Source organism: Malaclemys terrapin, chromosome 3 (genome assembly GCF_027887155.1).
Source record: "Malaclemys terrapin pileata isolate rMalTer1 chromosome 3, rMalTer1.hap1, whole genome shotgun sequence".
Taxonomy (NCBI): domain Eukaryota; kingdom Metazoa; phylum Chordata; order Testudines; family Emydidae; genus Malaclemys; species Malaclemys terrapin.
Window position 1 is genome coordinate 175,359,564 of NC_071507.1, and position 144,179 is coordinate 175,503,742.

Below are 144,179 nucleotides of genomic sequence, written 5' to 3' on the forward strand. Positions count from 1 at the left end.
CTATGCTCATTAGTTTAAAATCTTGTAAGGCTATCATGCTTTTAAATGTGCAAAGACACATGGAAGAGTCTTTCTCAATTGTTAGAGCCTGATCCTCCACTCTATTACACTAGTTTGCAGCATTTTAATTCAATTGAAATAAATGTAATTGAACTGGAATAAAACTGGTATAACAGAGTGGGGCATCAAGCAGTTTGATCTCTAGGAAAAAAACGATGAGAGAAATCTTGGCCCCACTGAAGTCAATGGCAAAACTCTCATTGACTTTAATGGGACCAGGATTTCATCCTATTGGCGTCTCTCATTTACGCTGGTTTTACACTCCATGGTATGCTGGTGTCACTCCATTGACTTCACTGAAGATTCAGCCAGTTGAAACCACTGTGAAAAGAGAGACCCAGGCCCTCTCAGTCATAGTGGGGTTTATGTTTTGTTTTTTCCCATGGTAATTATGACAGACATACAACCTTCATCCTATACTTTCTGTCTTTCAGATATTCCAATGCCTGCTCATTGAAGGAGAGAATACAGGTGAAGATGCACTGAGAGAAGCAGAGAAATTTATGATCAGTGATGAAGATTTTGAACGATTCCTAGATCGCCATAGAGAGATCTCATGTTTAGTACCAGAATCTAATCAGAAGGTAAAATGAAGCTATTCTTTGATAATTCTTTATGATCAGAAACTAGAAAATAGCATGGTAGCTAATGCTTTGCTTACTAATACTTTGCTTAGAAGTTAGACAATATAATTTCTTTAGCAGAAGTTAGACAATATAATTCCTTTAGCAGCTGGGTTTTTTATATTTGGAGAATTTTAAAAAATATCTATTCCGTATGGAGTGAAAAGCACATAACACTGGGATACTTACAGTTATGGAGCCAAATTCCACCCCCATTGAAATCAGTGGGAATTTTGCAATTGATTTCTATGGTAGCTGGACCAGGCAATGTTGGTGGTACTAAGGTAGATGGGGGCATTAAAAATACCAACAGAGTAACAGTAATAGGTTAGGTTTTCTAAGCGAAAACCTGCATAGTGAATTTAAAACAAAACAAAACAAAAAAGAATCCAGAGGAATTTAGTGCCAGATCACAACATTTAAGGATGGTCACATTTTAATTGATAAGTTTTTTAAAATTCGGATCCCAGTTTTCAAATGTGGATGCTTCAATAGGCCACATCCTTCCTTTTGAATTTCATATAATCATTTAAACATGTAAAATGGGTATTCACTGTACATATCTAAGTGCTGATGTGAACATCCAAGTAAGTGATTGGATATTTTTTAAAAGCACCTGAATCCATTTGAGCACCCATATTTCAATCTGATGCTTCAACCACACAAAAAATGGTAGTCAAGCAACAATTCGTTCTTTCATAAAAAGCCACCTTCATGGTTCTCTATCTGCTACTCACTAAGAGCATGATTCAAAGTTCATCAAAGTGAATGGAAAGACTCCAACTGATTCCAAAGGACTTTGGATCAGGCCCTAAGGGAATGGATACTTATTATGCCTATACCTTACTTCTCCCCTAACTTTCACTAAAAACATAGATTTTAGTTTGTCTAGTAATTTATAGTTTTTTTCTATACTTTTACAGATGAGAGACTCATACCTCATTCTGGATGAATATGTAAGTTTTTGTTTGCTACTTAATGAGTTAATATTTGTCTATCAGTTAATATGGGCTATGCTATTATTCATGGTTTAGCAGGCTAAATTACAATTATTTCAGTTTAATGTTTACCCCTATACAGCACTTTCCACATGTTTCTGAAAGAATGGCCTGCTACCTGTGGATGCAAGGAAATTGTATTCATCATCATAAACATTTAGACAACTCAGATACAGGATCTGATCCTGCAAATGGACCTGAGTGAGCAGCTTCACAAGTGCATAGGGGTCCATCTGCATGCAACCAATTGCAGGATCAAGAACATAGTTTACACATCTGTTATATTTGATCCTCACTGTGAAGTTCAATTTGCAGAACTAATTTGTATGGGAATGTGTATTCTTTACCTATATGTAAACTAAGCAGGATATTTTCTAACTCTCTTTGTACCATCTTTTAGGAGAAAAAAAAGACCCTGGTCCTGCAAAGATTTACTCATGTGCTTAACTTTACACTTGCGAGTAGTTTCATTGGCTTCAGTGGAATTATTACTCACATGCATAGAGCTAACCATGTGTATGAGCCTTCGCAGGATTGGGGTTTAAGTTATTTAATTTTGTAGAAATACTCCACTTTTAGCTACTTTCTAATTTTCTTAATCTATGAATTTTCTAGATGCGTTTTCTGAACTGTAGAAATGGACGGAAAGAGCCTTCCAAATCTATCCTGGATGTAGGCGTAGAACATGCTATAAAATTCAGTGGATTTGATGAGAAGATGTTTCTGAATCGAGGAGGAAAATATGTGTGGAGTAAAGCAGATATGAAGCTAGAATGGTGACTCCAAGTATTTTTTTATTGCACATGTGCTTTGTAGTACTATAATAATAATTATTATTTTTGACATAAGTATTGTATGTTTGTTTCTTATTTTTATGCTTTATATATATGCCAAAGACCATTTTTAATTAAAAGTAGAGTAATGTTAATTGCAGAGAAAATAGTGTGTGTAACTTTAAATTTTAGCTTGCTTAAAACTAATCTTTTTGAAATTTAGATTGTTTTTATCTACTGTATACTCAGGGATTGCTAAATAATGATTGAATTTAGATATAAGATGATCTCCCAAATCTAGTACTTAACTAGTCTCTTAAAATTCTTAAACTACACCTTCCACTATGGTAAAATATATTGTAAAAATATATGTAGTTCTAGGCATAAAGAGTATTGCATTAAATTAGAAAAAGTCATATAGGAAATAGTTTTAAAATAATAAATCAGTGACCCAGAAAAACAAAAACAACAAATGCAACATCATAATATATTTCTTTAATGACAAGTTAGACAGGTAGATTTCTTATCATGAAGCTTGTTCTGCCTAGTTCTTAAGAAATAATAAGTTACAATTCCAGGCTAGGTCACTAGGGGGCAAATCAGTAGTGCTTTGAAGACAATGCTGACATTTTCTTGAGTAAGAACTGTTGAATCGGGCTAGCTACCATAATATATGACTGAGGCATAAGCTAAATTAAGTTAAATGGAAACCAGTGCCAAGTGAAACATCCAATTGTCACTTTGCAAGCATTTATTTGTGAAAGTGCATATTTCCTCCAGTATTTGTAAATGTGATGCAGGGTGCAATTTTCTCGTGTTCACTAGAGAATGCTACTTTTGTTAGGGGAGAATATGAAATTTTTCCCAAAACATAATCATGTTTTTACCCTTGATGGTAAACATTATTTCACTGGAAACTGACAGTGTTTCTCATGGGAAACAATCTTTTGTTTTAATAAAAAGTATTGAAGGTGAAAACCAAATATTTTGCTTTGTACGTGAATCCACTCAAATCTTACTTTTTAAATGATTTTTTCCCCACATCCTGCTCTCGTGGGGAGCTCTATTAGAGAGAGTGGACAGAATTCTGTAATGCCTGCCTTGTGTTAAAGAAATGCTAGAGTTATTTGCTGTATATTTTGCTAAGCCAGGAAGTCAGAAACCACAAAGTTCACAAACCATATGTCTTCATTTAGAAGCCAGCTTGGCTTAGTAATCACCCTTATTTAGTAGCTGCACCAATAACATACAAGCTGTAAGTGAAACCAATAAAATTTAATAACAGCCACCTTTGATTTCAAGGGGTAGCATCAACTTGAAATATAGTAAACTCAAAAACACGAGTTAGAAGTAATTTCAGTTATTACACTTGTGCCTGAGCCGTCCCCCTCCCCCCCCGCCGCCAATTGTGATGGTTTTACAGTTATGTTTTTCTACTTTTAAAAATGTTTTTTTCTCTTCCTAATTTTTTGTGTGAAAAACCCTACAAACAGGCAACTCACTGAGGACCCGATCCTGCAGACACTTATGTGTGAGTAAGTTTACTCATTCAGATAGTCCCATTGAACTTAGGCCTGGATCCTCAAAGATATTTTGGCTCCTAATTTCCATTGAAATCAGTGAGAGTTAGGTGCCTAACTATCTTTGAGGATATGGGCCTCAATGCTTATAATTACTTACGTGCATAAGAGTTTGCAGCATCGGGCCACAGCATGTGTCAAATGCTAGTGTAAATAAATAATAGAGAAATATACATGTTTTCTCTAATTTCTTTCAATTATAGTAATTTTACTTCTTGTTTTAACAATAATAGGTAAAGTATTTTCGGAGAGAAATTAAACTTTTAATTTGACTCTTTAAAGCTGCAGCACTAGATGATTACAATGGTCCCTCTGGCCTTGGAATCTATGAAAGGGAGAAGTAATTAAATGTAATAGAAGCCACAGCTTCTAGATAGAGTTTTATGGTATTACACCCTGCTGAAAAAATGGGAGAATATTTTTAAATAGTAAATTTAGGTCTGTATTTTATTGTCCTAACCATAATGACGTAGAGCCCTTAAAGAACAAAAGAGTGCCGAGAGAATTCTGCAATCATTACATTGTCTATACATAGATTTTTATTAATTTTTTTTTCTCAAGGCATTTTAACTTCTCCAGATAGAATTAAAAGGCTTGATTCCCACAATCTTTAAGTAAAATTCCCCATGACCTCAGTTGGAGTTTTCCCTGAGTAAAGACTGTGGGACAACACCCAAAGTATATACTTGTGTCCTTGAATATGATTTTTTCTTATGGCTAAAATCTTGGATCCAACATATATCCTTTGCAGCCAGGCTGTGAGCTGAGGAGTTGGAATTCTCTGTGATTTCTGGTCCAGCCCCAGCTTGAGGAATGGCTAGCGCTAGTGTCTCCTTGTATCATTAAATCCATCAGCCTACTGCTAACCCAAAATGCCTGCTGCGTAGCAGCAAGCAGGGAGCCTCCTCAGGTATGAGTCACACATACAGAAGTATACAACCCCTATGCAGACCCTTTTAATCTTGCCACCCTTCCTGCCCCTCTGTCATTTGCACAAGAGAAATGCAACAGTTTTGCTACAGGAATAAAAGAGTTAGAGAGCAGAAGCTAAAAAGTGAATAGAAAAGCAACTAAAAAAATCCATACATTTAGAAACATTTGAAAAGAATGATAAAGAACCAAAATTTTCAGAGTGCTGTGAAGAGAGTTCTGATTTGTGTTCTTACTTTTCACATTCAGTCCTGTGGGATTTTCATCATCTTTAATACAATATTCAATAAAATAAACCCAAACCCACTGTATGTGGTATTGCTTCAAAGGAGATGAAAATTGTCTGCACCAAGATATATCACAATGAGAACTTGCTTTAGCTTTTAAGATACTTTGAAGGCCAAACCTTAGCAGTGAATAGACACTTTATACATTTTACAATTTAAGGTGCTTCTGAATGAAAAAATCCTTGTCGTTTAAAGTTTTAGGTTTTTGACTGTAATAAAATGAAGGGGTTTTATCCATAGCTATAAGTTTCAGTATTAATCTAGACTGATGTGTGCTATTTTTACATAGATACAGTATATAGATGTGGTTCTATTAGAACAAATTGTATATTTTAGGCCCTGATCATTTAGACACGCGCTTGACTTTAAATATGTGACTTTAGGTCTCAATCCTGGAAACATATATGTGCTTAACTTTACTAACATGAGTAGTCTCATGGTAGTTAAGAACATGCATATGTGTTTGCAGGATCAGGCATTAGCTTGCACAGTAATTTTTTAGCACTTTTATTGCTTTTCATATTAGGAAAAGTGACAGGTAGAAAGAACTCAAGGCACTTGAAGTCAGTAAGAATTTTTTCTGAGTAAGTAATGTAGGATATGCCCTATCTGATGTGCTTAGCTTTCATTATAAAGTGTAACTGTAATACTTTAGTGTGTTGCAGAAATATGATGTTGCATTTATTTATTATTACTACTGAATTTTTTTAAATGTTTTGTAAAAAGTTGATATTAATATATTGTGCATTGTAATAAAGTCTTTTAATTTTCTTAAATGTACCTATAGTTTATTTTTGTAACATATAACACAGAACCATATAATCTATCATATTCACAAGGAGTGTTAAATTTTGGAATCTAAGGTCCTAGTCCAGCAACAGACTCTGTAAGACTGCCTTGACCATACAAAGCTGATTGCAGGATCTGGGGCTAAATGTAGATTCTTTTCTTACTGCAGTGCATTTGTTATGTGGGGCTGGGACACCAAAGATTTGGGTTATATTCCCAGTTTTGCCACCTTGGGCAAGTCATATCCTGTCTCTGTGTCTCAGTTTCCCCATCTATGAAATGGGGATAATGTTACCAACCACCTTTGTAAGTCTTTTGAGATTTACTGACCAAAAGTGCCATGTAAGAGCTAGATATCAGTATTATATGGCTGAGTTGATCACTCCATGTTGTATGAACACAATTATGTTACATTGTATTGTCAACCTGACAGACTATGTGGGGAACACAACTAGCTACACGTATTTGAAAGGCACAAAAAGGGTAGATCATCTCTTTGCCTATGCAGATAGAAGTGACAAAACCTGGTGGCTCCTAGGTTGGAGTAGTTGAAAGTGATACCTATACAGCAGTGGTTCCCAAACTGGGGTTTGTGAACCCTGGGGGTTCACGAAATGTTACAGGGGGCTCTTGGGGAAAAATTCCCTAATGGCAGACAGAGCTGTCCTTAGGGACCACAGGCAGCACTGGGACAGCAGCCCAGAGCCCCTAGACTTCTAAGAGCTAAGCAGATCAAAGCAAGCATATCTATCACACTCAGGAGATTTAAACTTCAAGACTCCTTATAAGAAATGGAAAGGGAGGTGGATATTTTTTGCTATTTTTAAAACTAAATAGGCAGCTAGTATTGTTTTAAAAATTATTATGAAGAACAAGTTTAAGCTTTGTTGTAACATGCATTGTTTGGCTGGACTGCTCAAGACCTGAATGCTTGTGTAGGAGGAACTCTTTGACTTGGCTTCTTAAATACCTTCATGCTGTTTCACATCTGATACTCCTTGACGAAACATAGGAGCCTTGTTGTATAACAGGCTTATTCAAAGTGATACAAGCTAGTAAAGTGAGATCTTGGAGGAGTGTTGCCGTTTTCATAATGTAATAAAAATACTGTAATGATAAATAATAATTAATAATAAATAGTGTGTAATAAGCATGTCATAAAAACACATTTCATATTTCCGAGATCACTGCTTTTACAGTTTATATTCAGGTAAAGGAGAAAATCCCTGGAAATATTCATTTTTAGGAGGGGGTTCACGAGACTAGACATTTTAGTGAAAGGGGTTCACAGGTTGTTAAAGTTTGGGAACCACTGCTATACAGCATCATCCACCCATCTTTGGGATACAGTGTAAGCTCCTGGACTGGCGGTCCAAAAGATTGAGACTTCATAGTTCTTAGGGTAGGCTTGTATGGCTGGCCTTACTATATTTTGCAATACTAACATTTTCCCTCCCAGTGGCAGGGATGTAGTCTAGTTGATTGAATGAAATATTTCCCATTTCTAATGTCTATGATTATCTGTTCCTGCCACTGTTCCTCTCTTGACTTGTGGAGAGAGAGAGAGAGAGAGAGAGAGAGAGAGAGAGAAACTGGCTATTATTTGATGTCCCTTCTAAAATAGGGTGACCAGACAGCAAATGTGAAAAATCCAGACGGGGGTGGGGGTAATAGGAGCCTATATAAGAAAAAGACCCAAAAATCGAGACTGTCCCTATAAAATTGGGACATCTGGTCACCCTATTCTAAAATCATCAAGGTTCCTCAATAAACTTTTCCTCCTGCTTCTCTAGCAGGCAAATCTAGTCCTTATCGTACATCCGTTTTTCCTAATTCTAATAGTCTCTGTTCAGCTGCTGAATGATTTGATGAACCAGGAAGAGAAAAAATGGTGCAGGAACCAAGCATTCAGATACGGGGTGCTGGCATAATTTTATAGAGGGGGTGCTGATGACAGAAATCATGTATTTGGTGTTTGTTATTACTACACCAAACCAGCAGCACCCCTAGTTCAGCACCACTGTTCAGAGACCCAGGGAATGGTAACGTAGGTCACTTTGAATTAGGGCAGTTTTAAAAGTGGGAGACAGGGTATGCCTCACCAGCCTTGCTGGCAAAAGGGAAACACGTCCCAAACGGCCTCCAAACGAGCCCCGCAGCAGGGAGGCTGCCTCCACAGGAGAGAGACTGGTGGGGGAGGATGCATCTCGCTAGTTGTAGTGGGAGCGTGGGGTCTGCAGAGGGCGCCCACGTGCGCGTGCTGGAAACCTAGCGGCCGCTTCTAGGCAGCCAGTCAGCGGCTGCAAAACCACTGAAGCTTAATGGCGTCTTTGTGCTTAGATTAGCTGCTCCCTCCCTCCCCCCCCCTCCGCACCTGGAAAGCCCCGAGCGGCGCACACTTGGCTGCGCGGCTCACGGGGCAGGGGACTGGGCTCGGAGCAATGCCCGGCGCGCGGCCGCCGCCCTGCCCAGGCTGCTAAGCGTGCGGTGCATGGTCCATGCAAGCGGCCGCAGGAGGCGCCCGCTTTGGGGAGGCAGCCGGCGCAGGCACGGAGGCGACAGCAGCATCTCTTCTTCCCCGCCGAGGCTGCAGCGGCAGACGGGTAAGGGGGCGGCAGCATCCTGGGCATCCCGCTATCGCTCCAAAGGCGGGGAGGTGGCGTGAACGTGGCGGTGGTACTTAGGCCAGTGGCACCAGGTTCGGACCCAGCCGCGCGGGGTGTGTTACGGGGACGAGGGGTGTCAGAGCTCTAGGGCCGCCCCAGGTGGGGTTGTAGATTAGGCCACTGTGTGGTGTCAGGGCCCAGCACCCAGAGGATACGTGGGGGATCTGGGTCTCTCCTGCCCTCTTTTGCTCCACACCCGCGGTGAATGAATGGCAGCAAGCCACGGCGTCTTCGGGCTATTTCGTGCCCCAGGAGCAATCGCGCAGGAGAGCGGCAAGAGTGCACTGTGTGTGTGTGTGACTTCCCCACTGCAGCCTCCTGTCCCAGCAGCACTGGCGCCCACCCTTCTTGTGACTGAGCTGAATTGCTGCTACTGCCTGCGGTCCTATTTGTCCAGCCCCCTACCCCACCCCCTGCATCTCTTGCCCTAGAAGCAGGCAGGTGTGGGGCGGAGGCTGGGGTTTGCACAAGCCCAGCAGCAGGGGGAAGATGCAGTCGGGCGGACGCTGCCGCCTCTGTCACTTTGCTATCCCGATTCCACTCGGCTTGTTAGCGAGGAAGCAGCAGCGAGACAATCTCTCAGGCTAATCCTTTCGAGCGACAGATTTTCTGCAGGAAAAAAAGGCAAGAGCTGTCGACCCTTGGCCCGGCCTGGAGTTGTGAAGTGTGGTGGTGGAGGCGGGGTGGCTGTCGGGAGGGTGGGAGGGCTAGGGGCTTTTTTTTTTTTTTTTGGTGTGGGTAGGGGGCTGGGTGGTGACCCCTCCACCCCTCTGATCCCTTTGTGTTGTGTCCAGCTTTCTCTTATACAGGGAGGAGGTTTTCTTTTGCTTCCCCAGCCTTCTCCACCTGTGTCTAGTGCAGGTGGGTTGTGATCATCTGAACAATTTGCCTTTGTGCTGCAAAGTGGGGGTGCAGGTTTCTTGTAGGGAGCTGGTGCCGAAGCTTAACAACCCCAGAATGGGCAGAGAGCCTCAAATTATGGTGGAAAGAAGAAACAGAGTTCCTGTGTGTCTGTGTGGCCACCTCCTCAAGGGAACAAAAAACTGGCAGAGGGCACACTCCAGCCCTGGCTCTCTAATCCAAGCCATGACAGCTCCACTCACTGTGAACTTGGCTGCTGCTATTCTTGGTGTCCATGTTTTAAACAAAGCCTTGTGAAAGGGCCCGCAGGAAACCCATCCTGTGTCACCAGGGCAGTTAGTGATTGCATTAGGGAGAGCTGGTTGTAGATTGAGTGGGGGAGGGAAGAAATGAGGCTGCCTAGTGTATTGTGCCATGCTCCTCTGCGCCCCTTTTGTCCGTGGCTGTTCAACTATGCTTTCTTTCTGTGCTGGACGGTACCCAGGGCACCGTTAGTTAAAGTTGTAGGTTACCATAGGGTGTTTCAAATCCACTTACATAAAGGGCTCTATTTTAGTCTACACACCCTTGATACAAGTATGAGCTCCTGTCACTGGTTTGGGTTTTTTTTTTTTTTTTTTAAACGAGTAATTCAAAATAAATGTTTCTCCTTTTGTACAACAAGTCTCAAAGAACTATGAAGGGCTTTTGACTTTTCTTTGCTAGAAATGGTATTATTTCAGTTTAAAGAACCTCTGGCAATGGCTGTTCAATTCTAGAGGCATTACCAAACTATAACAGCTATTATGAAAGATATACCATAATAAACGAGGAAATATTGCTACTGATGGTATAGCTCACAGAGGCTATTTACAGGAACTGTAACTAAAAGAACGCTGATCATACTCCGTACTTATTAACACTCGTATATCTTCTGTGATATGATGCTTAGAGAGGAACTAAACCATTTCAGAACAATTCTGTATCTTGAAGTAAGGAGAGACACCTATTACTGAATAGTGATTGGAACAAGTCTCTTATGGAGAATGAATAAGCATGAATCCTCCTGAGATATGGACAGCAGTCTCTTTTTAGCCAACATTTTAGGGGGGAAAAGGTTTGGCTGGTTTTGGGTTATAAAAGTGGAAAAAAGCGGTTTCTGAATTTTCCCCCCCACTGGTACAAAAGTGAAACTGTCATTGATCTTATCAACACAGGAATAAGAAGTAACCAGATCGTAAATACCCTGATTTTTCTGAAAGGCTTAGCACCCTCAAATTCCTTTGAAAAAGGCTGGCACTATATCAGTATATGTAGTACTTGCCTATGGACCATTGAATTGAGGAGAGATGATGAGGGATGAAAACAGACATTAGACATTTTAATTTCTACCATATCCCTAGATGATCAGTCACTTCCTTTTGTGAAACAAATTGTTTGAGCTTTACAATGATAATTTATGAATGATGGACTTATTTTTGGTTTGTTTACATGGTGAAATGATTTGTTTGTAAGAGTTATGGCTTCATTTGATGGCAGGAGCGAGACCCCTTGATCATTACCTGTTAGGTTCACTCCCTCTGGGGCACCTGGCATTGGCTACTGTTGGCAGACAGGATACTGGGCTGGATGGACCTTTGGTCTGACCCAGTATGGCGATTCTTATGTTCCCAGACTGGCTAGCAGTAGTGCTTTGGAGATGAGATAAAGAAAGGGACAAATCTTTCTTTCTTTGAGGACAATGAGTGTTGCTACTGATTTCAATGGGAAAAAAATTAGGCCAGAAGTGTATGTCTGGTTCATGCTTTATTTCACCTTTAGGTTACTTCCAGGACATTGGTGACACTTTCTTACATATGTATCTTTGTATTCTATTATGCCAATGTTAATGTGTAATTTGACATATTCACTAGTCTAAACTACAGGTCACGATGAATATATTTACAGTAACAAAAATACCACGTGCGTACATGTGTGTGTCTCTCTTTATATATATATATATATATATATACACACACACACACACTGCCAGATTGTACATTAGTTGTAGTTACTGCCACAATAAGTGTGAGGCTGATAAACTTTGATTTGAAGCTAATAAAAGATGTTTTCATTGTGTTCGGACAGTTTGGTAGTAGATGATCTTTTTCCCCACACCAACGCTGGTAGTTATTGGGGTAGATTGTCTCCATGTTTTGTATTGTTAGGTACCCATAGACTTTTGGGTATGAGGCACCCTATTAATACTGTTAATTATGTCCACTTTTAAGCTTAAAATATACAAAACATATATTGTAAGGGAGCCATCTGGAGAATTGGCTTTTATTACTACTTTTTCTAAAATCTTTTCCTGTATCAGATTCTGTGGTTGTAAGAAGTGTTCATAATGTAATACAAGATTTGACATCTATCCCCCCAACTAAACTCTCAGCCTTGTACTGTTGACTTAAGCATCAGTTTTGGCTGCACAAAACGTATGTTGGTAAGAATGGTGCTAGTGTACCTGGCGTTATCTAGAAAAGGCCCACAGACCTTTCTTGGCCTGGGAGAGGCCTTCTCCTTTGGACTTCTCAGTGCTGATCCATTGCAAAAACTAACCTCGATCCTACAAATGGATCCCCACAAGCAGACCCTTCCGCCCTCATGGATCTGATTGCAAATTTAGGGCCTAAGTGTGTTCCATAAGCTATTAAATTTCTTACCATCATGCAAATTAGGATGCAGTATTAATAGTGTATGTGTGGTTTCTTGCCCACATTGTTTTCAGTTTCCTTTTATAACTCTCAAACTGCACAAACCAGTTATCACCTAGCACAACGCTTACTCAGTTTCAGTGGTTTAATAATTCTGTATACTACTTGGCCTATTGTCAATTGCTGTTTTTATAAACAGGCTGTGTCTCTAACTAGCTGTGCAGAAGTGAGTCAGTGGTGTGGTGTTCATCTCCCTGAGAGCTGGTGAGATCCTTTCTGAAGGAGGACAGACTAGATGATCATAACTAGATGATCCCTTAAACATCCTTAAAAGCTATGACCTTGGTACAGCTTTTGGATACATGGTAGCCATGCTGCATTCACATTGCACCAGTAATGGGAGTGGTTCCCTGCTTCTGGAAGCCATTTACATGAATTCATGTTAGCTATGCCACAACCCTTCAGCATACACTGTCTGTGAATGCTGGAGCAGTCAGAGAATTCTTGCAGAACGCAGACTTTCAGCTAGCCGCTTTAAGTGTTTGCAGATAGTGAACTTTCTAATCACATCAGAGTTGCCTGAGGGGTCATGTTTTAAAGATCTGCTGGGAAATCAGGAAGGAAAAGAGAGAGGTAGTGAGAAAAATAAAATAATTTGTAGCCATAAAGAGAGGAAGGCATCCGAGGACCAGGTTGGTCCTGGGCTCTAGAGAGGCAGCCGCAATTGCCACATCCCTTCTATGACATCACTTCTATATTGTTACTAGAAAATGAGATCCATGATATATGAGGGATAGTCACTTGCTGGGAATCTTATTCGTTGAGCTCTTTAGTTATGCTGTCCTGTGGGCACCACCGCAGCAGTTAAATGTGACCATCTCCTATGGTATCCAATAGAAACATGTACTAAATACTCCATCATAAGTTACTAAATAGCTATTTCCTCCCCTCCAGTTTTCTACGTACCACATAAAGGAACTTCCCTCCAGTAGTCCCCTACCCAAGTGCCAGGGAGAAAAGATGGGGCCTTTCAGTGTGTCTGGAAGATGATCAGATCTGAACTCTGGTAGACCAAGGGGGAAGCAAGTGCAGGTCTCTCCCTTCTGTACTGAGGGGAGCTCCAGTTTGAGTGCCTCCCCTGACCACAGTGTTCTGGCTGTACTGCACATGGAGAGAAACAGACTCTTAGGCTACTAGGTCCCAAACCACTTCAGTCTTTAAAGGTTAAATCAACACGTTGAGTTCCTATGGAAATTTGCTGGCAGCCAATTCACACCTGAAGCACTGGGGTTATGTGCTGCCAGCACAAAACTCCACTCAGAAAATTAGCCAATGCATTCAGTAACATCTTCAGTTCCTGTGGTCTCAAAAAGTAACCATGGTAGAGTACATCACACACAGTCCTCTGATCTTGAAGTGATAAGGGCATGGATAACGTATAGCAAGGTCCGTGTCCTGTACCCCGTGAAGACTGTCACCATCTGATCTAGGTGGAGCTCAGCTCTCAGATTTCATCCACGCCTCTGTCTCTATCAGACACTAAGTAATTTGCATGAGCAGGATTGGTTGAGTTACAGACAACAAACTGTTTTTTTGTCTCTATGCTGAAGACTTCCTAATCTGTCTCTTCCCTAAACCCATGATGGCCTTAAATACTCATTGAGCAAGAGAGGTACGTGAGGATGAATTAAGCAGGGCAGCATGTAGCCTGGCACAAATCCACTGTGGGTCCACCAGTAGCTGTCACAACATTAGGATGCTCCCACTCATGATTTCTGCCTTTGCTGTTTACCAGACACTGTCATCCATGCTGCAGCTGCCAGTTGGCAGTGAGGAGCAGTAGAGAGAATACCATGGAAATCTCCGTCATCCCGTTACTAGTCTTGTAGTCCACTTTTATTGGCCCTCTGTCAGCTCCCTTCCTACTAGATGTACTGTGGACATTGGTGGAGTTAGCAGCACACCCCTGTAAGCAATTCCATCCTGCCCAGTAGCGCCTTTCCTAATGACACTCCACATCATCCTGAGTAAGGAGTTGTGTGGCATTATCCTTCTCAACAGATTACCCTGGAAATGTGTTGTCTCCAGATACAAGTGATGCAGATGAAATCAGTATTATTGGACAACCTACACCACATCCTCTGGGTGCCCCTGATTCCAGACTATCAATACAACCCAATCAAACAGTGCAAACAGATGTTATTTCTCTATGGCAGTCTGCTGTCCTTTGAGACTAGCAGAAGTGTCAAGATGTGCTGACGAAGCTATCTATGCTAGTGCTGATGTTAGGGATATCGTCTTGAGTCTTGCCTGGTGTCTAAATGTAGCTTTTTGGCAGACCAAATTCTCCATCCTCCCTCAGTGTAACTACTTCCCAATACCACATACGTATGACTGGTGAAGACAGTTAATACATTTTTTATGTGCGGCTGCTGCTTAATGCAGTGGAGAGGCCTGTTGCCAGAGCCTTGCCACAGAGGCAATTACAGGAGCTGAACAAGAATCAGTTCAAACGCTCTGCAGCTACAACCAGGTGTGTGAGTTACTTTGCATATGCTGAGAGAATTAAACTCTGCACCTAGCAAATAAATCCTAGGTCTTGTCTACAAATTTTATAGCACTGTAACTATGACAGTTTAGAAACTGATGCTGTTAACACGGTGCAGTCCTTTAGTGTGAGCTCAGTTTTGCAGGTATAAGGATGCTTATGTCAGTATAGCTTATTCCCATGAAGTACTATAGTCTAGTTTTTCAAGACCTGATGCCTTCAGATAAGGCTTGCATGGCCCCAAAAGGAAAAGGGTTGTTTTCTAACATTCTTTTAATCCTATGTTTCCTGTTACCTTTTCCTGAGAGAGTCAGTGCCCTGGCAATTCTTGTTTTGTTTTTCTCCAAGTCTTCCACCTGACATTAAGAGTTCACTGCTCTAGTCAGAAGTCTGAATCAATGCCATATGACTTGAGGCAATCCAACTATCTAACGAAGTTTGAACTTTTGTCATTACCAACATCAAAGGGTTTACATTCAGTCCATACAGTTTAAGGAACAATGCAAAAAACTTTTCTCAAATAAATTAGAATGATATGGTAACTTCCTTTTATTTTTCACCTTTTTGTGACTATTCCGAGTGTTGAAAAAGAAGCTAATTATTTAACTGCTAACTAAGCTTTAATCTGAACATTGTATTATTCCGAGTCAGAGTGATGATCCAAAAACACTTTGTAAAATAATAGAGGAGAAAAAAGTGGCTGTTTTCCCACCTAGGTATATTATAATAGAGGGTACAGTATTTACCCCTCCCCCAACCCACACCTCTTGCCTTTGCTGATGTGGGCATTTGTAATATTGTTTTTCTGAAACCCAGACAGAATTCTCTTTGTAGCTGTCTCACTTGAAGGTTAGTCCCTGAATCTGGAACATGGCTCTGCTTAGTGTTCTTTCTCTACTCCTGAATTCAGTTTGTTGTATTTCCCTCTTTTAAACTCTGTGCGCTCATTTGCACAAACAAGATGATTGGTCTATGGCCCTGTCATTTCCACAGCTCAGTCTCACACACTGGTATCTGTTGAATACTAATTTTTTTTTTTTTTGCTTTCATTATTTTTTAACATTAATTTGGTAACAAACGAAGGAAGAAGCTGGTAAAGCATTCATGCATTTCCAGTCATGTATCCACAGCATTCAGGGTAAACTTCCCTGCCCCATTTCATCTGGACTTGTTCGGATTGCTAATGTAGGGCCAAATCTTGTCTGGACTTAATCTGCATAACTCCACTGATTAATGGGTATAGATGAGGAAGGGTGTAGCACAAACTTGAGTAATGTCATACTGGGTACCTTCTTTAATTAGAGGGAGGGCAAGTGATCTATATTTAACTGTTCTTAATCTTTCCTTGTAAATCAGTCTCTCCAACTTGCTTACCAGTTTTTTCCTCTTCTCTGATCTCCTTAACATTTGTTAATATCTCCTCCTAAGATGCCCAGAAATTCTAAGAGCAATCATATTCTAACTCGAAGTATTAGGTTATGGTTAAGGATACGATTCTGTCATGGAAGTCACGGTTTCTGGGACCTTTGTGACTTCTTCTGGGGCAGGGCTGGAGCAGTTGTTAGCCCTGGGGCTATCGGAGCAGTGGCCCCAGGACTGAAGCAGCAGCTGGGGTTGGGTCAGCCCCTCTCGGGTGGGGGGTAGCAGTGGTCAGCCCCTGCTGCAGGAGCAGCAGCAGGGCTGGAACAGCTGCAAGCCCCTGGCTGTGCTCTATTTGTCCCGTCCCCCCCCCCCACTCTACCCCTCCCCCCCCCGTATTTTTAGTAAAAATCAGGGACAGGTGGCAGGCTTCCATGAATTTTTGTTTATTGCCCGTGACCTGTCCCTGACTTTTACTAAAAATACCTGTGACAGAATCTCAACCTTATTTATGGTTGTACTAGCCATGGTTAGGCAGTGACTGGAAAAGCATTCTGCCTTTGGCGGGGCTTAGAGAGTGAGAATGCCTCTGTGGGTACTGAGGCATGGTGGACAAACACAGGAGAGGAAAGGTGGTCAAGTGGGTAGGGCATTAGCCTGGCCCTTGAGGCACCTGGGTTGGATTCCGTACTTTGCCATAGGCTGCCTGTGTGACCTTGAGCATATCACTTAGTCTCTCTCTACCTCATTTTCCCCATCTGTAAATTGGGTTAATAATACTTCCCTAGATCATCGGGCTGTCGTGAGGATAAATGCATTAAAAGCTGTAAGGCACTGAGATATTACATTAATGAAGGCATGTGCCAACTTCTTCTCCCTTAAGAGAGTGGCATGTGTTGCCCAGTACAGTCAATGTGGTGGAAGGGTCATGACTAGCGTTCCACCCATCCGTGCTCCTTTTGCTGTCTAGTACTAGTGGAAGTGCTATGGATCCATCTTTTTCCTCTTGGGGAGAGCAAGTTTCTGGGTCTCGCACTCGGGTGCTCAAGGGAGGTGGGCATTCCTTTTGACCTGGGCAAGAGCTGCCAAAATGTGGCCCAAATAATTTTGCTATCCCACTTCTCATTATCTTGTTACCATTACAAGTGTTAGGTATAGCAACCGATATCCACCTCTTCTTCCCTTTTTATGGACTTGATTCTCCACTACCATGCATCTTATGAAATCATTTAAACATGTGCAAAGTGAGAGTAAGACTCTACCAAGCCAGAGCACACATGTGACACCCACTTGCACAGGATTAAGTGGCTGAGAATCCTCCCTCCAGGTTTCAGTAAAATGCTCTAAGCTCTTAATCGTCATTTAGGAGAAAAATTCTAGTTGCTCTTGCTTGTTACGCACTCTCCTTGCATCTCTGAAAAGACACTTTTAGCACAATAACAACCCACTTCTGAGTCGTTCTCTTTTGTTTCAGGATGGCATTCTATTTAAAACAAACTTGTTGGAAGACTAGTTTCATAGGGAGCAATGCAGTGTAACTGGAGTGCACATTAAATGTTTTAGGTTAAAATTAAGCTATGACAAATCCTTAGAAGACATGTAAGTCTAAAGAGTGCGATCTTCTTAGCAAATTGTCAGTTAGTGCTAAATATTTTCCCCAGTCATTTAACATTTCCATTAACTCCTCAAACAGTTGAAGCTCAAAGATTTGAATGAAGCTTAACACATCTGGTTGGTGTTCCCTTCTTTTGATTTAGGCTAGCTACTATTAAACATTATTTTATTTCCTGACATTTCTTCTTCTTGTTAATAGTAAATGGATTCTCCAGGGTGGATCTTGTTACCCAGAAAGTATTGTTTTTGCTTAGTCTCTTTTGCAGGCTGCCACAGTGTTGGCCTCCAAGCCAACACTGATCTGCTTTCTTTGCCTTTGTCCTGCATGGTCAGCATTGTGTCGAATTGTCTGAGCCAAAGACAACAGTTCTTGTCAGCCAGTAAGAGGAAGAGGCAAATCGTTGTGTCAAGGACAGTGCAACCAGCGGACATTAATAATAGCAGTGCCCCGTTTCCCTGACAGGCAAAGCTGGCACTGGTAGCCGTTTGGGAGGATGAAGGGGTAGGAGGGTCAGTCAGGATCTCTGCTTTTCTCTCTTTCTCTGAATTTATTTTTATTTCCTCCTTTGAATTCCCATGTTGGGCTGACCCATTCTTCCGGCTGAGGAGGGCTGAGTGTGTCTGTCTGAATTCAGTTGATTCCAGTCTTGACCTATTAAAGAGGAGTGAGAGAGTTTTGTATTGTGCTGCCGCTGAGAGAATGGCAGTACCGTTTAAAAATTCATTAATGAGATGACGGAGTGGACTTGTGGAAGAAAAGGCGTAATTAGAGAATATGCATCTGTACTTATCGCAGATGGAGCTAGCTATAGTTAACATTTAAGTCCCGATGCTCTCCTGAATGTTAGGGAATTGATTCATTTGTTCATGTATGATACACCTGTCAGGCAGCAGTAACATGGGAAGCATCCAGTCACCATAGCCTTACTAATATTTATGACACATGTTAATGTGTTTTTTAGCTGAGTTCGATATGCACAAGTTTTTTGGTGACTGAGTAAATTCTTGTTCTTTTCCAACAAACATTCATTTATCTTTATGGTCAAAACTGGTTTAAGGAGGTACATTTAGAGGAAACACCTGTTCAGTAGACCTCTGTCAAGTCACTTACAGTCCCAAGCTTTAAAGGAAGGATGGTCCAGTGGTTAAGACACTATCCTAGGGCTTGGAGACTGTATCCATCTGTAAAAATGGGGATAATAGCACTTCCCTGTCATATAAGGGGTTGAGAGTATAAATCCATTAAAGTTTATGAGGTGCTCAGATACTAGGGTGGTGGAGGCCATATATGTACGTACCTTAGATACATCTCATTTAAAGATTTCTGATAGGAAGTATCCTTTGGGCTCTAATTTTTGTGGTCCCCTCACTGGCTTTGTAGCATAACTAGCAAACACTAATCCCAGTTCTTTATTGACACATACAAATCATGGACATATCTGTAAAAACTATATAGTCCCGAACTGCTCCAGGAACAATGACCTGTATTTTTCACTGTCTTATGTCTTGTGTATTGTGTAATCATCTGCACCAATGCAAGATGTGTGTGTAGACCACTAGCAAATGAGAATAGTCCACTCACTCACACCAGCAGTAGCTTTACACCCACTTTGCACAAATGTGGATGACACACATGGTGTAAGAAAGTGGAAAATTGGGGCCCAAAGTTTATCCAATGCAAAAGGGCCACATAAAGAAAGGTATCTTGTACCCTTTTAAAAGCTAGAAAACAATAACAACGGAGGGGACGGGGGGGGGGAGAGAGAGGAAGGTGCCAGAGGTGATGTCTGCCTCCAAGCTCTACTGTAGCAGTGTTTTTGGGGTGGTGATTGAAGGGGGAGAGAGCTACTTCTCCCCTCATATGCTTGGAGACAGCAGAATCGTGGTGGGGGAGAGGTGTGTGTGTGTGTGTGTGTGTAAGCCACTGTCCTCCATGAAGGACAGCTTTCTCCTTAGTGTTTTCAATTAGGAGAGGATCCTCCTCCAGGTTGCTTCATTCACTTCAGTGGAGCTACTTTGATTCACACCAATGAAGACCTGGACCTATGGGCCCATTTGAATTATCCACGCTTTTCTCTCCCACTTTCACCTTCCTTCTAAAACTATCCCACTGTTTGTATGGTAGAAAATTGCCTTTCAGTTTCCCCTGCTAAAATATATCTCAGCTCTTATTTCCCATTAGTGGGTGAGCCCCCCTTTTGAACGTAATGTTTTATTTACAAAAGGTACCGTATAAACTCGTTCATTAGCCTGTTCATTTATAAGCCGACCCCCCCCCCCCCCCAAGATGGTTAGGTAAAAGTAGCAAAAACTGTATGACTTTCATAAGCTGACCCTATATTTCAGGGATTGGCAAACTTTGGCTCCAGGCCGTAAGGATAAACCGCTGGGGGGTCGGGACGTTTTGTTTACTTGGAGCGTCTGCAGGCGTGGAGCCCCTCAGCTCCCTATGGCCGCAGTTTGTCATTCCCAGCCAATGGGAGCTGCGGGAAGTGGTGCCACTTCCTGCAGCTCCCATTGGCTGGGAACGGCGAACCGCGGCCATAGGGAGCTGAGGGGCTCCATGCCTGCAGATGTTCCAGGTAAACAAAACGACAATGTATTAGATATTCAATTCAATGATTCCATAGAGTTTAAAATCATCGAATTTTGGTGTATACCCGTTTTATAAGCCGACCCCCCCCGCTCTTCGATGTGTCACTTTTTTTACCAAAAATATTCAGCTTATGAACGAGTATATACAGTATATTTGTGATGTTAAGAACTAGGCTTTGCTTGTTTCCTGCTAAAAACAATAAAGGGTATAAATGAGTTAAGAAAATACGTGGCTTCTATTTAATTTATTTATATTTAAGATGGAACTCCTTGAATACCAAGATCAGGATGCTCAATGTACATATGTATAAGTAGTCGTGGAAGAGATGATCGCAATAACTGTATCTGCTACTGTAACACCAATGAATACTTAAGGGTTCTAAGCAAAAATGGAGAATTAACTGTCCCTTTAATCACAAAGAGTGTTCCAGTCATTTAATTTTAATATGGCTTCAGTGGTGGAACTCTGTGTAGGGATCAGAAAATGTTTCCTGAGTTGCCTGAGAACTCTTCCAAATATTGTGTTCCCATATGTTCTTTAAAGTAGCTGCATCTCCAACGAAAACAAACAAAAAAGCTCTCTCCCTCCCCCCCTCCCTTTATTGTATTTTCATTCATCAGTCCTGGACATTGAAATAAGGAGAGTGGGACTGTTTGAAGATGAAGGGTTATTTAATTAGATTATTTCAATAAGGTACTTTATCTGCTATTCTTGACGCTTGGGAATGTTAACTAAGCTATGCTATTTTCTTAGCTTCATTACAAATTCCTCAGCAATCAAAGAATGATGTGTGTGTAGTGTGTTTTCCCCTAACACAATGTGTTTTGGCAGATGTCTTCTATTCTGGGTATATACCACATAAGCAAAGCACATACTGTAAATACAAAAGGAATGGCTGCAAGGCAATCTGTCTGAATAGGAACAAGAACACTGGACATCTGATGCATGTTAAAAATTCACACTGTATTATCTAAGATACAAGGACTTTATACACATGTGTAAACAGCATACCCTCCCAGGGGCATATGATAGAATGATAGAGAGATAGGGATCTTTTCTTCATCTGGGGCTGTCCAGTGTTCCTCACAATGGTTGATCCAAGGTTAATTGGGGCCTTTGGTTGCTATCATGGTATAGATATATAACAGCAGACTATGCAGAGCAGGGTCAAAACTGATTTAAAATTACCCCATTTGTAACTGTCTGATCTGATGATTATGGACTGGAGGGGCAGGATGCCTCAAAACTCTGATTACTTCCCTCCACTTTTCTGCCTCCTCCTTTTGCCTTTCCCTGTTCCAGTCCTTTCTTTGGCTATATAGGACTGGAAAGCACTGTTTTCAGAACTCACTAATATCGCACCTTAATTGCCTAATAAACGAGTTCATTGTTTTGGCAATTGGAAATATTCTCCTTTTCTGCTTCCCACAGTCGGCTCCAGGCTAGGCACTCTGCCATCCAATTGTTCCTTGTCCAAATAGCCTAGGGAATGAGGAACCAGGATCAGCACCAGTACTTAGTACCTGTAGTATGTCTTCATTCTTAACTGGCCATCATGCTAATTTAAGCTTTGAATATATCCTCTACCTTCCAAAAATACCCAAACGATCATTAATTTAGAGTTAATATTGTTAAACTGCATATTTTGCCATATCCAACTACACAACGAGGGAAATTAGCAATTAAGCTTTCCAATATTCCATCACTACTTACCCATCCCTTTTATTACTCAACCTCAATTACCTCCTGCCAACATCCACAGCTCTCACCCCCCCATCCTTAACTTGAGGAACCCATCACTTGGGCCATGTTGAAGTGTTTTGATGGTTAACTTAGGGCATGTCTAAACTTACTAGTAGATCGGCACTGCTGCAATCGATTTAGGGTTTGGTAAAGACACGCTAAATCAATGGGAGAGCACTCTCCCATCAATTTGTGTACTCCACCTCCCCAAGAAGTGTAAGGGAAGTAAACGGGAGACGCTCTCCCGTCGACACAGCGCAGTGTAGCCACCATGGTAAGTGGGTCTAACTATTTCGACTTCAGTTAAGTTATTCACGTAACTGAAGTTGCGTAATTTAGATTGATTTACCGCGGTAGTGTAGACCAGCCCTTGCTGTTGAAGTGGCTCATATAAATGAGTTATGCATGTAGTTAGTGGAGAACATTATGGTGCGTACATTATGGGAGATATTGTGTCAGATTGCAAAGGGTGGCTGAGAGAGACTTTTTTTCTGTAACATTCATAGAATCATAGAATATCAGGATTGGAAGGGACCTCAAGATGTCATCTAGTCCAACCCCCTGGTCAAAGCAGGACCTAATCCCCAACTAAATCATCCCAGCCAGGGCTTTGTCAAGCCTGACTTTAAAAACCTCTAAGGAAGGAGATTGCACCTCCCTAGGTAACCCATTCCAGTGCTTCACCACCCTCCTAGTGAAAAAGTTTTTTCTAATATCCGACCTAAACCTCCCCCACTGCAACTTGAGACCATTACTCCTTGTTCTGAAAAGGTGTGTGAGGCAGAGGTCACTCCGAATCTGAAATCAGCCCACCAAGCAACAATGATATTTTGCTATTGTACAGAAACTTCCACTTGAGGATCTCAGAGCATTTTGTAAATGTAATTGATTGAATCTTTCTGATGCCCACTGGAGATGGGTAGTTATCCTCTCTTACAGATGAGGAAACCAAGGCACAGAGGTTAAGGCCAGAATGTAAATGTTGGTGTTTCACTTGAGACATCTAGGGCTTGATTATCAGAAATGCTGAGCACCCACAACTCCAAGTAAAATAAGCAGTCGCTTCATGTGCTCAACACGTTTTGAAAATCAGGCCTGAGGCATGTCTGTTTGGTCACCCAAAATTAATTGAAACTTAAAACCGTAGACCTAAGTGTATTGCTGAATGGCACACAGGAAGTCTGTAGCAGAATAGGAAATAAAACCTACATTATTCAACTCCCACCTCTGTCATAAATACACTGTCCTCTGCTGATGAATGCAATGTCTTTGCTGAAGACAGTTATTTAGTATAAAAAGGAGGGGGGGGGGGGAAGGGAGCACCAAGTGTTTAGAATGCATTAGTTCTGCAGTTGCATTCAGGGGCCGACCAATCTAAATACTGAAGCTGCAAGGGGTGAGTATATTTCAAAGGGAGACCATGTTCCACCATGTGCTGCCTCTTGCTTGACCACATGATCCAATGGCACTCTGCAAGTAACTGAGCCACGTTTCTTGTCTTAAGTTCCCTGTAAGCTGTGCAGCCATGCAGCAGGCTGTCAAGGTTCGCACAGGTGGGGAGAGGCGCCTCTGCCCCGGCCCAGCTCTGCCAGAACTGTTGTGGCCGGGAAGAAGCACCTCTTGCTGGCCCCGACTGCTGTGGCAAGAGAGGGCTGGGGGGAGTCCTCTCTCCCTGCCGCAGCCCTGGGGCACCTTGCACCCCAACCCTCTACCCCATCCCTGAGTCCTCTCCCGAACCCCTCATCCCCGGCCCCAGCCCAGAGCCTTCACCCCAGCCAGAGCCCTCATCCCCCCCCAACCCTCTGCCCTAGCCCTGAGCCCCCTCCCATACCCCAAGCCCCTCATCCCCCCGCACCTCAACCCTCTTCCCCAGCCATGAGCCCCCTCCCACAGTCCAAACCCCTTGGCTCCACCCCCACCACACATCACCTCCATATTGGTGCACATAACAAAATTCATTCTGCATATGGATGTAAAAAATTAGAGGGAACACTGTTCTTGTGTGCTTTTGTTTTTGTTTTTTTCTCAACAGCTGCAATTGGGACCTTAAAATACCTTGTAAGGTGACAGCATATGGTCACTTATCCAAAACTTTCACCATAAATCAGTGGCTCTCAGCCTTTCCAGACACTGTACCCCTTTCAAGCGTCTGATTTGTCTTGTGTACCCGCAAGTTTCACCTCACTTAAAAACTACTTGCTTACAAAATCAGACAGAAAAATACAGAAGTGTCAGAGTACACTACTACTGAAAAATTGCTTATTTTCTCATTTTTACCATATAATTATAATATAAATCAATTGGAATATAAACAGTGTATTTACACTTCAGTGCATAGTATATAGAGCAGTATAAACACGTCATTGTATAAAATTTTAGTTTGTACTGACTTTGCTAGTGCTTTTTCTGTAGACTGTTGTAAAACTAGGCAAATATCTAAATGAGTTGATGTACCCCCTGGAAGACCTCTGTGTACCCCCAGTGGTGCACGTACCCCTGGTTGAGAACCACTCCCATAAACAGTGCAAAAAGGCCAATTTAGGACATGAAGGAAGTGCAGACATGGAAAAAGAAGTGTTCACTACTTAGTTTCGAGATAGTTTGGGTCTAAGTCTCCCAATCTTTAAACAGGCAAAAGTCCCACTGACATCAACAAAATTATGAATGCTCTTCTTCCATACCAGCACTGCCTCACCATTCCCACCGACTAGCTTATGCACTGCCCGTGTCTGATTTGGATATAGTCACGGATCTGCTCCTCTAACAATGCCAGTGCTAAAAACTCTTCCGCATAAATGGTCTCTGGTTGAACAGGAGTTACCCTTGTATCTCCCAGCAACCCAGCCAGCATTTTGTGTGAGTTAAGCTCCCAATATGTTGAAGCCCTTATTGTTCTTTCTGTTTAAGGACTGCAGGAGTGTGGGCCCCGAATATTTAAAATGAGACCATGAAGATGCTTTTTTTCAATTTTTCCCCCCTTCATATGTTTAACAATAACTGTGCTGTATGTACATCTCCTAGTCTTCAACCTCTGATTTTCCCTTATTAATGACTATTAGAAAGAGGCTGTATTAATAACAATGTAGAATTATAGATTAGGCTGACAGCCTCTTAAACACACGTTTAGTGTTTTAAATGGAGAGCTGCTTTTAGCTGCATTTCTAAATGGTGAAAGAGAGACTTGGTGTAAAACAGCTCATACAATTTCTATTTTGTTGCCCATGCTGTACCACTTGGCATTTTCCTTCAAATATTAGTTAAATTATTTTAATGTTTTGCCTTGAAGCACTTAGTTACTAAACCATCTGAGGAAATCAGTTTTCTGTTTAGCGATTGGGCTCTTAACAAACCTGAGATGGGCATTCTGCATGTTTCCTTGCAAAGCAGCTGATATTTGCTCAACTCTGCGGCAGTCAGGAAAAGGAATGACAAAATCAGAAGCATATTCAAAGCCTTCTTACGCAGGAAAATGTCAAGGACTGATTTCATTATTTTAAGAATGGTGCTCAAACATTTATTCTTTGCAAGCAAAAAACAAAGACAGGAAAGCCACTGTTCATTCAAACTTCTTAGTGCTAGGTGTGTCACAGATTAAGGGGAAAAATCATTTGCTAGGAAGTGCTTAATTGTCTGTGATTTGCTATTGTGCATAGTAGAGTAAAACCAGTTCTAAATGCAACCAGCCATTTTCAGGAGTCTAGAAGAAAAGCATTTTTCTTCTGTCTACCCATGAGAATGTAGGGAGTTCTAACTGTTGCTACATTCAAGGAAAAGCTATTAATTATACCTCCTGACATATCATGTTGTGGCAGTAGTATATTTCTCTACTCCCAATATGCACAAGCTCAGGTACACCTATTTTGAGATATTAATGTAAATGGATCCATTAAACGATCTTTGAGCTTTTCTGTCCTTGTGGTTTTTATAAACATAAAGCACCCCCCCTTCTGATCTGACAAAAAGCACCTTATTGTCATTAATCAGCGAGATGAGTAACCGTGCTGTACTTGTACTTGTTGTTGTACTCGCTGTCAGAGTAAACATTATTCAGTTAATGCTGGGAGATATTGAGCAAGGATTTAGAGAGGCAGAGGGTGGGTGGAATTTTCAAAAATGCTCCTTGTCAGCTTAAATCAGGTACCATTCAAGTCAACTGGAGTCTTACCTTTGATTTGAATGGGAGCAGAGGTTTGAATGTCCCACCCTAATATTGTATTTGATACCTCATCAATCATAGAATATCAGGGTTGGAAGGGACCTCAGGAGGTCATCTAGTCCAACCCCCTACTCAAAGAAGGACTAATCCCCAGCCAGATTTTTGCCCCAGATCCCTAAACGGCCCCCTCAAGGATTGAACTCACAACCTTGGGTTTAGCAGGCCAATGCTCAAACCACTGAGCTATCCTCCCCCCGTCCCTTGTATCCGTGCATATATGCGAGCTTGTAAAACATGCTTTAGGTATCAGGAGGACAGTCAAGCCATATACAGTCCCTACACGTAATGGGATTTTTTTTTGTTTTGTTTTTAAGAGTCGCGATAGAAAAGTACAGTATATACTCTTTCATAAGCCGAATATTTTTGGTAAAAAAGTGACGCATCAAAGAGTGGGGGTCGGCTTCTAAACAGGTCTACACCAAAATCTGATGATTTTTAACTCTATGGATTAATTGAATTGAATATCTAATACAATGTCGTTTTGTTTACCTGGAGCGTGTGCAGGCATGGAGCCCCTCAGCTCCAAGTGGCCGCAGTTTGCCGTTCCCAGCCAATGGGAGCTGCGGGAAGTGGTGGAAATATAGGGTCGGCTTATGAAAGGCTCATACAGTTTTTTGCCATTTTTACCTAACCATCTTGAGGGCTTGGCTTATAAACGAACGGGCTAATGAATGAGTATAAACGGTTGCCATAACTATAAAGGGAAGAGTAACAGCCCTCCTGTGTACCATACTATAATCCCTCCTGGCCAGAGACACCAAAATCCTTTTACCTGTAAAGGATTAAGATGCTCAGGTAACCTGGCTGACACCTGACCCAAAGGACAAATAAGGGGACAAGATACTTTTAAATCCTGGGGGGGGAGGCTTTTGTTTGTGCTCTTTGGTTTGGTGAGTGTTCGCTCTTGGGACTAAGAGGGACCAGACATCAATCCATGCTCTCCAAATCTTTCTGAACAAGTCTCTCATATTTCAAACTTGTAAGTACAGCCAGGCAAGGCGTGTTAGTTTTATCTTTGTTTTCTCAACTTGTAAATGTACCTTTTGCTAGAGTGTTTATCTCTGTTTGCTGTAGCTTTGAACTTAAGGCTAGAGGGGGATCCTCTGGGCTCTTTGAATCTGTTTACCCTGTAAAGTTATTTTCCATCCTGATTTTACAGAGATGATTTTTACCTTTCTTTCTTTAATTAAAAGCCTTCTTTTTAAGAACCTGATTGATTTTTCCTTGTTTTAAGACCCAAAGAGATTGATCTGGACTCACCAGGAATTGGTGAAAGGGGGTGGGGGGAATGATTAATTCCTCCTTGTTTTAAGTTCCAAGGGGTTTTTGGATCAGTGTTCACCAGCGAATTGGTGGAAAGTCTCTCAAGGCTACCCTAAAGTTCAGAGTGGGGAAGGAGCCTTGACAACGGTAGTTAACTATTCTGTATCTCCGTACTGAGGACTGGGGAGGAGGAAGTTTCCAGCTATACGAGCATGTTGTGGATGCAAAGCAGTCATCTTTAGAACAAGTTCCAAAATTTTAATACTTTTAAATGGTCATCTTGTTTCATAAACCATGTAATTAAATTAAGGAAACCCAACATTTTCTTGTGTCTGGATATAAATTTACTTCAAGGACAGATTTTCGAGCGTCACCACCAGGGGATGACTTTTATGGTTGCAGTTTGCATATGAAACCTCTCTTCTCAAACTGAATGCAAGTACTCATTGCAAAGCAATCAATCCAATGATGTCTTTTAAAAATAATGCTGCTGGATGACTCTGTACGTGGTAAGTAGCTTGTATTGGAAATGAAACTAGAGCTGCTGGCAACTGATCTGCCCCGAATTCACTCTTTCCTCCACCCTGCCATCTCGTTTTATTCAGTAAAATGCTCAGGAAATAGATTAATTTTGCTCAATACTGAGCAAAGTTATTCAGTTGTCATGTAATGGCTACTGCAATCGCGTTGATAAATGAATGGAAAGTTTGTTTCTGTTCATTGTAGCTTTTGTACACAAAGCGTCTCTGTATTCTGTATGGAGATGCTACTTTGGATCCTATAGAATATCCTATAAATCACAGTCACCAGTACTGGAGCTATAGTATACCAGTAAGAGGTATTCCCCCACCCTCTCTTTGGAATTATAAGCACACTGCAACCCCAAAAGTATGTTCTGTGTGAGGACACTTGCCCTTTCCACACAGATATTAATACAGCCTGTACTAAAAAGTGAAGACATGGAAAAAGGGTTAATGGTGTTAATTTTAGATTATTTTGCTGAGAGCAACAGTGCCACAATGTCATAATTTAAAGGCTCTTTGACCACAGGGAACAGCTAGTTCTAGTTTTGTACTTGTAATCTCAATAAAGTTTGACCCTTATTTTCCAGCCTTTCATACTCTGTTGATCCAAATTCCTAGACTGGTTGGCTCTTTCTCATAGGTCCCCGTGACTGACAAAGGCGAGAGTGTTGTGCTAGGAAATTGCATTATCTGTCTTGAAAACATTTGGCCTGTGCACAGACAGACTGAGTTTCTAATGCAACCATTCTTTTGTAAGAATTTTATGCCAATAGGACTTAGAAGAAGGTTTTTAGTGGTGGGTTTTACTGACTGTTTGGAAATGCTGGTGTGTTAGACTTCTTTATAAAAATCAAAAACATATAGGCCAAGTTACATTGGAGAAGAAAATCTGACAGAATCTGTGTTTTAATTAAGGTGCTTTAAAATTAAAGGCTCTGTCTCTACCAAAATGAGCAGAAGATGACAACAAAATGTGCATTTCAGTTAACCTCATGTGCTCTGGACTCCACTATGAAGAGAGATTTGATTTGGTGGTGTCATTTGGCTAGCTGCAAAGTACAGTTGCATGTTGGTGTCTAAAGTGAGTCGTTTTAGCTTAAGTTTTTCACATCTTCAGAACAACCTGCCTGATTTTATATGTGCTGCTCAGTTTAAAAGTAATGTTACATAATAAATGCATTCTCATTTTTAAGTAGCACTAAAGCTATACTCCAAATAAGAAATTAGGAAAGTTACAAAAGTTAATTTCCTTTTAATGGTAGACACACATCTGTACATATTATGAAGTTGCTGCTGTTGATCCACACAACAGTTGTGTACACTGTTGACTAAAAGCTATAGGTTGCACGTGGTCATCTCAGTGTACCCTGATACTTTTAGTGCCTTCTAGTATAAGTAATGAAATGTACTGTTTATCAACAATTGTAGTTTATAATTGAGATTAGAATTAAAAATTGCTACATTATTGTTAGCCTCACACACACCTATATGCAGAAAGTAGATAAAATTGCTGAGTTCTTCACCCCCCAGCCTTGCAATTAATGTTTTTGGCTCCTTTCCACTCTGCAGTCTGTGCCATCTTTGTGTTCACACATCTTCTAGCAATAATATTTGAAAAGGCTTTATGTTTATATGTGTTCTTTTCCTATAATAGTTGTAGAGTGGTAGCTTTTTGGTAATTCTAGTTGCTCAAAATATACACTTCCCCTTCCAAGTCCTGATATCGACTTAGCCCCAGAGAGTGAAATCATGTTCTATTTTGCTGTATTTAAGCAAGTTAAATAATCTTGTGCAATCAAAATGTTGTAACAGTTTCTTCATTTTGTGGAGTTTGTGGGTTTTACATAACAAGTTGGGGGTTTAGTGAGGAAACACTTCTTTCGGGTGAATTTTAAAAATATTGTTTGGTTGCAGTGCTCTTTGAAATGTTTTCATCAGCAGTTTTCTTTTTGATCACGGCATTGTTTTTCAGCAATGAAAATTTTCATTTTAAAAAGGTGGGTTTTTTTTACTTTTCTAATGGGGAAAAGGGAAGGGGAAATAAAACAATGAAATTAAAGTTTTGAATTTAAAAAATGAAAGTTTTCATTTTTGTTTTCAATGTTTTTGTTAACTAAAGGAGAAATTTAATGCAAAACAAACAAAAAAATCATTAGTTTGTGAAATTTCCCATGGAAGTTCCACTGTCAGCCAACCAATTTAAACTTAATTCTTCTCACTTGTCATCTAGCTTATCTTATACATCCTAGTTATTGATCTGATTTGCAGCAAATATATTCGTTAACTAAAGCTGCACTACAGCTGTAGCGGTGCAGTGAAGAGATTTGCTATAGCAACAGAGGGATTTTTCTGTCACTGTTATAAATTCACCTCTTGGAGAGGTGGTAGCTAGGTTGACAGAAGAATTCTTCTATCACATGAGTTTTTTCTTAGGGTAACTAAAGTGCATGGGGTATCCTGAGGTAAAAGCTTAGTGAAGACAAAACACTTTAGTTTAACCATGAGGTAAATACCCCGAGGTAAAAGCTTAGTGAAGACAAAACACTTTAGTTTAACCATGAGGTAAAGTCACTGAGGTTAACACCAGCTGAAGGTATAGGGCTGATGCTGGAAGTTTATATCCTGGTATAACGGAAGTGCCCCGTCTTCACTGTGTTCTTACCTTGGAATAGCCCTGAGTTGGTTGTGTTTTTTGTTTTTGTTTGTTTGTTTGTTTGTTTTTAAAAGAACCTTTTTAGTGGTGAAGAAAAGACATCAGATATTGGTCTGTGTGGATATGCGTATACTGCAATTAAAACCTCATGACTGGCCCATGCCAGCTGATTCAGGCTTGTGGGGCTTGACCTAAGGGGCTGTTTAATTGTGGTGTAGATAGATGCTTGGGCTGAAGCACAGGCTCTAGGACCCTGCAAGGTAGGGGGATCCTAGAGCTTGGGGTGCAGCCCTAGCCTGAATGTCTACACTGCAATTAAGCAGCCCCTTAGTCTGAGTCAGTTGGCACAGACCAGCCGTGGGTGTCTAATTGCAGTGTAGACATACTCTTTGTACAGCTGTCAGGATGAGTTTGCAAGTTGTGGCTTGATACTAAATCTTTTCCTACTACCTGCCTACTTTATTCATTGTCACTATAACTGTTTGTTCCATTGGGATTCTCCTGAAGGGCTACTGAGATCTAGAATATGTTGGCAAGGGTCTGTATTGAAAATATTCATGGTATGTGGATGATCAAAGTGTTATCTTGAGAGAGTTGCGTACCAGATTGAAATGTAGCATGCACAGTTTAGCCTTTAATATGGAAAGCACTAAATAGTCATTGGATGGAAAGAAGATATGTGTTGACATCTAGTTTCCCTACCTGGCTGCCAGCAACAAACAAGAACCCTCCATTCTATCAATATGACATTTAGATGTTCACAGACCTTCCTGATCTCTCAGAGAGCATCTGCGTGCTCCTGACATCTCCTCATCCTGAACAGTTTTTGGAGCGGCTGCTTCAGAGAAACCATCGGAGAGGTAGCTTAGTCCTTCCTCCAAGTAAGAAAAACCCACACATCAGTTTACTAAAAGGAAGGAATCCCTCCTCTGATGCTCTGATGATGGCCTCATACAGCAAAGTGTGACTCTTTGCTGCACTCGTTTTATTCGCAATTTATATTCACTTATTCTAATGACTGTACTGTGATGATACCATATTCTTCATGGAGATTGTTTTGCTCTGTATCTTGGTTGTACTTTACACAGTAGAGAAAAGCCTTTGGAGAAAAACTGACATACATATACTGCCAGATGATATTCTTGAATTTGACAAGATGCTTCCATGCTATTGCAGCAGCTTGGGCATACAAGTGGGCTGACTGCAGAGCCTGTAGGATGTTGAAAGACTGGTTCACTCTTTGTTTAAGGGCTGATCCTGTCCTATAGAAACTGAGCTTGGTAAATTTATGGAGGGGATGATTTGATGGGGCTGCCTACAATGGCATGTGGCCCATTGGTGACTGCCAGTAGCTAAAATCCCCAACTGCTGGAGACGGGACACTAGATGGGGAGGGCTCTGAGTTACTACAGAGAATTCTTTCCCATGTATCTGCCTGGTGGGTCTTGCCCACCTGCTCAGGGTCTAACTGATCGCCATATTTGGGATTGGGAAGGAATTTTCCCCAGGTCAGATTCAGGTTTTTTTTTTTTTTTTTTTGCCTTCCTCTGCAGCATGGGTATGGGTCACTTGCAGGTTTAAACTAGTGTAAATGGTGAATTTTCTGTAACTTGAAGTCTTTAAACCATGATTTGAGGACTTCAGTGACTTAGCCAGAGATTAGGGGGTCTATTACAGGATGGGATGGGTGAGGTTCTGTTGGCTGTAATGTGCAGGAGGTGAGATTAGATTATCACTGTGGTCCCTTCTGACCTTATGAGTCTATAAACACTGGTCAAAGCTGCTCATGTGAAATGTTGTCATAACATGGTATTACTGAAATTTTGCTCATTCAGATGGTATTGATTTTTGAACAAGCTCACAGATTAATAGGGGGTTGGTGACAGGTAGGGGTGGTGGGAGAAGGTTAAGAATGCACAAACTGTTTTTGGAAGAGTATGCCTGAACAATGTGGGTATTCCAAACATAGCTCTCTCTCTATAACCTCCTACATTAGGGGACGGATGGAGTCGTACAGCTCAGAGCTAGTTAATATCTCTCCTCTTGTCCACAAAAGATGAGTCTATAATGGACAATAAAGCCATTAACTATGAATGAAAGCTTGGAAGTCAGTTGAATTACTATATATACAGCAGAACCTTAAAGATATGGACTGACCAGTGAACTGGACACCATGTGGAACCAGAAGTAATCAATCAGGCAGCAGCAGAGACAAACAATCCAGCAAATACAATACTGCAGGGGTTCTCAACCTTTTTCTTTCTGAGGCCCTCCTCCAATATACTATAAAAACTCCAGGGCTAGCAGGGGATGGGCTTGTGGCTTCAGCCACAAGGAGGAGGCTCTGGGCTTCAGCCATGGGGGTGTTGGGGCTGCAGCCACAGAGTGGGAGGGGTCCAGGCATAGGGGCTTGGGGCTTCTGACCCTCGGGAGCACTGGGGCTTAGGACTTTAGACCTGGGGCCTATAGCTCCGTTCCTGACATCAGCCCCGCGGGGGGGTGGGGGGGGGGAAGAGGGGCAGGGCTCAGGCCTTTAGCTACGGGGGGAGCACCAAGGCTTCTTGTGGTTCTGCTCCTGGTTTCAGCCCTGGTGCACCCTCACCCCTGGCTGAAACCAAGAGCAGAGCTGTGGGGAGCCCCGGAGCCCCCTGCGGAGCTGCAGAGCTGAAGCCCCGAGCCACAGCACTCCCCCTGAGTCTAAAAGCCCTGGGTGCCGGTGCTCCTGAGGGTCAGAAACCCCGAACCTCCCTGCCCGGAGCCCTGGGGCCCTGAGAGTCAGAAGCCCTGACCACCCCCCTCCTGCTCAGAGCTGCAGCCCCAACCTACCCACCCATGTGGCTGAAGTCCATAATGTCTTATGCAGAGTTACGAATATTTCAGAGTTACAAACAACCTCCATTTGCGAGGTGTCCATAACTCTAAGGTTCTACTGTACTGCAGTTGACATTAGAATGTAGACGACAGATGTGACCATTAAAGCTTTTTAAATAGCTGCAGCGATGCGCTTTGCTGTAGCAGAGGGAATCAAAACCTCCACTACTGTGCTTTGGCTTTGCTTCAGATACTGCCGCGAAGGTCACTTCTTTTAAGAAAGCCTTAGTGATAGCTGGGGCAGTGTAGCATAATGGCAATTATTGATAAATTGTACAGTATTAATAGTTTAGTTCTAGTAACAAACACATACACACATTTGTTGTTTGGTTTTTTCCTCTTTTTATTAAAAATTACTTAAACCTTGGGTAATGTAGTCAAGCTGTTATGAAGAGTACAGAAAAGTTCCTTTGTTTTAGTTTCTTGTATTCTGATATGGAAACTTTGATAATTGATGGGTAAATTGGGATTCTGAAGCGTGTAAGTATAACCTGCCTACACAGGTCAAATGGCATATTTATGGTCTCTAAAAGGAAGGAAGAACCATCTTGCAGGGGTGTTAGAACTCGTTCTGTGGTGAGGGCCAAAGTACCTTTCTTAAATTTATAGTCTGTGGGCCAGAACTACAAAAATAGAGCTATGTGCTACCCATAGTCCACAGCAGCTGTCCCTCCGATAATGAAGGAAAGTTTTTGTACAAAAATCGAGGGTAGTATATGACCTTTATATAGTAGCTAAACTTTTCATTAATAAAATTATACTAGGCCCCTTTAGAACCACCACTCCATCTCATTTTTTCTTACTTGGCTGTTTGCACAATTGTGGCATTGCACTACTTAGGATGTGTCTACACTAAAGTCTTAAGTCGACATATGTTAGGTCGACTTACAGCCACACAGGAATTACTGCAGTGGCTGATGTCCACACTATCCTCCTCCTGTCAGTAGTGTGTGTCCTCACCAGTAGTGCTTCCACCAACTGAAGAGGGGCAGCGTGGGGGGGCTGAGAGCCAAGGCTCTCAGCTCTGCGCAGCTCCCGGCCAGGAGCCCAGCTACCCCCTGGGCTTCTTGCCTCCCTGCTCCCAGCTGGGAGTGGGGGCAGGGCAGGCACCTGGGGCTTCTCACTTCCAGCAGGGAGATGCGAGCGCGGAGTCCAGTCAGCTTCCATGCTTCTGGTAGTGAACTGGGAGCCGGGACCGCAGGGGGTCGTGAGGAGCCTGGGTGGCAGCCCTGCTTGGAGCAGAGACCAGCAGCAACCCAGCTGGAGACAAGGCAGCCAACCGCCAATGTAAGGGATGCAATGTCTACACAGACACTGTTGCCCTAACTACACCGCATAAGCCCTATGCCTCTCGTGGAGCAGGAGTTGTTATGTCGGTGTAGTAGGGCACTTGCATTGGCAGGAGCAAGGCTGTAGTGTAGACCTTGATGTAGTTAGGTTGATATAAGCTGCCTTATGTTGACCTAACTCTGTAGTGTAGACCAAGCATTAGATGCACAGTAGTGCACCTAAATTATTTAAAATTCTAGCTCTGAAAGTATCAGAGGGGTAGCCATGTTAGTCTGTATCCACAAAAACAATGAGGAGTCCGTTGGCACCTTAAAGACTAACAGATTTATTTGGGCATAAGCTTTCGTGGGTAAAAAACCCCACTTCTTCAGATGCGTGGAGTGGAAATTACAGAAACAGGCACAAATATTGAGATGAATAGGGGCAGATTGCATCTCTGGGGTTTTGTTTCAGCCTGTCTCCAGACAAATGAAGGAAAAACAGCATTGGTTTACTGTTAGTTCAGATTAAGTTTTTCTCAGAATCGTAGGGCTATCAATTTACTTGTTTGTTTTCTTTTAATGAAAGTTTATATCAGGGGTCGGAAACGTTTGGCACACGGCTCGCCAGGGTAAGCACATCCCGTGCTGCTTCCCGCCGCCCCCATTGGCCCGGGACGGCGAACCGCGGCCAGTGGGGGCCGCGATCGGCCGAACCTGCCGCATCAGCAGGTAAATAAATTGGCCCAGCCCGCCAGGGTGCTTACCCTGGCGAGCCGCGTGCCAAACCTTGCCGACCCCTGGTTTATATTCTCCAGAATCAAAACCTCTCATTCAGGCCAGGGAAATGTCTGATTTGTGAGAGGGTGTCATGTATGATGCTAGGTGTCTGAATAGTGTGGTCTAGGGTGTGTGTGAGAGGGCATTTTTATTCTATTATGAGGGGACTATGAAGAGTTAATGGGAAAGATGTTGTATAATCCAGTTTCATTGCCTGCTTCTCTACATGTGAGGTGGGAAGAGGGAGCATAGGGAAGCGACCATTGTTGGCACAAGCCTCTCCATTGGGGGAGCAGAAACAGCAGCACCCTGGTGCTGGAATGGGGGCAGTGTAAGAAATGGGAAGAAGAGATGCCAGGGAAGCTATTGTATATCTGAGGTGTGCCTTCTGATGTGCATAGAGAAGGGTTAGATGCTCCTAGATGCTCCCACATGCTTACCAATCCCTCCATTGGTTGGTCTCCTTATATGCTGCTGCATCAGGATGCATTTATATAACCAATCCGGTTCTTGACCTCGTGTGTGTGGAGAATCTGTACACATAGATAGAGAACCATATTCATGGTAACACAAACTAACTTATTTCCGTGGATCTTATGAAACTTCCTTTCCACCTTCTAGCCTGAGGATTAAGTTTCCAAGCCATGCTCATTTAATTTCCTTTATCACATCTGAACTCCTCCATCAGTAAATCAACTCCCCCTCTCCCAAGCAAAATCCATTCTGATGCCCTCCTCACATGCGCACACCCTAGTTACTATATCCTAGATTCGCCTCCCATCCCCAGATGATGCATATATATTGGGCTCCCTCCTCCTCCAACCTCCCCCACTCATGAATTCTGGCTTTTCATCTTGCATGTCTCATTCCAGCCTCACCGGAAGCAGTGGGGAGTATGGCTTCCCCTCCAGCACAGGAATCACTCCTAGGAACTGGCTGCCCAAGTGTTCTGCATCTTGTTCAGGAAAGGAGCCCCAAGCCTCAGCCCTGCTCCTCCAGCCTTAGCCACCATCTTCTGGTCAGGAGGTTACTTTATAGCTGTTACTCACACATAGACCTTGAACTTGACCCTTTACTGAGTCCTTATCGTTAAGGCACTCCTTAGCCTGGGCCCATGATATCTTAAATGTTATTTAAAGTTCTGGGAGGAAGACCGTGGGCTATAAACTCGGCACTTTCGGGCACAGTGGAACTTTCTACCACAAGAGTAAAGTTCATCTCTGCGGGGGCTGAGCTTACTAGGGTGCCGGTCACGGTGTGGGATGAACTGCCCAGAAACTATGAAACATCACAAACCTAATCACCTTCTGCAACAAATGCAAAGCACGTATCTTGACCTTGTCTTCTTTAATGTAAACACAGAGCAGCATGCATATTAAGAAAAACAAAACACTCCAAACACAATCCTACCAAAACAAAACATTCCACTGCGCACACAGCTCTCCTGAGGAGAGGATGAGACAGCAAACCACATGTGATAGATGTGTAGTCATGTTGTTTAGTGCACTGCTGGAAGGTGCTCAGATACTGTTGGAATTATTATTATTTACACAGGGTATTACCATGATGCTAACTTGACCATGAATTCCTTTGTTAAATCCAGAGGTTGAATGGTATTTATACAGTTGCTCTAAACATGCCTAAAGAGCCTAAATAATAAGCAATTTACCACATCTAAACAATAACAAAATATTTATAAGCTTTTGATCAAGATACTGACAAACCCAAGGGTGCTTAGACCCATATTGGTTGGCTCCAACTTTGTCAGGCGGGTATTAGCAATGAAGCCTTTACGAGTTTACTTTTTTATATCCTTTAACAAACAAGTGATGTCATTGCCAATTATCGGACCTTAGCTAAGGCCAGATGAGGAAGTTTCTTATATAGCCAATTATTTACTGCACCTGGTACCCAATTAACCTTGTTTTATTTCTATCACTTCAGCCCAAACCTTAAATAAGAGAACACTGATATTTCAAAGGGTAAGTACAAATTTAACACAACTCCTCTTCTTTCTCATTATCTCATTCTTTTCGGTCACGTACTTTGGGCCTATTGCACATGCAAATATCTCAGCTCCATTTAAAACCACCGTTTATCAAAATGTAATATGGGCCTACATGCCTACAGGTATTATGGTGATGAGTTTGGTATAACAGCTTATATAGACTAGAATAGACCCTCTTCCCTCTTTAACGAATGAACCCTCAGTTCTCCCCACCCTTAATAAATTCTGAGCCCTTCCCAGAAACACATGAATTCTGGACTCCACCCACATCCAATAAGTCAATCCCCAGAACACATCATTTCAGAGCTTTAATGCTCTTGCCACTGCTGCTTCCACTGCCACTGTCCCAGGCACTAGGAGGTCTTTCTCCTCCTGGCGCCGCCGTCGCCTCCTCCCTAATGGGGAGCTCTGCTGTTTGCTCCACTTCTGGAAAATCAGCCATTTTGCCCTTTCGTCCCTTCCTGTTAAAGTAGCAGAGGCATTTGCATCTCTCTGCCTTTGAATTTCCCCATCCCCTCCAGGGAAGAAGCCAGTGACTACTCAGTCTGTTCACTCAGGCACGGTTTTTTCTCACTGTGTGAGCAGATGACTGGGTTGTATCGATTATTTCTGGCTTCCCTTTGTGGGGAGAACAAAGAAGAAATTGGGGAACCTTTAGCAGTGAGAGATTTCCTCTCGAGCACTTTTGTTTCACTAATAAAACAGCAGTTTAGGAAAATCTCAGGGGTTCTTTCTTTGTGAGAATTTTGCACGTATGTAAATACTAAAATCAGACTTGATTTTTACCAAAGTACTTGGAAGGCTCCTATCTTCCTTCTGTCTGAACACCTACTTCCTCCACCTCTGGTTGGGGCAGACAAGTTGAGTTCTGGGATCAATTCAGAAGTATGGTATTCATGGTATAGATCCTCTTTATAGACTATAATAGCAGTATTTTAAATGCAGTTTCTATTAATAGTCTCCTAGATTGCTAGGTGGAATAAAATCAACCAAAAGACAGCAGTCAGATTGAGTTTGTTGCTAGAAATGACCAAAAACAACCCACAAACGCTAATTTAAGTAACAGAATGTAATTCAGGTTGTTTAATGTACAAACTCTAGAGTGAGTGCTCTTGAAAATCAGGTCCTAAGTTTAACTTTCAGATGGTAAGTCAGACCAGCATGAAAACTGTTTCACTGCCATGTTTATATTAAGAAAACGGTGGTCATTAAAGTAAATAGTAGAGAGCAATAATTAGAGTTTACCAAAAAAGTTTCATTTCTCGGTACAGTGGATATTCTTTAAATAGAAGTCCCTGTCCCTAGAGCTGGTTTTGTTTTACCACATGACTCAGGTCAGGCTCCAGAGGACGGCCTCATCTGTGATCTCTCCAAAAGTTGAAGAGAGGGCAGAGCTCTGTGGTTTAGGTTTTGGTTTGATTTGGGAAATCATGAGTTGAACTTGGAAAGATTCCTATTATCTAAAATATTCAGCAAACAGTCTCTTGAACATGTACGATATCTTAAACAGCAATTTTTGAATAGAGACTTGAATAATAAGTTTTTGTTGAACTACTTTTTATTGTTATTGTTTATTTATTTAATTATTGAAATAATGCTGAGTGGGCATGATCACTCCTATTTATGTCTTACAAAATCCAGGACTCAAAATTGTTCAAACAAGTACTATTTCAGAGATCTTCCTTCCCAACTAACCTTAGAGTAAAAGACTGTCTGCTAGTTTAACCAAATAAAGATCAAGATTGGCGCATTCTCTGTAGTAGAGAATTCAGTTTGCAGTGATGTTGTTAAATTAGTTTTACTGTTTTATAATTTTATTTGTATTGCAGTCATGCCAAGAGGCTTGGGACCCATTGTGTTAGGTGCTGTAGAAACATATAACAGAAAGACAGTCCCTGTCCAAAAGCGCTTCCAATCTAAGTCTAAGACCAGAGTAAATAGGTGGATATGAGAAAAAGATTGGGGGTGGAGGTGGAGGTGCATGGGAGAGAACAAGGGAATAGTGACAGTCATGAACAGTGGAATAAGAATCAGCCACAGTAAATTAGCTTCATAATTGTCAAGTGTTGGGCATTGTAGCAGAGTGAGCTTTAAGAAGAGGTTTAAAGGAGGATAATGTAGTGGCCTTATGGACCTTTATGGGGAGCATCTTCCATGCATGTGGGGTGGTATGGGAGGATGCACAATGGTACTTCTCAGTGCTTTAAATTTGGGTATTAATTTTTTTGTAACCAATCAAATGGCTAAATCTGGCAATGACAGTTCCCTGATCTCAAATCAGAACTCCCTTTAAAATTGGATGTTGATGACCCAAACAAGCATGGTGGGTCCTTATCATTGTGAACTTTGTAAAAGTACTTTATTTAACTAAATCCTTTCAAAGATGATGGGCATGAGACTTAAACTCGCCTAAAAATATTTTTCCTCCTAATGCTTAAATAAGTCTCATCAGACCTGCAATTAACTGCAGCACAGCTGAACTTTTAGCTTCCTTGCTGGGAAACTAACAATGAGTCATGAGTAAACACATGCGCACCCTCTCTCTGCTCTGCATGCTCCATATCAAAAAGTAGGTAGAGCATTGAAATCTGCTGAGGATTCCAGTTCTAAACCCTGTCTACTTAGAATTACAGAGCAGGCAGGTCGAGTGTATGGACTTAGCAAAGTGCACTTGTCTGTAGGACCACAAACCAACACAAGGCTAGTCTAGCTACCTGCGCTAGTACACCTCATGTAGCATGATTATCATGCCAGGACTTTGAAAGCCTGCTTTTTAAACTGCATGTTCTCAGTGCTTAGATTCAACAGTTATCAGCTGCAGTTGATTCCCATCTTTTAAACAGCCTGCCCTTTAGGATGAATTGTGTGTGTGTGGAGGCGGTGTGAGGGGGAGGAGGCTATATCTACATTGCACACACTGGTGGTGGTGTGGAGAGTACATGTAGCTACACGCCTCATTGAAAAGCAGGCTGCATCCACATGCTGTATGTAGCTTGTCATAACTATAAAGGGAAGGGTAACAGCCCTCCTGTGTACAATACCATAAAATTCCTCCTGGCCAGAGACTCCAAAATCCTTTTACCTGTAAAGGGTTAAGAAGCTCAGGTAACCTGGCTGACACCTGACCCAAAGGACCAATCAGGGGACAAGATACTTTCAAATCTTTGTTTTGGGGGTTGTTCGCTCTTGGGACTAAGAGGGACCAGACATCAATCCATGCTCTCCAAATCTTCTGAACAAATCTCTCATATTTCAAACTTGTAAGTAACAGCCAGGCAAGGCATGTTAGGTTTATCTTTGTTTTCTCAATTTGTAAATGTACCTTTTGCTAGAGTGTTTATCTCTGTTTGCTGTAACTTTGAACTTAAGGCTAGAAGGGGGTTCCTCTGGGCTCTTTGAATCTGATTACCCTGTAAAGTTATTTTCCATCCTGATTTCACAGAGATGATTTTTACCTTTCTTTCTTTAATTAAAAGCCTTCTTTTTAAGGACCTGATTGATTTTTCCTTGTTTTAAGATCCAAGGGGGTTGGATCTGGACTCACCAGGAATTGGTAGGGGGAATGGTTAATTTCTCCTTGTTTTAAGATCCAAGGGTTTGGATCGGTGTTCACTAGGCAATTGGTGAAGAAGTCTCTCAAGGCTACCCAGGGAAGGGAGTTAGCACTTGGGAGTGGTGGCAGCAAAACCAGATCTAAGCTGGTAATTCAGTTTAGAGGTTCTCATGCAGGTCCCCCACATCTGTCCCCTAAAGTTCGGAGTGGGGAAGGAACCTTGACATAGCTTCATGCCGCAGTGAAAGGCTCTGACAGGGCAAGGAGGATGCAGTGGGGAAAGGCTCTGGCAGGGGGAGGCAGCAGGAGCTGCCAGAGCCTTTCTGCATGGCATCTCCCCCCTGTCAGAGTCTTTCCCTGCAGCGGAGAAATACCCTGGCAATGGGACACTGCACTGCTAAAAATTGCAGTGTAGGTGGCGGAGGTACAGCTTGGGCATGTAGGGTGCATACCCTAGGGGTTCAGGGTGGTGTTACTTGTCTAAGCAGTGTCTCACCGTCTACACTACTGTTTATACCCATGCTAGAGTTGCGTACAATATATGTACTCTCCGTGTCTCTGTAAAGGGTGTGCAGTGTAGATGTACCGTGTGTATGCGCGCGTGTAAGTAGTTGACTGTCTTCTAAAATAACAGATACAGACTAATATGGCTACCATTCTGAAACCTGACTGTCTTCTGTTGACCTCTAGTCTTTCTAATAACCTATGACATGTTGTAGGAGAATATGCTATGCAAGATAATACACTTTCACATTTCTTAAATTGACAAACTTTCAGCTTCATAAGAACATAAGAATGGCTGTACTGGGTCAGACCAAAGGTCAGTCCAGCCCAGTATCTTGTCTACCGACAGTGGCCAATGCCAGGTGCCCCAGAGGGAGTGAACCTAGCAGGTAATGATCAAATGATCTCTCTCCTACTGTCCATCGCCACCCTCTGACAAACAGAGGCTAGGGACACCATTCCGTACCCATCCTAGCTAATAGCCATTAATGGACTTAACCTCCATGAATTTATCCAGTTCTCTTTTAAACCCTGTTATAATCGTACCCTTCACAAACTCCTCAGGCAAGGAGTTCCACAAGTTGACTGTGCACTGCGTGAAGAAGAACTTCCTTTTATTTGTTTTAAACCTGCTGCCCATTAATTTCATTTGGTGGCCCCTAGTTCTTATATTATGGGAACACGTAAATAACTTTTTCTTATTCCCTTTCTCCACATCACTCATGATTTTATATACCTCTATCATATCCCCCTTAGTCTCCTCTTTTCCAAGCTGAAAAGTCCTAGCCTCTTTAATCTCTTCTCATATGGGACCCGTTCCAAACCCTTAATCATTTTAGTTGCCCTTCTCTGAACCTTTTCTAGTGCCAGTATATCTTTTTTGAGATGAGGAGACCCACATCTGTACGCAGTATTCAAGATTTGTATAAGAGCAATAAGATATTCTCCATCTTATTCTCTATCCCCTTTTTAATGATTCCTAACATCCTGTTTGCTTTTTTGACTGCTGCTGCACAGTGTGTGGACGTTTTCAAAGAACTAGTCACGATGACTCCAAGATCTTTTTCCTGATTAGTTGTAGCTAAATTAGCCCCCATCATATTGTATGTATAGTTGGGGTTATTTTTTCCAATGTACATTACTTTACATTTATCCACATTAAATTTCATTTGCCATTTTGTTGCCCAATCTCTTAGTTTTGTGAGATCTTTTTGAAGTTCTTCACAGTCTGCTTTGGTCTTAACTATCTTGAGCAGTTTAGTATCACCTGCAAACTTTGCCACCTCACTCTTTACCCCTTTGTCCAGGTCATTTATAAATAAGTTGAATAGGATTGGTCCGAGGACTGACCCTTGGGGAACTCCACTAGTTACCCCTCTCCATTCTGAAAATTTACAATTTATTCCTACACTTTCTTCCCTGTCTTTTAACCAGTTCTCAGTCCATGAAAGGATCTTCCCTCTTATCCCATGACAACTTAATTTACGCAAGATCCTTTGGTGAGGGACCAAAGGCTTTCTGGAAATCTAAGTACACTATGTCCACTGGATCCCCCTTGTCCACATGTTTGTTGGCTCCTTCAAAGAACTCTAATAGATTAGTAAGACATGCTTTCCCCTTACAGAAACCATGTTGACTTTTGCCCAACAATTTATGTTCTTCTATGTGCCTGACAATTTTATTCTTTACGATTGTTTCAACCAATTTGCCTGATACTGACGTTAGACTTACCAGTCAGTAATTGCTGGGATCACCTCTAGAGCCCTTTTTAAATATTGGGATTACATTAGCTATCTTCCAGTCATTGGGTACAGAAGCTGATTTAAAGGACAGGTTACAAACCATGGTTAGTAGTTCTGCAATTTCACATTTGAGTTCTTTCAGAACTCTTGGGTGAATGCCATCTGGTCCTGGTGACTTGTTAGTGTTAAGTTTATCAATTAATTCCAAACCTCCTCTAGTGACACCTCAATCTGTGACAATTCCTCAGATTTGTGACCTATAAAAGCCTGTTCAGGTTTGGGAATCTCCCTAACATCCTCAGCCATGAAGACTGAAGCAAAGAATTCATTTAGTTTCTCCACAATGACTTTATTGTCTTTAAGCGCTCCTTTTATATCTCGATCATTCAGGGCCCCACTGGTTGTTTAGCAGGCTTCTTGCTTCTGATGTACTTAAAAATCTTATTCTGTACTGTTTATATATTTTCATTAATAGATGATTCAATATTTTTATTTTGTTCATATAACTCAAAAGTCAAATATTCCAAAATAATAATAGCAAAACAAAGAAAATAACCTCTTTCATCTCCAAAAAGGAACAAACTTATCTGCCCCTGCTTACCAAAAAAGAGACACAGGCAGGACAGACCACATATAAATGCACAACAGCCAATTGTAGATGCAGTTGTGATTTTTGTCAGTGAGGGAAACCAAGCTGTACTTTAACCACAAGAACATCTGCTTTTATTATGCTTAATAATTGGGTAGGGAAAACCAAAATGAAACTGAAAGGAGGAACACTAATGGCCAGACCCAACTCCTACTGATTTTAATAGAATTGGGATCCTAATTGCAAAGCAGTGTAGTGAAGATTCCCATATAACTAGGCTTTCAATTTGGTGAATGTGTGCAAAGTAATCTTTTTATAAAGTGTCTTTCTTTCCCCTTGTTGATGTTTATAAGGATCTTTTGAGCAGGGGAGATTAGAAAGACAAAAGAACAATGTCACCAAATGTGCTTGGGCTCATTCTTTTCCTTCCTCTTGCTTTCTCCTCAGTGCACATGCCCATGTTTGATTGTTGCCTTTTCAGTTTCAGTCTTGCTACCACTGCTCTACATAGATACCTCTTGCATGGTGTCACAGTTCAGGGCAACTGCACCTGTATTTCCCCTTTAGTGATCCAGCAGGAGCACTCACTCTCAGCCTTCCAGCCTCCTAGCTGTTGCCTTTCTTGGGAGGAGAGCTGCATCCCTCTCCTTTGTGACCAGTGTATTTCCAGGCTGAAGTTCCCTGTCTTGACTGTGTTATTCCCAGCAAAAGACAGTCTGCCTAAGCAGGCTTACTTCACTTCTCCCCTCTGAACCCGTTTAAAACCAGGCTATTTATTCAAAAATGCTTTCTTTGGCCACATGTACACTACAGCACTTACAGCAGGGTGCTGATGCAGCTGCGCTGCTGTAGCGTTTGTGGTGGAGATGCTCTAAGTCTCTCCTGTCGGCTTAATTACTTCACTTCCCATGAGAGGCGGTAGCAGCTCTTCCTCCGGCAGAACTGTCTACGCTGGTGCTTAGGTTGGTATAATTTATGTTGCTCAGGGGTGTGGATTATTCACACCTTTGAGTGATGTAAATTGTAATGAAGTAAGTTGTAGCATAGACAAGGTCTTGGTCTGTTGGTCCCTGGAGAATCCAAACTGGGGCTATGTCTACACTAGCACTTTTGTTAGTAAAACTTTTTTTGGTCAGGGGTGTGAAAAATATACCCCCTGACTGACATGAGTTTCACCGACAGAAGCGCCGGTGTGGACAGCGCTATGTCGGCAGGAGTCACTGCCAGTGCTTGTTGGGGGTGGTTTAATTATGCCAATGGGAGAGCTCTCTCCCGTTGGCATAGAGCGGCTACGTGGGAGACCTTACAGCGGCGCAGCTGCAGCGGCACAGCTGTGCTACTGTAAGGTCTATAGGGTAGACACAGCCTAAGTCTTTGAACTGCCCTCCTGTAACAGGTGATCAGACAAAAGGTGTCCGCCCTCAGGAAAAGCTTCAAAGGCTGAGTCCCTAAGTGGAAGTTTGCAATGCCCACGTCCCCAGTACTTCCTAGGAATTGCACTTCACAGACTTTGTCCCAAAAGATCAGTCATGTCTGCTGTGTTGTTCAGCATAGTTTTTTGAAAGTCACATTATCTCCCAGAGATTGCATTAACCCTTCGGCCTCCTAAAGAAGTTCCACACAAACCCAACCCACCATACATGGTGAGAATAGTACACAAAATTTACATTTTCAATAAAATGGACCCCTAAAGTATTGAATGTAACTCAATAAGGTTTAACTTAAATTCACAAGGTTTGCCCAGGATATTGCAGGATACTGTCATGCGTGGCTTCTGACGGTGCTTCCTGTCTCAGCAATGAAATAGTGAAGCTGATTATACTTAGAGTTGTCACATGCACAAATGGAAGAAGTAGAGAAAAGTACTTTATCTAACCTATTATATTAAGATTAGTTACAGTACCGTATCTACTTATATGGCCCCTGTGACAGGTTCAGTCACAGAGACCCCCTTGGGACTGTCACCTGATGTGCTGGGTTTACCTCTGAGCCCATTTTCCCTGCCAGCTTGGGACTCCAGAATCCTGTCTTGTTGAGCTAGACACGCTACTCCGCTGCAACACAGACCCAAGGTCTGAACCACGCCCCACCAAAGCTGCAGACTTCAACCAAAACTGCTCAGCAGGTTTCCTATCTCCAGCACCCAGACACCCAGCTCCCAATGGGATCCAAACCTCAAATAAATCCGTTTTACTCTGCATAAAACGTATATATGGTAAACTCATAAATTGTCCACCCCCTATAATACCGATAGAAAGATATGCACAGCTGTTTGCTCCCCCAGGTATTAATCACTTACTCTGGGTTAATTAATAAACAAAAGTGATGTTATTAAGTATAAAAAAGTAGGATTTAAGTGGTTTCAAGTAATAACAGACAGAACAAAGTAAGTTACCAAGCAAAATAAAACAAAACATGCAAATCTAAGCCTAATACATTTAAGAAACTGAATACAGGTAAATCTCACCCTCAGAGATGTTCCAATAAGCTTCTTTCACAGGTTAGACTCCTCCTTAGTCTGGGCCCAATCCTTTCCCCTGGTACAGTTCTTATTAGTTCCAGCTCAGGTGGTAACTAGGGGATTTCTTATAACTGGCAGCCCCCTTTGTTCTGTTCCACCCCCTTTTGTAGCTTTGGCACAAGGCGGGAATCTTTTGTCTCTCTGGGTCCCCACCCGTCCTTCTAAATGGAAAGGCACCAGGTTTAAGATGGATTCCTGTACCAGGTGACATGGTCATATCTCCTGTGAGACCCCAGCCTACATTCTTTCCGGCCTGACTCACAGGAACACAGGAAGGCTTACAAGTAAATAAAGCCATTTACAAGCAATTGTTCTAGTTAATGGAAGCTATCAAGATCCTAAGCTACCATCAATGGCCCACACTTTGCATAATTACAGTAGGACCTCAGAGTAATACTTCATATTTCTAGTTTTAGATACAAGAATGATACATACGTACAAATAGGAGGAATATATTCAGTAGGTTATAATCTTTGTTACGATACCTTACAAGAGACCTTTTGCATAAAGCATATTCCAGTTACATTATATTCACACTCAGAAGCATATTTCCATAAACATATGGAGTGCGACGTCACAGTCCCCATCACTGTAGTACCTGGAACATCTCACAACCTTTGATGTATTTATCCTCACAACTCCCTGTGAAGCAGGGGAAGAGGTGTTCTCTGTTTTACAGAGGGTAACTGTGATACTGAAAGACTAGGTCACTGGCCCGGAGGTCACACGCTGTGTCTGGTGGATCAGGAATTGAACCCTGTCCCCCACAGCTCAGGTTAGCACTCTAACCACTGGACCCTTCCTCTCTAATGTTAGTGGTTACTTGTACCAGGGTAGGTACAAAACTTTCAGCTGACAGTGTTTCCTGAAAGTCAGATATCTTTTTCAAGGCTTATTGCTGAGGGCTAAACAGCTTGTCCAAGACCAGCCAGCTAAAGATGAGGGAGGATGCCAGATAAACCAAACTTTTAACTATCAAAGGGCAAAGGAATTTAATGCCCTGTGATAAATTAAAGGGGGGGGGGTTGCTCCCTTTTATGGACACCCAGACAGCCAGTTAGCTATAAAGTCCCTCTTGGTGGCTGTTCTCTGCTTGCTTTACCTGTAAAGGGTTAAAAAAAGTCCCCCAGGTGAAGGAAAGGGAGTGGCACCTGACCAAAAGAGCCAGTGGGAAGGCTAGAACTTTTTAAAATGGGGAAAAAAACTTCCCCTTTGTCTCTGTGGTTGTTCTCCGGGAAAGAGGGGAACATGGAGCAGTTATGCTATGAGAAGCTTTAAGCCAGGTATGATCATAAATCATCAGGTTATACCTAGAATACTTATTTGGAACCCCCAGATGTGTAAGTAGATCAGGAATGTTTAGAAAGACGCAATTAGGTTTATTTCTGTTTATTTCTTATGGCTAGTGGACTCCTCTGCGCTAACCCCAGATGCTTTTGTTTGCTTGTAACCTTTAAGCTGAACCCCCAAGAAAGCTATTTTGGGTGCTTAATTTTTGGAATTGCTCTTTTAAAATTTAGCAAAAGCCTAAGTTCCAGATGTATTTCCTTTTTTTTTTAAGACCAGGATTGGATTTTTGGTATCCTAAGAGGTTTGTGCATATGTTGTTTAATTAGCTGCTGGCAACAGCTAATTTCTGTTGTTTTCTTTCTCGTGTGTGTGTGTGTGTGTGTGTGTGTGTGTGTGTGTGTGTGTGTGTGAAAGGGCTTGAGGGTACCCCACAGGAAGGAATTCCCAAGTGCGCCTTCCTGGGCTTCAAAACGGGTTTTGCATTTGGGTGGTGGCAGCATTTATCAAGCCAAGGTCAGAGAGAAGCTGTAACCTTGGGAGTTTAAGACAAGCCTGAAGTGGCCAGTACTAATTTTTAAAATTATTGCGGGCCCCCACCTTCTGCACTCGAAGTGCCAGAGTGGGGAATCAGCCTTGACATGCCTAGTTAAAGTTTTTCCCAGAGACAACTGTGTCCTGGAGCTGGCAATGGCTACTGCAAATTATCTACCTGCATTGTGACTGCATTCAGTGTAGGAGTTGTAGCTGTATTGAATGATTTAATTGGTGGACACAGTAGATGCGGCAGGTTGGTTAGAGGTGTGTTTGTGAGTTGAAGAGATGGGGATTACTTTGAGGAGCATCACAACTGGGATTATGGTATGAGGAGATCAGGGTTTGTGCCCACGCCATGTGTGTAAGGAAAGGAAAGGGGACCATGTGTTCCCTGAGGAGCTAGTTTACATAATTTTATTGCAAAGTTGTATAGGTTGTCCTAAGGCACTTTTTTTTTTGGGGGGGGGGGGTCCTTATATTAGGAATTCTCAGTAGCGAGGTGGCATATGAGAGGAGTCTGTGGGTTTGTTGATGGATAAGGGAATGTATAGTTTAGATGGTATCCTGGGGGTAGAGAGTGAAGCGGCTGTTAGATTTTACAAGTGTGGCCTCAGAGTGCACCACCAACTCATGCTGGTGGCCGCACTGACACTTTTTCCTAATGTAACCCTTCTGCCCATCTAAATTGGCAGCAACAAGGGCCGGGTTCTGTATCTAGGGGTTCCGTTTCAATAACGCAATGCAAAACCGGCTCGAGCCCCCACCCAGTGACCTGGGACAATTACATACCACCCCCTGGGCGCCTCTAGGAGGCAATACTTCCCCTCTCGCAAGCACGGAGTCTGAGTGTAACAGAAAATGTTTAATAACATGAGGTAAACGACATCAGCATTAAATTGGAAAAACAACACAAACAGGCTTCATGAGCAAAAACCCACCCCAGCAAATTGGGCTGTGTCCTTTCCCTTTGGTTCTTGAAACCAGCAACCCAAGAATCACCAAGATCCCAAAAGTCCAACAACCCCAAAGTCTCTTGGGTCCAGCAACCCAAGGATCACCAAAGTCCCAAAAGTCCAACAACCCCCCAAAGTCTCTGTCCCTGGTCAGTGCAGCCCCAGAGTTCAAGCGGGGGGGGGGGGGGGAAGGCAGGCATGCAGGGTGTTAAGGGGCACCTTACGTGATCCGAGGCCGACTGGCTGCCTCTCCGTGGGGTTCCACCGCAGCCTTCTCCATGAGCTGCTCCACTCCACCAGCTGTCCCGTGAGCCGCTCCCGCCATCCACGAACTGCTCTGGCAGCTGCTCCGCTCTGCTCACCGACCTGTGAGCCGCTCAGCTCTGCTCCACTTCAGCTGTTCCTTGGGCCGCTCCCACAAGACTCCACTCTGCTCTGCTCTGCTCGCTGCTTCTCCAGCCGCTCCGCCCTGCTCACCGACCTGTGAGTCGCTCAGCTCCACTCCAACCGTCCCTGTGAGGCTCCACTCTGCTAGCTGCTCCGCCAGCCGCTTAGCAATATAGCTTCAGGCTCCCCCACTAGTTAACACAGTCTCAGTGATCTCAGCTCTTAATAACTTTAGCTCTTTTGTGATTTCAGCTCTTAGCAATTTCAGCTCAAGTATATTATATAGTAGGGGAGTCCCAGTGCTAGTGCACCATTTGTCCAAAGTGAATTCAGCTCAGCAGCCTGTAACTAGACTCCTAATGGAATCAAAGTTAGCTCTGACATTCAACAGTGGAGAGAGGAGGTAGTGCAATTGGTGTTTCAAACCCTCAAAGAGGGCCCATACCATCAGATATAAATACCTGACCCCATCCTCTCTCCCTTCACTGGGTTTTGTAACCCATGCCCCTTGTCAAGCAAGTGCTACTTAGGTAATGGTGAAGGACTCCCTCAGTCCTTCTGTCATACAACAGTTCCACTGGCCTTGATTCACAGAATCAGGGTAACAAAACTTTATTCTTCCTGCCCCGATAACAGAGAAACTGGGGATCCCACACCAGCCAAAGTAACCACTTTGAGTTGCTGTTGTTTCATGCCAGGCGAGTGGGTGTGCCTATGCAAACCAGATCAGCCCCTGGAGTTCTTTTCCACACTCGCCATAATTCACCACCAGATGTCAGGGTAGAGCTCATCCTGACTCTGCTTACACTAAAATACTCAGTTAACTTTAGGAAAAACAAATAAATATGCATGTATACACGCCCAGTTCATTGTAATTTATTTATGTAGGGTTTTTTTTGCGTACTCAATAATAAAAAAATGCTGTGAAAAGTGATATTTGTATGTTTAATATCACTTTTCACCGCAAGTTCTGGCAAGTTAAGATCTGGATGGAGAGGTGGGGAGTGAGGCAGGGAGGATGGATGGAGGGGTTGGGGGGTGAAGCAGCAGAGGCCAGGGATGATGGATGGATGATGGCCCTGCCATCGTGTGGTTGGGTCTGTGGATTGGTGCCTAGAGCTGGGGGTCAGTGCCTTGGGCCAGCACCCACTGGAGCCCAGGGTCGGTGCCTGCAGCTGCATGGCCAGTGCTGGGAATTGGCACCCAGGGCCAAGGATTAGGACCAGCTGCCATGCAGCTGGGGGTTGGCACCTGGAGCCGGCACCTGCTGCGTTGTGGCCAGGGATCGGGGTCCGCGCCTACTGCTGCACAGCCAGGGCTAGGAGTCTGCGTCCTGGGCCAGCACCCACCGGAGCCAAATGCTGTGCGACCAGGACTGGAGGTCGGCGTCCAGGGCCAGCCCTGTCTACACTGGCGCTTTACAGCACTGAAACTTGCTGCACTTGGCGGGGGGGTTAATACCCCTGAGCGAGAAAGTTGCAGTGCTGTAAAGTGCCAGTGTAGACAAGCCCTGGGGCTCAGACCTCCCCAGAAAGACAAGCTGAGAATGGGCTCTCATGAGGGGAACATGGGAGGCAGGGACCCCAGATCATGGCACACACATGGGGGCAGAGAGTGGAGGTCAGATGTCCAGAGAGGCAAGGCATGTCCTCTCCAGAACCTGGCTCACATAAGGGGGGGGACATAGAGCGGGGGGGGGGGGGTCAGATCTCCACTGATGGGCAGGGGTCCCCCAGATCCTGAAACACAGATGAGGGGGTAGGGAATGGGGTTCAGACATCTCCAGAGAGGCAAATCTCCTCCTTATCTCAGCTCGCATGAAGTGGGACAGGGAACAAAGCTCATGCATTCCCCCCTTGAGCATTAGGACCCAGATCCTGACACGCACAGGGGCAGGGAGTGGGGCTCAGAAACCCCTGGAGGCAGCACCCCAAGATCCCAGCTCACAAGTGGGATGGGGACAGGGGCTCATATCCCTGAGATCCTGGCGCGCACACTGAAGGGGAAAATGTGGATCTGACAGGTACCTCTGCCCCTATTCTCCCCCAGTTCCACTGCCACTCAACCCCATGTGTCCCTTACCTGAGACCCCGAACCATTCTCACCACCCCTATCACCCAGTCCCATTTATCCTCCTACCTTCCATGCAGCCTCAAACTCCTCACACTTATTTCCCCACTTCTCCACCCCTAAAATGCCCCTCCCCTGCCAGCAAGCATTCAGTTATCTTTTACAAATACATTCCCCCAAAATAAATCCCCCTTACAGAGACAGGTTTTTGCATTATGCCATCCACCCTTTCCCAAATTTCTGGGACTCTCTTTAACTGAAGCTATGGCTACACTACAAGGCTTTTAGCGACATGGCTTCTGCTGTTACAGCTGCGCCGCTAAAAGGCACGCAATGTAGCTGCTGTTTGTTGGCAGGAGAGAGCTCTCCTGCCAACAAAAAGCTTCCACCCCCTACGAGTGGCAACGGCTTTGTCGGCAGGAGAGCGCTCCTGCTGACAAAGCGCTGTCCACACTGGTGCTTTTCATCAGTAAAACTTTTGTCATTCAGGGGGGAGTTTTTTTTAATGCCCCTGAACAACAAAAGTTTTGCTGACAAAGTGCCAGTGTAGACAACGCCTGACACTGTCAAGTTCAAGGGACTAATGCTTATCCCCTTGAACTATCCATCTGGTGTGGAACTTTGAAGGCTAGCAGTCCTGTTAACTCCTCTGTGTGGACATGCTAAATATAATCAGTTAGGTACCCATTAGGCTCATGAGTCTTAGCGTGCCTAAGTGGAGAAGCAAAATCTGTTTCAAAGAAGGCTTTAATTTGATTTTTCCCAAAGGTCTGGTGGGTGCCATGCATTCTCTTAGGGTAACCCTGGGCCCTGCCTTGATCTCTATCTGTGAGCAAAAATAGGTTGCCAGAATCTATCAACTTCAAAAAAGCTGTTTTTTTGAGAGAGACTGTGTCTGGAGAACCCATTGATCAAATAGCCCTGAATGTGGATCCTAACTGCCCTGTGCCCCTATGAGACCCACCAAATTTCGAAGCAGTCCAGATAACCGTGTGGCTTTTAGAGCACTTAGAAGAGCCAAGTTTTAAACGGAAAGCTGGTTTTAACCTCAACTATAGGAGAGCGACAGATAATCGTGGTTTGACTACAATATCTGTAATCTGTCTGGCTGTTCTGTCATACGGTGACAGCATTTTAGCAAGACAACTATTTAAGGCCTTTCTGCCATAATAATGTGTAATTTCAGTTGTCCAAGTATAGACTGGTTGAATGTCTCATGGTTTAGAGAGGAAGTTTCTTGATACTGTACCAAAAGCAATTTCTCCTTGGAACATGTAATTCTGAAACATGCAAAAGGAGATTTGGGACCAAACGCCAGTCTGTTCTGGAGGCCAGTGTGGCTGAGTCATTAACAGTGCCATAATAGAATTAAAATTCACACTAGTGGACTAACAAAGGGAAAACAAAATTCTCAGGACTATTCCCTGAAGGGAAGATTCCTTCCAGAGCAGTCTTCTGGTGGGACAGTCTGACTTTCCCCATATGGCGAAGGCAGGACGACATAACCTGCGACACATAATTGACTGATACACCCAGCGATTTTGAATGCCATTGTTGTGCAAGTCTTTGAATGTGAGGCTGAGAAACTGGAACTGGACTCAGAAAAGGAGAAAGATGACTAATGAAGTAAGAGGAATTGGAGGATGACATGATCAGCGTGGGAAGGAATTTTAGCAGCAGCACTTTGTGCAGAGAAGATGATAAGGAAGAGAAATGGATCAACTTTAGAGAGGGTATATAGAAAAATAAGTCACAGGATGGGGTGGGGACGAGAACGTGAGTTCCATATTTGGTTTCTCTCTGAGTCTGCAAGCTTGGGTTGCTGGAAGAACAGTGAAGTTACCGTAGGTGATGGAGATGAGAGGCAGAAGCAGTGGTTTGGCCATGTTATACATGGAATAATCCCTGATATCATCTAGCAAGAGATGTGAAAGAGACATTTGGAGAGGGGGAAATAAGCAATGGATGAGGGGATGAGGTGGTAAATTTGGCAATCTTCAGCCTAAAGAGAGTAACTGAAACTGAAGGAGCAGCTGATGTCACTGACAATGCTAGCTGCCCCACAGGGAGCATGTCTGGGCAGGATCTGCTTGAGGTTTCCTCAGTGCCTCAGATCAGAGGCTATGATCTTGTTGATCTCTGATGTGATGACCTGTACAGTACATTCAAGCCTAAACTTGATTGGCTTTATTTGCTGCCATACTGCATGAAAAAATAGTTGGAGTCCCCAAGTAGCATCAGTCTCATGCTAAAGCCAAATGATTGTGGCACAAAGGTTTTAGAAACTCTTACGCTGTGGCTGTGGAGGAGGAAAAGAAGAGGTTATTTGCTTCTACCCTTGCAAGTTGGTCTGAACAGTGTCATTTGCTGAGCTTCTGGCTGTGATGGGAGAATTTGTGCCCCACAACTTGTGGATTGGATCCATGCCGTCTCTGGCTGCTGAAGTCTAACAGGGCATTTCTGGGCTTTTGCTGCTATGCAGAATGCAGATTGGTCTGATGGAGCCATGTGCACAGCCTTCACTTCTGAAGTCAGTTATTAATGCTGACAGTCTGTCCAGCATTTGACATGGATCTAGTCTTCCATTTTTGGTCAAGATTTTAGAAGAGGTTGGGGAGAGACAAGATAGTTCTTACAGTGCTGCAATGGCCAGAAGAAGTGTAATGGCTCCGTGATTGTTACTGCAGAGAGACTCCACTGGTGGGGTTGATCAATGTTACCGAGTCCTTGGATTAGTTATGATTTTATAATGCTTACTAAAGCTGGCTGGAGAAAAACACACACACTATTTTTCATGAATGTCCCTCTCTCTTCCCCTGTGTATTGACGACATTTTCTGACAAGCCTTACGGCATACAGTCATTTTGCTTTTTTACTTGCCTTCTTCTAATAAACATTGCTTTCCTTAACATACCCTCAGCCTGTCAATGGGGCGAACCTAGTGGGATTGTTCTCCAAGACAAGGAAAATTTAAATCTCTGGTGATAGAATTGGGGCAAAAGACTTCATAGAATATCAGGGTTGGAAGAGACCTCAAGAGGTCATCTAGTCCTACCCCCTGCTCAAAGCAGGACCAATTCCCAACTAAATCATCCCAGCCAGGGCTTTGTCAAGCCGGGCCTTAAAAACCTCCAAGGAAGGAGACTCCACCACCTCCCTAGGTAACGCATTCCAGTGCTTCACCACCCTCTTAGTGGAATAGTGTTTCCTAATATCCAACCTACACCTTCCCCACTGCAACTTGAGACCATTGCTCCTTGTTCTGTCATCTGCCACCACTGAGAACAGCCGAGCTCCATCCTCTTTGGAACCCCCCTTCAGGTAGTTGAAGGCTGCTATCAAATCCCCCCTCATTCTTCTCTTCTGGAGACTAAACAATCCCAGTTCCCTCAGCCTCTCCTCATAAGTCATGTGCTCTAGACCCCTAATCATTTTTGTTGCCCTCCGCTGGACTCTTTCCAATTTTTCCACATCCTTCTTGTAGTGTGGGGCCCAAAACTGGACACAGTACTCCAGATGAGGCCTCACCAATGTCGAATAAAGGGGAACGATCACATTCCTCGATCTGCTGGCAATGCCCCTACTTATACAGCCCAAAATGCCATTAGCCTTCTTGGCAACAAGAGCACACTGTTGACTCTTATCCAGCTTCTCGTCCACTGTGACCCCTAGGTCTTTTTCTGCAGAACTGCTACCTAGCCATTCGGTCCCTAGGCTGTAGCAGTGCATGCGGTTCTTCCGTCCTAAGTGCAGGACTCTGCACTTGTCCTTGTTGAACCTCATCAGGCTTTTTTTGGCCCAATCCTCTAATTTGTCTAGGTCCCTCTGTATCTGATCCCTACCCACTAGTGTATCTACCACGCCTCCTAGTTTAATGTCATCTGCAAACTTGCTGAGAATGCAGTCCACACCATCCTCCAGATCATTAATAAAGATATTAAACAAAACCGGCCCCAGGACCGACCCTTGGGGCACTCCGCTTGAAACCGGCTGCCAACTAGACATGGAGCCATTGATCACTACCCATTGAGCCCGACGATCTAGCCAGCTTTCTATCCACCTTACAGTCCATTCATCCAGCCCATACTTCTTTAACTTGGTGGCAAGAATACTGTGGGAGACTGTATCAAAAGCTTTACTAAAGTCAAGGAATAACGCATCCACTGCTTTCCCCTCATCCACAGAGCCAGTTATCTCATCAGAGAAGGCAATTAGGTTAGTCAGGCACGACTTCCCCTTGGTGAATCCATGCTGACTGTTCCTGATCACTTTCTTCTCCTCTAAGTGTTTCATAATTGATTCCTTGAGGACCTGCTCCATGATTTTTCCAGGGACTGAGGTGAGGCTGACTGGCCTGTAGTTCCCCGGATCCTCCTTCTTCCCTTTTTTAAAGATGGGCACTACATTAGCCTTTTTCCAGTCATCTGGGACCTCACCCGATCGCCATGAGTTTTCAAAAATAATGGCTAATAGCTCTGCAATCTCATCCGCCAACTCCTTTAGCACCCTCGGATGCAGCGCGTCCGGCCCCATGGACTTGTGCACGTCCAGTTTTTCTAAATAGTCCCGAACCACTTCTTTCTCCACAGAGGGCTGGTCACCTTCGCCCCATATTGTGCTGCCCAGTGCAGCAGTCTGGGAGCTGACCTTGTTCGTGAAGACAGAGGCAAAAAAAGCATTGCGTTCATTAGCTTTTTCCACATCCTCGGTCACTAGGTTGCCTCCCTCATTCAGTAAGGGGCCCACACTTTCCTTAATTTTCTTCTTGTTGCTAACATACCTGAAGAAACCCTTCTTGTTACTCTTAACATCTCTTGCTAGCTGCAACTCCAAGTGTGATTTGGCCTTCCTGATTTCACTCCTGCATGCCTGAGCAATATTTTTATACTCCTCCCTAGTCATTTGTCCAATCTTCCACTTCTTGTAAGCTTCTTTTTTGTGTTTAAGATCAGCAAGGATTTCACTGTTTAGCCAAGCTGGTCGCCTGCCATATTTACTATTCTTTCTACACATCGGGATGGTTTGTTCCTGCAACCGCAATAAGGATTCTTTAAAATACAGCCAGCTCTCCTGGACCCCTTTGCCCTTCATGTTGTTCTCCTACGGGATCCCGCCTATCTGTTTCCTGAGGGAGTCAAAGTCTGCTTTTCTGAAGTCCAGGGTCCGTATTCTGCTGTTCTCCTTTCTTCCTTGTGTCAGGATCCTGAACTCGACCATCTCATAGTCACTGCCTCCCAGGTTCCCGTCCACTTTTGCTTCCCCTACTAATTCTTCCCTGTTTGTGAGCAGCAGGTCAAGAAAAGCTCTGCCCCTCGTTGGTTCCTCCAGCACTTGCACCAGGAAATTGTCCCCTACACTTTCCAAAAACTTCCTGGATTGTCTGTGCACCGCTGTATTGCTCTCCCAGCAGATATCAGGGTGATTAAAGTCTCCCATGAGAACCAGGGCCTCCGATCTAGCAACTTCTGCTAGTTGCCAGAAGAAAGCCTCGTCCACCTCATCCCCCTGGTCTGGTGGTCTATAGCAGACTCCAACCACGACATCACCCTTGTTGCTCACACTTCTCCACTTTATCCAGAGACTCTCAGGTTTTTCTGCAGTTTCATACCGGAGCTTTGAGCAGTCATACTCCTCTCTTACATACAACGCAACTCCCCCACCTTTTCTGCCCTGCCTGTCCTTGGAGCGCTTAGTCAAAGATAGTGGTTCAGAAAGATGCTCCTTCCGATAAGGTGCTGCAAGGATTTTGGCTGCAGTTAGCAAGGGGAAATTGAGAAAGTCTGGGTACCCACAGGAGTGGCAGGAATTGGAGACCACAGGTTACAGCCAAATTAACAGGGTTTCTGCTTGCTGTGGTTAAGGTTATTTTCTGCTGCAGAAGTATCCACTTTAAGAGACTATGAAGCATCTGAAGCTGTTTAGGTTGTCACCCACATTATTAATATCTCCATGCAACTATGATGTGGGTTCATTGCTAGCACTCAAGTAGCAGAAAATGAGGATTTTTAAAAAATGTACTTTGAATCTTTCAGCTGAGGTTTTTAAAGTCCCTTTACACACATTGAGTAAGTTTCACTATACCTCTGGTAGTTAAGTATTTTGATTCTGTTTTAGACATCGGGAAACTGAGCAAAAAGGGTTAAATGACTTTTCCAAGGTGACAGAGGAAATCTGAGCCAAGACTACATCTCAGGACTCCAAACCCTTTCCTTTGCACACTTTTGTGTTTTTTGAATAAGGGTCTGTCGTGGCTTTAAATATATTGCCTAGCTTCAAGCTTCCCAGGTTTTCCTCTTCTTGCCAACTGAGAAAAAACACAGAACTCAGATTTAGAGCTATTTGGCCATTGTGTATGCATGGCAGTTACTTTCCTAAGAGCCTGAAATTGACAAGAAGAAAGTCCTTGTCATATGTTACAGTTTGAAACTGTTGCTTGGTAGGTTATTGCTATAATACAGGAACGCTGCTCCTTGTAAATCCAGGGGCCAAGAGGAAATAGGAGGAAGCAGGAAAGAGGGGAGGAAAATATACTCCAGGAAAGACGGGAGAGGGAATAGAGAGGCAGATTTTCAACAGGGCATGCTTAGTAGAAAATTCCTGAACCCAAAATGACAACTAAAACTGGAGCCCTTGTATCTCAAAGAGCATGGGGGACTTGTCCATGTCCCCATCCCTGTGACTGCCACCACCACAAGCACACACAAAAATCAGGATATGTAATGTCCTCTGTGTCAGTACGTTGTCTCACAGAGTTTTGATTTTGGTGCAATTTTGAGTCCTTTACTATGTCTCTCTTATTTAACTTAGATTGTAAATGCCTCAGGCCAGGAACTGGCTTTTTATTATGTATTGGATCAGTGTCTAGTTCAGTGGGGTTCTGGTCTATAATTTGAGAGAGGTAAGGTGCTACCTCAGTACAGATAATAAATAATATCTGCTGGCTATTTCTACTCAATTGGAACTTGGTTTTTTAAGTACAACTTGAGCTTTCTTTGTAAACCAATGAGCTCTAACTGTGTACCTTTTTTGTCACGACTTTGAATGTGAATCATGTTTTCAAGGCTGGTGGCTATAAACAGTAGAAAACCTTTATAAATATGAAAGCTTAGTGTAATTGCCTCCTTTTGTGTGATAGAAACATAATCCTACCACACTCAGCTGGGAAAATAGTTCAGAAACAACAATCAGAACTTGTGTTTTGAATATATATATATATATATATATATATTAATATATATATTAAAAAAAAAAAAAAGGAAGCAAGATGTTTCTCTTTTACTTGGAAGAATGTTTCCAGATTGTTGCCGATGATTTCTTGAGCATCTGCTGAGATGTTTATTCATATCTTAACTCCCTTCAGGAAAGATTACATCATTCTGCTTTGATTTATATTCGACTGTCAGCAGAGTTCAGTCTCATGCTGCTAATAGTTGGGCCAAGCCTCCTTGTTTCTGTGGTCATTACACTGGCTCCATTAATTTTGAATTTCTGCTCCTGATCTGAAAGGTTTATTACTGCAGGTTGCTGTCTCTATGGTGGAGCCATTTGTTTATAGATTATTGGTTAGCTAATTATAGCATTATTAAATGTAAAATCTAATAGGTCATGGCTGCTGTTTGATATGCATCACAGAGCTTGGAAAGCTTCTGAGGCACTGTGACAGTTCTTGTGGTACTCAGAACTGTGAGTCAACTTGTTACCCCCTTCCACTAGCCAGGGGAGTCTTGCTTGTGGTAGCTGGGTGTCAGCTCCCTGATGTTGCCAGTCCTTCAGGCAGTCAAGGACTTATGCCAGCTCTTCTTTCCCCTTGCAGGTTAACAACAGGTGCACCTCAGTCCCCTTGAATTGCTCCCTTGTGAGATCCAGCCCCTGACACTGGCTACTCACAGAAATTCCAGTGCCTCTGCCCCCAAGGGGCAGTGTACCCGAGTTTACCAGTTTTGCCTTAAACCACTGCCCCTATAAACCACACAGCACTTGTGAGCACTCCTTATAAGACAAAAGTAGGTTTATTTAAGAAAGAATAAAGATTTACCTAGAAGTGAGAGAAAGTGGTGGAAACTGGTGGTTACAGCCCAAAACAAAATAATAAAATGTGAACTTGGGTCTACTCTTATCACTGGTTACCTTTCCTATCTAATAAAGTAGGCTACACCCCCCCCCCCCCACCAACGTTCAGTCCATTACAGAGCTGTCTGGTTTCACAACAACCAGGATCCAAATGTTCATGAAAGCATTCCCTCTCCCACCTGTGGTATTCCTCCTTGAATGGATACACAGCCTTTCCCTAATCTGTGTTTATACTGAAAACTGTCTTTTGTTTCTACTCACAGGCAAGGAGAACCCCTGCCTTGTTCCAGAGTTTCTTTTCTTTTCTAGTGGGTTTGATTTTTTTTTTTTGCCATCATCTCTGACAGTTATCTATTTACTGTTCTAAGATGTGGCCAGGGTAGACAATAGAACCTTATGATACCTTGCCCTCTAACTAGGGTTGGATGACCACTCCCTCTTGGTTGAATGGGTCGTCTCCAAGACATATTCTCCCGGTGACTAATTTGTACTCCAATTTATAAAGCATACTTTCAGTATAAATACATTACTCCATAAATATTATCTGCATATACATCTTACAATGATTTTCAATCTTGACAAGCCATGAGCTTTCTGTAGATGTTATTATTCCTGGATAAATATCCTGTAAGGTGTGTTTCATGCAGTGAGTTTGTCAGGTCTGAGATGAGAGCTCTTTACAAATAAACTTAGCCCCTCTTGCTAGTATTTTATACTGTGACCCAATAATCATAATTGTGAAGTCCCTATTGGACTTCAAGGAGTCCCTGGCACTTCTCCCTTTTTGAGGTGAAAAGCTGTGTTTTAGGGTAGGGTTTCTCAGGTATGGGTTGCTTGGGGGAGAGAGGGGAGGACATTTGGGTAGTGGGAGTGTCCGTGTTGTGCCATTCTTTCTATGGTGAAAAGGCCTTTTTGTAAAAGGTTTTGTGGTGTTTCCTGAAGTCTGTCTTCTGGAAGACTGTTCCATAGCCAGATCCCCCTCAACAGAGAAGGCAGTGTCTGCAGCTCTCCTGCCTTTTGTCCTGGGCTTCTTTGAACTGCACGTTGTCCCAGAGGAATGCAGCTGCCACAGTGGTTTGTAGATTGAAATTCAGTTTTTAGTGTAGCTAGGGTTTGAGCTATTCATTGTTGTGATGAATAGGGCCAAGACCTTAAATGGCTATCAATAGCTGGCTGGGAGCCGGGGATTTGAGCACAGGTCTGATGAGCTTACAGCAGCCTGAGCCAGGGAGAAGGGGCCAACTGCATTCTGTACCAGCTGGAGCCTATGCATCATCTCTTCCCTTAGCTTCAAATACAGTAAGTTATAGTAATCCACCTGGAGGTGGCCCATGCATGGATCACTGGCCAGGTCCTCGTCCAGGAGAAAGAGAGAACGTTTCTTAGTGAGTTGGAGGAGAAGGAAGGTATTTTTAAACAGTGGTACCTGGTCGTCCAAGCTTAGAGAAAATGAAACCAGGCTTTGAGGCTCCACACCACACCTCTTTGATAAAGGGGGTACTGTGTGTCTCCAGTTGGAGGTGGAGGATAGTGTCTAAGTTCTTCAAAGCAGTATGTCCCTCCTGACCAGTATCACTTCAATCTTGCCTGGGTTCAGCTTGAGCCAGCTGTTCTTCATCCCAAGGCTGATCTCTCATAGGCATGTGGATTTCTTAGTGGTGGCCGTGCTTTCATTAGTAGAGAATGCGTCATGCAGTAGCTCCAACTGAATGATGAGCTTGATAGAGAAATTACTGGGTGGGGTTCTGTCGCCTGTGTTACGCAGGGTCCCTTCTGGTCTCAATCTGTGAATAAGGTAGCTGGTTGGGGGCCTCTTGTATATTGTTGGCAGCTGAGCCCAGGGAGTCTCACTATCTCTCCCAGTGAGAAGGGTGATTGTCTGGGTTAGGGTTTTCACAGAGAAGGAGCAGTTCCCCATTATCTCTCTCGCTGCTAACCTTTCTAGCCGTAGATTTATTTGAAAAAATGGAGGAGTGGGGGGAGCACCAATGAACTTTTTGGACAGTGCCCTGGTGTTCAGCCCAGGACCCACACTCAGCTGGTGGGAGCTGGGGATGGTGCAGGGATTTTTATCAGGGAGCCATCCCAGGCCACTGCATTCTTCTCCCTCCCTTTCTGCCCATTACACACTCACTCACTCACTCTCTCACACTCACTCACTCTGAATAACAGCTGTGAAACAAGCCAGAATCTTGTTTCTTGCATACTGCTGTTGCGTGGCAGAGCTATAAGAAGCAGCACAGGCCATGGAGCTGTATGTAGACTCAGGAAGATGCATAAAGGCCAGAAAGTGTGTTTTTTCCCTAATGACTTTGTATTTATTTCTTTATTTGCATAAATGGGTGGTGTACAATAAATCACAGGACCTTTCACTTACCAGGGATTGCTTCCTACACACTGGGGTAGTAGGCCACATGCATCAAGCTTTTGGGATAGTCTTTCTAAAGACTTCTTTGGCACATTTATTTGTACACATGTCAATCAAAACTGGAGGGCAGTATTGCAGAAATTTTAAGTCTGCATTTATTTTATTTTTTATATTTGTCTACATAATGTCTCTTCTTTTTTGTTCTGATGTGTTTGAGGGAGGGGACTTTTATAGTTTCATAGTTAGTAGGTGCTTTCCATTATAATCCCAATTTTTAAATCTTTTCCCCAGCTGTGCCGTAACTAAACCAATGTGCATGAAATTTTACATGTCTCAATTTGTACTAGGATAATATTAACCTCAAATGTCTCAGAAAAAAAGTTAGACAAATGGCATGTGAGAATCAAGCACTCAAAAAAGTAGATCTTCACTTCTTGAATGTTTTCCTAACTCTCTCTTTGGCTTGTTGTATCTCCATTATAGTTTATACTCGAAGCTGCACACTTTTGTTTTGTTAGGCTCAAGGGTCGGTCCAGCTGCATTACAGGTGAGCGCGAGTCTCTCATCCAAGTAGATAGACTTGTGCTAGAAACGCTTTCACTAATACACTAAAAATAGCTATGTAGTCGTTCTGGCACTGGCAGAGATGGGTTAGTCACCAAACCTTCGACCCACTCTCTCCCTTGGCTCCAAGCTCAGGTAGCAATCCCAAGCCTCTGCTGAGTTAAGTATAGAATTGGCAGAACTAACGAGGAATTGGAATTATTGGAATTGCTCATTTATGAGCATGCATTTGATATAGGTGGTATTACTGAAACCTGGTGGTATGATTCGCACTGTTGTTAGAATGTTAAAATCAGTGGTTAAAACCTATTTACGAAGGATCGAATGGGCAAAACGGGATGGGGAGTGACACTCTGTCAAAAATGGCATTACCTCTTTCTGAGTTGCTCGTAACTCAGAAGAAAATTATCTTGAATGCTTATGGATTAGTATTTGACCACTGCTGGAATACTCTGTCCAGTTCTGATATCCACAATTCAAGAAGGATTTTGATAAATTGGAGAGGGTTCAGAGAAGTGCAACGGGAATGATTGAAGAATTAGAAAACATGCCTTATGATAGATTGAGCTCCTTGAGTCTATTTAGTTTAACAAAGAGAAGGGTAAGGTGTGACTTGATTACAGTCTATAAGTGTCTACATGGGGAACAAATATTTAATAATTGACTCTTCAGTCTAGCAAAGATATGACATGATCCAATGGCTGGAAGTTGAAGCTAGACAAATTTGGACTGGAATTAAAGTGTAAGTTATTAACTGTGAGAGTAATTAACCATTGGAACAATTTACCAAGGATTATGGTGGATTCTCCATCACTGACCATTTTTAAATCAAGATGGGATGTTTTTTCTAAAACATTGGCTCTAGGAACTATTTTGGGGAAGTTCTATGGCCTGGGCTATACAGGAGGTCAGAATAGATAACAGTGGTCCCTTCTGGCCTTGGAATCTATATGGGTAATGGTGAGAGAATCAGGCTTTCACTTTTTGGAAGCAATTTGTGTGCACATTGGGTGCTCAAAATAGGAAGAATGCCTGGTCACCTTGGGCAAGTGTGACACAGGCTATGTCTACACAGGGATTAAAAAACCCCACACCTGGCATGGAGCAGCTAACTCGGGCTCGCAGGGCTCAGTCTCCAGGGCTGAAAAAAATTGCAGTGTAGGTGCTTGTGTTGGAGCCCGAGCTCTGGGACCCTGCAAGGGTGGAGCATCCCAGAATTCGGGCTCCAGATGGAGCCCAAGTGTCTATGTTGTGATTTTTTTTCAGCCTCACAGCCCGAACCCAAGTCCGCTGACCCAGGCCAGCGGTGGCTGTGCTGAGGGTCTTTCATCCCTGTGTAGATATATCCACAGAAGCTCCTTGATCAAAGGTTCCCTGTTCTTTGTAAACAACTCTCATCTCACACCAGACAAACTTACAACCCCAAACATGTCTTGCAGGGTATTTATCCATCAAGGTAACATAAGATGTCTACAGAAAGCTTGTAACTTGATGTTTCGGTGATGGCCCATTCATGCAGGAGGGAATTGTCACCCCTCCCTATTTAGCCGGTGATGTAATACAAGGCTCAATTGTCTAGCCTTGCTCCATCCCAAGACTATCAATGGAAAACCATCAGAGAGAAATGCAAAAAATTGAAACCACTTGGAGGTGAAAAGGAAACATTGCATTAGACAGAGGTTCACCCTGTCACTGAAAAAGCCCCTTGTCTTTATTCATAATAACAGAGGAGGGGGAAAGACCATCTAAATCCTTTCACATCTTGGGGAGCAGGAATGGATCACAGAAACCCCCTTGGGAGCTGCCACCTAATGTACCAAGACTACTTCTATTCCTGTTTTCCCTGCTAGCTCAGGACTCCAGCACCCTGTCTTGCTGAGCCAGACACTCCCGTTTGCTCCAACACAGCCCCTGGGTCTGAACAACTTGCCCCAAAGCTGCAAGTTTACCTGAAAACAGCTCACAGAAGTGTGCTTGTCTTTGGCACTCAGATGCCCAACTCCCAGTGGGGTCTAAACCCAAATAAATCCGTTTTACCCTGTATAAAGCTTATGCAGAGTAAACTCATAAATTGTTCGCCCTCTATAACACTGGTAGAGAGATATGCACAGTTGTTTGCTCCCAAAGGTATTAATACATACTCTGAGTTAATTACTAAGTAGAAAGTGATTTTATTAAATACAGACAGTAGGATTTAAGTGGTTCCAAGTAGTAACAGACAGAACAAAGAAAGTCACCAAGCAAAATAAAATAAAACGCGCAAATCTATGTCTAATCAAACTGAATAGAGATAATCTCACCCTCAGAGATGCTTCAGTAAGTTTTTTTTTTTTTTTTTCTCAGACTGGACACCTTCCAGGCCTGGGCACAATTCTTTCCCCTGGTACAGCTCTTGTTCCAGCTTAGGTGGTAGCTAGGGGATTCTTCATGATGGCGCCTCTCCTCACTTTGTTCTCTTCCACCCCTTTGTATATCTTTTTTGCATAAGGCGGGAACCCTTTATCCCTCTGGGTTCCCACCACACCACCACTGGAAAAGCACCAGGTTAAAGATGGATTCCAGTTCAGGTGACATGATCACATGTCACTGCAAGACTTCATTACCCACTTGCCAGCACACACATATACAGGAAGACTAACAGGTAAACACAGCCATCTGCAGACAATCGTCTTGGTTAATGGGAGTCATCAAGGTTCCAAACCACTATTAATGGCCCACACTTTGCATAATTACAATAGGCCCTCAGAGTTATATTTAATATTTCTAGTTTTAGATACAAGAGTGGTATATTTATACAAATAGGATGATCACACTCAGTAGATTATAAGCTTTATAATGATACCTTACAAGAGACCTTTTGCATGAAGCATATTCCAGTTACATTATATTCACTTCTTATTATGTTTTTATAAAACCATATAGACTGCACAACGTCACAGAATGTTCTCATGGAAAAACTGGATCCTGGTTCCTGTGGGGCTAGTCAGCTATGTAACAGACTGAATTTTGGAGGGCGTGGGGCGGAGAGAGAACCTATTTGATTAAACAGGAAAAGTAACTATGAAGAACCAAGTTAATGTTTTATGGTTTGTTTTGTATTTTAATCATTTGTTTTCATCACTCTGTTTTGTTTCTATTTAGCTCTCTATTCTTTCTTAAATAAACCTATGTTTGTTTTATTATAATAACTCACAAGTCCTGTGTGTTATATGGGAGAGGGTGTGTGTGTGTGTGTGTGTGTGTGTGTGTGTGTGAAGATAAAACTAGTAAATTGGGGTATATTGCTCCTTTGCGAGCAGAGGATCTGGTGTTTCCGTGATTAGCCAGTGTTAGGTACTGGATATCCTAGGGCACTGGTTCCCAAACTTTAACAACCTGTGAACCCCTTTCACTAAAATGTCTAGTCTCGCGAACCCCCTCCTAAAAATGAATATTTCCAGGGATTTTCTCCTTTACCTGAGTATAAACTGTAAAAGCAGTGATCTCGGAAATATGAAATTTGTTTTTATGACATGCTTATTACACACTATTTATTATTAATTATTATTTATCATTACAGTATTTTTATGACATTATGAAAATGGCAACACTCTTCCAAGATCTCACTTTTGTAGCTTGTATCACTTTGAATAAGCCTGTTATACAACAAGGCTCCTATGTTTCATCAAGGAGTATCAGATGTGAAACAGCATGAAGGTATTTAAGAAGCCAACTCAAAGAGTTCTTCCTACACAAGCATTCAGGTCTTGAGCAGTCCAGGCAAACAATGCATGTTACAGCAAAGCTTAAACTTGTTCTTCATAATAATTTTTAAAACAATACTAGCTGCCAATTTAATTTTAAAAATAGCAAAAAATATCCACCTCCCTTTCCTATAAGGAGTCTTGAAGTTTAAATCTCCTGAGTGTGATAGATATGCTTGCTTTGATCTGCTTAGCTCTTAGAAGTCCAGGGGCTCCGGGCTGCTGACCCAGTGCTGCCTGAGGTCCGTAGGGACAGCTCTGTCCGCTATTAGGGAATTTTTCCCCAAGAACCCCCTGTAACATTTCACGAACCCCCAGGGGTTCACGAACCCCAGTTTGGGAACCACTGTCCTAGGGGAATGATTCAAAAGGAGTCGAGGACTAGGGTTCACCTATTGTTAATCTGCATGGCAAAGATAGGGCTGGCATAGCCCAGAGAGTGCTTGAGTGGCCGAAGTCTGGTGGGGTTAGGGAGCTGACACCCAGTTACCACAGGCAAGACTCCCTCACACTGGGGACAGGGAGTAACAAGGTGACTCCTGGTCCTGGGTGCCCTGAGAACCATCCCAGCAAGTTTTTTACAAAGGTACTTAAATGCTGCTGATGCAGATAGGTGTCAGGTTTGGAAACCCCAGTAACCTGAGCAGGGTAAGTACCTAAGTCCCATTGAAATCAAATCTGGCCATCTGCCTCAGTACCCCAATGATAGAATGGGGATAATAGTACTTCCTGCCTTGCAGGGGTCTTGGGGTGATAAAGATTCTGAGGAGGCCAGATACTACTGTGATGGGGGTGAGGAAGGCATGTAAGTTTCTAGGATAGCTATAATTCCTGAGTCGCATGTCTGCTTTTATAGGCTTACAGTCCACAGCAGATGGATGCAAAGATGGTATAATTCTTTATTTTATTTAGAGTTTTTAAATAACCCAGTCAGAAGTCTCCTGGCGCATGTGCGTGCGTGTGCGCGCGCGCACACACACACACACAATTAAAACCAATAATTTTAAACAAATTTACAGATTACCTCTGTGCTTTGACGAGTTCTCCCAGGTGTCAGCAGTACAACTCTACTTCAAATCCCTGGAAAAGCCTGGTGAAACAGATGAAGGGAGCATTACATCCAGGTTATGGTGGACCAAAGAGGGAAGTAAAATTCAGAGTCCAGGAGCCCTCACTGATGACAACGCTACAACCACCCTCCCTGTTGTAAACCAGTGTCCGGCTAACTTAAACACCTTGGCTGGCAGTTACGGACGGGCGTAGAATCATGTGAGGAATGAAGCAGTTTCAAATATAGGGAGAATCGAAACAATTTAGGCCTTTGTAAGTCAAAGCCATTAACTAAAACTTCACCCAGAAGTCAGTTGTCAGTGAGTGCAGATCACACAGCACAGGCGTAATGTCCTCCATACAGAAGATCCTGCTTTATAAATGGCATCTTTTTTTCTGCACCTAGAAGTGATATTTGGAACAGTTTAATGTGCATTACAGCAGTCTGACAGAGAGAGAATAATAGCAAGGGCCACTTCAATGAAAAAGGACATCAGTGATAAGAACCACACTTTAAGGGCCTGATTCATATCCTATTTAAATCAATGGGGTTATTTCCATTGACGTCAATGGGAGCTGGATGAGATTCTGTGTTAATAAGTAGTGTCAAGCACAGTCACAGTGTGGGATGACTCATTAAAGGCAGAGGGCTTAGCCCTACTTGTGACTGACTAGCTGCCTCCCAGGTAATGGGTCTGAGGCCAGGGTTCAGGCTGGCAGGTTACCTGGTCCTTAGACAAAAGGCCATTAAGCTGCTCAGCTGTGAGAGAGATCCTGTAGAAGACCCTGGGTCAAGGTAAAGGAGCTGGAAAAAGGCCAGGCAACAGAACCCAATTTATCTGTTTGATTTGTGTTGGACTGTTTTGAGAAATAAACCCACCCCTATAAAAAGAGCCTGAAATTTTGCTGCTGTGGGAGCTTTATTTGTAGCACTGGCTGGTGAGTTGGCCCACCAATATAAATATACCTGTAGTTCAATATAATCCATTATACTACCTTGCAATCATATTTTTTTTCCAGTTAGTCATATGGAACATTACAATTGCTGTCAATGCAGTGCTATGTAGATAGTAGATAATGTTTTCATCCTTCACTACAGTGACGATGTACTTTAGAAATTCTTATTGCATTAATTATTTGAGATTTATGCAGGTGGGCATCCGCTTCATTCCTCCCTCATTCCATACACAATCCCCTCTGCTTTTTAGAGATCTTGAAACATTATGGCTTATTTTATCAGTAAATTAATATTGCCATTTATCATCACATAACAAGTAGAAAGAATTGCCCAAAGGCAAGGAGTGCTACAGAAAGCCATTTTATCTTCATTATGTTGCTTTGGGTCATTGGGTGTTGCATAGAAATAATGAAAGTAAATATTAGGTTGGATGAGAGGGTGTTTTTCTCCCTTCTGAATGTAAATACATTGGTGTTTAAATAGTCATGCTACATGAACAGAACTCTAAAGAGTCAGTGAGTCACTCTTGGGACTGATTTCATTTCCAGGTAGCGATGTGCAGAGCATGGTTGGTAATTTACACAATCAGATAGCTGTGACTCAGCTTACTGATTATATGTGAGGGGATAGCTCTGAATAGCTTCTGGATCACTCAGCAAAGTGAATACATCACTGCTCATGATGATCTCTTTTCCCAGCATTCAATATAAGGCTATTCCAGAAGAGGAAACATCATGCTGGCATGTCTTACAAATTCACTGCCCAATGATGTGGACCAAATTTTGCTCAGATGTGTACATGAAACTGCCATCAACTGCAGTAGAAATCTGGAGGTGAATTTTAAGATCAAGGTGTACTCTTGTTTTCAATCCACCTTATGAGGGTTTAATTATGCAAACTACTGTTAATACCTGAGGAGCTCTCATGCACCACATACTGAATTGACAATTCACAGTACATGTATAATAGTCTAAATTTGCAATGGGATAAAATCTATTCAGTGGGTAGAGCTTACTACACTGGGTAAAAGGCTTTACTCCTGTGCATTTGAAATATATTTACAGGGTCATTTTCTAGGAATCCCAACTCAACCAGCAGGTATTTAGGCACCCAGCAACAGATGACCAACTGCTTAGACTTTTCTTGCCCTTACTGTAAGCAACATTCTGTGTCACTAAAAGACCTAGGAACACACTCTGAAATCTTAAATTGTCTGTAGCTAGGATCCCCTGGAAGAATTACTCTGGTGAATGGATCTTGACAGAACATGCTTTTGTCTCTGCTTCTGTTGTTTTTGGTAGCTGAATTATCTTATTACGTGTAGGGATATTTTGATGTGGTGATTTGTTATTTATATTGTGGTATTTTCCCAAATGTGCCAAGCAAGCACAAAGAAGGCCGCAACTTGTACCCTGAAGAGCTTAATATCCTATACTTCCCAACAGAAAAAAAAGACAACGCTGGATTTGGAAAACATTTTTCCATTAACAAGTAGACAGGTTTCTTTGCTCTTGGTTTTACACCACAGATAAATGTGGATATTTTCTTACCAGTGGGTGCCAGACTTCCTTACTAAGAATATGATAGTAAGAACTTGGCAGAGATTCAGGTTGCAATGGGTAATCATTTTGGAAGCTTTGGATTAAGATTGTAGAAGACCAAGAGAAAGATGTAAAGACAAATACTCTCATATATGTCTGTTCGTAAAATGATGAGAAGTCAAGTGTGAAATGCTGTAATATATTGAGAAACTGAAATTAATACTTGGTTAAAAAATGCCATTAAGTAGTAGTGATTCTTGAAATGACTATGGGAACAACTAACTGGTTTTACATCATTGCATTATAAATGCACTTGATGTTTATCATCAATTGTTGTGGGTCCTGTTGTCTCAGGCTGAAGGCTGGTATGTCAAAGGTGCTCTAAGCAAGCCTATAGCGGCACCCTCTGCCTGCCATCTGAACCTTATCAAATTCTGCTTACTTATATCTTTAGAGTCCCACTGAATTCAAGAGGCCATCAGTTAAATAACAATTGTATTAGGTAACCAATTTCTGCTGGACCCCTAGGGTGCTTGCTTGAGACAGGTGTCATAGTGTCACAGAGGAATAGCTGAGGGAGAAGAGATGTCCCCACATGAGATGATAATACAAAGGAAGACCATTCAATCCAGTTATAGCTGCAGGAGAGAAGCTATCACAGTAAGACTGTGTGGAAGGACACAGTGGACAGACAAGTGTGGGGGGTGGAATTGTCCCCAGGCCCATGCACCCTAGTGACTAACCTCAGATTTGCATAACATAGATTTTGCATGGATTGGTGTATTTATTTAAGGTTTTAGTTTGAATTGCATAAACACCCATCCCTTCCGCGTGGGCTGGAAATGTCACAACAATCTATGGCATTTTGGTCTTCCTGAGCCATGAAAGTCCATCCTAACTCACGTACATCTCTTTTCCCTACTGCCTGCTGTCTCATACTTCCTTCTATCTGTTACCATAAGCAACACATGCCAGTGAACAAGAGCCTAAATTTGCCTAGTGAAGTGCATTCTTAAGTGGTGCCAATACAAACACAGAAATATGTGTGTGATCATTCAAGCTCAAGTGCTTCGTGGAACGGTGTGTAAATGTAAACAGTACCAGGTAAATTAGGGTTTGGTGTGGAGAAATCACTTTTGCTGATGTTTTTTTCTCTAATGCATACAGTGGGGATAAACAATAAGGAAACTGGCTAAAATTATTCAAAACTTTGGTTTGAGGCACCTGGAAATGTCCGAACTCAAAGAGAAAGTGTGTCAAGTCAGATTGCACAGCACACCTCATGCATTGTGACTTTGAGCCATTATGCCATGCAGTCCTCCAGTACTTTTATATCTTCTTTGAAACAGCATGTCAGTGCTCAGAGGTAGCAATCCAGATTGTTTTTTCTCCTCCATTGGCTACATCAGTTTTCACTAAAAATAAATATGATGGGATACTGCTTTTTGTGCCCTTCTCTCCACTTTAAAAGGACATTTTCTAGTGGGTTAGAGTCTGTAAGGTTATGTCTGTGTGACTGCTGGGAGCAAGCCTCCCTGCCTGGGTAGACAGACTCATTCTAGCTCCACTTGAGCTAGCAGACTAAAAACAGCAGCGTGGATGTTGCAGCTCAGGCTGACCAGGGTCTCGCTCAGGTGACTAGCCGCAACATCCACACTGCTGTTTTTAGTGTGGAAGCTGGGCTGGGAGACTCGCTCCCAGCTGCAGTGTAGACAGAGCCTAAGTAAGCTTCCCTAACGGACGGAGGGCTAACATCAAAAGTTCTGCTCTCTTCAGTGAGTTTGTAAACTTTCGGGGAATCGTATCTGCAGTGTAGCAAAAAAATATCAACAGACTTGTATCAACTGTAAACATTTCTTTGAACGCTGTATGTAGGTTGTTTTGGGACAAAAAAGACACCTCCTGCTTGAGTTTCTATCTAAGCCTTTACACCAAGTTTTGCAGAGTGCTAAAATCCGAGTTTCAGCTTCTGATACTTATTGAAGCTCTGGAGGTGTTGGGAAATCCACAGATACAGAGTAAGATACATCCATGTGCCTCCTGCCTGGTTAAAGCCAGTGTAGAAGAGTTATGGTCATTTTTGGAGCAGTCAGTGCTTCCCTGAGGGAAGACAAAGTACTGGTATATCTTGCAAAAAAATAACGTAGATGCTTGCTCAAGAAACCATTTTCTAGTGTAGATAATCTCTCCAGTTCTGTCAGCCTTCTATGGAGCTCTCATTTTTTGGAAGGTTAACTAACTTCCTTGATATGGTGAAACACACTCAGCAGTATCTGGAGTCCTCAGGTCTTTGAGCTGAGGTACTTTTGTTGAGTGTATACTCTGAGCAGGTATGTTTTCTTTCTGGATAATAATAGGCAACTGTTTGTCTGACCTAAGCTCTGTGTCCTGTGGGGTTCCACAGGATCTTATTTGTCCAACCTGCATGCAGGGGGATTTAGTGAGGCAGTGTGGGTCTCAGTGTGGTCAGTATCCTGATGACATCTAGCTTTACATTCCAGTCTCATCTAAGTGAGTGTGAAGTGACTGTACCCAGTATCTAATGGAGACTGGGGCATGGATGAGGACTAGCCCATTCTGATTCTCTCTCTAAAATCACTCTAAAATTAAACCAGTGAAGTGATCAGCCTGCTGCTGGTACTAGGAACAAAAATATCTGCAAATATTGGTTCTTGCAATGCAGTGCATCTTTAGGAGTGGGCATAGTGAATATTGAGCAATTCACAAAGGTGATTCCTATCAGGAATGTCTGTTCTTCAGGCATCCCTGTGCCTCAGCCTCTGCTACAGAACCTCTACTGTAACGATGACCAGATGCTCTTAATGGAAACAACACCCAACTTCAAATGGTTTCTCTGCCTGTCTCTTTGGATAGATCATGATTTGCATCATATTCAGCTCTAATAATGCAGCACAGAGGCAGTGCACGTATCCCGAGAGGGGAGAACCAGGCTTTTCTTTTTAAATAAGCACTTTCAGAGAGGGATTTACCTCAGCCAGGAGAACAGGTGAACGCAACTTGGTGCCTTTTGAAGCATGAATTAAAGAGGAAAAATGAGGGTGTCCGGGGCAGTACTGTTGTGAAAAATAATGCTCATGTGCATTTGATAGCCCTCACTTTGTTAATTTTTCAACCATATGAGTGTCGCTTTATGGATCAGGGTCTGCAGCTGAACAGCATAAGCAGCACATCACAGCTATACACAAAAGCCTTGTGGAATTTGCAGTTAATTACTACTTTTCTGTGACTTAACAATGGCTGAACTGAAATATTGTTTGTTTGCCTCTGATCGTTTCTGCCATGAGCAAAGCCTTTTCCAAAGTAAGTACATTAACACTTCCTGGAATTTCCAAGTTCTTTAGCCAGAAAATAGATAAAGCCATGAAAGCCTATCCTGTGCTACCTCACCACTGTGCTTGAACACTGGTCTGGAAGATCTCCTCTAAGGACGAAGAGGGTTATTTAGTCCTTGGTCTTTCGAGGTATTTGATAGAGGTGCCAGTGAGAAGCAATTATTTGTGGGTTTTTTTGGTTAACTGCTCACTGAGAATTGGATAGGGCCACACATTCGTTTAATACATGCCACCAGAGCTAATTGCTCCAGATTTTTGGTCACTGCCCAAATGGATCAGAATTAAATGAATGACCTACAAGTGAACTTTTATGACTGAGTTATAAACTCATGCAGTTAATTGAAATTCTGGCACTGTTGCACTGTGGTGCTATGCTTGTTCGTTCATGGAAGGCCAGAGCTGAATCCCCTTGAAGCTTGTGGAAAGATTCCAGGGCCAGATTTAAAATTTAAGTATGTAGGCGCCTAAAGATATAGTTAGCCACCTAGTGAGATTGCGTAAAACAAGTTAGGCATCTAACTCCCACTGACTTCAATGGGGCTTAGGCACCTAACTTTCTTAGGTTCTCTTGTAAATCCCATTAGGCACTTAAATGCCTTTGTAAATCTGGCCCCCAGTGACTTCAGTGAGCTTTGTATCAGGCCCTTATGTGGGTGGAGGATCAAATGAGGGTGAAAGGAAGCTGATATACCGTGTGGAAGAAAGATGAGGGCAGAATTGTGGGCTGGAAGGGGGGTGGTTGGAGTTTAGTGTGTAACTTCCAGCAAAGAGAAATCTGCAACTAATGGGATGTTTCCTTGCTTACTATCCCCATGATCACTTTGCTTGTATGTTACATCCCTTTTCCGCACTTGTCATCTATCCTTTGTCTATCTAGATCCTATGTTCTCTCAGGTGTGGGGCTGTATCTTTGAGATGCACATAATACAGTACGTTGTACATTACCGCAGTACACATAATAATAATAATTTACTGTGTTTAATTTCCTAACAGTTAATAGACAGCAGTGGATATGGAAAATAAGGCCTTGCACTGCCCAGGAATGTAGTAAGGTTGTGATGGAAGTGTTTTATTTTTTCATGTTTGTTGTTGTTTTTTTCAGACTGCTCTGCAATGACTACAGCAAGATACAGGCCTACCTGGGACTTGGTACTTGACCCTTTGGTGTCCTGTAAACTCTGTCTTGGGGAATATCCCGTGGAACAGATGACAACAATAGCACAATGCCAATGCATCTTCTGTACTCTGGTTGGTTTGCTTTTTTATTATATGTGTGTATAAAAAATATAGCCTTATTATATCTCAGGGTCAGGATGAGGCATTGTTTTTTATGTTGACTTTAGTAGAGTACAATTCACTCAAAAGTGTGGGAACTGCAGAAGGTCCCCAAAGCATTGGAAGCGCAACAATGCCATGGCACCCCTGCACTCTGGGTAGGCACACAGGGTCCTGTGCAACTCCCACTCTGAAAATCTCCCAGAGCCAGGCTCACATATCCCAATGTGGAGGGTGAATGTGGCTTACAGGGTGGCCAGTGACAGGAGAGGAATTATCTGGTACATCTGCAGTCACACACAGGTTCAGTGGTCACAAATCCTTGTGTAATAGGTGTGTCAGGATTATACACCCTATTATAGCCAAGGAGCTGGAATTCTGTCTGTGGAAAGGCTACAGAGCTGCCCCATGCCCTGTTTGTGATTGGGAGGGAGGACATTCTGATTTCTCTCATCCTGTTTTTTCAGGCTTTGTGTGACTTTCATCTTCTTTTATATGTAAAAAGTGAAAAATCAAGGAGTTACAGGTTATCTGTCAAACATGTTTGTTTTGTTTTTCTTAATTTGTGTGAGCAGCAGTTAGAGCCTTTGAGCTGAGAATTAAGATCTGTGCTGCACTTTTTAACCTAGAGCTAGCAACTAATTTTATGCCCCACCTAAAAAGGGGGGGAAGCAATTGGGATAATCAAGCAGTATTTCACTGTGGATGTTTACCTCCTTGACCACTTTACTCAGACATTATAAACTATCCTCTTTCCTTTTGTCTGTTGTTTGGATCAGAGGCCAGGCACTCGTTTGTGTTTGGAAAGTACGTGGCACGTTATAGGTGCTTATGTCAACAAATAATAAATAACTCCAGTTTTGTAACAGCTCTGTATCAGCACTGCCTTATTGCGTGAGTAGGTGCCTTGGATGAGAGAGGGGAAAGAGCATAGTGACAGTTAAATACAGGATATTGTATGTTTGTAGTTGTCATGAGCATTTAAATGTGATACTTAGCAAGCACCGTCATCCAAACTCTATACAGAAATCAACTGATTAATGCTCTCAGAGCTGCTGTGAAGCAGGTTAGTTGACATCCCCATTTTATAGATGGAGAAGCTGAAGCAGAAGGGCTAAGGGAGCGGAGAGGGAAAGGGAAAGAACTTGGAGGTGTCTGTTGTTTAGCAGCAGTGTTTCAAACAGATATCAGAGCACCCTATAAACAGCCACATTGATTTTTTTTTTTTTACATTGAACATTCTAAAAATAACATATCATCAAAACACCCTGTTCATTAAAGTCACTTACTATTTATTATTACAGCCTTCCTGCTCCAGTGTTGGCTCAAGGAGTGGAAACTAGTCTCTTCCATTCCTCTCATTTGCTGCTGCTTCTACATGCTCTATTTTGTTAAGATCAACTGTTTCTGCTGTCCCTATTAAGGGTTCTTCTTGAAGTTTCCTCTTGGGTGCCCTCGTTTTTTCACACTAGTTCGTTTCCATTTGATGACTTCATGTGAGTGTCTGTGCGTTGGCATGTGGAGTACATGCCCCAAACATGTCCAGCGCTTCCTTGTGATTCTGGTGGAGACGAGCCACTGCTTGGTGATTCTTGGATCTCTTCGTTGGTGATGAGGTCTTTCCAGCCAATGCCTAGAATCTTTAATAGGCACTTATTTTCAAAGGCTTCCAGTTTTCTGTCTACCATTTTGGTAGCTCTTGTAGTTGTATACTAGCACTGAGATTATGTTTGAGCTGAAAAATTTCAGTTTTGTTCTGGTGCTGTGAATCTTTTATTTCCATATGATGTTGAGTTTAGTGAATGCTGTGGATGCATTTTATATCCTTGATGTCACTTCTTCAAGTCCTCCTTAATATTATAATTCCATGATTTTGAATTGGGAAAAAAAATGAGTGTGAGACCTGGGACAGATACCGTGCCCATTCAGTTAAAAATAAGAATTGCTTCATTATGCCTTTGTTTAGGGAGTGATTGGTCAAGTAGGCAAAAGGGTATGAAATAATTTCATGCAAAACCAGTCTGTGTTGCCCATAGCATAGTTTTTATATTCACAGCTAGGTTTTGCACATCTTTATTCCCTAAATCAGCTGCTGGATATTTTAGTTTCATTTCACTGTAACTTCCAAATGGTAGCCCAGAGGAGAACACACCAGGTACGTTTCCCTGACACAATCCCTAGCGTTGCTCACTTTTTCCATTCTTCCTGGTAGAATATCATTCTTGCTTTCTATTTCTAGATGAATCATTAGGAAGTGCTGATAAACTGTGCCCTAGGAACAGTTTAAGTAAACTTAACATGGAGACATTAACTTAGTGTCTCCAATTCAATCAGGTACATTAATCAGTTTTTAGAATTAGTATTTGTTTTTCCTCAATAGTCTGCTCAACACGGTGCATTACAGAAAAACCTAAACAGTCTATCTTTCTCGGTACTTACATGGCCCTCAAAGCAGTAGTGTTTGAGGACCTCAGAAACATGAATGCATTTATTCTTGCAATCTCCCTGTGATATAGGGAAATAATATTATCCCCCTTGTAGTGATGGGGAATTGAGGTAGCCTGACTTCCCCGAGGGTTAGACAGGAAGTCTGGGGCAAAGCTGGGAATTCAACCGAGAATTCATGAATGCCTGAAACACAAGGCCTCAGTCCCTGCCTTGAAGTGTTTACAGTTTAATAAATTACATTGAAGACTGCAATTGATTTTTACCAAGGGCCAAATCCTAAACCTATTGAAGTCAATGGAAGCCTTTCCATTGACTTCATCGGTCTTTGGATTAGGCCCTAAATACAGTGGACCAGCTAATTCATTGTACAACTCCTCCAGTGTCAGTGAAAATACACCAGCAAAATGTTTAACTCAATATGTGTTTAAGCTCTTGACAGACCAGTGCATGCAAAGTTTTTGTTCAAGTGCTATGACGGAAATACAGAATAAAAATGAAAAAAATATTATAGCACATTGGTTAAAAAATGTGAATGGTATTTTTGTGATGATTTTCTCTGTGTTAGTTCTAGAGTCACTTTCTAACCTACAAAAACAACAAGGAGTCTGGTGGCACCTTAAAGACTAACAGATTTGTTTGGGCATAAGCTTTCGTGAGTAAAAACCCAAGTGAGGTTTTTACTCACGAAAGCTTATGCCCAAATAAATCTGTTAGTCTTTAAGGTGCCACCAGACTCCTTGTTGTTTTTGTAGATACAGACTAACACGGCTACCCCCTGATACTTTCTAACCTACTATATATAGAGAGAGAGCAAGAATATTTTACTCTGAAAGCAGTCTTTCAGTGCGGTACCATCAGAATGGATGCAGAACTTGGATCAATGTGCAGATTTGCACAGACAGAAATATTATAGCGTTGAGGAATCTTTGCCCTCTGTATGACCCCAGAAGTGCTAGTGTCAGAATCTCATGAAGGATTATCTCCTCCCCACATTAACACAATACCACAACATTGCTATTTGGAAAGATAGAATGCGGGTATTGTTTCCTTTTGCATACCGGCTGACTTGCCAATGAATTGAATGGAGCCGATTATGCCTTATCAGCAGAGGAGTGGCAAAGACACTACAATTTCCCATCATATTATATTTAACCAATTGTGATTGCTTTTACAGTATTCCATTATGGGTTTTATCAGTGTGATTGTTAATGCACATACAATGACTGTGAGCTCTCTCTAAATTTTGTGTACACAGTGAAATCCATTGGGAATATTTCAGCTGCTGTGTAGTGTGCTACAGTTGCAAAAATCTAGGGAACGTGAGGAAAATAAACTACAGTACCTGCTGTTAATATCCTTTTGAGTGTTGGTCACAAGAAAAGCTATTATCTTTGTCCTCCTGGAAGCCAAACTATGTCTAAGCTATTATCACTTTTAAAGTTAAATTGCATTTATGTTGGCATCTGTATTCAAACTGCAGATTTTTAAAGTCATTGTACTGTCTTTTTTTTTTATTAATCACTTTCACCAGTGAAAGTTAGCGAACAGCAGATCACTCATACAGTGCTAAGTCTTCACTGCAATGTACAATCCTATTTTTGGGGATGTGGTGGCTCAATTAATAGTCACCTATCACTGGGAGAATAAATCCATACATTTTTCTTTTAAAACTAGCACCTAAACACTGTTCTTATGAGCACCATAATCCTACTTTGTTTGGGATCAAAGTGCGTCAAGGGTCTCAAATTTTTGCTCTAAGAATATTTGCATGCAAATCTTTTGTTTGATTTGATTGTTGGGCCAAAACCCTTCAGTCATTACTTAGTCCTTCGTCAGGCTTTGGCTTGACTGGATAACAGAATGGGTTGGCTAGCACGTTCTAAACCTCAGGACTGAAATATTGGCCCCATTGAAGTAAAAGGCAAAACTCCCATAGACTTCAGTGGGCCAGGATTCACCCATAATGTAGCCAAGGCCAGTTGTAATTTTAGAACCTATCAACTGGTAAAGCTAACATCCCTGGGGTGGGGAGGGGAGAGCTAGGCTTCAACCAGCTTAGCACATGCTAAAATACAATTGCCTCCTCTATGCTCAAGGTTTAGAATGTGCTAGCTAGTGTGTTCTGAATAACACCTTTCATACTCAAGACAAACCCTTGGGCAAAGCTCACATTGGTTTTCTCATTGTTTAAAACTTTTCTGTTCTTAGAATCATAGAATGTCAGGATTGGAAGGGACCTCAGGAGGCCATCTAGTCCAACCCCCTGCTCAAAGCAGGACCAATCCCCAGACAGATTTTTGCCCCAAATCCCTAAATGCCCCCCTCAAGGTTTGAACTCACAACCCTGGGTTTAGGAGGCCAATGCTCAAATCACTGAGCCATCTCTCTCCCCCTCCCCCTGTATGTCTTCTAGAGGAGCCTTTTGTGACATAGAACCACAAGTCACAGATGTTAGTTTTCTTCCTTCGTCTCCCCATGGGGCAAATGTTTGGGGAACTTTTTTTTTTAAATGAAATCCATCTTTTGTACACTGTGCTATCTTTTTATAGCAGCACAGACGAGGTCAAAGAAGCATGTGTGGCATTTGCAACAGAAAATGGTGAGGTTTGAGGTGGTGCTTAGACCCTGCAAGAGTTTGTTCTACAGCCTTGGACAACATCCCAGAAAGTTCTGCCTTCTGCACTGAGCTTCACCCTTGTGGACAGCTCCTTTGGGCCTGAGGAATGCAGATGTCGACCACAGCCCTCATCCTACAGATCTCACTAATCTTTTAGGAATCTTAGACTCTTTCTTTGTTGATTTCTCAGTCAGTTAGAACCACATGAAACAGTCTTTCGCTCTGCCCTATGTGTGGATAGTCTCCACCAGCTATTACTGAGCCCCTTTCACCAAGAATACAATCTGCCTCCCTTTTGGCTTTCCTGATTCCACCAGCTGCCTGAGTAATTCAGGTCATTGCTTTATTTAGGCTCCTTTTTGTTGTTGCAACTTAAGATACTTACCTTGTAACGGTAGGGTCTCCCTTTCCTTCCTATACCTAGCTTTCTTGATCTTCTGTTAGCTGTCAGTGGTCACTTTCCTCTACCATCATGATTGGAACAGAGCACTCAGAACTGCTTAGGTCTTGAGTTGGGAGACAAGCAAGAGAGACTTAATTATCTTGTTCTCCCTCATTCCAAGGCTACAGCTCTCCTCCTCTCTCCCCCCCCCCCCCAATGCAGACTGAACAAAGAACAGTGTGGAGTGACCAGGTAAGGTTGGCTTCCTTCCCAGTTAGGCACTGGTTTATCTCTGGTTGCCGGGGGAAACCTGCCTTCGGGAGACATCTCCCTGCTGTGAGACAGCACTGTTCTAAAGCAGGGCTCTTCGTCCCCTCTACAGAAAGGAGCTATCCTGATCATTTTAAAGTATGGGTTTTTTTAAAAGATTTTTCCTTGTGAATAGTCACAAGAATTAGTAACTTTTTAACAGGCATGTTGTTTCCCCTTCCCCACTAGCTCTTGGCAAAATACCAGAACTTGCTACTCACAGTCATTGGACCTTTTTGAACAAACCTTTTGTTTGTATTAACTCAGAATTGCTCTTCACCATTCCATTGTGATGCATTGAGCCCTTTCACTAAACAAATACAAACACTCTTTAGGCAAGGTGAATAAAGCAGACTTGTAGCAGTGGAGTTATGTTTGTATAGTGTCTAGCACAATCAGTTCCTGATCCATGACGGGGGCTCTGAGGTGCTACCACAATAATAATAATAATAATTAATAAAAAATAATGAAGTAGCCTAATCCTAGAGGAATGAATTTGCAGCTGGGAATCGTGGACTCCTGACTTGCTGTCAGGCCTTGGTCCAGTCAGTTCACCTCATTCTTTGCTATCATGTTGCAAAATGAGGTTAATACTTATCTTCATCATTTGGAAGTCATGAAAACTAGTGGGTTGGAATATGTAAAGTGAAGGCCAGTCATTTCCTGCAGCTATACATTTCTCCAACACCTAGAGCATTCATCCTATTCTGTCTCAAGAAATCTTCCTCAAACTGCATCATAAGGGAATATGTATTCTGTTTGTATAACAAGGGTTTTCGAATTCCTTCCTACATATGGGGTTGTTGAAAACGTTTAGTTTAAAGTTTTTAAATGTAGTTTATATGAATCAAAATAAATTGTTAGCCATCATCTTGAACTATTATATATATTTTCTTCAACAAAAGCCTCAAACCCTTTTATTTACTATTGCTTTGGAAAAGTTGCAGTTTTCTTCCCTTCTTTTAAAATAGAAGTGCTGAAAAAGTAAATATAAGAGCAGCTGATGAATTGCTACAGTGGCCTTGGATTCTGGCTTTGAAATACTGCTGCTGGTGATTCACAGTACTGAGCAGTGTTGTTAATGAGTTTGTGGCAGTCTCATGTCATAATTCTGACTGACAACAATTTTCAGAAGAGGGCTAGAGCACGATTCATGGGGACCTGGGACCAGCCTGACCAAGTCTCCCAGAATGTCAGGGAGACTTCAGTTTCCTGACTCCTGATTTAATAATGCTATCTCCCACATAAAAACTACACTACCCAAAACCATACGTGTCATCCACACATGCAAGGCAGTGAGAGAGACTGAGGCGTGTTTGTGCGACACACAAGATTGTGAGTAATGTAGTTGACTTCTGCTCAGCTTTTGCTTTTGCCAATGGGAGTGTGGGGCTTGCCGGCCAATGGCAGGGTGGGGGGATAGATTTGAAGTGTGGGGATGCAGTGGTGTGTGAGAGCCTAGGCAGCACAAGGTGAGTGAACTGGGGCTGGTCAGTAAGTCCGGGATGGGGGTCATTCTCCCCAAGCTTTGGCTGTAGCAGGGAGGGTAAAAAGTCTGACTCACCCTGGGACTCAGTGCAGCGGGGGGAAGGGGTTGAGTATCAGTTGTATGGGAGGAGGGGGAGTCCATGCCCTGTTCTCCCCAGGCTTTTGGATGCAGCAGCAGAGGGATTGGGGAGGGAGTGGGCCCATGCTTTTCTATTCTACCTCAAACACCGTACTGAGAGCGCACATCTTTTCCCCTTTCCTTGGGTATAATCGCGGCCCTACCTCCCCAAACACCACCTATGGCTGAGCTTATTATAGTCTTGGGGGTGAGGGGGGAGTTGCAACTCTGCTCACCTCGCTGTGTGTTTTTTGGAGTACAAGGCACTGGGTGGGGGGGAGACTGAATGGGGTATCAGTGTGGGGGGAAAGGGGCTGTCAGTGGCGGTGTTAGTGGGACTTGTAGTGGAGTTGTTGGTGGGGTGGAGGGAGCAGTAGGGTTAGCAATGGGGGTGGGGGAAGGGCTGGGTGGAAATTGGGGTTGGGAGTGGGGAGGGTTCCTGAAATTAATTTGAAAATGTAGGTGAATATGTCTGGAATTCGCATTTGGAAATGGGACACAGCAGTGAGAGCGTGACAGCACAGGGCCCAGTTCGGTTATTTGTTGCCAGAGCATGAGCATAGAGGATAGGCACCCTGGTTCATAGTACTTTCTCTCCAATCACACCATAGTGTGACCAGAAAGAAACACATCACACAGCTCCCAGCTGTTATATGTTGTCTTTGTACAGATGGACAAGGTGCCTAGATACCAAGGCCCAAAATGTTGGTGGAACCTGGTCAGGTAGGTTGTAATGCACTACTGACTGTGTGGACAGACTATCCACGGTGACCCAATAATACCTTATGGGGAATGCTGTAGAGCACTCTATTTAGAACTGCTTCAGAGTATGTGCCGGAATATTATCTATTTTCCATTATTATGGTTAGGCCCTTGGCCCCATGGTACTGTGCACAGTGCAGACACCCAAAGAAATATGGTCTCTGTGCTCATCTTCTGAGAAAACAAGTGATTTATGAGGGTGGGGGTGATGTGTGAAAATCAAATATGTAGAATTTTTGTATATGTAGATTCACTTGCAACTTCTGTCCTGATAATTATAAGTACATAAAATGCCAAATATCCCCATCTGCTCCTCCAGCCATTATAAACTGGCTGATTTCTTACAAGCATTACAATAAAGGTGAATCCTGAGGGTGGTAGTCTTACATATAGATCAGTTAGACCTTCCAAGGGCGGTTTTTCCCTTCCTCTTCTTACTTGAGATATTTGACTGGAAACAGGCTTTTTGTTTTTGAGCTCATTTATTTCCTGCTTGTTGGTCCTAAACTGGCATGCTAATGATTTCCACAGCAATCAGTTATAATGTCTCAAAGGATTTTTAGCTTCAGCTCTAGTACATGTCTAATGCTTTAGAAGCCAACAGGGCTTCTCTTTAGAGAAATCTGTCTCTGCACAACCCCATCCTTGATGGAGCAAGAAGGATTGTACATGACTTTGACAGCCATGGTTTTAGGGCCACCTCCCTCTGCCCAAACTAGTGCAGAAATCCCTTAATGCAGTTGTTCTGCTCAGGGTAATAGGTTGCAGCAAGGCACAGCACAGAGGAACACTGTTATTCTCTGGATAGCGCGCACAGATATTCCCTGGGGGTGTTTGCTGCATCAGTGGGAAAAGGAACAGGCACATGACTAGGGCCCCACCAAATTCACGGTCCATTTTGGTCAATTTCACAGTCATAGGATTTTAAAAATAGTAAATTTCATGATTTCAGCTACTGAAATCTGAAATGTCACAGTATTGTAATTGTAGGGGTCCTCACCCAAAAAGGAGTTGGGGGGGAGGGTTGCAACGTTATTGTAGGGGGGGTTGCAGTACTGCTACCCTTACTTCTGCGCTGCAGCTGGCAGCAGTGCTGTCTTCAGAGCTGGGCAGCTGGAGAGTGGCGGCTGCTGGCCAAAAGCCCAGCTCTAAAGGCAGAGCCGCCGCCAGCAGCAGTAAGGAAGCAAGGCATGGTATGGTATTGCTACCTTTACTTCTGTGCTGCTGCCTGCAGAGCTGGGCCCTCAGTCAGCAGTCACCATTCTCCGGCCGCCCAGCTCTGAAGGCAGCAGCGCAAAAGTAAGGGTGGCATGGTATGGTATTGCCACCCTTACTTCTGCACTGTTGCTGGTGGGACACTGCCTTCAGACCTGGGCACCTGGCCAGCAGCCGCCATTCTCCAGCCACCCAGCTCTGAAGGCAGCGCAGAAGGGTGGCAATACCGTGACCCCCCTGCAACTCCTTTTTGGGTCAGTACCCCCAATTTGAAAAACACTGGTCTCCACTGTGAAATCTGTATGGTGTAGGGTAAAAGCACACAAAAGATCAGATTTCACTGGGGGGAGACCAGATTTCGTGGTCCATGATGCGTTTTTCATGGCTGTGAATTTGGAAGTGCTCTACACATGACTAGTGGGGTTTATGACTATTTCGAAAAACCCCTGGATAATGGAAGAGCTTGGGCAGTACTTTAGTACAGTCCATGGACTATATTGGTAGCTCTGCCCCTACACTGTTTTTTTTTTTTTTTAATTAGTGAATTTGCACAACTGGAGGTCTGGTTGCTACTTCCCTTCCCTTGATTCCACTAGTTGAGGAGTAGTGTTAAGTTATAGCCAAGGTTTCATACAAGTCCTGCTGGCTAAAGCTGCGCAGTGGATCCACTGAATCAATGTGTCCCGAAGAGCTGTGACCACATCTGCTCCCTGGTTGGTGCCGCCTACTTTTTGGACCATATTGGGTTTTTGATGTTGGAATTGTGGGTATCTTCCTCCACTGGAGCCCCTCCTCTAAGCAGACCACTCAGTACTGAGGGACCTGTAGTGCTGGTTTATGCCAGCCAGCATAATTTGTCCACTCATTTGCGTATCGTGGTTCCATTGTCACCCAGGAGGGAGGTTGCCTTGCTGACATGAAACACGGAATCAGGAAGACCTATGGGTGTTATGCATGTTCCTTGATGGTGTCTTCTGTGATCTCAATGCCACATATCAACTCAGACTAAGATGTGTACCTATCAAACAGCAGTGGCTTCTGTCCTTTTGTGTTGCTCTGAAACCAGGGCCTCCACAGAGAGACAGTGCTGGATGCTTTCAATGTGAAACAGAAATGATATATTGAAGGCAAATGGTGGTGTCATCATGTTATAAATGAGGATGTCAGGCACTGGAACAACTAGCCTCCAATGTCTTCCCAAGTGACTCAACGTCAGCTCAGGTAGCTTTGCCATCTGCGCCATATGCTGGAGTCCGTACCATCCCACCAGCTTTGTGTTGGATCCAACAAAAGATGGATGGAGAAGACCTTGCAGACAGCCACATGCACACTAGAGGGGTGTCATGGTTTCCAACCTCGCCCCCTTTAGCCTTAACATAGAGTTTTGTCTCAAAGAACAGGTCTATAAAAATGATCATTTTAAAAAAGGAATAACTGGGATAAAGATCTGTCTAGCACACATCTGTCACCATGGTATCTAGGTGATCTATGGGAATGGATGCAGTAATATATTACTTGACTTGTTAGTAGACATATGGTCAATCACTGCTGTTTTAAGGCAGAATCCCTCCCACAGTCACTTCAGTTGCCTTTTACAAATCTCTCCATGATTAAATGTGCATAGTAAATTGCTTGTCAGCCAAGTAGGAATAGTGTGGTGCTAAGAAGAAATGTAACTAGATTTGTAGATGCCACAGAGCATCTTGCACACTGGAGAAGCAGTGATGGGGGAAGGGTGTATACTGGAGTTTCTCAAGGTTATTAAGCACCTTCTCTTTCAGGGATTACAGAGCAGCGGTCATGCTGGTAGCTTTGCTGCCAGCCTTTTACACAGTAGAGCCACACAGGCTATTAGACGGGAAAGAAGCTTAAAAACAGCAAATAAAGCTACCTTTTTGTATTTTCCTTGTATTTTGCTTTAGGAATACATTGCATACCATGCCCCAGCTCTGCTGTATAGTCAAAAGCCAGACACTGGGAGGTAGGTAAAACTGTCTACCAGTTTAACCACTTCATCTGCTAAACTGGCTGCGAAATTGAAATTGTCAGTCTGATATGATGATTAATGTTGCATAGGATATCTCACTATGTGTAGCAGCAAGGGCATAAATACAGCATTGCTGAGTATTCCTTAGAAAGGAATTTCTTCTCCCCAAATTATTTTTCTCTTATTTTACATGTGAGGATATGCAACAAAAATACATAGAATGATAGTTTTGTAAAGCAGAAGATCATCTTTCATAGTAAAACCACACAATTTTGTAAAATGTAACTATTGCAAAAAAAAAAATAACGTGTATCTGTTACTTCCATTTCTCATCTCTGTCTGTCTAAACCCATCACTGCAGCATTTGAGCAGCTGTCTAGTATCCTTTTACCAGAAGAGTTACACATGGCTCAGAATGTAGATTGGGAGCTATAACAAACCAAATGTAAACTGCTCTGAGACGCAGGACCTCACAAATTTCATTCTTTTACAAAGTTTATGGCCAAAAGGGACTATTATGGTTATCTGGTTTGACCTCCTTCCTAACATAGAACTTAAAATGTCAACTAGTAATTCCTGCATCTAGCCCAACAAGCTCTGATTGAATTAGAGCATATATATTTTTAGAAAGATATCCAATCTTGATTTAAAGACTCCAGATAATAGAGAATGTGCATCCCTTGACAATCCGTTTGAGTGATTAATCACCTTTACTTAAAACATTTCTCAGTGTCTTGTCTGAACTTTCCTTCCTGTTTCGGCTTTGGTTCTTCTTACCTTGTCCATGTTAGTATAAGCTCACTAATTTCTACTTTGCATAGGCCCTGATTCAGGAAAGCAGTTAAGTATCTCTGTAACTTTAAGTATATGTGTGACAGCGTTCACTCACAGCAGGTGGTGCCTTCTTGTGGCTGCTGTGGGGATCAGTTCTTGCCTTATCTGGTGCTCTCCTCCCTCAATTACTTGAGCTGTGACCCATCTCTTTCTTCTCAACTGAGGCCTTCCTCTTTGTGACTTGGCCCTCCAGCCAGGTCACTGTATAGTTGTCCCCTTCTGGGGTAACCAAGTCTTTCCAGACCAGCTATCTGCTTAGCATCTTCAGTGAGCCTGTGCCACTTCCAGTGGCTGGTAGGGGAACCCCAGACCCATCCTCTACGCTGGGTTCCAGCCCAGCAGGGATCCTATAAAAAGCATCCCAGGTCTGCACAGTCCTATCCCTTGCTGGTGTTTTCCTGGGCTTCTTCAGCTTCCTTTCTCCAACAACTCCTCTGTGGTTGACCATTCTTCCAGGGCTAGAACCCCAGGGCTTATTCTCCCACTTGGGCTTTCTCCTCCCCTTCTCTCTGCTCCCAGACTCTCTCCCTGCAGCCTCTTTCTGCTGCAAACTTCCTGGCTTTATAATCCAGCCTACTCCTGCCCATCTGGGCTTCTTGTTCAGTTAGGCCTGGCTTTCCATCCAAGTGCAGCCAGGTTCCCTAACTGGCCCCTCAGGCCCACACTGACCCCTTCAGGCCTGTGTGGGAGTACACACCCCATCACATATATATTTAAAATTGTGGAAAATAAATTAAATTATTTACTTGCTATCAAAGTTAAGGGCAACTGTGCTTGTATTTCTCCCCTGTGGTCCAGCCAGGGCACCCATTCTAGGCTCCGGGCTCCTCAGCCATCACCTCTCTTGGGCAGAGACATGCAACCAGCGTTTTTCTGGGCTGCATAGTTCCCTGGCCACATTGTGAGTTCCCCAGCAAGTCAGACTGTCTAAATAGCTCTGCTTTGTTTTCTCCTCAGAGGTTATAAACAGTTTAATTGCCCACGGTTATAAGGTTACACAGTTTTTCTTAAGCAAGCACGTTTATTTGTATGCTGAATGCATTACCGAGAAAACATATTAAAACAATAAAAGAACCTATACACATAAGTTTACCCCAAAGATCACCCCACTTCAATAAGGCTCTGGTAAGAGTCAGTCCTTCAAAACTCACACGGGCTATTTTTATGTTAATTTCTTTGTGTACATTGCACTGTACCATATTGTACTAAATCTGTCCAAACTGACCTAAGAATGCAGTGATCCTTTTGTTTCAACTATTTGGGAGCTACCAGGGCATGTCTGACAGTTTACAGTGCACTCTACTGGAGCTGGAGGCCAATGTGAAGCACCTTTTGAAGGGCATGCATTCTATTAATATGCTGAAAGCTGCTTTTAAGTAACGTTAGGACAAGTTGGTTTGCAAATGTGCAGCTCAGCTGCCCTTGAGGATAAAACTGCCCCCCCCCCTGCCATTCTGAAAAGCCCCTCAGTTTATCCCTAGAATCAGGTAGACCATCCAGGTGGCCAGCAGACACCGGGCAGTGATGAGAGCAGTGCCCCCAGCAGCTGTGAAAACAGAGGAGACAGCTCCCTCTGCATCCTGCAACCATGTGAATGGCTGAACTAAGGGAGCTTTTTCAAAAAAAAAAATCATGTCAGCAGTGCTCCACCAAGCACAACAGCGACATTGTGACTCAGAACTTTTTTGATGACTTGAAGCCAGATATGTGAGAAAAATTCAAAGAATCTGTGAATGAGATTTCCTCCATGTTGGAAAACCTAGGTTGGAAAGGGATTGGGACCAGAGGATTTATTATTTGTCATTACTTGAACAGCCTTCAATGTCTCGCTCGTATGGGTGGACAGGCAAATTGTGTTGGGAGGAGGAAAGTGAGGACAGAAGGGAGTGGAAAAGGCAGGGAAAATGGTAGTGTGTGCACATGTGCAGGGGAATGTGGAGGTCAGAAGCTGGGGGAAACTGGCCATTACACTCTGGCTGCTTTACTCTCCCTTGCTGAGAAACAAAGGTATCTTGAATTATGAAGAACTTATCTGAGCAGGACTTCCATCTCCTCAGATACTGATCAACGGAGACTAAAGAATTAATGTTTGTATAATCAATTCACAGTTGCCAAGTTTAACGCAGCCTCAATGACATGTTTAAATTTTGTTCGTTTATTTACAAGTTTTAAGTATTGTTAATAAGGACACATGACCAAGTAAATTCAGTGGAAATTGGTTTTTTTTTAGATACAGATGATTCTTCTTAGTCCAGTTACAAGGGAAATAAAAATGCTGCTTAACATATTGGTATTCACAAGAGCCTGATGCCTTTGTTACTTTCTCTCACCCATTCCAGCCAGTAGGCAGCTAATCTCAATTCCCCTTCCCTCCTAGGAGATTTGTTACACTGATCATTTTACAGGTCATTTTCAGTGATTGCACTCAAATAGCAATTCATGGATGGGTTTGTTTTTTTAATCACTTTATTCCTAGAAGAACAAAGGGGCAATCTTACAAAAGGTATAACAGGAGGAAAATCCTACAATAATTTTACTGGGATGGTTTAAAAGGGATAACATCAACGTTAATTACTGAGCCCTGGATTGTGAACTGGGCACATAATCTGTTTTGTGTTTCATTCCCTGTGTGGACATAGTGATGTGCTGATGCAATGGGGAATTTCTAACCGTGCTACCAGTTTTGGTTTTCTAATGCTGGTGGCACCTCATGCATTCACTTCCAGGCAGTGGGGGGGGAGGAGAGATCCACCCAAGAGGAGGGAGCTCACACTGCTTCTTCTTCAGCCCGAGGAGCCTCTGTTTTATGGGAAAGGGAATTTTGAACAGACAGCAAGAGCCTCGCCTGAAATAAAACCCCTATGGGATGGGGGACCTGGGACAGATTCTGCCTGACACTTACTGGCTTCAAGGCAGCAGCTGGATTCCTAAGCAGATGTAGCAGGAGAAGCACATTTTGGCTTGGCTGGTATTAAGAGTATGGAAAGCTCAATGATAAGTTAGTGGATAGAGAAGGCCCTGAGTATTGGACAAGGCACGGATGAGCTACTCCCTTCCCTAGAAGATGTTAGAAAAGGGAAACTATGTTTGACTGGCTTTGGCAAAGGTCCCAAACAGGGTGGTGAAGAGAATTGCCAAATTAATCATTAATGATGGTAAAGCGCACTGAGCTCGAAAAGTGTTCTTTTAAGTGCTAAGCGTTGTCATTAAATATATATGCTGTTTCATCTGAGTCTACGCTCACCATTTACAGATGGGGGGGGGGATGGGAAGAGCCGACAATGGCACCATGGTAGGACTGATGTCCCTGCCACTGGTGGTGCTGAGATCCACAGCCCAGGGCCCTGGTCTCACAGATTTCAGCTGTCTGTGGTAGTTGCCAGCCATGCTCCCAGCAGCCCCAACCCCAGCAGAGCAGGAGACTGTAGATCAGAAACATTCCAGGAGCCAAGCATCTCCTGAGGTGAATCCCTGTCTTTGTTGCTTTTGTTCTGACAAAGGCAAGGAGATGGGCCTTAATATACTGTCTGCAAAGATGCAGAGTTACCGTTGCTGTGGAAACAGTAACTTTTAAAAGTATCAGCTATTCAGTTTCTTTCTATTTTTCTCCAAGAAGGTGAGATATTGTTTCTTCTGGGGAAAAAAAAAAAAAAAAAAAACACAACACACCTCATAATGGGGAATCTGACAGAAGACTTTGTTGGGATATAAAGGGCTATATTGCCACCAATGGAGTAACACTCTGCAGTAGTTGAAATGATGATGTTGGGAGAAAGCGAGGATTTTGCCACAGTCAAGATGCAAGAGGAGGAAGTCAAAATATCAGTGTGGGATTAAGAACAAATCCTCACAAAGGAACCATGCAGGCAGGCTTAAAGAATGCACAGTGTGCATAGGGAAGACTGAAGGAGCAGAATATAAATGTGGATCTCTGCAGTTACTGGGTGCATTACATATGATGGTCTGATTAAGACTGGAGAAATTGTTCACACTCATTATTTCAGTTGAAAGCCAATTGAGAGTTCTTTAAAGTTTTATTTATTTATTTACTTGTGATTCTCCCCTGTAGAGCAGAGAGGGAGGTTTGAGTTGGTAATGTATTTCTAAGCATAACACGAGTCTACATGACTCATGTTATTTCTGGCACTAGGTTGGTTGGTTTAGCTGATTACCTCCAGCTTCTCAGATACTTACCATTGCACTGAAAATACTCCCTGATTTGAGGTGAAGTAAATAAGTAAAAGTGAGATGTCATATGTTGATGCTTAGGGTGCTTCTATCAGTTGGAAGATGGCAGGACTAAAGTGCTAATTGTAATTTTGGTATTTTGTTTCCATTGCCTAGAACTGGGCAGGGGGAGGGTTTAGTAGTTTGAGCTTTACCTAGGCTCTCTGGAATCAGTGGTTTATATTCCAGCAGGGTTGACTCGGCCGTTCCCTGTTCCAAGGCAGATTGTGGGAAGATTGATGTGGTGGTAGCCCTCTCTTCCACATGGCACAGTGTGAGGGTGAGGTTGGGGAGGGGGCTGGATCTGGATCAAGCCTTTAACTCAAAAATTAAACACAGCCAGGTTTCAAAAATTTCTACCACTGGCCAATGGTTGTGACATCATAAATGAAGAAGGTGGCAGCTGGTAAGAGGGGAACTGAGGAGAGAGCCAGGGCAAGATGGCAGCTGAGGCGAAATAAGACTGGCTAAGGGCCAAAAAGAGAAGCCAGTACATCACATGGTATTGGCTTAATCTGATCCCTGTGTGGCTCTTTTCATAAGCGAAGAGGTTTGCCCTTAGCCCAAACCACCCCTTTCTCCCTCCAGTTGTGTGTTTTGCCATATACCACCCTTTTAGAGACCATAATTTCAATTCTGCTTTCTCTAAAGCTCAGTGGGATCCTTTGGGATGAAGATTACTATATATATGCAGCTTTATTATTTATTAATTTATAATTGTTTTATTGTGCAGGACATTCATATGGAAATAGCTATTCTTTTTTGAGTCCTCATTTGTGCATTCTTCCTTCACACTGAGAATGAAATATATCCTCACCAAGAAGTTCAGTTAGTTATTTTCTGTGTAATGGGAAACAAGCCAAATAACCTTTCCCATTCTGTTGTACTTGACAGATGACTGTTAATGGGTAGCTACTGCTTGGTAAGCTGTTATGGTTTCCAGTGATCTAAATCTGAGGGATTTATGAAGACTGGTTAATCTAATTTTATCTTTTATTTTCCTAACATTCCATTTTACTTGCCTCTTATTTACTGTGTAATTTGTAATTGAGGCAGAGCTGTCTAATGAATAGAGCATGGAAATGTATTTCAGGAGATTTAGTTCCTGCCACTTATTTAGTTTAGTGTATAACTTTGGAAAGTCTCTGAATGTGTTTGTCTATTTCCCCAGTTGTGAAAGGGAGATAATATTTAACCACCTCTGTAAAGTGATTTTAAATCTTCAGATGAGCTAGTCAAAGCATGAATGATATGCAGAATAATTTATATTTGGAAGAATAGTTACACCCTCCTCTTTTACAGTGCCTGAAACAGTATGTGGAACTTTTGATCAAAGAAGGTCTAGAAACAGCAATTAGTTGCCCTGATGCTTCCTGCCCAAAACGAGGTCATCTACAAGAAAATGAGGTATATTTTTACTGCACATTGGTTCTTTCAGTATATTCAGACGTGTCTTGCTCAGGGCATATTATAGCTGTTGTTTCTTGTCAGCATATGATTTAATCATTTATAAAGGTTAAATGCTGGGTCTCCATTCATTTGGAATGCCTTGGATTATTGCTGTTCTAATTTGTAATTTCTCCTTTTTTATTTTAACAGATTGAGTGTATGGTTGCATCAGAAATCATGCAAAGGTACAAGAAGCTACAGTTTGAAAGAGGTACAGTATGAAATATCAGCCTTTACTCCAGACCAATGGCTGGCTTCCAAATCTATGGGAATCGTGTTACCCCCAGATTGATCCATGTCACAGAGATGAGACTGTGGTCCTGTGTGTGTTTATACAGTAGTGTTGGAGCCTTATATGATTTGTGAGTGGAAGAAAGCTCAAATTGTTTCTTCCTTTATCAGGTCCTGCTAGTGCGTGCATGTTGCCATGTACCATGTGATGGAAACTGAATTGCAGACAGAAAACTGCTGCACATTGTATTAATATGTTACTGAAAGGGGGAATTCTCTGGGCATCATGCACTTGTATGCTTTATATAGCACTAATGGTAGGATGGCAGTACCTAGGACTCTGTATAGAAATGCTGGGGTCCTCTATGGAGCCAGTCTAAGTTTGGGTGCTGGAATCCTGCAAGATAATTAGTGTTTGCAGTATTATAGCTGTGTTGAGTCCCAGGGGAGCAGAGAGACAGGGTGGGTGAGGTAATATCTTTTTTTGGACCAAATTCGGTTGGTGTAAGAGAGACGCTTTCAAGCTACACAGAACTTTCTTCAGGTCTGGGGTAATTATTGGTGAGGCATAGTGACAGGTGCATCTTGTTGATTCTAATCTGAATATGAGGGGTTTATGTGGCTTTCTAGGAGGCAAAGGGAACTTGAGTCTGGGTGGAATATCTTGAGAACCGCTAACACTAGGGGAGAGAACTTAGAATGAGGATTATGTTTGGTTATGGTTCTTTTAGCGACTGATCCAAAACCCATTGAATTCAATGGGACTATTTCCACTGACTTCAATGGGCTTTGGATCAGGCCCTGAGTTACCAGTAAACCAGCCTCCAGGAAAACTAGATAATGTTCTTTTGTATTATTTTTATTTTTTTATTAATTTGTCATCTTTATTATGGCAGTGCCTACCAATCAACTTTAAATGGGGCCCCCTTGGGCTGGGCGCTGTACAAACACTTCTGTTGAGCTGGGTGAGAACTTCACATGCCTACAAAATCTGAAATAAGCTCTGTTAACTGTATAAGTATAATTTTGTTCAATAAAATTTAAAATAGCCCCTCCCCTTCTCCGAGACCATTTTAATCCATATGTTAAAAGTGAACACTAACTTTGACTAACAAAGTTATTACAGACAATAAAGGGGAAGGGATGCAGATCAGGGTAGGTAAAGAACACGTCAGAGATCATCATTCAGATTGGTCAGAATTCAAATCAGCAGAGCCTGATGCTATTCACCTCAGAGTGCTGACAGAATTAGCTGAAGAAATCTCCGAGCCACTGGCAATAATAATTGCAAACTCATGGATGACAGGAACAGTTCCAGAAGCCTGGAGAAGGGCTAATGTAGTGCCCATCTTTAAAAAGGGGGAAAGGGAGGCACTGGGGACCTATAGACCAGTCAGCCCGACCTTGGTACCTGGGAAGGTATTAGAACAATGTATAGAATATTCAATTTGCAAATACCTGGTGGATGCAGGAGTAATGCTAGCAGCCAGCATGGATTTATAACAACAAATCACGCCAAACCAACTTGATTTCCTTCTTTGACGAGGTATCTGGCTTGGTGGGTAGGGGGCATGCAATGGACATAATGCACTTGGACTTTAGCAAGGGTTTTGACATGGTCCCACCTGACATTCTGATAAGTAAGCTGGAGAAATGCAGGCTTGGTAGAACTGCCATTAAATAGATACATAATTGGTTAAACAACTGCAAACAAATAATAACTATTAATGGAATTGTGTCCGATTGGAAGAGGTCTCAAGTGGGGTTTCACAAGGATCGGTTACAGGGCCACTCTTATTTCACATCTTTATTAATTACCTGTAGATGGGTGTAGAGAGCATACTGATCAAATTTGCAGATGACACAAAGCGTTTGCAAACACTTTGAAGGGTAGAGCTAAAATTCAAAGGGATCTTGAGAAACTGGAGAACTGGGCTATATATGAAATTCAACAAAGGCAAAGGTAAGGTACTACACTTAGAGAAGAAAAACCAAATGCACAAATACAGAATGGGAAATAACTAGCTTGGCAGCCGCACTTCTGACAAGGATCTGGGAGTTGTGGTGGATCACAACCTCAACATGAGTCGTCAGTGCGATGCTGTGGCAAAAAAGGCAAATGCAATTTTTGGTTGCATTAACAGAGGCATAGCATGTAAGTCATGGGAGGTGATCGCACCATTCCACCCAGCACGGGTTAGGCCTCAGCTGGAGTACTGTGTCCAGTTTTGGTCACTACTGTATAGAAAGGATGTAGAGAAACTGGAAAGGATCCAGAGGCAAACAACAAAGATGATCAAAGGGATGGAATGCAAGCCATATAAGCAAAGTCTGAATGAACTGGGGGTATGTTTAGTTTGGAAAATAAGAGATTAAGTGGAGACATGATAGCGGTCTTCAAATATTTGAAAGGCTGCCATAAAAAAGATTGGAGAAAAATTGATTTATTTTGAGACAATGGATTTAAACTACAGCATAGCAGATTTAGATTAAATCTCAGGAAAAACTTCCTAACTGTAAGAACAGTACGACAATGGAACAGACTGCCTTCAGAGGTTGTAGAAGCTCCTTCTCTGGAGGTTTTCACGAGGCTGGATAGCCATTTTCTTGGATGGTTTAGACCCAACAAATCCTGCATCTTGACACGGGGGTTAGACTACATGACCCTTGTGTTCTCTATCGTTCTGTGATTCCGTGAACAATGTAAAAGCAATTAGTTCAGGCAATCTCCAGAAGAGCAGTGTTAGGAAGGTAGGCCCACATTTGCAAAAGTGATCTCTAATTTTAGATATCTCTGATGCTGAATACATCTGCAAATCACGCCATAAGTGTGCCAGACTGGGCAAACAAAACTGGAGGCCTCTTTTGAAAATAGCTGGTCTGATGAGCAATCTGAGCATGTGAGCATTCTTAAGCCGTATATAATTAAAAGACAATCCTGTAGCTGTCATTGATTCTGGTTATTTTATACTCTTTTGCAGAAGTGCTTTTGGATCCATGTCGGACTTGGTGTCCATCTTCTGCCTGCCAGGCAGTTTGCCAACTACAAGAATCAGGGCCTCAAAATCCCCAGCTGGTCCAATGCAAAGCTTGTGACATAGAGTTCTGCTCATCTTGTAAATCCAATTGGCATCCAGGACAAGGCTGTCAAGAGAATATGCCAATCACCTTCCTCCCAGGAGAAACAAGGTACAGTACTATAACTTGCCCAGTGGCAGCAGCACACAGCTACTTGATGCGTAACAAGAGGAATATAACCTCATCTCCAGTCAAGAGGCCATTTTCTCCTGTTTGTTTTTTTAAGCGATTGTCCTCAGCAGCCATTCCAATCCTTTTCTTTTAAGACACTGTGCTTGATACAGAGATGGATGGTGGTGGCTCCGTTGGTGGCTTGGCTGCCCCACCACCACCATCAGGGAGCAGGTGGAGCCAGCACAGAGGGACAACCAGGCTCCTGGCATCATCTGCAGCTCTGCTTGCCCATCCATCTGTTCCATCTGTTGTTCCATTGATGCCAATGACACATTCAGCCACCTCAGGTCCCCCTGACCCCCACTGCTGCTGCTGTTCCAGGGGCTTGAGGGTTGGTTGATTCTGGTTGGCTATTTTAGGAGGCCTCCGTCAGTTGCACCATGACTGCTGCTCTTCCAGGAGCGAGGGAGTGATTCTTGAGTCCTGTTTAAGGCAGCATTAGAAGACCAGTTAGCAATTTCCACAGGTAGAGAATGCAGCTGCCCACCTGAATAGGGCAGGTCACTGTGTGTACATAACACCTGTGCTCAGGCTTCATCCGTGGTTCCCCATTCACTTCCTGTACCAATTCAAGATGTTGGTCATGATCGTTAAAGCCATGAATGGTCTGGGACTTGGCTATTCTCAAGCCTGCCTCTCCCTCTCTATCTTGTAGTGACAGCTGACTGGCTAGGTTGCTCTTGTTCTCAATTCCTAGGTAAAACCCTACAGAGCCTACAATGGGACTCTCAGCACCCCTAGATTTGGTGAGTGCTCTCACTTACACTCGGCCAAGGTGCAAGTGTGGTGAGCTTCATGGCATGATACAGGGCTTGTATGTTTTGCTCAGCATTTTGCTTGATTTGTGTTTCTTTTCTGTAGGTTTAGAACATGTGGCGGTTGTCCTTGCAACTTGCTGGCGACCATTGTCCCAGCAGCAGTTTGTGCCAGCACGTGCTGGGAATGACAAATGTAATTTGTGTGTTCAAAACATTTCCCCATGGTGTGGTTGTCACGGGTGTGTGTCTCCTCTGATCTATCGGTCAGGAAGTAGTAACCAATCTGGAGTCAGGACATTGTTCAGTCCCCTCCCCACCTCTCATCATCCTACAGGCTGGGAATCCTCCTCTGTTGTTCTCCTGCCTCCCATTGGAGTAGGTGCTGTCAACACCTTTGTCTGAGGCACCATCCTTTTTTCCAGACATTACAGAGTCCTAAAGCCTTCACTGAGCAGGTGGAGCTTGAAGACTCTTCCAGGAAATCAAGGAAGAAAAAATGCTTCTTGGATGCCCTCTCACTCCTGCTCCTTGACATGGACCCCCATTCCATGTGGTGTGAACCTCCACTTTTGTGTGATGGTACTGCAGGCAGGAGTGAGATTGAGAAGCAGCACTGTGAACTAGGTGTTTTCACTACGATTCAGCAGCTCCTTGCCAGCACTGGAGAGAGGGAATATGAGAGATAAGGCAATTTCCTGCAATATCTCTGGGGAGATCTTACTGTATGAAGTTTATGTATCGTTGTGGGCCAGGGATTGCATGTAATTCCCTGCGGGAGAGTGACCACATCTCCTCCAGGAACCAAGAACAGTAGGGGGTATGACGCAAGTTCACTCAGGTTGTAACACCTCCAGAAGGGGGCCAGCACTTGCAGAGGCTCGTATCTGATGGTTCAGAATGGATTCTCCAGAGATCAAGAGACAAAGAAAGGGATAAATACCCTGAGTTTAAACTGACTTAGGACCTTCTTTCTGATCCAGCAAATGGACAGGATCTACTGTTGAAATGGGGTGGGGCCAATCCTTCCTGGGAGGGTTTGGAAGGACTTTGGCCTACTGAGGCCCCACAAAACTGAGGGGTGACCCCTGGTAAGCTTTTAGCATGCATACAGGAACTTTTATTGTTTTTATATATTTTCTCTATAATGCTTTCACTGTAAGAATAAACGTGCTTGTTTATAAAGAGCTGTGTGGTAACTTATAACTGGGGGCAATTCCTCTCTTCCTGTCCTTCGGAGAGAAAGCAGATGCTGGCCTGTTTAGGCAGTCTGGCTTGCTGGGGAAATCACAGTATAGGCAGGGAACTGTGCAGCCTGGAGAAACCCTGGTTAGGATGGAGTCTACCCAAGAGAGTGACAGCTGAGGAACTGGGAGCTTTTAAGTAGGTGCTCTCAGTGGATCACAGAAGGGAATTGCAGATGCAGTTGCCCTGAACTGTGACAGAGGAGGCAAGCCTTGGAGGAACAGGGTATCCAGGAAAACCCAGTGGACTTTGGCTTGGAGGGGAGAGTCCTAGGAGAGGAGCCTCATGGAAGCAAGAGACGCTCAGTCTCTCCCTTTGCCTTCTCATCCAGGGAATCCCTAGGCCCGTGGGCCATAGCCTGGGTCAGCTGGGCATTGTCAGCCTCCCTGTTCTCCACATTGAGATCCTTTCTCCTTCCCCCATAAGAAACAAAAGAGGAGGAGAAAGGCAGATGGACTAGGCATGTAAAAACCTGACTCCAGATTGGTTCCCACGTGCTCTGCTGACAGCTGAGAGCATTGTACACACTGATGTCACCAGGTCACAGAAAACAATTGGTAGATGAGAGAAACGTGTTTTATCTGGTAAGTGCATAGCTGTTCGATAGGCACTATAAAAATTAATTGTTGTACTAGAGCTGCTTTCCGGGTACTTAACAACAAAACAAAAAAAAGCGGATAACAAAACTAAAATGCAAACCCAGATTTTTTTCAATTAGGATGTTATTTTAGTTTCAAACATGCACGGGTACACACCTTATAAACTTCTGCAAATGTCTTCCCACAGTTCAATGTATAAAATGGAAGATGATGATGCTCCCATCAAACGCTGTCCAAAGTGCAAAGTTTATATCGAGCGAGATGAGGGTTGTGCCCAAATGATGTGTAAAAACTGCAAACATGCCTTTTGCTGGTATTGTCTGGAATCTCTTGATGTGAGTATACACTGCGTGCTTCGGTGGACATTGTAAGCTTACAAGTTTGTTATGCTGACTTAAGACTGTCCTATGGATATCCTCACTAGCTGCTCTTTCACATTCTGTGTTTCTTCTGAATCTTTTGTAACACTACTGTTAGCACCTATTTCTCTGCTAAAATGCATGGGCAAGGGCAGAGCTGGACCTTAGCTGGTTACTTGATGGTATTTGTGCACTTGATCTTATTTGCCCCACCTGAAGAGCTGTTGTGCTGTTCACCCTTTGCATAAATGAGATGGAAAGAAGTTAGTGTAATTTGAAATTTGATGAAAATTATTCTTCCTTTGCCATCTCCATGTGGCAGCTACGTAGTTTGTTTCTCACTTTGTGTTGAATACTGTACCATTTACACACAAATCAGACAGCTCCTTCCTAAAGAATTTATATTCTAAAGAGTGTTTGCAGGATGAATATATTTGTATTTCTTTCAGCTCTGCATGATAGTGTAAGGTAACCCTAAATACAGAATCCCATGTAGAGTGTCAGTATTCATTTTAGTGCTGAACTTCAGTAGCGAGAGTTGTTTCTTGATGTTGATTTGTTTTGGTTATTCAGGACAAAGTAAGAGGAAAAAGCCAGTGAACTGATGTATGAAGAACAAACAAGCCAATATCTTATTGTGCCCAAGCACTGGAGTATATACAATATGCTACATCTGTTTCCACATATTAGCCAAGGAAACGTTTTATTGCAAAGTGTAGTTAACAATGGCAGAGGAAATGTTTCATGTCCCAAAAATGTTCCCTAACTATTCCAAATCCTGCAATTGTTACGTTTGAGTGCCTTACGGTTAAGTTTTAAATCATGGGTACTCCCATACTTAGTTAAAATTAGAGGTTCCCTGTGCCTGCGTTGGTTGCTGTACTGAAGTGTGACCAATCCAGATCTGTAGAACTGGGTAGATATCTGCCTTGGTTTGCTTTCCCAGCTGTAAAATAAGTGCCACATTTGAGAGGCTTGGGATCCAAGAAGTAGCTTTCCTCTTCCCATGTTCTGTACCTAGCATGGCCAGTATTTTCAAATTCTGTTGCCTAAACTCCTATTTAGGCATTTAAATAAGCAGGTTGGTTTTCAGAAGTGATGAGCACTAACTACTCTATTGACTCCAATTGTGGGTGCACAGCATCTATGAAAACCAGTCTGTTTATTAAGGTGCTTGACTGTAAGCAATCAGGTTTGAAAATGTTTTTATCCATATGATTTCACTTTTCCTTTCAGTTCATTTCCTGGTTAGAAGATAGGACTTTTTATTTCCTGAGAAAAAGGATTCTTAGCTGCACTTGAGACCCAGTAGCTTTGCTAGACAGGGAAATCCACATGATCTGATATCAAATAGGGAAAAGGAAGGGGGAGTACAATATTAACTTGATGTGCATGGAAATCTAAAAGACATGAAAATAGAAATATTAGTTCTTCATTTTTTGTTTATTACTGTTGTCGTCTTGCTGAAAGGTTCCCACAGTGCTTTACTCTGATCTGCATTGGCTTTTCCTCCAGGCACAGCACAATTCATTCTCTTTATTACCAACACGTGCTTTATTTGTATAATGTTCCATCTTATGAAATCACTTCCATAGTAACCTGGTGGGGAGCAACTCTGGGAAGGGCTGTTCAGCGCTGACCCATGCAAGAATACAAATCCAATTTCAGTTGGTTTTTAACTCTGAAACTTTTCTCTTCATATTCAGTGCTTTGCAGGGATCTTCAAACTTGCTCCCCTCTGTAATATTTTGTTATTTTGCTACCACTGTCTGCTCCATCTTGAAGGAAAAGAGACTCTCTATTAATTGCTAATGTTTCTGTTTAATGTTTCATAGGATGATTTTCTCCTTATACATTATGACAAAGGACCTTGTCGAAACAAGTTAGGTCACTCCAGGGCATCTGTTATCTGGCACAGAACACAAGTAGGTGCAGAGCTTTTTAAAACTTCATAAATGTTCACAGTAAAATGGTTTCTTTCTCTCTCTCTCTCAGTTGTATCTACAAAGAGATCAAATCAAGCATGTGAGTCAGTGTCTTAACCATTCAGTAGTTGAGGGGAGGGCATTGTGGTACAAGGATAGACATTAACAAGGGAATAACACGAAGTCAGGCTCCATCCTGGATTTTGACTCCTAACTGACATGACTGGTTGAGTTTATTAGTGTAAAGTTGTCCCTGGTTTGCTGAGTCTGCATGGACACTAGGTTGATTCCCTCCTCTGGTGTCAGTCAAGCAGTAAAGAACCAATCACGAGCAAAGGATTTTTGTATCCTGCCCCACTTCTTCACCTGCTTCAGATTTCAGACTCTCCCTGTTTCACAGTGAAGCAGGCAACAGGCGTATCTCGCTGAGGTGCCCTCTGTTTTTTGCATCAGCTTCAAGAAATGTGGAGGATGCAGCATGTGACTTGGGGGCCTGGCAAGCCTGCAGGGGAAAAGTGGAGACAGTTCCTTGACCGTTAGAAGCCATTTCACAGTTGTCATGCTGGTGCTGGGTGTGAGCAGTGGGACTAGAACTTGGAACATCTGTGTTTCTAGCCCTGTGGTAATCCACTAGGCAGCTCAGCTGTTGTCCGTACACTATCCTCTCTCTTCTTAGGGGAATGCTTCAGTGAAAGTAGCTTTTTTATTTGTATAAATAGAATAGAAAATATTTGAAACAAAATTGCATTAAAATGATTTGTAAAATTGCCCCACATTTGCTGAAGTTTAGTGAACTCTAAAACAGGTGGATTTTGAATGAAAAGAACTCTTGTTACAAATAGAATGCCCATGTCTATTTCTTCTATCATTGTAATGATTGCTACATTGCACTATGGTGTAATTGGTTACATGACTGATGTTGCTAGCATTGCTAATTAGAAAAACCGAGGTGTCAAGAAATGTAGCACGAGCACCTGTTAATTGGATGACATACAAGAGCTGTTACGCTCAATCCCAAATTTGGGGGACTTTTGATATTCTGAGAATTCCCATTGAAGCCAGGTTATTGAGCACTGCGATTGCCGGTGTTTGCAGGATGCGGGCCCTTATGTTAAGCATTCTTGGAGCATTACCCAAGAGGAGCATAACATAATATCAAAGTGAAAGGCATGATGCTGTAATGCAAAGTGGTGTACTTCCAGTGCAAAAATCACTTCTAGACATTACACATGCTAGGAAATAGCCTACTGTTCAATAGCAGCTGAGTCCACCCAGTGGAAAATGTATCACTGATTCTCACCGGATAACCTGTTGACCTGATCTTAAAAATCCTGGATAAATTCACTGACTGGCATATCTGAGCTGAAAGGAAAATGTAAGCTGGCCTCCTGTTTGATTGTAAAGAGCACTGTTTGCCAGTCTACTTTATTGTTAAATTTTACCTTGGCTCTGCTCAGCTAATGGTGCCCCATAGTGCACACTGAGAAGATTGCACATGGCTACTTGGGTATGTGCTATCGCCAAAGATCAGTATGGGCCGCAGCTGCCCCTCAGTAGCATTTAAAGGAAGCTCAGGGAAGAATCTAGGCTTTGCTTTCACCCTTCAGTGTCAGCAGGTGCCCCAAAGATATTACGCGCAGATGCATCAGATTAGCTGCCTGTCTGACACAGGGATATGTGGGAAAAGGTACTTATAATGTGATAATTTAAAGTAATTGTCTTTGGCAAAAAATAAAAATATTAGGACAAAGAAATTTGAGATTGGTGTCTCTGGAGAGCCGCAGCCAAGCTTTTTATTTTAAAATAAGAATCCTTGTCTAATATTACATAATAAAGCAGTGTGCACTTCACTCCTCAAACTTAATTTTGTTCAGCAGCGCCACCTGCTGAACTCAGTATTGATTTTCAGCCCTGGAATAAAAAATAGCTGGATAAAGGAAATTGCAAAAAGAAATCCACAGTGCTCAGGAAGAAAAATAGTCCCTGGTAGAGAAGGTATCAATAAGCCTGTTAATTTAGGTTTAGAGTATATTTTTTACACTATGGCAAATGAAATATTTGCCAATTAATCAGAATGTTTAGTATCTGACGAGAGCTGGGAGAAGAATTCCTAATGAATGCGATAGTAGTGTTATAGTTTGTATTACCGTAGTGCCTAGGGAGCCCTGGTATTCAAATTGCAGTTGTTCATGAGCAGATGATGATTTTTCCCAGGTATTCATTATTCACAATTATTCTGTGAATAATTGTTGGTGGGTTTGTTGAATGATTTGCAGGCAGGTTGTTGCAAGCAGGCCTTCCAAAATTTACTCTCTCATTTGCTTAGGGCACGTAGGAAGCTTTCTCAGGCAATTAGCATCAATTTAAGAAAAACCTGTAACCTTCCAAATGTGAAATGAGTGGAAACCAATGCAGAGTTGCCTCACTTAAGTGTGCAGTGTTTTTGCCGCTCAGAGAAGAGCCCAGCAACCCAACCCAAAACTGATGGGATCCAACTACAAGTGTTGGATTTGGGTTAGGTGGGTCAGAAAACAACCCAACCCAACCCTCTCAGGCTCAGGTTGGGTTGGGTAACCTCTGATTACCTTCTCCTGCCCGTGGGATCAGTGCAGCAGCAGCATGCCTCACTCCTGCTGGCCACCGCCAACTTATTGCAGTGTGTGTGCTGCGGGATGAGTGCACCAGTAAGATGCAGTGCCTCTCGCTCCACAGAGCTCCCAGTGCATCAGGGAGCAGCGGCTGGCAGAAGTGGGGCTCACAACGGCCACACTGACCCAACCAGCCGGAGGCAGTAGCATCGGTGACAGATTTGCGGGGAGTGGGTGGGGCGGGGGGAGTGTTGGGGTTGGATTGTAAAACAACTCAACTTTCTCAGGCTCGGGTCAGATAGATTGCGTCCAGGTCAGGCTTAAAAATTAGGCTCGAGCAGCCCTCTAGCTCCTAAGCTGTCGATTTCCACTACTGGTGTTGGGAAGGTTGCAGGCAGCAGTGAAACTCACGAGAAATCGGTCTCTGTTGCTGCTTGGGAATGATCTGTGCCACAGCAGGCACTAGAGCTGTTTATGGAGAAGGGCTCAAAAAAAGGAGGCTGTGGGAGGAAAAGAACCACCCACAACCTTGCAGCAGCCAGGAAGCTGAGGGAGAAGTAGACTATGGTGAGATCACCCTACCATTCTAGTAGCAGCCAGGAAGCTCAGGGGTTGGAGGAAAGAGTAGAAAGGAGGAGAGAAAATACTCCTCCCTTTCAGCAATCAGAAGGGAAAGATGGGGGATCAAATGTATTATGTACCTGCTAGCCAGAAGCTGATGCAAAGTTTGGCGCCTCAGAGCAAAGTCCCAGAGACTGCTCCTTGGTAGGAAAACCAACACCTTCCCCTTTTTCTATCAGCTGTGTGGGTGATTATATTGGGTTATTTCAGTAACAGAGGAAAGATAAAGGAACTCAAACTCTAGATATTTTGGCACAGGTAGTGCTTAGCAACCTCAGCTGTATAAAGATTTAAATCTTTCAAGGGAACTTTAAATGCATGGTTACTGCTTGCAAACAAAATGTGACTACATTAAAATGTCAGTTAACATTTCATAAAACTACTTGTGTACCGATAGGTACTACAGAAATATCTAAGATGGCTTCACGCTGAATTTTAAATTGTTTGAGTCCAAATAGTTGCTCTCTGAAAGGAAAACAGTGTCCTTTCTTGAATACCTGTAAGAATCTGTCAGTGGAACTTCCCCAATATAAACATGTTTGCCCTCGGCAGCAGAATTCCTCAAACACCAGATGCTAGAGGCTCAAAATTCGCATTTTATCTAGCAAGAAAGAAAGAAAGGTAAAACTATCCACTTGCACTGAATAAGAGTGGGTAGGTGCAGGAGACCTAGAAAAGCCATCCTTGTTTTTTTGTTCAGTGCAAATTAACATCTGCTTAATCTAGGGTGTGTGAACACATGCATGCGTGCACTATTGAAATTTGTAGGTGACATGATGTGAATTCAGACTGATACAGGGGAAAAGACCATTGCAGTCTAGTAACTATTTTCTCAAGATTAGAGCCTGCTACCATTCTCCCATTCTGAAAATTAGTAATCACCTGTTAACTTAGTTATACAATGTAGTTAACTTAATGTAGTTATATACATTTTATTAAACACAAAAATCTTCTGTGATGTACAACTATGGTGAAATCCTGGCTCTATTGAAATCAGTGGGAGTCTTGCCATTGACTTCTCCCCTAGTGCATTGACTTTGTGTTGGAGCAGAATTTGAACCCTGCAGTGCCAATTGCAGTACTGACACATGTCATTTTTCCATTGTTTTTTCAGGTGGTGGGAATCTTTGCGGGATTTGGTCTACTGCTATTAGTGGCCTCGCCTTTCCTTTTACTTGCTACCCCATTTGTCCTTTGCTGCAAGTGCAAATGTAATAAAGGAGATGATGACCCTCTACCTACCTAGATCATGAGAAGATGGGACTCCTCACACACCTATTTTTTCCCCCTTCTTGCACTTACATTGTTGTAGCCTTACTTCCCCCATCCTGCTTTTCTGTGACAGTGCCATGATTTCAGGAACTGTTGTTAGTACAGTTACATAGACCAAGTACTAATAGTCAGGTAAAGTAGTAGAAGGCAAGTCAGGTGTTTAGAGGATGTTGTGGAACAAAATAAGTGTCTGAAATTAAGAGATGAAGATACTCTAGATAAAAGTAATGGTTTCATGTTGCCCACAAAGGCTATATTGGTGGACTAGGAACGGTGCTATGTTACATCAGCAAAACAACCTAAAAATGAATCAAATCTAATTTTTTCACATATACATTTGCATCAAAATGAGATGTCTTATTCATATTCCTATTTGGGTCACCTATCATTTAAATGTGGCTTTAATATATCTGTTTATTACAACTGTGTTTTTATTAATATTGCAATGGCAAAAACCTCTTTAGTACTTATCTTTCCAAGGATAATGGAAATCAATAAGGTGCATATTGGCCATCATATGCCTTTCTTGAATTTTGGGAAGGGTACAGCTGGAATTGCTGCCTTCCAGGAATTTTAGGAAGTTTTACATGCTATTCGTTCAATTAAAAACTACATTTTAAAAAATAAATATATGAAAGCTGCAAGATTGAGTGGTGTCACAAACCTGCTACCTAATCAAGATTCTTTTAAAAATGTATAGTTGGTATTGATTACCACTGGATCACCAGTCTTTTTCTGAATGGTTAATTTTTGCTGTTATTAAGGGGTCTGGTACACTTACAGGGCTACATAACTTCTAATCCAGGTATCTCAATCTTTTATTTATATATTAAAAAATCCTAATTAAACCAAATGTGTAAATATCTGTGCTATTGAATATTTGGAAGTTCAAGATAGCTCGCTTCTGTCTTAAAGGCAGGTATTGAAAAAAATTGCAGGACTTATTCTGCTTATCAGCAGATTCTCGGCTCAGCAATGATTCCTGTCTTTATTATATATGAAAAGTACTAGACATCCTTATAGTTAGTAGTAAAAGCACCTGGGGTGTTTGTGAAAGTTCTATCTACCATTTACAATATATACTCCATTTTCCAGAGTTCATATCATATCAGATGTGCTGTTAGTAATCATACTGTTAGAAAACAAAACAAATTTCTCTTTAAGGATTAGTTTGTTTTGTTCCAACATTACCTTATGTGGCATCATTTTTATTTTATTTTTCTTTTTTAATTTACAATGTTGTAAGTTTTCCAGGGTAGTAAAATGTCCAAATCAACATATTATTAATACACAGAAATTACTTTTCTGCAGTATTTTTTGGAAAACTGTAAGAGACCCCTTTGTAAATGCGGGCTTCAAAAACAGCAAAAGAATTTGACAAAAATGTAATGTAATGGCCCTGATCATGGAATGTGGTACACATGGGCAGATCTGTGTCCAAGCGGAGCCCACTATTCTGCAGAGCATGCTAGTGGAAGTTAAACTGTATTTGAGAACATAAAGATATAATAGAGTAGGAAAAGATGCAGTGATGTGTATATGTGCAAGTCAATGGGGCTCACCACCTAAGACATGGCAGGATCAAGGCCACAAAACATAACAGCAGTCTGACATAGCAAAAAAACTGTTTGTTTGTTCTGTTTGTTTTATGTTTAGTTTTAGTTTGCATATTTGAATAGAAATGTTGCAGGGTAAAATTTTTAAAAGCCCATTGACTTTCAGTGAGACGTAGACTCCTAAGGGCATAAATCACATTTGAAAATGGGAAATAGATTCCTAAATCACCTAGGTACTTTTGAAGATTTTCTCCTCTGTCCAACCTCAATATTCTTGATTTTAAAAAATATTAGTATTTTAAACTGGCTAAATGAGAAATGCTTGCAGGAGATCCAGAAATTATTTTTGTCTTAAGATGTTCAACCTTTTAAAGATGGCAATCTGATTGCAAGCTAATGCTAGTTGTATGTTACGTCATTAGCTTTGTATTACAGAACTTTAATGATATTGACATTTTTTTTTTTTTTTTTTGCTTAGCTAATCAGAAATAACATGGGATGGCTGGATGGCTCACAAGAGCTTATCAATGGGATAGGCATACTTTAACTAGTCACCACTGGTCAGCCCTGGTTTCAGTGGCTAATGAGGTTGCAGTCTCAGTCCAGCTCCTCCTAGAGGATGATGTCCTTATCTCAAAAGACTGACCAAATTAGAAAAGCACCCTGATTCAGGATAGTACTTAACTCACATTGTCCTGAATCATCGTTTTGATGTATATGATTAATAGGTATGTACCGCTGGATCAATAACTAGTTTCTCCAGATCTGAGGCATGTTGTCAAGGTAGTGTGGGAAGGCTTGAATTCTGGCCCTTATTCTCCAATCCTGATCTGCACAGGACTGATCCAGTTGCAGCATCAGAGAACTAATTGTTCAGTGGGAAAAACAGACCCCAGGTTTCCTGGACTAGCAGTTCTGCATTCCACTTATGTGAGCACTAAGCAACACACTGTTTTCCTTTAAATCACAAATGGTTCTAATTGGCAGTTCCATCCAAGAAACTGGTTTATAGGGGCCTATCAATATAGTATCTGAGGTATTGTGGCATAAAGATTAACCTCTACTTTGTCTTTCTTAGAAGTAGTCTTTTCAGATCAGGGGTGAAGCAGGGCAGTGTTGAGAATCTGTGATGCCCTTGATAGAGAACTTCACTCCCCACAGTTGTCACTGACCCCTTTGCAGGGCACTAAATTTACTTCAAAATTAAAGGAAAAAATCCTACACTGCATTATAGATGTAAACATTTTTAAAAGGTTAGATTTCAATTGAGGATCACCATTAACACAGACACAAATGCCTGGGTTTATCTGATCATATCCAACATATATAGGACTGTGTCTGATCTCAGCATGCTTGGGTTCACTACAGTAGATTTCCAAGCTGTCAGCTGATACATCTTCTTGATGTTTGCGTAATAATGTGTGTATATTCACAAAGAATATGCTGTAATCACTTTCAGGCATGCTGAATATCATAACCTTACATCTTATTTTTAAATTTTACCACTACAGTTTTGTTTCCTAAGAGTGGATGTCTTCAGGAATCACTGATTTACAAGCTCTGTTGATGCGATGGCATTTACTACCCTGAATGTATTGTTTTAAACTCTGACATTACTGCCCCATAATAGTGGGTTTAAATATCCTCATGCCTTTGTTGCATTTCTAAGGAAAATATTTAAACAGATTTCAGACAATCTGTTATAAACCTTCATCTGAAAATTGAGATTAACTGCATGGTTTCTATTGTGTTTCATATCTGTCCTACTGTTTACTTCATTTGCATTGCCTTAAATGCTGTTTTTAATGAAATTTAACAGAGCATATGGTTTGCATGTTCTATTGGGAAGGATGAGTTTCTAGTGGTTAGAGCAAAAGACAGAGTGGAGTCAGAACTCCAGGGTGGTTGTATTTTTCCTCTCCAGCTCTACCAATGACTTGGGGCTCAGGCCTGTTCCTACTGAAAAGAGTAGCAAAGCGCTCTCTTTGACTTCAGTGGGTGCAGGATTGGGCCCTCACAGTGTTCTTGGACAAGTCACTTATCCTTCCTTTGTCTCAGTTTATCCATCTGTAAAATAGGTGGAACAATGCTCACCTACCTCACAGGGTTGTTGTGGGGCTTAATTATTTTTAAAGTTTTTTGAGATCCTCTGACGGGACATTAGATAAGTACTTAGCAATGTTATTTTATGTTAATATTTCAGTTGTTTCTAACAACCTTTAAGCATGGATCCTCATATTGTATCATGCAAAGTTCTATTTTTTTTTCAGGCATCATAATCTTTCCTAGAATATTTATTTTAAAATCATGATGGATCACAAAGAAGAACTGAATGGCCCAGTTCTTAGCATAGAATTCATGACCTGACCTGCAGAAAATATTTAAAATTAAGATTCCTAAAATATTCTGTCTGATGATGAAGGACGAGGGGAACAATATTCCTAGTTCAGAAGAGGATATTACACTTTGTGATTTTAAAATTTTGTGAGTAGGAAAGAAAAAGTGGGGTTTTGTGTATTTCTAGGTTCTCCCTTTCCTATTAAGGATATACATGTATTTAATAAAAAGCATTCTTCATCCTGATAATGTACAGTATGCATAAAGCTTCATGCCAGTTTGCTTTTTGAAACCAAACTCCATATGTTTCCTATATATATATATATATATATATTCTAAAATCTTACAAAAATGGACAGAACATGGAAGTTGTCACACCGTGACATAAAAGATATCAAGGAAAGCCTGCATCAGTGCTTCTTTGCTAAGTAAAGCATGCTGTTTTGTTTAAAGCCCTGTGATCTTCATAATTGCTTTGATTTGTGTATCTCTCTTACAGAATTCCAGGAACATTAGGTACAGGAACGTGCTACATAACTGAACCTTTCTTGCTTATTTTATTTGATAAATATGGATGTATTTTAATCTTGTATAGAGATACGCATGAAGGAGTCATGCATATGTATAAATGATGATGTATTTGACCAGTGTAAAAATAAGTTCTGTTTATGTATTTGAAATGTAAGTACTTTTTGTGCCACTAACACTGTGATGTATAAAAGAGCTGTTGAATGCCTTTTAATGTTGTGTTTTGTACTTTGAATCATACCGAAAGTTTAATTTGTAATTTCAATAGATATTTTAAAAGAATGTGTCTCCTGTGATTCTTCATAGTGGCTTGTAATTATTAATACACAATTAATACAATTAAAGAAATTTGAAATATTGTTACAATAGTTATTTATATCATCTACTCCTTCCATCAGAACAAAGACGAGAGAAAGCACTTACTATGGGTCCGATCCAGTGATCATTTCAGTCAATTGGAGTAGGCCTTAAATGGGTTAATTTGGTGCTCCAACCATCAGTTTGGAATACCTATTATTCAAAGCACCACAGGTTCAGGTCACAACAAAGTCAGCTCTGCCCATCACCTTCCCACGGTGGGTAGTTTGAGTTCCTGTCTGTCCAGTGCCTGTGGTGTTTCACGCAATAACAAAAAATTGCCATACTGGGTCAGACTAATGGTCCATGTAGCCCAATATCCTGTCTTCTGACAGTGGCTGGTGCTAGATTCTTCAGAGGAAGTGAACAGAACAGGGCAATTTAACAAGTGCTGCATCTCCTGTCATCCAATCCCAGCCTCTAGCAGTCAGAGGTCTAGGGACACCCAGAGCATGGGGTTGCGTCCCTGACCATCTTGGCTAATAGCCATTGATGTCCTCCATGAACTTATCTAATTCTTTTATGGGCCCAGTTACACTTTTGACCTTCAAAACATCCCCAGGCATTGAGTTCCATAAGTTGACTGTGCATTGTGTGAAGTACTTCCTTATGTTTGTTTTAAACCTGCTGCCTATTCATATCATTCCGTGACCCCTGCATCATGTGTTATGTGAAGGGATACATAACACATCCTTGTTCACTTTGTTCACACCACGCATGATTTCATAGACCTCTATCATATTCCCCTTTAGTCATCTCTCCTCCAAGCTGAACAGTTGCAGTCTCTTTAATTTCTCCTAATATGGAAACTGTTCCAGACCCCTCATCATCTTTGTTGCACTTTTGTGTACTTTTTACAATTCTAATATATCTTTCTTGAGATGGGGTGACCAGAACTGCTGGCAGTATCCAAGGTGTGGACATACAATGGATTTACAGAGTGGCGTTACGATATTTTCTGTCTTTTTATCTCTCTCTCTCCTAATAGTTCCTAACATTTTGTTAGTTTTTTTGACTGCTGCTGCACATTGGGCAGATGTTTTCAGAGAACAATACACAATGATTCCAAGATCTTTCTTGAGTGGTAACTGCTAATTTAGACCTCATCGTTTGTATGTATAGTTGGGATTATGTTTTCCAATGTGCATTATTTGCATTTATTAACATTAAATTTAATTTGCCATTTTTGTGAGATTCCTTTGTAACTTCGCAGTCAGTTTTGGACTTAACAGTATCTTGAGTAATTTTGTATCATCTGCAAACTTTGCCACCTCACTGTTTACCCCTTTTTCTGATCATATTATGAATATGTTGAACAGTACTGGTCTCAGTACAGATCCTTGGGGAACTCTGTTGTTTATCTCTCTCCACTGTGAAAACCATTTATTCCTACCCTTTCCTACCTTTTTAACCTGTTACTGATGCCTGAGAGGACCTTCCATCTTATCCCGTAACTCCTTTCCTTGGTGAGGGACCTTGTGAAAGGCTTTCTGAAAGTCCAAGTACACTATATCCACTGGATCACCCTTGACCCTTGTTGGCACCCTCAAAGAATTCTAATCTATTAGATTGGTGAGGCATGATTTCCCTTTACAAAAGCTGGGTTGATTCTTCCCCAACATAGCATATTCATCTATGTGTCTGATAGTTCTGTTCTTTACTGTAGTTTCAACCAATTTGCTTGGTATTGAAGTTAGGCTTACTGGCCTGTGATTGCCAAAATTGCCTATAGAGCCTTTTTTTAAAAAATCAGCATCATATTAGCTATCCTCCAGTCATCCGATATAAAGGCTTATTTAAGTGATAGGTTCTATACTACAGTTAATAGGTTCAATTAACTGTTTAATTTTAATTTGCAGTTTCAATTACTGTTTAATTTATTATTAACTTCCTCTGCTGAGACCTCAATCTGGGACAGTTCCTCAGATACATTACCTAAAAAGAATGGCTCAGGGAATCTCCCTCACATCCTCTGTAGTGAAGACCAATGCAAAGAATTCATGTCACTTCTCCACAATGGCCTTGTCTTCCTTGAAAGGTCCTTTGGCACCTCAATCATCCAGTGGCCCCACTGACTGTCTGGCAGGCCTCCTGCTTCTCGTGGTTTTTTATTTTATTTTATTTTTTTAAAATGCTTTTCGTTTTTCTTCCTTTTGCTAGTTGCTTTTCAAATTCTTTTTTGGTCTGCTTAATTATACTTTTACACTTGACTTGCCTCAGTAGGATTTGACTAATTTTTAAAGGATGTCCTTTTGTCTCTAAGCACCTTTTTTACTCTATTGTTTAGCTATGGTGGTGCTTTTTTGGCTCTGTTTTATAAAATAAAAATAAAAAAAAAATTGTGGTATACATATATGAACCTCTATTGTGGTGTTTTTAAAAAGTTTCCATGCAGCTTGCAGGAATCTCTTTCACTTGTAGTGCCACTCTTGCACCAGCAAAACCTGGTCATTCATTCATTCATTCATTCATATATATATATATATATATATAAATTTCCCTGCATTAATACATTACATTTTGCTTATGTTGCTAGTCAGAAGTTGGGGGAAATGATGCAATTCTCCTCTCTTGCACCTCATAAGGTCACTGGACAAACTTTGTCTCTCATATCCATGAAAGTTACAGTGCCTGAATTTGTTAAAGAATTATATGTGCAATTACAGCAGTGTGCAGGGGAACTGGATGATTGTGTGTGCAAGTGGCCATTTATACATCTAATGGGCCACTTGCACAGGAAATGGCCACTTGCACAGGCAGATACCTGATTTTATTGCATGCAAAACAGGGACACAACTTCTGTACATTTTAAAAGTTAAGTCCACAGGATGACTGCCCACTTAATTATTCCTTTCATCCTTCCTTTGTAGTTGAATGTGGCAACTGTTCGCACACAATCGGTTTAGATATTTCAGTCAAGCATTTGGGTAAATGGTTCTGTAAATATCACAGGGCTTCCTGAAATTATTATTCAGACTGTATTTCTAGCACTTGCACAGTGTGGGAACAATCCTTATTCTCCGGTAATTCCACCTTCTGTTTCAGCAGAATATGGTTCATAATCAGGATTTGTTTTGCTAAGTAATTCCCTTTAGAGAAGAGGTTAAGTTTTCAGAGAAGTATGCAGCTTGCAATCAGATGTGCAGTCCAATTGTTCAGTCTCATGGGCGTTTCCACAATCACTATGCAGATTTCAATATACTCTGTTTTTAGAAGGATTTCCAGAGCTGTGCCTCTAATTGTGTGATCATCCTCCTGTATGGCATCTCAGCAGTCAAGGAATTCACTGCATCACAGAGAGAGCATGTGAAGTATTTTAACACAAACCTCAGGCAAGATGGCCAGTCTATCAGATTTGTGATTCATCTTAAAATGGCAACCAGAGACTTATTTATACACACAACAGATACAGAGGTAGTGCAGGCTTCCCCAACACTAATCCAGAAACTTTAGGAACAAGAGAGTGGTTGCATTCTCCAAGCCCATTCTGTCCTTGACCTTTCTTCTGAGACTGAAGGATGCCAATTACACTAGCAGTTTTCATGAAGTTTTTACGGCAATTTGGATGAGACCAACAAACTCATTTTACTTAGGCAATAAAACAGCTGGTAGAAACTTTTGGTCACTTCTGACTTAGGCTTGATTTAAAATAGTAACTTTGAGAAGTGAGGTTATATTTTGATACCAGTTCCTTTAGCCACCCAGAGGCCACTTTGGGGGGACCTTAAAATCATGATTCTTATTTGGCTCTAGAACAAAGAGTGCCTCCTGAAAGATGCCACTTTTGTAGCACTCAGATGTTTTTGAAGAATTTACTTAAAACAAATTACAGCCAGGTTATTCTGCTACTGTATGTTGTTTCCGAATTAGTTCCATCACTCTGTGTCTTTGTGATTTTTCTATAGTGAGTACACATGCCACATAGAGTTTTTAGATAAAGCAAATCAAACAAACTCACTTCATTGTTAGCTGCTATTTGTTTCCTATTTGAATAGAAACTCTTTTCAATCTCTTCTAGAAAATAGGTGAGAGGGAGTATTCCAGGCTTTCATTTGCTGCTCACACAAGAGGAACAATGTAAAACAACTTCTGCTAATTAGTTTCTTTTCTGGTGTCTTCAAATGTGATCTGTTTTTCAAAACCAAAATAAAATTCACACTTAAATCAATACAGAAGAACTAAAATGGGAAAATATTTCAGGAGAGAGGAGAGCCCCAGCATATACAGTCTGGCTGCTCAGGCTTCGTGCTCGTTTCCAGGATCTGAGTGAATATATCTAGGTATAACCCATATTTTTAGGGTATGTCTACACTACAATGGCACAGCTACGGTGCTGCAGCTGTGCCACTGTAGTGTAGACACTTCCTACACTGACGGAAGGGATTTTTCCCTTGATGTAGGTAATCCACCTCTCCAAGAGGCAGTTGCTAGGTCAATGGAATAATTCTTCTCTCAGTCTAACTGGGTCTACTTTGGGGGTTAGGTTGACCTTTTACAACGCAGTGTGAGAAATTTTTCACAGCCCTGAGTGATGTAGCTGGGTCAACCTAAGTATAGGTGTAGACCGGACCACAGTTTTTCATTTTCATATACAACAAATTTTCTCTCTCACTCACACACACACACACACACACACACACACACACACAAATCTCATATACACATCATTTCTCTCTCTCACAATCTCTCTCTCACTCACTCTCTTTCATCATTTGTGTATCTTTTAGCCTGCATAGCACACTTAGGTTAGCTGGAAGAGAGAGCCCTCTTTCCCACCTATAATTCTTTAGCACAACTAATCCAGTTTTTCCTAATGCAATGTTAATTGTATGCAACAAATGTACCGAGACAGGTGTTATGACATTTTGAAATATTCTATATTATTTGAAAGAGGTACTGATTTCATTCCATTTGTAAAAGACTTTTTGTTACCCTTTTAGTGTTGGTAATTTCATTCTTGTTTACACTCCTTCCAACCGGAAGTTTGAGGAAGTGCAACTTGGTCTGAGTAAGGATCTTGTAGAATTGGGTGCTCCAGGATGTCCAAAGCCCACTGAAATCAATTAGTCTTTCTATTGACTTCAGTTAGCTTTGAACTGGGCCTTAGGTGAGCAATAAATGACTACATGTGCCTCTTTGTGCTCCCACAGATCTCCTGTAAGAGAGAATAAGAGAGAAATATTTACTTGACAGGTTTTTATCAAAAGTCATTTGCTTCAACTATCAGGACCTATTCTAATGTGGTAGAGTAGAACAGACTGACTTCAAAAAAATATATAAAGGAGAGAGCATTGTCCATTCTGCCTAGAAGATTGCAGGCCTAAATTTCTCAAAGTAGTGTAAATTAAACTGTGTGGAGATCCAGAAATCAAACCTTGCTGCATTTTATTCTTGAAACTGATTAAAAACAAACAGCTTATTTTTTTCTTCTGTCCCTTGAGCTGATGTTTTTGGGTTTTCGTGGGTGGGAGAAATGCTTGTGCTGCCTAAAAAGCCCAAGGTCCCATTATACTTCACGAATGACCCTGTCATTTTGTGGGATTACCCACAAGAGAAACACAAAGCACTTTGCAAAATTCCAACGTAAAATCGTCAAGGCAGAAGGCCACAGTTCAGCAATTTTTTTAAATATTTCACTAATTGTTAGTGTGTTCATTTTTAAGTGCAGTAGAACTGTGCATAGCTGTAGGGCCAAGTGAATGATACTCGAATAAGAAAAGAATAGGGTTAGGATTTTCTGATGTAACGTGACCCGATATAACATGAATTCGGATAAAAGGCAGTAAAGCAGTGCGCGGGGGGGCTGCGCACTCCAGTGGATCAAAGCAAGTTCAATATAACGTGGTTTCACCTATAACGTGGTAAGATTTTTTGGCTCCTGAGGACAGTGTTATATCGAGGTAGAGGTGTACACATTTAAAAGCCCAAATCTATAACTTGACTTTTGGTTGAAGTTTTCATTTTCATTGGTTCTGTTATGAGCCAGCAGGGTGCACTCTGTGAACACAATATTAAACCAAGTAAAAATAAAAAGTAAAAACCAAGTATTCCTTTGTCAATATTTGATATAAATACAGATGAATAAATCTCACTGAAAGCTCATACTCTTAAAGCAGAGGTTCTAGCCTTAATTTGAATAAGGAGTGGCACAGAATTAATTGCAATGATGTAATAGCTAAAAATAACAAAGTAATGATGGACATTGCCAGCTTGTACTGCAGCCACTCTCTCTCTCTCTCTCTCTCTCTCTGTATATTACAGTGTTCTTTGGCTGTGAAGAATAGATCATCCTTTTCAGAAAGCCACCAACTGAAACAAGAAATCACTACATTCTTTCAGGAAACTGAAGTAGGTATAGAGAAGTTTGGTGTCCACAGACAGCAGAAGAAAGATGCAGATAAAAAAGGTCTTTTCTACCTGATGGCCTGTTCAAAGGGCACTGAACTAGTGCCAGATCTGAAAAAGCAGTTGGTCCAAAACAGTTTATGCATTGGCAAGTGCCTATATTGCAGAACTGACAGATCTCAGAACTCACAACAGAGAAATTATTCTCTTTTGCCTTCTCACCCACCCACCATCCTCAGCTTCAGTAGCTATGGTTCTAAATACAGATGTTCAGCAAAGACAATGCAACTGTTAAAATAATAATTTTCTCTCCATTTAGCAGTCACAACATGAAATTTGGCTGAGAAGTCAAGCTACTGTGAGTACCTGCTGTGAGTCCTTCTGCTTCACTTTTACTAGATCTATTTATACATCTTCCAGTGCTGGTGTCTCTTCTCCCCAAAATAGTCTATCTGAACAAGACAGACGGAGGAATAAACAAAAGAAAATGTTACTTTTTCTCATGTCCTGAAGTTGTGTAAGAAACTATCAAAATCTTGTCAATACCAACATCACGTAACTTTTCTTAAATGTGCATTAACAATCTTTGGTGCTGCAATGTCCATGTCCATGTCACGTGGGGACTGGTAAATGTCCACCATTCCAATAGTGGTGGGGAAGTTTCTGGATCTTATTAGGTGAAACCTGTTGGGACCCTGTGAAGAACAGGTTGTGTTTTTCTTTGGCTAAGGACCCCCTTCTTCCTTTGCATGATCTTCTTTGACAGATCTCTCAAGTATTCTATGTTTCATGGGACACTGCTTTTAGGAATTTTCAGTGGTGCAGTGTGTCTCACCATCCTACCATTGCACTGCTTTCAGATATAACTTAGAGAATTTTTCACTTGACCAGAGCTCAAAGAGCCGGGAAGCGATGCCGCCCAACTGATGACTTCTCTTCCCGTTGCCTGCACAGCCAGCTATACCCAAGTGGTAGAGGATGGCATACAGAGAGAATGTGCCTACTCAAACTCGACTCCCGTCTGCAGCCTGTTTGGTGCCAGTTGTGACTCTTCCTCTTTCTTCTCCGCTCTCCCCCATCTGAGAGATGTGCTGCAGGACAGATGGACAGCTGCTGTCTCTGGACCAGTAACTTGTAGAAGATACAGGACTTCCGGGGCTATGCTGAAGTTTTCTACTGCTTGAAGCAATTAAAAGCAGACAGGTAAGTGGAGACTGGACAGAATAGAATGAGAGATAGCGAAAGAGCAATGGAGAGATAAAATTGGGGGAAAGAAATGATACAGTAGGAGATATCATTGATTTCAAATTTCAGTGATCAGAACTGTGACACTTTTTGGGGGGTCTTTGCTATGCCAGTTTCTAATGTCTCCCTGAGACTGGGAGTCTGCAAGGCAGAGTAGGGAGGCCTTGTCAGGAAGTAAGCTGTGAGTGGGTTACAACAGACCGATACCCAGATGGGCAGGGCCACTGGCTATGCAAAGCTGGCCTAGATCAGTGGCACTCAAACAAATTTTTTGCTGTTCCTGCAGAAATTCCCAGTAGCTGCAGTTTTGACAGTTAAAATATTATACTAGGGATAGTCTAGTCACTTGGTTACTTGGAAGTGCCAAGTAAATAAAATAATAAACCTTTTCAATGTAAAGAGTAATATGTACTATTAATAATACCACAAAAGTTACACAGTTATTCCTAAGTATATCGATTTAAAATAAATGTTTGTAACAAAATTTCTCATGTCAAGCTCTGGAGTTCGTCATTGCACTGTATCGTTACCAAGGGCTATGTCATGAAACAATTGATTGCCTGGTTGAACAGAAAGCACTGAAGGTTTGACGAATTCACCATCTGAAAATGGTTTGCAGTGCTGCCAATGCAATAACTTGCCTTAAGGGTTGCTAGACGTAATTCATCCTTTCAGGAAGCAAAGTCCTTCAGTTTCTTTAGCTGTTGAACTATTTCACTTCTGGTTTTATGCAAGAGCTTTCTTATGGAGAAAATTGTCACCATAGTTTTTCTCTATTTCTGATTCATGAGTTTTATAATGACCCTGCGTGCCGTACAATTTCATCTCACGAAGTTCTGTTTTACATATAGTACAAATCGCGATGGTTTTGGATGAATTGGTTCCAACAAAACTCAATACTTTTCTTCCCTCTCACTATTATATACCCTCTTTTCATTGCATTAGTCATGGCTCCCCTAGCAGAAATTGGTACCAACAAGCCAGAGTTACGGTTGTTACTCATAGTGGGTTCAATATAAGCTGGTTGCTTCTGTGCTTCCTTTTTAGCAAACAAGTTTTGTATATCTATAGTAGCACATGAAAAATTTGAAGTTGCTATTGTGGTGGGGGCTGCCCTCGCTAGTGGTTCCTACCAACTGGAAACTTTGGGCTCGCTTCTGCTTCTCACACACACAGGCTGCTCCTTGGGACTGTCCCTGCCCTTGTGCTCCAGCTCTGGCTGGCTGTATCCCTGCTGTAGCAGCAGCTATAGCTACCTGCTGGGCCTCTACAGTCACTGCACCACCTGCATTCCCTGGCCAATGCTGCCAGCCTGAGAGACGTTTGGGATTCAGCCCCCCAGGAGCAGCACCATGCAACCTCTCCAGGTTCTGTCTGGCTCCTCCCCCTGCAAGCTGATTAGCCCAGAGTCCACCAGGTGGCCCTTGATTAGTGACACTCCCCTCCTCTAATGGGAGGCAAGCTGGGAAACAGGGAATTCTGGCCAATCAGAGCCCTGCCAGTGCCCCCTTGTCAATCAAGGCAAAAGGGGTGGGGAGAGAGGACTGGTTCCCTCTCACGGCCAGAGGCAGCAGTCCTGCTACACTATAATGAAACACAGCCAGGCTCAGCTTGGGCTTGAGCTGCTGCTTTTGCTGCAGGGAGCAGAGCCAGTGGCCATGGCAGGGAGCTTGGGCAAGGGCCTCTGGGACTTCAAAAGTCACGGTGGCTGCACCTGAAGTCCTTGAGGGCTGTGTTTGGGAATCGCTGGCCTAGAGACAGAGACTTCCAGCTTATTAATGGCTAAAGTGCATCCTAGGAAAGAGAAAGTGGTTGTGTACCAATGACACCATCACCTGTGCAAACATCCTGAACCCGTCTCAGTCTGGCTCCAGTCTAGTGAATGGAACTAAAGCAGCTCTGGTTGCACTGTGGGTAACCGTTTCATGGTCACAGATAGAGATGGAACAATGATTCTGATACTATGCTATCTGCTGGTCACATTGGTTGCTCACCCACATGGGGCTGCTAACCAGCCTACTTGTCCTCGCAGGAGTCCATGGAGTTTGGGAAGATTCCTTCATTCAGTCCTTTCTAATTGCTCCCAAAATGTCTGGAAGGTGGTGCTGCGCCTCCTCGTCAATGGCTAGAACTGCAGAGTCCATTAGGGGTCAGTCGCTACATTAGTCTCTCTGTACATCTATGTACAACCATTGGGGGAGATACTCAGTTGACAGTGGCAGTTATGCAATGATATGATGAAGACATGCAGCTGAATCCTTTTTATCCAGTTGCAGACACTTCTGTCTCAGGAATAAAACTGGGGGGAGGGGAGTGCATGGCCCAAAAAACACTGGTTTAAATTAAAGCCAGGCAAGACTGAAGAACTGTCAGTAGTAATAATACCCAGTTTTTTTTCTCAGTAGATCTCAAAGCGCTTTACAAACGGAGCTAAGTATCATTCTTCCACCTGTGGCTAGGAAGAAGCTTGTTTATCCCTTTTGGGTGAAGATCTGGCCATACTAATTTATACATTTGTCCCCTTTGATTGGACATACTGCAACATTCTCTACCTCACCTCACACAAGAAACTCACAAAGACGCTGTAGTTAGTCCACAAGGCATTGGCCTATCTTATAAGTGTAGTGAGCTGAGAACTGTCTGCACCTCTCCCAGCATTCATTGTATTTTTAAAGCCTGTAAATCACTTGATATCCTGCAGTGAGAATCACTTGGTAAAAGAGAATAGCATCCCTAGTCAATGGAATTGATGTCACTATAGTCCCAGTTTGACCAGCAGTCATCTCCCATAATCATTAGGCTGAATCAGGTGAGTTGCCACTGATGCCCCAGTTTAACTCTACATTGTTATAGGGCCTTTCATTCCAAGGCACTTTACAAATTGGGTGCAGAGAATACTATGGAACTGCAGAAGGCTTGGGGATAGAAGGTGCAGTCAACTGATGTGCTGCACATTGCACAGCAGTGTTCGGGGAGGGGGAACAGCACCATGGGAGCAAACCACTCTTCTATACAGAAAGTATCACTGTCAGGGCCGTCCCTAAAGGGGGTGCGGGGCCTGGGACATAGGTGCTGAGTTTCTAATCTGCCGGGGGGGTGCTCCCCCTCCCAGGCTCTGCCCCCACTCCACCCCTTCCCCCAAGGCCCTAACCCTGCCTTGCTTCTTCCCCACCCTGCCTCTTCCCCACCCAGTTCCCTCCCCTGAGCGCACTGCATCCTCGCTGCTCCTCCTCCCTGCCCCCAGTGCCTCTTGAGCCCATGAAATATCTGATCCGTGGCAGGTGGTAGGCGCTGAGAGGGAGGAGCGGCGCTGATCAGTGGGGTCTGCCGGCGGGCAGGAGGTGCTGGGGGGAGTGGGAGGTTCTGGTAGGGAGCTTCCATTGGCCGCTGGAGTGGGAGATTCTCATAGGGGCTGCCGGTGGCCGTTGCTCACCTCCTCACCCCCCTCCTGCCGCTTGCCTCCCCGCCTGCCTCCTGACCCTGTTCACCTTCAACTCCCCGCCTGCCTCCTCATGATTTTATCGAAGGGCCGAGGCCCCCAAAGCACGGGGCCTAGTCGCCCTGATTCGCCGTACCCAAGGAACAGCTCTGATCACCGTCTCTTTAAAGTCCATGAACAGCAGCCAGCACTTGAGGGCCTGAATCTCAATTGCCCCTTTGGCCCCATTATGCTGCTTATAAATTGGCTGTAGAGCAGGCTGCTCTCCTCACTGAGTAACACTCCCTTCTTGGTACTCTCCCAATGATGTAGAGCTATTGCAGCCCCCAGAACAGGGGGTGTACAAGGGTGTGTCTGGAGGGCACTGTGTCCTGGCTAGTCTCAGCGACTGCAATCGCCCTTGGGGCAGATTTCAGCAGAGTAGAAATCAGAGCAGTTTCTAAAGGTGGGAGTGTTTACCAAACCTCACTTTATGGCAACAGAAACAGCCACAGAAAGATTAAATAAGCAATGTTTCCCAATTAATTTGTTTAACCAGCAAGATTTTTGAACATATGCCCTCATGCAGGCTAGCTGCTAAATTGATCATCTCTTGGGAAAATGTAAAAGGTGGGTGTTTTTGTGGTTTATTTTACTAAAATTGAGTTTTCTTGTCATTTTAAACACAACAAAACAAGCTCTTGAGTGAGACACAATGCCTTTCTGATTTTCTTTCATACATGGTGTCATGGCAACAGGAAGAATTCAAAACTAATCATAATCCAGACAAGATGGCCTCTACTTATATTAGATGTTGGTTTTATCTTTGCCTTGTGATTTTATTTGTGCCAAAACAAGATCAATGGAATTCTTTGCTGCTAAGGATTTTGTTTTCCAGTGGGTAAGTCTTGTGGTTACTAATTTGAGCATGCAGCAAGCTGTCAATGGAAATTATGATTTAGAATAAGTAAGATTTTAAAAAAAGACACAAGGCAAAACAAGATTAAAAAGGAAAAGCAAGAAAAAGCAGGAAATGATTAAGATAAACTAATCTTGTTAAATTTTAGTTAACACTGTAGGTGAAACCAAAATATATGATCTTTAGCAAGAAAAGCACAAATGACAGCTATTGACAGTTTACCTAAGAGATTATTTTTGTATGCATACATAGCATTAGAACATGTTTCAGTTTAGAAATATTTGGTACTTTCTTTTGATTAGGTGATACTTTAGCCTCAAAAACAAATTGATATTGTGCAATGCAACCTTAAATCAAAACTCAATTTTTTGGACCATTAGAGGTGTTTCACTCATTCAACAAGTGGTTACTATGCTGCTCATCTTTCATATTGCTCCACAAAATATCAATTTGCTTTCAGAATTTATTTATGTTCTCTTCATCAGTGGCATTGCTTAAGATTCACATATTACATAGGTTGTTAGATGTGGGTTCCATGCAAAATCTAAGTGTTTTTCATTTTTAAAAGGGATTTTAAACCCTTTTTATGGTGAAGATAGCATTCTGTTACATTTGAAAACTAGCTCTGAATATCCGTCATACTGATTTGCCCTAACAGTGAGGGATTATTTATGGTTCCCCTTACCTGGGATCCTGTGAGCTTACCATGACTACCAGATCCTGCAGCTCACTACCAGTTTCTTAATGCCTTTTCTGAGTGACAAAGCATTATTGCTAATCACAACTCTTCAGAACTCATGACCTGCAAAAATCATGAATATGATATAAAAATCATAGCATTTAAAAAAATAATAATTTTTGGATTCCTTGTTTAGCTAGTTTTGTGTCACTAGGATTCATATTTTTAGGCTTTTCTCTACAACGAGAGCTAGAAACATTATTTTATTAAATGAAAGCTGAGACTCTCATATAATCACCTGACTCCTGGAGCTGGGGCTTTTAAGAAAATCACCAAATGTCACAAGGCTTGTATTGCACGTGTGCAATCCACAGAACAAGAGTTATTTACTGAAATGTTATGGTGAAAAATATCTAAATCAAAATAAATCTGAGAATATAATTAGCTGCTCAAAGAAAATTAATGAGCTGAAAAGCCACAAATTATTAAATAGATTATTCACTATAATTTATTTGCTCAGCTCAAATATTGGACCAACGCTATCCCTAAAGTTACTCCAATAAAAGCAATAGTTTTGAATTTATGCGAACCAGAAGCAAGCAACAGCATTACTCAGAACAGCCCTAGGAACTATATATATAGAGAGATAATTTTAAAAAACCTTCCAAAATAAAGAAAAAAATGCTAGGCTATCATTAGCTGTTCTTCTGTCTTCAGGAGTCTGAAACAGGGAAATAACTATTTTAATGAGATCTCACGGGTAACATATATTTTATGCATGTCATACAAGATATTGCTTAAGAAGATGGAATAGTTTAGAACTAGATTTTGACTTAAGAACCAGCCCTAAGCAGGAGGTGGTAAGTCAGCTGCACTAACCCAGGAGTAGCTCCGGGATGCACTATGACTCAGACACATCTCTCTGAAGATCATTGATTTCCCTACTTCCCATTCATTCACAGGGGGAGTAATTTACTCTGGCCTACACTATACTCCCCACTCATTCTATAGAGAGAAAAAGCAAGCAGGTAGCCCCACTTACTCCTATCATAGGTGCCGACTCTGTGGGAGCCCCAAGGCTGGAGCACCCATGGAAAAAAAGTAGTGGGTACTCAGCACTCATTGGCCACCCCCCAATAAGCTCCTCCCCCTCCTCCTAGTGCCTCCAGCTCTCCACAATCAGCTGTTCAGCAGCATGCAGGAGGCACTGGAGGGAAGGGGCGAGGGCAGGGTGTGCTCAGGGGAGGGAGTAGAACAGGGCAGGAAGCAGCGGAACGGGGACAGGAGGAGGCGGGGGTGGGAAGAGGTGGGGCAGGGGTGAGAGCTTGGGGGCAGGGGTGGAGTTGGGGGCGGGGCTTGGGGTAGAGCGAGGGTCGAGCACCCCCCAGCAACTCAGAAAGACGGTTCCTGTGACTCCTACACACCTGAACATGAAGTCTGGGTACCCCTCCTAGGGGCTTAAGGTGAGTTATTACTTCCTCTTGTTCACTAGCGTGGATATGTAGGCTAGTCCAAATCCAGCCCTAATGAAGTAAAAATAAAGAAAAGTTTAATATAATTTAATTACTGTTTTTCCCTGTGAGCCCTTCTTAGACCCTCACTGACGTAAGGGATCTCTTTTTCCCCTATGCTTCCCTCCCTCCTTATTGCCCCTATGTCTACTAGAGGTTTTGCAATTGGGTGACATGATATACTCTCTCCTCATAAAAACTGAGCAAAGACTTTGTAGCTGCATTCCCAATCTCTCTCTCTCTTTCTCTCGTCCTTTGAAGGACACAACCACGACTTTCATTCTCTGCAGAATGTAGTCGCTCTTTTGTTTACTATAATGAGAGAGAGAGAGAGGGTTTTTTATTATTCTCACATCACACTTCAGATGTTTAGTGGTTGTGGACTTGTGATTATAGGCAACAAAGGATGATCGTGGGCACTGAAAACCATTAAAATATGTGGATTTTTTTTCCTGAATGTACACTAGTTTAAAAAAAAAAGGCAATATACCTGTTTTAATTACAGTAGAACCTCAGAGTTATGTACACCAGAGTTAGAAACTGACCAGTCAACCACACACCTCATTTGGAAACGGAAGTACGCAATCAGGCAGCAGCAGAGACCAAAAATAAAAGGCAAATACAGGACAGTATTGCGTTAAACTACTAAAAAATAAAGGGGAAGTTTAAAAATAAAATGTGACAAGATACGGAAACTGTTTCTATGCTTGTTTCATTTAAATTAAGATGGTTAAAAGCAGCATTTTTCTTCTGCACAGTAAAGTTTCAAAGCTGTATTTAGTCAATGTTCAGTTGTAAGCTTTTGAAAGAACAGCCATAATGTTTTGTTCTGAGTTATGAATAACCTCCATTCCCGTTGTGTTTTGTAACTCTGAGGTTCTACTGTATAGCTCTTTTAGATTATTTTAATGTGGTGCTTCAAGTTGCCACAGTCCTGGTAAAAAGAACAGGAGTACTTGTGGCACCTTAGAGACTAACAAATTTATTAGAGCATAAGCTTTCGTGGGCTACAGCCCACTTTTTCGGATGCATAGAGAGTGGAACATACATTGAGGAGATATATATACACACATATAGAGAGCATGAACAGGTGGGAGTTGTCTTACCAACTCTGAGAGGCCAATTAATAAGAGAAAAAAAGTTTTGAAGTGATAATCAAGCTAGCCCAGTGCAGACAGTTTGATAAGAAGTGTGAGAATACTTACAAGGGGAGATAGATTCAATGTTTGTAATGGCTCAGCCATTCCCAGTCCTTATTCAATCCTGAGTTGATTGTATCTAGTTTGCATATCAATTCCAGCTCAGCAGTCTCTCGTTGGAGTCTGTTTTTGAAGTTTTTCTGTTGTAAGATAGCCACCCGCAGATGCCAACTCTGTCCACATATCTATTCAAGTGACATCATCATAGGACCTAATCACATCAGCCATACCATCAGGGGCTCGTTCACCCGCACATCTACCAATGTGATATATGCCATCATGTGCCAGGAATGCCCCTCTGCCATGTATATTGGCCATACCGGACAGTCTCTATGCAAAAGAATTAATGCACACAAATCTGACATCAGGAATCATAATACTCAAAAACCAGTGGGAGAACACTTTAACCTGTCTGGCCATTCAATGACAGACCTGCGGTGTCTATCTTACAACAGAAAAACTTCAAAAGGCCTCTCAGAGTTGGTAAGACAACTCCCACCTGTTTATGCTCTCTGTATGTGTGTATATATATCTCCTCAATATATGTTCCACTCTATATGCATCTGAAGAAGTGGGCTGTAGCCCACGAAAGCTTATGATCTAATAAATTTGTTAGTCTCTAAGGTGCCACAAGTACTCCTGTTCTTGTTGCGGATACAGACTAACATGGCTGCTACTCTGAAAACAGTGCTGGTAGTTTTCTTCTTGCTCATCTGTTTAAAACCAGGATGCTATAAATCTACTTGGGGTTGTGGAGGAGGTTTTTTGTTTTTGTTCTGTCCATTTCTTAAAATTATGGAGACCTGTTTCAGGGATTGCATTGGCCAGTACTGTAGCAATCTGTCAGAAGTAGTGTAGGTATGTTTCTGGTACAGACAAACAATGAACACTTGGTGGCCATATCAATTCTACTTATAATTAAGGCTACAATTTACTCACGGGTATTTTTGGTAAAAGTCATGGACAGGTCACAGGCAGTAAACAAAAATTCACGGCTGTGACCTGTCCATGACTTATACTAAAAACACCTGTGACTATATCTTGGGGATGGGGGGCGCTGCTGGGGCGGAAGACATCCCGGGGTGGGGGCGCTGCTGTGGGGGGAGAGGTGAGGATGCCCAAGGCCAGTGTCATCAGCTGGCGGGGGCTGTGGACTGCGGCTGCTCCGGCCAGCTGCCCAGGGATCACTCCCAGGGGCTGTGGACCACAGCTGCTTCAGCCGGCCTCCCGGGGACTGCTGCTGGGGTCATAGCTACTCCAGCTAGCCGCCCGGGAACCGCTGCCGGGGCAGCCGCCTGGTGATTGCTGACTGGGGCTGGGGGTGGACTGCCGCTGCTCCAGCTGGCTGCCCATAGACCACTGCCTGGGGCCATGGATCACGGCTGCTCTGGCTGCCCTGGGACTACTGCTGAGAGGCCACCCAGGCAGCGGCTGGTGTGGCTGTCCCCAGAGCTACCTGAGCAGCTGGCCCCGGAGCCAAGTGTTTGGGCGGTCCTGGGGTCAGCCACACTGGCCACTCCAGAAATCATGTAGGTCGTGGAAAGTCACGGAATCCATAACTTCCATGACAGTCATGGAGCCCTACATATAATGACCTCCCATGGAAATTTCATGAAATCCCTGAGACAGCCAATGTAACCTCAGCTTGACTCAAAGGCAGAGTAGAGCGCATGATAGGGCAACAGACTGGGAGTCGGAGATTTTGGTTCTGTTCCAGTTTTGCAGCTGACTCCGCAGGCAAGTCACATAAGCTCTCAATGTCTCCATCTGTAAAATGGGATATGTCTACTTATCTTTGTTATAAGCTTTGAAATACATGGATAAAAATGCTATATGAATGCTATGTCTTATAGTTCTTATTGTTCATTTTACCTAATAAGCCAATGGGAGTTTTCAGTGGGGGCAGGGTTTCAACCATTTGGTACAATAAACAATCTAAAGGAGCTTTCCATGTGTCTCAAATACATTCCCGGAAGGACAGGGTTAGAAAACTAATTTAAAAATTATTTCAGCTAACACTATTTTGCTGCCAATCAACATATTATCTAATCTATAAAATGGTTTTTAAATATCATTTAAATACTAGGAACTGATCCATGTTAGCTGGAAATATTTGTTTCAAATGTATATTTTAAATGGTTTCCTGATGTAGTTAGTCCTGTAGAGAAGACAGAATATCTGAACTCTTGATGGTATTGCCTCTATTGGTTTTTTTAGAGATGACTTAAAAGTGGAACCTGAGCTCTAGATCTCTTTAACTTTCAGGCGTGTTCAGATCTGAATGCTTCAGAAGGATCCTCCTTTTTGAAAATCCTCGTGTGGCACCCCCCAAAATGTTGAGATGTATATACTGCAATTCAGAACTAAGCCTTCGGAGAGACTCCACTATCCATGGAACAGTTTGGTAACTTACAAACTAAGATTCACAAGGTGACTAAAATTAACAGCCGAGCCTTACTTCAGTGGGGCGAAGAAGCAATAAAGAATTAATCTAACAATTTTGCAGCCAACTATGAAGCTGGGGGATTAAAAAAGTGCCTTTGAAAAGATTAGTCAAGACAATAGACCTGTGAGAAAATTCCAGAGCTGGGTGCTGTGTGTGGGCCAAGCAGCTGCCCAGCACATACTTGGCCATGAATGCTGGAGCACATACCAAAAAAAGAAGCAAAGTACATAACAGTCAACACAATATAAAAGGCATGGGTTAGCTTAGAAGTTAATACATTTTAGCAAAGCAATTTTAGTAGTATCTAGGAGCCACAATTCCCCTCACCATCCTAATATCACATGCTGACCGCCAACTTGAGCCTATCTCTTGGACTGCTACTATGTCTAGCAATTGTGTTTGGTTAAGATGAACATAAGGATTTTTCACTCCCGTTTTTTTTTAAAAAGGTGAAAACATATATATTTAAAAACAATATGCTGAGAGTTGCTCTGCTGCAGAATATCATGGGACCAATACTCCCACTCTCTAACACATTCAAAACCCAAATCTCTGTCCTATCTAGCTTCAAGTTCCATGAGCCACTGTATTTTACCTTTTAGAATAATGGGGTAGTGATATCCCACAATGCTAATCGAGCTACTAAGCAGGTAGCTATCTCGTTCTTTACTGAGTGTCACCGAGTCTTAGAATTTAAGATCGGAAGGGACCACCAGATCATCTAGTCTGACCTCCTGTGTATCACAGACCACCAACACTGCCCAGCACCCCACACTAAACTCAATAACCTAAATTAGACCAAAGTATTACAGCCCACAGGAGACTAGATTATTATGTGTCATCAGGAGAGAACAGAAGGGACCAAGATGCACCAATGTCCAAGGCCCCTGCAATGGGAGGGAAATGAATAAGTGAGATATATACAGATAATTCTGGCAAGTGACCCGCATCCAGATGCTGCAGAGGAAAGTGAACCCCCCCACCCAAGGTCACTGCCAATCTGATCTAGGGGAAAATTCGTTCCCAACCCCACATGACAATCGGTTAGACCCTGAGCATATGTGAGCAAGAACCAGCCAGCCAAGCACTTGAGAGACAGAATGCTCTGTGCTACCTCAGAGCCCTGGCTCACCCCATCCTGTGTCTCATCTCCAGTCATGGCCATCTCTGATGCTTCAGAAGAAGGAGACTTCTAAAAAAGAAAACAAAACAGAATACATTGGTAGGGGAGTGACAGGAATCCCTTTCTGGTGGCCAGCTGAAACCCTGAAGCGTACACTATTAGGAACACAAGACAAAAACTGGAAGGGAGCCACAGGGCAATTGAGCCCTGCCCCACTACCATTGCAAGCAATCGTGTCAAACAACACAGTCATAAATTGGTTCAGCTCTTTCTTGAAACTAATCAAGTTGTTTGCCCCACAACTCCTAGTGGGAGGTTAGTCCATAACCTCATCTCTCTGATGTTTAGAAACCTTCTTCTAATTTCCAGTCTGAATTTGTTCATGGCCAGTTTATACCCATTTGTTCCTGTGACAACATTGTCTTTTGCTTAAACTGCTCTTCACCCTCCCTGTTGTTTACTCCCTGATTTATTTACAAATATCAATCATATCCCCTCAGCCTTCTTTTTGTTAGACTAAACAGCCCAAGCTCTTCCAGTTTCCTCTCATCAGATAGCCCCTCAGTTCCCCAATCATCCTAGTAGCTGTTCTCTGCACCTGTTTCAGTTTAAATTAACCTTTCTTGAACATGGATGATCAGAATTGTATACAGTATTCCAAATGTGATCTTACTATTGCCTTATACAATGGCATTAATACTTTTCTAGCTCTAGTAGAAATGTCTTGCTTGATACATCCTAGGATAGCATTTGCCTTTTTCAAGTAGCATCACACTGGTGGCTCATAGTCATCCTGTGACTGAGTCATGCACCCAGGTCTCTCGCTTCTTCTTTCACTTCCAGTGGATGAGCCCCCAGCTTGTAACAGAAATTCTTATTATTGTACCCTTTGTACATGACCTTGCACTTTTGTACTATTGAATTTTGTCTCATTTCTGTCACTACTGTCTTCAAGTAGTGTCCTGTATAACGTTCCAAACCTCTTCTGTATCGACAATTGCCTCCCAACTTTGCATCATCAGCAAATTTCATTCACACACTCCTACTTCTCATGCCAAGGTCATTAATAAAAATATTGAATAACAGTGGCCCCAAAACTGATTCTTGAGGAGCTTAACTTGCAATGTCCTTCCAGTTCTATATTTCACATTTCAACACAATCCATTGCCTTCTCTCCATTAGCCAGCTCCTAATCCACAAATTGCACTGATCCCCATCTTCTCTAATTTAACTAATAATCATAGAACTGGAAGAGACCTCGAGAGGTCATCTAGTCCAGTTCCCTGCACTCATGGCAGGACTGATTATCTAGACCATTCCTGACAGGTGTTTGTCTAACCCACTCTTAAAAATCTCCAATGATGGAGATTCCATAACCTTCCTAGGCAATTTATTCCAGTGCTTAACCAGATGATAGGAATTTTTTTCCTAATGTCCAACCTAAACCTCCCTTGCTGCAATTTTAGCCCATTGCTTCTTGTCCTATCCTCAGAGTTGAAGAAAAACAATTTTTCTTCCTCCTCCTTGTAACAACCTTTTACATACTTGAAAACTGTTATCATGTCCCCTCTCAGTCTTCTCTTTTCCAGACTAAACAAACCCAATTTTTTCAATCTTTCCTCATAGATCATGTTTTCTAGACCTTTAACCTTTCTTTTTTGTTCTTCTCTGGACTTTCTCCAATTTGTCCACCTCTTTCCTGAAATGTGGTGCCCAGAACTGGACCTCAATAAACAAGACATTCTGTTTCCCATTCTTAGCTGGAAAAATAAGGATGCTTATGAACAATAATACCTAATAAATTCATTGCAGCAGGAGGAAATATAGTGCCAAAATAGGGTAAGTATGAACAGTGTCATGTGAACTGAAAACTTCCTGATGATACAATATGAAAAGATAGGAGGGAGGTGTCCAGTAGAGAGCCCCAGGGCATGATTAATTGATTAATAATCTGAAAAGAGAGCTAAACAGCATGTTAATTAAATTGACAGGTGATATGCCTAACTAGGAAGTGTTGCAAAGAGAGATGAGGACAGAAAAAAGAAAAAACTGCCCTCTGTGCAAATCAGATGTAAAATATTTTCAATGAAAAGATAATCTTATTAAATGTTAAGGATTTTTTTTTTTTTTGCATTTCTTTACTAACTCAAAAATATTATTTTTTGTTTAGAAAAGTTTATTTATTCCCTCAAAAATGAATCCCTACAAGTGAACATGGACACAGTCCAAGGAAAAGGTGCCTTCAAAATTCAGAATGTGTAAGTTAAAATTTGCATGTTTGTATGTTCTTGATGTACAAATAGACATTTTGTTCAATTTAATGGGGGAAAAAATCGTACTTGAAGTGCACATATTTGATCAAACCTGAACATTTGGGGAGGGGGGGTAAAACTGTGCACTATACTATCAGGATGCTTAGCAATAGGACAATGAGATTTTTAGTAAAAATGAAGCCTTGAAAAATGTACGTCAGCGCAGATGGCAGATACTAATGTGAAGCCCAGCTATGCAGTGTTTCGCTCTAATGATCAACTCTAATTTAGGGAAAGACTCCTAAGCACGTATAATGGTCAACAAATTCAATGTTGACTTGTAAAACCTAGGGAGTTACCTAGGGGGAGGTGGTGGAATCTCCTTCCTTAGAGGTTTTTAAGGCCCGGCTTGACAAAGCCCTGGCTGGGATGATTTAGTTGGGGATTGGTCCTGCTTTGAGCAGGGGGTTGGACTGGATGACCTCCTGACATCTCTTCCAACCCTGATATTCTATGATTCTATGTTTCTATGAAAACAATATGGTGGCATAAAAGAGAGAGGTATTTGAAACACTGTAAAGAGGGTGAGGAATTACTATGGTAGTTCAAGACTGAGAAGTTTATTTCATTTATTTTGATTACCTTAGTGCCTTACATCAGGATGCCATTGTACTAGGTTCTGTACAAACACAGAACAAAAGATGGCCCCAACCCCAAAGATAAGTATAAAATAAGATACAACAGATGGATACAGACAGATGGGGGAGAACAAGGAAACCATGAGACAATGCTGGTCATAATGCTAGGAAGTGGTCACAGCCCTAACTGTTGTCATTTTTTTTTTGTAGGCATCACAGCAAAGGAGAGTTTTTTAAGAAGGGATCTGAAGAAAAGTGATGTTGCTTTGAGGATGTTTATGGAAACCTCCTCCAAAGCACGAGGGGATGAAAGTGAGTAAAGTAACATTCACAAATATGGAAAAATTTGGCATTGACAGAGGATGGACTACAGTCCTATGATAGTAGGTCTCTCTGTTCCTCTTTGAGAATTGTTGCTATGGGTGTTCTGCTGCAGGTTGCCCCCAGGTCTGTGCCTGTGCCCTAGATATTCTTATGCTGTGGTACATCCCCCCAGCCTTCAGCAGGAACCTGCCGAGGAAGAAAAAACACCACCTTCCTGCAAATCCTCCTCCTTGCCAGATGAAGCTGTTATGTCTCCCCCACCATCTTCTGATGATGATTTCAAGACCTTATAAAACAGACAGCAGAGACCTTGCAAATTCTATTTGAGGAAATACCAGAACCCCAGCATTCCTTTTTGGACATCCTCCATACATTATCTGAAGGCAAAATCACCTTGCCCATCAATGATGTTCAACAGGCCTCAGTCTGTATGATATGGCAAAACTCCAGCCACTATACTGCCTATGTGTAAATTGGCTGAAAAAAATACTACTGTATATTCCACCCAGAGACTGAGTATTATTTCTCCCACCTTACACCTAATTCCATGGTAGTTGAGGCCATCAACGAATGAAACAGGCAACATCGGTCCTGTTTGACACCATCAGACAAGGAGCTGAAACAGCTAGATCTTCTGGGCCACAAGAGCTACTCCTCAGCCTCTTTGCAGTTCAGAGTAGGTAATTTCCAAGCCCTAATGACAATATATGATTTTACAAACTATTCAAAGTTTTCATCTTTTATTGAACACCTGTGTGATGGGGTGGACTAAGGCTGGAGGCCCCCTGTAGAGGAGAACTCCTCTAGGTGGTCTAGAGGGGCTGCTTGAGCAGCCAATCAGGGGTCAGGAAGGCCATATAAAAAGGAGCAACAGAGACAGAGCAGTCAGTTGCTGCCTGGAACTGGAAGAGGGATGACCAGGTTCCTGGCTGGCACAGACAGCTCAGAGCGGGCAGGTCTGAGTCCAGGGAGGGCTGCCAAAGACCAGGGGAGCTAAGAAGGAGCTCTTGGCTGGCTGTGGAGACTGAGTAAGGACTGATCCCAGAACTTAGCCAGATCAAGTGAGTTCCACGATGGGCCTTGTTGGTCTGGTTAGAAACAAAGCCCAGGGAGGACTGCCGAAAAGGACACACCAACTGAGGGTACTGCGATGGGCCCCATTGGACTTTTATAGAAGGTAGTGTCTCCAGGGAGGAAGCCTTAGTGGCCTGGCCCCATACCAGGGCTGTGGGAAGGTAGAAACTGTATACCTCAGAAGAGGTTTGTTTGTTTGTTCCATCTACAGACAGTGTGAGAGACTCGGTCGGAGGGCTGAGTCACTGAAGATCCGCCGAAGAAACAATAAACCAAGGGGGAGCACTCGCGAGAGGAGGGTGCAACCCTGTTCCAAACAGAGAAACAGCAGGCTCACATCTGACCAGAAGAGGCACTCATGAGAGGTGGGTGCCAACCCCGTTACAACCTGCCACAGGAGCAGAGGGAACAATTCCAAACCCTCATTAACAGAAGGCCAGACAGTTATCAGTGAGTGTCTCCAGACCTCACTCAAAGCCTCCAATACACTTGCACATTCCATGGCGATGGCAGTGTCATGCACCAAGCTTCTTGGCTGCAGTCTTCCAGCCTCCCTTGGGAGGTACAAAACACTGTCAAGGACCTTCCCTTTGTGGGGCCTAAATTATCCAGTGATGCCACAGGTTCCTTCACTCACTTAAAGATTCCCAGGCAACACTATAATCTCTGGGCATCTATATACTTGTGACAGAGAGAAACTACAATAGATCCCAGATGGTTCAACACACTCACCCTGTCCACTGTCAGCCACGAGACTGGCTGAACCTTCCAAAAAAAAAAAAAAAAAGACCAGAGTGGTCTACTGTGACTCCCCAGTCAGCGACCTCTTCAAAATCATCATTTGGACCCATTAGTTGAGAGTCACAAACTATCTTCCACTCTAGATCCTATGGTGCACCTATCCCCTCTCCACCCTTATGGGAATCATCTCTCCCATTTTCTACCTTACTGGGAACTCATCATCTCAGACACATGGATCTTGGAGGTGTTTTCTACAGGATGCACTATCAAGTTCAGGTCCTTTCTGCCCCTCCTCCCCACTCCCCTTGAGAGACCTGTTTCTCAAGGATCTCTTGAGGCAGGAGGTACAATCCCTCCTAACTCTGGGGGCAAACAAAATTGTTCCACTGGACTTCATTGGGAAAGGTTTCAATTCTGAGTACTCCCTGCTCCCAAACAAAAATGGAGTGTGAAGATCTATTCTGTGCCTCAGGACTTTGAACACCTTTGTCCACACTCAACAGTTCAGAATAGTAACCCCATCAGCTATAATTCCCTCCCTAGATCTGGAAGGACACTTATTTTAATATAGCCATGCACCCTTCCCACTGACATTTCCTACATTTCGTGGTGGGCAGGGACCACCACCGGTATCATGTCTTACCCTAGGCCTTTCCACCACCTCAAGGATCTTTACCAATGTCCTCTTGATGTCACAGCCCAGCTTTGTCAGATGGGACTAATTGTATTTCCCTGCTTGGATGATTGGCTCCTGAAAGATCACTCCTTTTTTGAGGTACAGACAGCAACGAGCACAGCAATATCTCTGTTTCATTCCCTGGGCCGTTGCCTCAATGCAGAAAAGTCCACACTCATACCCACTCAATTTATAAACGTCATTGGGGCCATTCTAGACTCCTCCCCCACCAGAGCATACTTACCCATGGATAGGTTTGCCACAATGTCCAGCCTCATTTCAACAGTAAGACAAAGACCTCAAACCCCAGCAAGGGTTTGCCTGCAACTCTTGGGCCATATGGCAGCCTGTACGTTTGTGATACCCTTAGCAAGATTACACTCCTGGTGTCTGCAAGCATGGCTGAGGACTATCCACCCCAACAAGCACAGTCTATCCAAGTGGATGTCCATACCTCAGAGGGTATTTGATTTTCTAAAGTGATGGAAGGAGCCACAAAAGCTATGCCAGGGAGTTTCATTCTTGCAGCTTCCTCCCACAGATGCCTCCATGATAGGCTGGGACACACACTTCCAGAATTTGGGCAAATACAGGCATTTGTGGGAGTGCAAACAGTCCTGCTTAATAGTAGAAAATCCATGACAAGGAAAACTTAGCTGCAGATGTGGAAACACTTCCGGGCCTGGTGCAGCCGCCTCTTGAGTTCTGCATGACACACATTCTCGATTACTTGCTAAACTTAAAAAACACAGGGTTATTGCTGAGCTCAATCAATGTTCATCTGGCTGCCATGTCATAACTATAAAGGGAAGGGTAACAGCTGTCCTGTGTACACTACTATAAAATCCCTCCTGGCCAGAGACTCCAAAATTCTTTTCCCTGTAAAGGGTTAAGAAGCTCAGGTAACTTGGCTGGCATCTGACCCAAAGGACCAATAAGGTGACAAGATACTTTCAAATCTTGTGGGGATGGGGGGGTTGGAAGGCTTTTGTTTGTGCTCTTTGTTTGGGAAGTCGTTCGCTCTTGGGACTGAGAGAGACCAGACATCAATCCAGGTTCTCCACATCTTTCTAAACAAGTCTCTCCTATTTCAAACTTGTAAGTAAATAGCCAGGCAAGGCGTTTTAGTTTTACTTTGTTTTCTCAACTTGTAAATGTACCTTTTACTAGAGTGTTTATCTTTGTTTGCTATACTTTGAACCTGAGGCTAGAGGGAGGTCCTCTGAGCTCTTTAAGTTTGATTACCCTGTAAAGTTATTTTCCATACTGATTTTACAGAGATGATTTTTACCTTTTTCTTTAATTAAAAACCTTCTTTTTAAGAACCTGATTGATTTTTCCTTGTTTTAGATCCAAGGGGGTTGGATCTGTATTCACAGGAGTTGGTGGGAGAAAGAAGGGGGGATGGTTAATTTCTCCTTGTTTTAAGATCCCAGGGGGGTTGGAACTGTATTCACCAGGGAATTGGTGAAAGGTTTCTCAAGGCTTCCCAGAGAAGGGAATCCATTTGGGAATGGTGGCAGCGGACCAGAGCTAAGCTGGTAGTTAAGCTTAGAAGTCTTCATGCAGGCCCCTACATTTGTACCCTAAAGTTCAAAGTGGGGATACAGCCTTGACATGCCATCATAGCCTTTCACCCCTCCATTGAGGGGTTTTCAGTCTTCACTCACTTGATCACTACAAGGTTTATTAAAGGCCTGTTCAACCTTATTCCTCTTGTCAAGGAGTCTATTCCACCATGGGACCCCAACACACTGAGGAAACCCCAATTTGAACCTATGGGGAACTGTTCCCTCCTTCATTTGTCTCTCAAGACCTCGCTCCTCATAGCTATCACCTTGGCCAGGAGGGTAGGGGAGCTAGGACCCCTGATGGCTGACCCACCATTGTGACAAGATGACACATCCTTGCTTCCTACCTAAAGTTTCTTCAGAATTCCACATTAATCAGGAAATTCACCTGCTGGTGGTTTATCCCAAGCCTCATCTTTGAGAAAAGAAGTGAGCCTCCATACATGGGAAGTAAGAAGGGCCTTTTACCTCAACAGGACTAAGTACTTCAGGACTTCTCCTAGGCTTTTCATCTTGATCACAGAACTAATGAATGGACATCTGATCTCTACCCAAAGGCTGTCCAAATGGGTTTCAGGATGCATCTTAACCTGTTATGACACTTCAGGGACTTGTCTCCCTCCTCAGGTGAATGTAAAACATTCCTGTCTCAGATGTCTGCAGAGCAGCCATCTGGTCTTTGGTGCACACAATTTCCCAGCACTAAACTATCATACCTGCTTCCAGAGCTGATGTGGTTCTACGGTCTGTACTGAATCCACCTCCTTGGCTGTAATTGAGGGACAACTTGTGTTTTCCTGCAGTGCAGCACCCATAAGGACACTACTTGAAGAAAGAGGAGAGGTTACCTTGTACAGTAACTGCAGTTCTTCCAGATGTGTGCCCCTGTGAATGCTCCACTACCCATCCTCCTTCCCCTCTGCCTCGGAGTCTTCTTACTGGACTCCCATGGTTGAGAAGGAACAGGAGGTCTGCCTTCCTCCCCTCCCCCACCCCAGTATACCTTCATACTACAGCACAAGGATATCTAGTGTGCAGAAGTGGACCCACAGATGCTGCTGAAGAAAATCCCTGTTCAAGAGTGCACAGGTGTAGTAACATCCTGGGGTGGAGCACCCAGAGGGAGAACTCCAGTTACTGTACAAGGTAAGTATCAGAGGGGTAGCCATGTTAGTCTGAATCTGTAAAAAGCAACAGAGGGTCCTGTGGCACCTTTAAGACTAACAGAAGTATTGGGAGCATAAGCTTTCGTGGGTAAGAACCTCACTTCTTCAGATGCAAGTCCTCACTTCTTGCATCTGAAGAAGTGAGGTTCTTACCCACGAAAGCTTATGCTCCCAATACTTCTGTTAGTCTTAAAGGTGCCACAGAACCCTCTGTTGCTTTGTACAAGGTAAGTAACCTTACCATCTTTTCTTTCTAGGTGATTCTGTGTTAAGTATTAATGTGTTGTTTATTGTCAGTCCAGAATGCCTCCTGGAGAGCAGCAAGGTGTCATTACAGAGCACCAGTTTGAGGTGACTCATTTTGTATTATTCTGGGTACAGACTGCCTGTTTTTCCTTCCTCTGTCAAACCAGCAAATGGTTAAATAAATAAGAGAAGCTGCTGGAGATGACGAAAGCAAAGGAATTTGCAGCATAACAGCAATAGTCTTCTCGATAATCCAGTGGCATGACACAAACCCCAGAATATCGTGGACCTAAATCTGAGAAGGTTCTGGAAGAGGCATCTCACCTAAGATTGGAGAGTGGGACGGGGGCGAGGTGGAATATAAAATATCCTGAACAAAAAACATATGTGAGGGATCACTGTCTCTTCACTCACCTTCTACCCGTTCTTTGTTCTCTTTTCCACCTCCTGCTCTATTGACAAAGGGCTAGACTTGTTTCTTTTGCACTTAGCCCTGCGTGAGGGTTGCTGAGTAGCTGCACTGCCCCAGGCGGAGCCTTGGCTCAGGGAGGCACAGTTCCACCTGTGCTGTGTAGGGGACGAGCGATCATTTCGCTGCAGCCCTTGCAAGGGTACAGTTTACTTCCTCCCAAGCTCTGCCGGGAGGCAAGGCTTCCCCATCCCTTCCCATCCATGTGCTCTCTGGGTTGAGCATCTGGAGTGCATAGCGCATGGACCTAAGATGCGTGTTGCCCTAAAGTGGTAGCACCAGGGGTCTTTCTCCCCTGCATAGCTAGGTTTAGGCTAGTCACTAAGAATTGGGCCTTGAATTTTTGGAAGGTGAAGACTGAGAGCTGAGTTGCAGTATTGCCAAACCCAACCCCGCTCCCCCCCGCTGCACCCCTTCACAGCATTGAAACCCAATGTGAGGTTGATTTAGAATGAGAGAAATGGAAAGCAGCGGTTTAATAGCTATAGAATTTGTGTCTGTTATTGTTTTTCATTAGAGCCAGTGAGCTTTGCTCTTTGTACAGCAAATAGGGATAATCCCACCAAAAACATGCAGAGCCATCCCTCCTGCTCATCTGTTCAGTATGGTTCATTTTCATCAGGTATTCATTTACTATTTTTTTTTCCATTTAAGGGCTCAGATTTCAATATTTCCAGCTCAAACCCAAATGTTCAAATACATATTTTAGGACCTTAGCAGTTTAAATCAATACCATTTTATGTAAATATTCCCTCTCCCTTTCCCCCAAGCTTCCATATCTCCACGTTAGGGTCTGACTTCCAAAGTAAGCACAACGCATTGATATAAAAAGCCATATGTCTTCACTTGGAATATTTATAAGTGGTTTATAGTATCCTTTGTTCTATTGTATCTGGCTGATCTTTGTTATTTTTATAGCAAGTAATCATTTTAAATGTAAAATGATGTATTAAATTCAAGTATCATGATGACTGATGTGTGCTTTGATGGCTTTTTATTCTAAGATGTGCAGAATAATAATTCTTTATAATATGTCTCTCCATAAGAATTGCTTATTGTATTTATCTGGTCCTGAACATTTCTGTAGGCCAAGATGTTATTTTATGACTGTACTGGGAGCTAAAAACCTGGTTCAAACTAAATACTCATACCATCAGCATTAACATATTTTTGGCAAGCTCTAGCTCTCAGGTATTTTTGGCTAAATCCAAGGTTCATGCTTGCATGTCAGTTTCAACTTTTGTCTAAAAGCATAACCTTCTCCCCTGTTTGTACTGTTCACTTACTGCTATTCGTAGGCCAGAAGGGACCATTGTGGTCATCTAGTCTGACCTCCTGTATAGCACAGACCATAGAACTTCCCCAAAAATGTTTTAGGAAAAAACACCCAATCTTTATATGAAAATTGTCAGTGATGAATCCACCACAACCTGTGGTAAATTGTTCCAATGGTTAATTACCCTCCCTGTTAAAAATTGACACCTTATTTCCAGTCTGATTTTTTTTTCTAGCTTCAACTTGCAGCCATTGGATCATGTTATACTTTTTTCTGCTAGACTGAAAAGCCAAATATTATTAAATATTTGTTCCCCAAGTAGGTACTTGTAGACTGTAATTAAATCACCCCTTAACTTTCTTTTTGTGAAGCTAAATAGATTGAGCTCCATGAGTCTATCACTGTAAGGCAGGTTATCTAATCCTCATGGCTCTTCTCTGAACCCGCTTTGATTTATCAAAATTATTCTTAAATTGTGGGCACCAGGACTATACACAGCATTCCAGCATTGGTCATTGCACCAGTGCCTACTACAGAGGTAAAATAACCTCTCTATTCCTACTCAAGATTCCCCTGTTTATGTATCCAAGGATCGCATTAGCCCTTTTTGACCATAGCTGCACACCGGGAATTCATGTTCAGCTTATTATCCATCATGACCCCCAAATCTTTTTCAGAATCACTGCTTCTCAGGATAGAGTCCCCCGTTCTGTGAGTATGGCCTATGTTCTTTGTTCCTAGATGTATACATCTACATTTAGCCATATTAAAACCCATTGTTTGCTTGCACCCAGTTTATCAATCAATCCAGATTGCTGCCTATCAGTGATCTGTCCTCTTCATTATTTTCCACTCCCACAATTGTTATGTCATTTGCAAACTTTATTGGTGATCATTTTATATTTTCTTCCGTGTCATTAATAAAAAAGGTTAAATAGCATAGGACGAAGAACAGATTCTTCCAGGATCCCACTAGAAACACACCCACACAATGATGATTCCCCATTTACAATTACTTTTAATTCATTTAATGTGTGTCATGTTAATTTTGTATCATTACAGTTTTTTAATCAAAATGTTGTGCAGTACCAAGTCAAAGTATATTACATTAACACTATTACCTTTATCAACCAAGCTTGTAATCTCATAAACAAATATCCAGTTAGACAGTATCTGTTTTCCATAACCCCAAGTTGATTGGCATTAATTATAATATCCTCAATAATTTTTTTATTAATTGAGTCTTGTATCAGCTGCTCCATTTTCTTGTCTGGGATCAGTATTAGCATGACAGGCCTATAACTACCTGGATCATCCTGTTTACCCTTTTAAAACATTGGCACAATGTTAGCTTTCTTCCAGTCCTCTGGAAGTTCCCCAGAGTGACCCAGGAACTGCGTAGTGCTGAGCGGAAAAGGGCAATGATGGGATACACAGGGGTTACAAGAGTTTCCCGAGTCTGGTATTTACATTCTGGCCCACCAAAAGAGTGTCATGTCAGGCCTCAAATTAAAGCCACTGTCATACTGGTGATCTGTCTCATTGCAAAACATATGTATTGATATGTGTAAGGAGTTACGTATATATACTGAAAACTATAAGTTCCATGTCAAGGGATTGGTCACCAGCAAAGATGAAAAACAGGTTTCCTGTCAGATAAGAAATATTTATGTAGGTGGCTGATTACATGAAAATTAAATATTGTAAAATTCACAATGGGTCTCCTACTACCAGTCTGAACTGAATGTTAATGAAGGATTGTGAGAACTTCAAAGAAAGAAACTGACAGGAAGAGGAAAACAGTGGTGGGGAGGGGAAGATCCCTATTTCGAGGTGTATGTCAAAAGTTTGCTCTACTTTTTGGAGGACAAAGAAGACAGCCAAGCATCTTTCACCTAGAAAGTAAATGGACAGTGTGTTTGCTTCATGAAAGAGGGGTCTCAACCTAGCTTGGTTGAAAATGCTGGAGAACTTTGGGTAAGGTAAGGTTCTTTAGATAGGGGGGTTAACCTGTTAGTTAAGTTATGTTTCTAAAAAGCAGGCTACAATTTTGTTATGTATGTAACCCTTTGTTTCCAATATTCTTACTTATTATCACTTGAATCTCTGTTTTTGATAATAAGCCTATTCTTGTTTCAATTGTAAATATATCTCAGTTCTGTGGTGTTAAGCAAAATGATGATCCTGAGATGAATCGTACAAGCTGGTGTTAAGCAAAGTGATGATCCTGAGATGAATCGTACAAGCTGGTGTGTGCTGTTTCTTTAGAAATGGCAGGCCTGGTAATTCTGTGAGTGTCCAGTGGACAAGGGGCTAGATTCTGCAGGGAAAACTCTGATGACTTGAAGGTTGCTGTGTGTCTACTGCTACCTGTAAAAGGGATCAAGGGCTGTGGAGACCGGGAAGTCAGTGCTTGTGCTGCCAGAAGCTGGGGATTTCAGGAAGCTGATCCACAGCAGTGTCCCAAGACTTATTGAAAATCAACATTAACAGTCCAGCAAGATTCTCAGTCAGCTTTTTTTAAAACTCTCAGATGCAAATTATCTGGCCTGCTGATTTAAAAATATCTAACTTTAGTAGCTACCGTTTAACATCTTCCTGAGACACTAGTGGAATGGACAGAGCGTTATCATCATCATCATGATATGACTACATCATCTGCTTTTTCCAAATACAGAACAGAAATATTTATTGACCACTTCTTCCTTTTCTGCATAATGACTGATAATTTTATTATTTTCATCTAGTAATGCACCATTACCATTTTTAGTATTCCCTTTTTTGTTAATACACCTAAAAACTCCTCCTTATTGTTTTTAACTCTTCTGGTCATAGATTTCTCCTTGTGTCCCTATGTTTCCCTTATCAATTTTCTACTGTTCCTGGTTTGTGGTTTATATTCATTGCTAGCAACTTACCCTTTCATCCATTTGTTATGTAGTATTTTTATATTATTTTTATAGCTGTCTTCACCTCCCCTCTAAGCCAGATTACTTTTTTAACCAATACAGCATTCTTCCTTGATTGTGGCCTTTGGAGACATAGTAAAGTCTTCTTAAACAATTCCCAATTATCATTCACATTATCATGACTAAATTCTTCCTCCCAGTTGATTCGGCTCATAATTGTTTTGAGCTTTGTGAAAATGGCCCTTTTAAATATATATATATATATATATATATATATATATATATATATATATATATATATATATATATATATACTACTGGTCTGGACGTTATTATGTTTGTACATTATAAATGTGATCAAGTCATTATTGCTCGTACCTAAGCTACTATTAATTTTTAGTTTTGTGATCTGTCAAGATGAAAGCTAATATAGAAATCCTCTGTGTTGGCTGGAACACTTTTTGAGTTAAGAAATTGTCATCTATAATATTTAGAAATTCCAAGGATGTTTAGTGTTGGTAGCATGAAACCTCCAGCATACATCACTCAAAATGAAGTTTCCCATGATCACATAGCTTTTTCCCCTACCCATTATAGATAGGTGCATGAGGGACTGGTCATCCTTTTCCCCAGTGTGATTTACTAGTCAGTAGCAGACACCAACTAATAACTCATCTTGTGCTTTATCTGTTCCTTAAACATTCACAAAAATTTTATTCCAAGTTATTTGTGACTAGAAAACAGGTAACACCATTTTGACATAGAGTGCTATTCTCCCTCTCCTTTTGCCCACTAAATCCTTTCTAAATAGGTTATGAACATTGGCTTTAATATTCCAGTCATGCGACTCATCGCACCAGGATTCAGTAATATCAGCTAGATCAAATTTATGCTCATAAATGAGAAACTCCAATTCTTCCTGATTGTTACCCAGGCTACTAGCATTGGTGTATAGACAATTAAAGAATTTCTTCTCTTCATGTCCTTTGGTTCCTTGATTAGTTTTGTTCTCAACATCTTATTTTTGTGCTGTTTGCTCATATCTTCCCTGATTTTGTCCTTCCTTTTTGTTAGTAGTTTAACATTCTCCTGACTACTTTAGCCAGCTTGTCTCTGAGGTGATTGGCTCCCTTTCTACTTAAGTGGAGGCTATCCTAGATAAATTCAATAAGGAGTATGTGGCCATCAATTCAAGGAGGGTGTGTGTATGGGAGGGGGAAACGTTGTGAGGCTTTTGAGAACCAAGTTCAGATACAAGACAGGAGTAGGAACTTTTATCGGTGGAAAGATTCCCCAGACCTTTGATGAATCTTGTGGTTGTGAAGTGAGCAAATAGAAAAAAACCCTTGATAGTAGTATGAAAGGCTGTTAGGACTGACAGATAAGCCTTGATTGAACTAAGGGACAGCCCTGATTTCTTAAGCTGTAGCAAATACTCTAGGACGAGTGGAAGTGGGGCATATTCAGGCACAGCATTGTGGAATTCACACCACTGGGCCAATCTTATCTACATTTGAAGGTAAGTAGTTCTGGTGGAAGCTTTTCTACTATTTAATAGTATGTGTTGTACCTTTGCAGAGCAGGATGACTTTACCCCCACTAACCATCGAGGAACCACACCTTGAGGCAAAGAATGCTCTGGGAAAGGAATTGAGGAATGGTTGGGAGATCTATCGGAGGATAGAGAACTAGATGAAACAGGTAAGGGAACCACACATGCCTTGACTATGTCAAAGCTATTATA

At 42.4% G+C, this 144,179-nt stretch overlaps 2 protein-coding genes across 5 annotated transcripts in view; both read left to right on the forward strand.

The window, feature by feature from the left end:
- RSAD2 (radical S-adenosyl methionine domain containing 2) overlaps positions 1-2,501 on the forward strand; it is a 5,847-nt gene extending 3,346 nt beyond the window's left edge. The window contains exons 4-6 of the mRNA XM_054023737.1: positions 495-644; positions 1,607-1,639; positions 2,297-2,501. Coding sequence (XP_053879712.1) covers positions 495-644; positions 1,607-1,639; positions 2,297-2,461 — 348 coding nt within the window. The 3' untranslated portion in view covers positions 2,462-2,501. The remainder of the gene's footprint in view (positions 1-494; positions 645-1,606; positions 1,640-2,296) is intronic.
- Positions 2,502-8,437: 5,936 nt separating this feature from the next.
- RNF144A (ring finger protein 144A) lies at positions 8,438-110,210 on the forward strand. 4 transcript variants are annotated; one of them, XM_054023453.1, is made up of 8 exons: positions 8,438-8,643; positions 74,575-74,720; positions 92,437-92,541; positions 92,734-92,794; positions 95,796-96,003; positions 98,853-99,000; positions 100,860-100,949; positions 105,273-110,210. In XM_054023453.1, exons 1-8 carry the CDS (start codon positions 8,532-8,534, stop codon positions 105,402-105,404), a joined length of 1,002 nt encoding a protein of 333 aa, XP_053879428.1. In that variant the 5' UTR covers positions 8,438-8,531; the 3' UTR covers positions 105,405-110,210. The 4 variants fall into 4 exon arrangements, with proteins under 4 accessions (XP_053879428.1, XP_053879431.1, XP_053879430.1 ...); XM_054023456.1 differs by lacking the exon at positions 8,438-8,643 and adding an exon at positions 9,161-9,330; XM_054023455.1 differs by lacking the exon at positions 8,438-8,643 and adding an exon at positions 29,030-29,183.
- The last annotated feature ends 33,969 nt before the right edge of the window (positions 110,211-144,179 follow it).

What these genes read in the sequence shown, in the direction of transcription:
- RNF144A (XM_054023453.1), top strand. Translation starts at nt 8,532, where the DNA reads ATGGTCCATGCAAGCGGCCGCAGGAGGCGCCCGCTTTGGGGAGGCAGC. An exon ending in TTCCTCCCAGGAGAAACAAG is followed by an intron (nt 96,004 to 98,852) that starts GTACAGTACTAT and finishes GTCTTCCCACAG; the next exon opens with TTCAATGTATAAAATGGAAG. An exon ending in ATTGTCTGGAATCTCTTGAT is followed by an intron (nt 99,001 to 100,859) that starts GTGAGTATACAC and finishes AATGTTTCATAG; the next exon opens with GATGATTTTCTCCTTATACA.